Below are 124,020 nucleotides of genomic sequence, written 5' to 3'. Positions count from 1 at the left end.
AAGGACAGACTTGCAGCGGACATGTTTCTTAGCATGCTAAGAAACATTTGTCCGCTGGAAACCTGTCCGCTAGGCCGGAAAACTGTCCGGTCGGCCCTACACACGGTCGGGCATGTCCGCGGAAACTGGTCCGACGGACCAGTTTCAGCGGACATGTTCGGTCGTGTGTACGAGGCCTAAGAAATGACTCATGCTTATAGCAGAGGAACGAAGCAGCGGACATAAATGACATTTAGTGCGCAGGATTAAGATAAGTACACAAAAATATAGAGGGATATGCTTTGTTTATATTTTATGTCTGAGGTTTACAGCCACTTTAAATGTCTATTGCAGCAGGAAAAGCACACAAGCATTAACACATCAGAGCTCAGTAATGTACAGCTACAGCAAATCTAATTCCCGAACACATGATCGGAATTTCCGATGGAAGAAGTCAGACGTATTTTTTCCATCGGAAATTCCGACCATGTGTATGCCCCATCGGATTATTTCCATCGAAAATTCTGAGGAATTCCGTCGGAGTTTAGATAGAGAACATGTTCTCTTTTACTCCGATGGAATTCCGTCTGAATTCCGATGTGATTTTGGTCGGACAAAGGTCCGATCGTGTGTACGGGCATAACTCTGCAGTGGCGGTCCAGATAAGACTTGCATCTGTTTTTAAAAGATCTGCAGTTGGTTGAAGTACTATGTGATCATTTTATAATGTGATTTTACCACAACCTGTTTCACATAAAGGGAGCTCACATATCAAAGGTGACCACAACAAGGTGACACAAGGAGTACACATGGGGTAACAGTGTGCCCTGAGCAATGCCCAAAGGAAAGGAGGTGCAGATGAGGTGCGCGAAAATTATGCTAGTCTCCACCTCCTCAATTCTGTAAACCATTACTTCACAGTTTTAAAAACTAAAGCGGATTTAGCTTTGACACGTCACGTAACCATACTGGCCTCCCCTAGAACATTTTTCTTCTTCATTAATTTTAATTGTGCTCCTCTTGTTTCAGAGTTCTGAGCACAACACACATTTGTAAAGCACACCACTGTGCTTTATAAATGTGTTTTTTTTTAAGTGATGGTATTTTTACTATTCTCTAATACTTCTGCTTCATAAATGGACCCCTTAGGCCAGCTATAGGTGGACCGATTATTTTTCCTGCAACCACAGGTTGGGTACATTTACCACTTGGGTACAATCATCCTGCCCATACATGGTGTGAATCTTGGCCGCTTCCTGCTGAGATTCGAACCATGTATTCGAACCAAGGCTTAAGCCTTGTAAATAGGGCTCTTTAACTCTTACACATATGCAGTCGCATGTATGTTTGACAAGCATAATTGCATGCATTTATGTATGGATTTGTGTGAAAAGTGTTAGTTTTCTTCATTCATTATTGAAAGTGAAGGAGATACATTCAGAATAGGGATTTGCCATGGTAAAGATACATTAAAAATGTATAAAACGGCATGACACATGCATTTCAAGCATTTACTGTTCGTGTTAACAGAACTGCTTAAGGCAGGTTTCATACGATTGTGTTAACGTTCGTTACCACAACATGTATTAACACATGGCACTTTTTGCAGTCCATTGTCATGCTATTTATATTGTCAAACAAATACTATTTGCGCTAAGTGGAACTACTTGAATAATTAAATATTTGACAACAGCTGCACTCACTGTTTTGCACTTATCATTACCAAAACATATATAAAAAAGAAAAAAATGTTGCGATGTCATTAAAGGGCTTTGGATGCTTAAATGAAAAGCATATAACAATGATTAATTTAAGTGTTCTCATAACACCAGTAACCATAAAGTAAATAGAAAATTCATGAAAAATTCATTAAAAACCATCCATCACATATATTGTATATACCACAAAAACTCATCAAATTAATAATAAATATATAAATAATTGAAAAAACTAAAATTCATAAAGTTTGTGCTATCATGCATGAAATATTGTGCAAAAACATGGAGTCCCAACTGCAATAATGAGTTTGAAATGGTGCTCCAAACGTGTACTTTCTATTTTATTGGTGCTCTAGGTGTTCACCCAATCGTGCTCCTCACCAATATAATAAATGGCCTCCTACCGAACATGAAGACCTTATTATAAGGTCTGATCTTGCTTCAGTGAGAACACCCCTCACTATGCGTATTGAAAATAACGCCCCCCAGAAAGCCCCATGTGGTGATTAGTCTCTTTAGTAAGGATCTCCAGATCCCTCTGCAGATCTTTTGTCCCACCCAACCATACAAAGCAAGGCACGTGTGAAGAGAGTGAGAAAATGATCATTGCGCAATGTCAATAAAAGAGTGTCCTTTATTAAAAATAGGCATATACTCACAAGTCTGATAAAACAACAGGCAGTCAGTACATAATGTCATCCTATACCCTGGTGGGCATGTTGATGTCACCGGTACATCCTCCGCCCGATGTATGTTTCGTCGTAGGAGACGTCACTGGAACAACGGAAATCACACCTTATGATAACTGGTGATGATAACACTTAATTGCATTATTATTGTATGATTTACATTTAAGTATTCAAAGCACCCTAAATGACACAGCAACTTTTTTTTCTTTTTATATGTATATTGTCAGTCTGACATGTAAATTTAGTAGGGGGTAATGCACTGGCACTGCAGGACCCCACAGCCTTTGTGGCGAGGTGGCACATATGTTACCTAAACAAAATAAGGCGTGAACGAGCCTAAATGGATTGCTCCAACAGCATGTTAACGTGTGAATTACCAAGCATTGGGGTGCATGCGGTAATACATGTAACTACAGTACACAAAAAGTCAGTTTGTCCTATATTTTAAAAGAGCTGTAAGCTGCAGATCTAGATGCGAAATAACTACTCCGGAATGTGTGGAATTTCTACTGGAATGCTTTATCATGCCAAAAAATGCATGCAGTTTACTAAATAATAAAGGACTGGCATAAATTAATACATATATAGGACCAGCAGTGGTCAGTGTCTCAGTCTACGAATATGTCGGGAATTTTCTTATAGATTGTTCTGGGACAATACCCAGTAAAGCGAAAGATTTGTAGGGCCCAGTAGTCACTGCATACACAGAAGCAGATGAGGAATGCTGATGTAAGTGCAAACACCCCCAGATCCACAGATCCAAATGAGAGTTGTTATGTAATAAAGCTGGAGACATTTATGATGGGAAGGGTTGATGCTTGGTGGCCTACAGCTCGTCACCTTTTATTTTCTATACGTATACCTATGAGAAATCAGCCCATAAAACCACTGCCTCTACTGTGTTTAAAGTTGGCTATAATTAGTAGAACTTCATTCAAAATTTTTCATTTTAAGAATGTTCATTCATTTTCTAAATGGTTAGTGGAGTCAAATCGACATTCGTCTTCGTCCACACGGGAAAATTTGAAGGATTGGAATGGAAAAACTTTTTCGAACTATCGTATTTCTAATGTTGAATGTGGTTTTCGTCCAGGAAATTACATTCAGTCCGAAACTGAATGTTAAAAGCAAATGAAATGTTGACGTATTTTAGAATGACATTTATCCATTGATCGAATGTACAAGTTATTTTCGTACAAATGTGTGCTCAATAATCTATTAGTGTATAGCCAGCTTAAGGAGATGTCTACCAAGTGAGGGAGAAACAGGGGAAACATCTAACACTGCCAGACCACAAAGCATTGTTCCTGTTAGCAGTACACCGTCACACACAAATGGTGGCAGGGAGATACAGTGGCATAATCTGCGTGTAATAGAAGAACGATCTCTAATGATATTTTAAAGCTTCCTCCAAATAATCTTCATTGGGACCAAGTCATATACAGAGGAAGGTTAGATTTCTTTTTTTTTTTTTTCTTTAATTATGGTGCTGATGTACATGTTTAAAAAGGTTATCTGTAAATATCTTTTTACAAAATGCAGATATCACTGGGTCTATTGTCTGCACAAATATATAAATAAAATAAATATATATATATATAAATAATTCTATACATCTATATATATATATATATATATATATATATATATATATATATATATATATATATATATATATATATATATATATATATGTATATATATATATATATATATATATATACTGTTTGTTTAAAATAGAGTATTTTTATTTCTTTCTCTGACTCATCATCAATGCGGTGGATTTACACTTCAGACAGCATTTCATTTTAAATCTGGACTGTACAACTTACAACAACCTTCGCCATTCAAAACCGATTTTTTTTTAACGTTTTCAGATTTTCTATCGGATTGTTTCTTGAAATTGTAGATTAATGGGCTGTAGAAAAAAAGTGATATTGGCATACCACTTTTGATGAAAAAAATACATTGAAATAAAATGTTATCTAAACAATACAAGTGTGTTTACTCTGAATGATCAGTTGCATCATCCGTGGTCTAATAATGTATTCTTATTCTTTTTTTTTTTTTTAAAGGTAACTTTATTGCACATCAAATAGATAATGTACATAATTTTTTTGCAAATGTAATATATAAATTAACATAAAGAAAAAAGAAGGGATTGAGCAAACATTGCTCAGGTATTACAACACAAAAGGTGTGATGTGTCAATTGACGTGGATCATGGGCCAAAGGACCAAACATGTTGCATAGATATTTCTACAGGTGTCATACATAGAATTGTATATAACAATACAACAATACAATAATCAGGCATAACGGAGAAGTAATAAAACAATAATACTCTTATCGTTAACCACTTTACATCCCGGCAATTGACAAAAGACGGGCACAATTGGCTCTCAATTGCCGGGAGGACGTCTATGGATGTCCTCCGCTTCTCCATCCACTGAAGTGCCGATGCACGTGCCTGGCGGCCGCGATGTCCGCCAGGCACCCGCGATCGGCGGATACACAGACAAGGACGTGGATCTGTGTGTGTAAACACACAGATCCATGGCCTGTCAGGGAGAGAAGACCGATGCTGTGTCCCTTGTACATAGGGACACAGATCGGTCACCTCCCCCAGTCAGTCCCCTTCCCCCACAGTTAGGAACACTATGCAGGGCACACATTTAACCCCTTCCTCACCCCCTAGTGTTAACCCCTTCCCTTCCAGTCACATTTATTCAGTAACCAGCGCATATTTATAGCACTGGTCGCTGTATAAATGTGAATGGTCCCAAAAATATGTCAAAAGTGTCCGATGTGTCCGCCATAATGTCGCAGTCCTAATAAAAATCGCACATCGTTGCCATTACTAGTAAAAAAAAAACGAATTAAAAAAAATCATAATTCGGTCCCCTATTTTGTAGGCGCTATAACTTTTGCGCAAACCAGTCGCTTATTTTTTTAACAAAAATACGTAGAAGAATATGTATCAGCCTAAACTGAGAAAAAATATTTTTTTTTTAAAAAAAATGGGATATTTATTATAGCAAAAAGTAAAAAATATTGTGTTTTTTTTTCAAAATTGACGCTCTTTTTTTGCTTATAGCGCAAAAAATAAAAACCGCAGAGGTAATCAAATACCACCAAAAGAAAGCTCTATTTGTGGGGAAAAAAGTACACCAATTTTGTTTGGGAGCCACGTCGCACGACTGCGCAATTGTCAGTTAAAAAGACGCAGTGCCGGAAGCTGAAATTTTGCCTGGGCAGGAAGGGGGTATATGTGCCCAGTAAGCAAGTGGTTAAAGGGGTTGTAACGGTACATTTTTTTTTTTTCTAAATAGCTTCCTTTGCCTTAGTGCAGTCCTCCTTCACTTACCTCATCCTTTGATTTTGCTTTTAAATGTCCTTATTTCTTCTGAGAAATCCTCACTTTCTGTTCTTCTGTCTGTAACGCCACACAGTAATGCAAGGCTTTCTCCCTGGTGTGGAGTGTCGTGCTCGCCCCCTCCCTTGGACTACAGGAGAGTCAGGGCACTCTACATTGCAGATAGAGAAAGGAGCTGTGTGTTAGTGGGCGTCATGACTCTCCTGTAGTCCAAGGGAGGGGGCGAGCAGGACACTCCACACCAGGGAGAAAGCCTTGCATTACTGTGTGGAGTTACAGACAGAAGAACAGGAAGTGCGGATTTTTCAGAAGAAATAAGGACATTTAAAAGCAAAATCGAAGGATGAGGTAAGTGAAGGAGGACTGCACTAAGGTAAAGGAAGCTATTTAGGGAAAAAAAATGTACCTTTACAACCCCTTTAAGCACTACTCTATGTACTAGGTGATATAGTGTGATCAGAATTTATCCATACATTCCAGACTTTATGAAATTTACAAGGACAGCCTCTGGCTTCATATGTCAGTTTGTACAACAGGAGTGCTTGATTAATAAGAGTAAGCCAATCGGCTATAGTAGGAAGGACTAATGCCCCGTACACACGATCGGGAATTCCGACAGCAAAAGTCCGATGTGAGCTTTTGAATGGAAATTCCGACCGTGTGTATGCTCCATCGGGCTTTTGCTGTCGGAATTTCCACCAACAATAGATTGAGAGCTCGTGTGTATCCAATCGTGTGTATTCGGCATAAGAACTTCCAATGAATGGTAATAGATTTTTGTTGCATAATACAAAACTAGATGCAGGAAGAGTTGGGTGATTTCTGACCAAAACCCTCTGATTGGTGGACTTTCCTGCCCCATATGGTAAAATGGACCATCCGCTGGGAAACATCTAGAGCAGTGGTTCTCAACCTGGGGGTCGGGACCCCCTAGGCGGTCGAATGATGATTTGATAGGGGTCACTAAATCCTGGGCTGTTCCTGAAGCCCACGCTACTCTTCCAGCCTTTTTGCAGCCGCTCAGCTGGGCTGTTCCTGGAGCCCGCGGCCGCCCACTTAGTCTCTTCGCAGCTGCCAATTCAGTTCACAGCATGGCTGGGGGGCAGAGACTAGAGGCCAGCTGACTGGTGAGGAATGTGAAGTGGGAGGGTCTGGAGGAGACCCTATCTCCTGATTTCGACATAGGTGACACTGCTAAGAGACACCACAAAGTCGGAGACACAGTGAAGTCGGAGACCTGTGACTATAGTTGCTATTAAAAGTCCCCACTACAGTTCTCAGATCAGCAGATGACCTTGATCAAGAGCACCTATGTTGGCTGATCAGAACTCCCCCCAGCACTGCCACTGATCTTACCCCACCACCATTCATCCCAACTCCCTGCCAGCACTGCCACTCATCCCATTTCCTACACCAAGGAGTAAGAGAAGGAATAAAAATATAGAGAATACATGGAAGGGGGAGAAAAAGGGGGGGGGGAATAAAAAGGGATAGAAAGAATAAGAGGAAGAACAAGAAAGATGGCTGGAGAGAGGGATGGGGGGAAAACAAATCATAGAGAGAGATAAAAGAAAAAGAAAGACGAACAAAGAGAAAAAGAGTGGTACATCCTAAAATTTACCATAAGGCGTTTTAATATTGTACAAGTGGAAGGGACTCAGAGTGCTAAATGTCCATGGGTTAGGAGCGCAAATGACTTGTCTTGCCTTGGGTGCTGACAACCAACGCTACAAAATAACTTTACTGTTAGGGGTCCCTACAACTTGGAAAATGTTATCAAGGGGTCATGGCCCTAGAAGGTTGAGAACCACTGATCCAGAGCATACCGTAGAGGGTAACGTATGTACTTGAAAAAGGTGATTCGGGGTATAATATTTCCTGTACAGAAATTTGGTCTGATTAACTTTGTCCCTAGAGAAGATAACTATACGGACTTGTAAAGGAAGGCTTTCCTCCATACCTCCTCCGTCAATTCTGGTATAACCGCACACCATTTTGATTCAGTGAGATTAAGTCTATTGGTTTTATAATGAAATAAAGAGGTAATAGGTAGATATTAGTGAGTTGGGTCTTGTAAAATGTGTTCCAAAGGGGGATGTTATGTAAGCCAAATTGGGCTGTACCTGTATGTCCTAATTGAAGATATCTAAAATATGCAGTAGGGTGAATGTTAAAGTCTCTATGAAATTCAGGGAAGGAACGGAATGTATCTGTTGGGAACAAATGAGATATCAGTTTCACTCCCCTCCTAGACAGGTATCCTTATCCTTGGTTATGTAAAAGATACTGTATGAAGGCAGCCTAGGTCCAATCTTTTTATTTCTCGAGCATTTGAGAGTAGCCACGACTAGGTACCAGTGTTGTGAAAGTGTCTTGAAGAAGAGGGATAAGCGAGCCTAGGCATTGAGACTGAATTCCATAAATGATCTGTATTGCGTAGTTACATTGGCCCAGCTTGGCACCAATAAGTATGCATAGCTCATACCTATAATGGGTCTCTGGGGAAGCTGAAAATCACTGTAGTAGTCAGCACTACTGCAGTGATCGCTGCAATCTTCTGAATCCTGCTTGGGTTTTGCCTTCCTTCTGCGCACAGAGCATAGGCGATTGCTTGCTTGGTACTGCCACCATTTGTAGAATACCTATAGAAAAGCATTCTCTGATTAGATGATCCACAGGAATCTTTGAATGGCAGCAGTGCCAAGTGTGGCATCCCCTGAAGGCAGAGGAGAAGCTGCTCGAACCATCCCCGGAAGATTGCAGCTATCACTGTAGTTTTGGCCACTGAGGTGGGTTGCAGTGTGCTGCGTTAGCCAGCTTATTGAAAATGAATAGGCTGCAATGCGCCTCAATCCTTGAAAACATAGGTGCAGAATGCCTTTTCCCACAGTGCAGTATAACACACAAGACAACATACAGTGAGTGAGTACACCCCTCACATGTATGTAAATATTTTATTATATCTTTTCATGTGACAGCAATGAGGAAATGACACTTTGCTACAATGTAAAGTAGTGAGTGTACAGCTTGTATAACAGTGTAAATTTGATGTCCCCTAAAAATAACTCAACACACAGCTATTAATGTCTAAACCGCTGGCAACAAAAGTGAGTACACACCTAAGTGAAAATGTCCACATTGGGTTTAAAGTCAATATTTTGCATGGCCGCCATTATTTTCCAGCACTGCCTTAACCCTCTTGGACATGGAGCTTCACAGGTTACCACTGGAGTCCTCTCCCACTCCTTTATGACGACAGGGCTGGTGGATGTTAGAGGCCTTGCGCTCCTCCACCTTCCATTTGAGGATGCCCCACAGATGCTCTATAGGGTTTAGGTCTGGAGACATGCTTGGCCAGTCCATCACCTTTACCCCTCAGCTTCTTTAGCAAGGCAGTGGTTGTCTTGGAGGTGTTTGGTGTCGTTATAATTTTCGAATGCTGTCCTGCGAGTGGCCCAGTCTCCGAAGGGAGGGGCTCATGTTCTGCTTCAATATGTCACAGTACACGTTGGCATTCATGGTTCCCTCAATGAACTGTAGCTCCCCATTACTGGAAGCACTCATGTAGCCCCAGACCATGACACCCCCACCACCATGCTTGACTGTAGGCAAGACACACTTGTCTTTGTACTCCTCACCTGGTTGCCGCCACACACACTTGGCACCATCTGAACCAAATAAGTTTATCTTGGTCTCATTATTTTCCAATAGTTTTTATTGAAAGAAAAAAGAATATTACAACAATACAGAAGCATCACCACAAATTCTGAAAGTGATAATAAACACCTGAAAGGTCTCCATCACAATACATAACACCGTATATTGTTTGGCATCATCATCGTAACAAAAAACATAATAAAATACTCCAGGGTAAAACACAGTATCTTGGTCTCATTAGACCACAGGACATGGTTTCCAGTAATTCATGTCCTTATTCTGCTTGTCTTCAGCAAACTGTTTGTGGGCTTTTTTTTTTCCATCATCTTTAGAAGAAGGTTCCTTCTGGAATGACAACCATGCAGACCAATTTGATGCAGTGTGCGGCGTATGGTCTGAGCACTGACAGGCTGACCCCCCACCCCTTCAACCTCTGCAGCAATGCTGGCAGTACTTATACATCTATTTCCCAAAGACAACCTCTGTATATGACGCTGAGCACGTACACTCAACTCCTTTGGTTAACCATGCCGAGGCCTGCTCTGAGTGAAACTTATCCTGTTAAACCGCTGTATGGTCTTGGCCACTGTGCTGAAGCTCAGTTTTAGGGTCTTGGCAATCTCCTAATAGCCTAGGCCATCTTTATGTAGAGCAACAATTCTTTTTTTTTCAGATCCTCAGAGAGTTCTTTGATATGAGGTGCCATATTGAACTTCCCGTGACCAATGTGAGAGAGTGAGAGCGATAACACCAAAGTTTACACACCTGCTCCCCATTCACACTTGAGACCTCAATTTGGACATTTTCACTTAGGGGTGTACTCACTTTTGTTGCCAGCGGTTTAGACATTAATTGCTGTGTGTTGAGTTATTTTGAGGGGACAGCAAATTTACACTGTTATACAAGCTGTACACTCACTACTTTACATTGTAGAAAAGTTTAATTTCTTCAGCGTTGTCACATCAAAAGATATAATAAAATAGTTACAAAACTTTGAGGGGTGTACTCACTTTTGTGAGATACTGTATGTTGTGCTGTGCAGTGCATTTTGGAAGTGAACTGGGGTGCCATTCACAAAGAATGGTACTGCAGTGCACCAACACATGGTATGGTTATGGTGAATGAGCCTGCTATGTTAAAGTGGTTGTAAACCCTCACATATACTCAATGACGTGAACAGCCTCAGATGATACGCAGAGATGAAACAAATCTTCTTACAGTTGTACTTGTTTATCTGCAGTCTTCTCTTCTCTACACCCCTTCAAAAGGGCAGAAAAGTATTAAAATCTTTCCTCATCTGTCAGGAACACAGAGGAGGGGTGGAGAGGCTGCAGTTGCAGATCAGAGCTGATTGTAGGAAAGGCACACTCCCCTCTTCACACAGCAGAAAAACTGTGTTCGGAATAGACACACTCCGTTCAGAGCTCTTCACCCCCTCCCTCCTGACACAAATTTGATCTCATGTGTCAGAAAAACTTGTCAGAAGTGATATGCTAATAACAGAGAAAGAAAGCACCAGAGAGAAACGACACTTAGAGCTTTGGGAGAGATAAGTAAACACTACAGGTATACAGTATGTGCTTTTCTCAGATTCCATGACTGAGGTTTACAGTCACTTTACTATGTCAAGTTGAGGCAAGCAATAGGCTCACTTTAATGCTAGCCCCTACATCTATTTATGCTCACCCAGGAAAATAGTCCCATTCCAGTTTTCAATTTATATTTGATATCTTTTTGAAATTTGTAAGCAATCTAATCCAAGTGCTTGTTTGGGTACAGAAAATTCCACACTATGTTTCTCATCAACATCCAATTAAGAGGGATCTGCTTGATCTTTCCCTGCACACTTTGGGCCAGATCCTCAAAAGGGATACGCCGGCGTAACTGCTGTTACGCCGTCGTATCCCTGTTTCTATCTTTGGAACTGATCCACAGAATCAGTTTCCCATAGTTAGGCAGAAGATCCGGCATGTGTAAGGGACTTACACTGCCGGATCTTAGGATGCAGTACCGCATCCGCCGCTGGGGGCATTTTGTGTCGAAATGCCGCCTCGGGTATGCAAATTAGCACTTACGGAGATCCACAAAGCTTTTCAGCTTCGTTTTTTCTCCGTAAGTTTTAGTTTGCAAATGCAAAATTAGGGCTGCTTTTACAAAGTGTAAACTGTTTACACCATGTAAAAGCAGACCCTTCTGTCCAGCGACGCGATTTTTTTTTTTGTTTTGATTTTTTTTTTTCGCGCTGTATCTTTTTTTTTTTGACGCAACTGTATTGACCCGTCGCAATCCACAAAGCTCAGCGTAACGTAATTTCGCGCTATGCACGTCGGGAAAATGACGTCACGAGCATGCGCAGTACGGCCGGCGCGGGAGCGCGCCTAATTTAAATGGGAATCGCCCCCATGAAAAGAGGAACGCCTTGCGCCGGCGGAATTTAAGTTACACAGCCAAAAATTTCTAGGTAAGTGCTTTGTGGATCGGGCACTTAGGTAGAAATTTTAAGGCAGTGTAACTTAAATGGGAAAAATTAAGTTACGCCGGATCTTTGTGGATTACCCCCTTTGATCCTAAACCAAACCAGGAACCTAGGGTTTGATGGCCATTCCACACATTAATCCTCCAGTTGGTTCAAGGGCATAAGGCAGCTGTGATGGGAGGGTTAACCTTTGGCCAATTCAGGAGCAGATTGACTTTTAGGCTCCGTTCACACTAGTATGACTAGTTTGAAAAGGTTTCTGCACTACTTTGTTGCGACTTTTGTGTGACTTGAGTGCCAGAGTGCAACAGCTAAGACACTCATGGACATCTCTGGAGAGAGAAGGAGCTCAGGTGCTGGGGACACTGGGGACACTGCTACACTGCATTTACAACTCCTTTAACTCTACTCCAAACCCCCATTCAAAGCCTATTCTAACTACCCTATAAAAGGAAAGATGTGTATACTTTCCAATTTTGAAGTCACTTTGGCCTGTTCTAGCCTATATGCGCTGTCTTCTAGGCACTGTGCAAGCAGCAATTTGACTAGATAAATCCAAAAAGATGTTGCCCTGAAGTCCCTCTATACTGCGCTCTCTAAGATGTATCTCTAATGCCTTGTACACACGGTCAGACTTTTGACCATGCAAAAGTCCACCGTGAGCAGGTCGAAAGTCCGACAGACAAAAAGAGAACGGAATCTCTATCTAAGGTCCGTCAGACTTCCGAGCAAAAAAGTCCCATGGAGGCTACACACAGCCGGACTTTCCGATAAAAAAAGCCCGTCTGACTTTTTTTCACGGAAAGTCCGGCCGTGTGTACGACCTTATTCCCAAACTGACTTGCAGAACATTTATATCTCTAATGTCACACACTCTTTATTCTGCCATATTAGTATCTCTTTTCAGTAGCTTTCCTACTGAGGGGTATTGCAGCAGCCATTTTGGGATAGTCTGAAGTCAACTGAAATCTATTGCTATGATAAACAATTGTACCACATAACATGTAAAAATTACAGATATGCAAAGTGAAAAAGCTCTGCTAAAAGACTTAAATTACACATTTTCAAATAAAATTGCAGCCCTAGGGGCCTAGTAAGGAAAATAAAAAATAAAAACTGCAGATTTTAAAAATGTTGATTGCCATACCTGTAGTCCATTTGATGAAAAACTCATATATTTAGCATTTCACTGTCTTGTTAATGTCATGCCATTAATCAACATTTTTCAAAGCTACAGTTTTTATTTTACCTAATAGAGCCCCTTGATTACATAGGCAGTTTTCTTGAAAAGGTGAACTGTGCCTTAACATCAATAGTGGCATAGCAAATGTCTCTGAGGTGGCTAAACTTGCAATTTTTGGTTGATGACAATTGGTTGGTGACAAAAGTTGGTGACAAGTTAAACAAGCACTAGGAAAACCTAGTGCTGATATATACTGTGTATATATAGATAGATAGATAGATAGATAGATAGATAGATAGATAGATAGATAGATAGATAGATAGATAGTTAGGCCCGGATTCACAAAGCACTTACGCCGTCGTATCTGTGCGCCGTGACTACAATCTGAGATACGCCTAAAAATAGGCTTCCTACGACCGACGTAACTTGCCTACGCCGTCGTATCGTGGGAGCATATTTACGCTGGGCGCATTTTCCGCTCCCATTGATTTGCAAATGAGGGAGATACGCCGATTCACGAACATAGTTGCGCCCGGCGCATAATATATGCGGTTTGCGTAAGTCGTACATCCGGCGTAAAGTTATTCCTCATATATGAGGCGCAACCCATGCAAAGGTATGGACCAGGGAACACAAGCCGTTGTATCTTTTGTCATTTACGTTGTACGTGAATATGACTAGGCGTAGGTTACGTTCACGTCGTAGGCAGTGACCCGTCATATCTTAGGGAGTAGTTCCGACGTGATTCTGAGCATGCGCACTGGATGCGTCCACGGGACGGCGCATGCGCCGTTCGTTATTCGTATCTTTATGGACGCTCGGCCCATCATTTGCATGGGGTCACGCCTCATTTGCATGGCTCACGCTCACTTCCACTTACGACGACTTACGCCTAAGAAACCCAGCACAGATTTGGTGGCAAGTGCTTTGTGAATCCAGTGCTTGTCTCTCTGCGCTGCGTCGGCGTAGCGTAAAGAAGATACGCTAGGGCGGCATATATATGCGCCGATGTATGTGAATCCGGGCCTTCATTTCTATATATATATATATATATATATATATATACACACGCACACACACAAGTGCTGCCGGTTGTATGTGTGTGTCCCGCCTACCTCTGCTAGTGAGAGACATAGGAGCAGGTTGCAGCTGTGAGAAGAGGGACCAGAGTGGCTCTGTGTCAGTGTAAAATCCCTGTTCGCTCTTTTCTCTTCCTCTCTTCTGCAGTGGCAAGACCAGATCCAATCAGGGACCAGGAGAGTAAGAGCCAATAGGAACATCAAAGAGGACTGCTGTGCAGGCACCAAGGAAACTAGGAATTGTAGCTCTTAAAGGGGTCCTGCGCCATAATTATCAATGGAGGTAATGCCTACCGAACTTGAATTTCCATAAATTTCGCTCCTGGCGAAGGAGCGGTTTAGAGTAGGGTGACCAGACAGTCCCCTGATTGAGGACACTGTCCCCTGACCAAGTCTGTCCCTGGTTTTGTCCCCAGATTGGATTTAATAGGGGACAGGGGCAATTTCAAGGACAGTCAGTGCAGAATTAAAATAAAAAAAATTGAATTACACACCTCCGCTTCGCCGTGCCTACTAGCTTAGGGGGGTGTATTTTTTCCATTATCTGTGCCCCTTTCTGATGATCATGTGCTGGTCGGAGCACAGGGAATATTTCTTTAGTTTCGGGCGCATGCCCATTCAGTTTCGCCCGCATGTTCTTCTGCCTTGGCTCAAATCCTGGCCAGCCACCTGCCTATCTCCTTGCCTTCCCTGGCGGAGTGATCTTCCTCCGCTCCCCATCCAGTAGTAGCCGGGGCTCGAAGAGTAATGCCCCGTACACACCATCACTTTATGTGATGAAAAAAAACGACACTTTCTGTGAAGTAAAAAATGACGTTTTTGAAACTTCAATTTTCTAAGACGAAGTTGCCTACACACCATCGTTTTCTCACAATGATCTTGCAAAGTGAGGTTACGTTCCACCACGTTTTACCATTGAAGCTTGCTTCTGGGCATGCGTGGATGAAAAAACGTCTTAGAAAACGACGTTTTTTGCTACACACGGTCAATTTCTGTGAAGTAAAAAGTGCACTTTTGAAAAACGACACATAAAATTGAAGCATGCTTCAATTTTTTTCTGTCGTTTTTTACAAGACATAAAACGACGTTTTCCCCCACACACGGTCAATTAAAGTGACGTTTTTAAAAACGTCATTTTTTTTCATCACATAAAGTGATGGTGTGTACGCGGCATCAGACTTGAGAGGCTGTGAGGCAGCGTCGACGAGCAGAGAGTTGCTGATTGTTGCCATTACTAGTAAAAAAATGTTGCTATAGCGGCAGCCTATGAGTGCCAGCTAGTGGGTCATTGCCCATTGTGCCTTTATGTCATTATAATTGTCTGCTTACTGATTTAAACTATGTTGTTTTGAGTTGCCACAATATAATCAATTAAGTTACCCTAAAGCTGTTTGTGGCCTTATTTCTAAGTGTTCTAAAAGAGTGGTAGACCACTAACCTTTAAGTCCAGATGGCTTTGGTATATGACCACATGCGTCAGTAGAGACCGAGCAGTTTGGACAGTCATGGCAGATCAGAGGACTCATCATCACCAGCAGCTCCTGCTGGGTAAGCGCTAAATATATATATATATATATATATATATATATATATATATATATTAGGGTTGTGCAAATTAACTTTTAATTAATCGATTAATCTTTAATTTTTTTGATCGATCAAAATCTTTTTGATCGATTAAAATTCTTTTGATTGGTACTCACCTCTCCGCCGGCTTCTGGGCCTTCAGGGAGTTCCGTTGGAGATCTAGTAACATCACGGACACTGGCGGGGCTTGCTGTGTGCATCTGAAGGGCTCCTTTGCTGTGCCTTTATATCTGCATGCCGGCGGGACCTTACTATCTGCCACACGCAAGGGCTGTTACACTTTCCCCTATCACTTCCCTCTATCAACCTGGGATTCTACAGCCATCCACTGGGAGTTGTGATAGTTCCCTTCATGGGACATCTACATAGCGACGGACTGATGTTAACCTCTCCTCATCTGGATTCAGCAGTGGTATCGTTGTACACATTTTTATACCAGTATCATACTTAGCTACATGTTTTTATGACTGCTTTTGGTACCGTTTGGTATTACTCGCACCATTTTTACAGTTTATGTACCGTATTTATCGGCGTATACCGCACACTTTTTTCCCCTTAAAATAAGGGGAAAATATACGCTGATACCCGCTTCCCGCGCTCAGTTTGAAGCCTCCGCCGACATATACCGAGTGCAGTACACTCGGGTACATTCGGCCAGGCTCGGCTTCGCTCGTGGCCACGCTCTGTGACGTTTATGCGTGAGAACCGAGCGTGGCCGAACGTGCCCGAGTGTACTGCGCTCCGCATATGTCGGCGGAGGCTTCAAACTGAGCGCCAGAAGCGGGGATTCGACTCAGAGACAGCGCGGGAGAAGCCGGGAGGACACCACCGAGGCCACGGACAGACGCCGGACCGGACAAGGACGCCGGGCAAGACACCAAAACTGTAAGTAATAAAATGTTTTTTTACAGGTTGTCTGGTCAACATTAGGGGTGCGCGCTATACGCCGGAGCGCGCAATACCCCGATAAATACGGTAGCTACATCGATTTTATCTCCAGTGCAATATTTATTTGGTTACCTACTTGAAGACTATAAAAGTTTTAATGCTATTCCCATCGAGCGCTGCCTTTGTGTGTTTTTTGTATCCTGCTATCCATTTTTCCAGTTGTTGGTAGCTGCACTGGGAATCAGCCTGCAAGGAGATCAGCTAAAAGTAGTTGGATCTGTATGTGCGTTATAATTAATCGAAATTAGACGATTAATCGATTAAAAAAATAATCGATTAATCGAACAGAATTTTTTTGATCAGTAACAGCCCGAATATATATATATATATACATATGTTACAGTGCCTTTTATTTATTGTATGGGTACATGTGTGCAGTATTAGATATGGATCACAAGTTCAGTGAATTCTGGTTTCATACAATATTTAATGTTATATTCACCCAGTTAAAATAGTGCTGATTCCTACGGTGCCCTTAAGCGCTTGGTGGTATGGGCTTCCTTATACACTTACTCTTAGTAATATAACAAAATATAATCATGGCCTTATAATCAAGTCTTTCAATTTTATGTCAAAGGCTAGGGGAATACTAATGGACTAATGGACTCCATTGTAGGTTGGAAAATGTGCTCCTCCTCACAGAACTGAGAAAACGGGAAAGTATGTGAGGCAACTGCCTGGCAGGATTGTGAACGGCGTCACCTGGATTTCTTACCTCCCCATGATGACGGCTTCCGGAGATTGGGGTTGATGCCAGGGTTTGTGACTGATGTGGAGAAAACAGACGTTTTGTTTTCCCAGAATCACATGAATTCCTTTTCTTGGTCCTAGTGCCCAGAGACTTTGCAGAGCTTTCAGTGGGATAAAGCCTCCATTCCTAGGTCCACAACTTACCTGCTAGCCAGACCTAGCTAATAGGCTGAGCTGTGCACAGGCCTTTACATATTTGAGCTCTATTTATTGCTCTCTCTGCTGTTAGAGCCTGCTGCTGGGAGAAAAAGCTGACTTCTGACAGAAAACTAAAAAGGTAAAATTGTTGTTAGTTGGTTGGTTGTTTTGGGGAACCCATTGGGGATACCCTGTTAGTCAGAAACTGACCTGAATTTAGTTGTTGGCTCGGGTGAGCAGATGTTTTGTTTGTTTGTTATGGACTTGCTGTACAAAGACCTCCTGCCCAGAAGGGTTTGTTTGCTACATTGCTGAATAAAAGTGCAGGAAAAACCTGATTTGGATCGTTCCTGGGTATCCCTGTCTTGTGCATGTTTATCACTGCTAATACCAGTTGAACCTCTCCTCAGTATAATCGATATATAGTACGGTATGTACTCGAGTATAAGCCGACCCTAATATAAGCCGAGGCACCTAATTTTACCACAAAAAACTGGGAAAACTTATTGACTGAAGTATAAGCCTAGGGTGTCCATCTGAATGCCTCACTTTGCCTCACTGTGTCCATGTGCATGCCTCACTGTGTCCATGCCTCTCTGTGCCCATGCCTCACTGTGCCCATGCCTCACTGTGCCCATGACTAGACTGATGTTTAACATGGGAGTCTATAGAAGGGGTGCACGGATTTGAACAATCGGTGCTCCCCAGCCATAGGTCCCCCAGACAACAAACTTTGCACACTTGTAGAGAAGAAATTGGGCTACATGTGTGCCAAGTCAGAGATCCATGAGACCTAGGACTGGCCGGTTCCGGGTCCCCAAATTCACCGGAGAAATGACCATTTAACATGGGAGTCTATGGAAGGGGTGCCTGGCTTTCAAAAATCGGTGCTCCCCGGCCGTAGGTCCCCCGGACAACAAACTTTGCACACTTGTAGAGGAAGAGGCTATATGTGTGCCAAGTTTGGGGTCCCGGGTCCCCAAAGTCTGGGAGATCAGGCGCAAAAAGCTGACTCGAGAATAAGCCGAGGGGGGCATTTTCAGCACAAAAAAAGTGCTGAAAAACTCGACTTATACTCGAGTATATACACGGTATTTAATTAAAAAACACTTCTGGACAGTTGATGAATAATGCTTACAGTACAGACTTCTATCTGGTGTGAAGGGTTGAAAGAAGTTTAATCTCACCCTCACAGCCATGCCAACAACAGGGCAATTAGTAAATGCATGTTGGGAAATTAAGTGACATGATAATTCCTGCCTGGACAAGAAAGTGATGTGCACCTAAACAATCTCCTCATACAGATTGTCATTGAGGAAATGCAATCTGGTATGATGGCCATGCAGAGCTTTTTTTCTCAGAAAATAGGTGCAGGAACTCAACCACGACCCCGTTCAGATTTCACAAACAGTAGAAGGGTCTTAAAGGGACATTAAATACCAGGATTGCATTACATACAGAGTGCAGAGTTCAGGGGGGTTGCACACAGAGTGCAGAGCTGTCACTTGTACACACAGAAACCAGACTTCTGTGTTTACAAGTGATTGTAGTGAGCAGGCACCAAAGGGTCTGAGCCAGAGGTGGTGGAACTGAGTTCCCCCAAGTTCCCACTGAAAAAAAGCCCTGTGGCCATGAATGGAATTTTAAGAGAAAGTGGGAGGCAGAGTACAGAAAGATGATTTAATATACCCTGGAGTTAAGTTTTAAACTATGGAGATTATGTTATTCGCTAACAACCTTGAAAAAGTTTGCCTTTATTGTAAAAAATATATTAAGATAACAATGTATAACTGAACAAAGTACATGCATTCAATATACTGTAGATTTTAAAACTGTATGCCCTTTTTGTTTGTGAGACACAATGTAATATAAAAAAATGTTGGCATTAAACATCTAATGCCGCGTACACACGATCATTTTTCGGCTTGTAAAAAACGAAGTTTTTTAAAAATGTAATTTAAAATTATCTTGTGTGGGCTTCACAGCATTTTTCGGGTTCTGAAGAACGACCAAAAAAAAATTCGAACATGCTCTATTATTTAACTACGTTTTAAACAATGTCGTTTTTAGGGTTGTAAAAAATGGTCGTGTGTAGGCTTTAACGACGTTAAAAACCCGCGCATGCTCAGAAGCAAGTTATGGGATGGGAGCGCTCGTTCTGGTAAAACTACCGTTCGTAATGGAGTAAGCACATTCATCACGCTGTAACAGACAGAAAAGAGCGAATCGTCTTTTACAAACACGAAATCAGCAAAAGCAGCCACAAGGGTGGCGTCATCCGCATGGAACTTCCCCATTATAGTGCCGTCGTACGTGTTGTACGTCACCGCGCTTTGCTAGAGCATTTTTTTTTCACTATCGTGTGTAGGCAACATCGTTTTAATGATAAAGTAGAAAAAACGTTGTTTTTTCTAGAGGCTGAAAAACTTAGTTTTTTATAAGTCGAAAAATGATCGTGTGTACGCGGCATTATACATTGGACTAGATTTAGTTGACTTCATCAGAAAAAAAAGTGTTCAAATGTGAAATTGAATTCTCAGCAACAGTTGAGAGGCTGCTTGGAAGGCAGCATTAGAAAAATTGAGGTTCAAGTGTGGTCCACCAGGCATCGGTTTTGACCACTTTTACTAAATTCATTAGTATATATATTTTTTTTACTAAAATATTTTTATAGAAGGAATATGTTTGGCCTGGGCTAAGATTAAAGCGGAACTGCGGGCAACAGGCATAAACACATTTGAAATACACACATAAACTGTCCTATTTTCCAAAGTTCTATCCAGCCACTTTTCTAACTTATACACCTCTACCCGACAGCACAGTGAGTGACACCACTTTCTCTGTTACAGTTAAAGGGGTTGTAAAGGAAAACATTTTTTTTCATAATAAGCATCCTTTACCTGCAGACATTCCTCTTTTCACTTCCTCATTGATCGTTTTTGCTCAGAAGTTGCTCTATTTCTTCTCTGTTCTGTTCACTTCCTGCTTGTCTGGTTTTACTGACCACCGTGAAGGGAGGCTTTACTGCGGTGGTCAGTGACATGCTCGCCCCCTCCTGGGAACTACATCTGTGTGGCAGGACGCTCTCTACATGTTAGAGACTTCAAGGAGGGGTGAATTACTGGAAGTGCCGCAATTCATACTGGGAAATGTAGTTCTTACATGAACGAACGATGCAAACCAGGAAGTGAATGAGAGAACAGAAACTAGAACGCCGGAGGTGATATAGATGAAGGCATTTAATAGGTATTTACTAGATTTTTAACAGAATCATTACACTATTCTGTCTGTCTACCTTGCAGACATTAATTTGATAGGGCAGTACCGCCAGACCTGTTGTACCGGGCCCGACCCCCACCAGCTCCACAGGGGGGCACGGGCAACAGCTAATTTATGCATATTAAAATTTCAAAACCATACCACGCTACTACTTGTTTAGAGAAGGGGGGGTTGTAATTACATTTTCCTGGGTCCGTCTGGTCTTTTTCGGGCGCATTTACATAAAGCCGCGCCGCACATTGCTCTGCTAGTTAAGTAGTCCGCTGCCCACTGCCTTCCTGGCGGAGTGATACGAGGCTCTGCTTAGCTCCACCTCCTGTTTTCATGTGTCGACTGCCAAGACTCAGGTGAGGTGACAGGCGGCTCAATGGATGAGAGGGAGCAAAAACCTGGAGGACAGCAACACGTGGCTGCACATGCACTGCACACAGTGAGTGTTGCACACAAGATAGAATCCTTCACTGTGTCTCACTTAGGCTTACACACAGCATAGCAGGTCATATTAATGAGCATTGTGATACTCACACAGGCAGCACAGTCAGCATGTGTTCTGTCATGGATCTGTTACAGTCAGTGTGTCCTATTGCTGTTTGGTGCTTACTTTGTTATGGCTGTACTGGGTTATAGTTTGCAACACACAATACAGCCATAAGTTAACAAAGTCAGCAACCAAAAGCCAAGTGACACTGTGAGATCCATGACAGAGCCCATGCGCAATTTTCATAATGCTGATAATCATAAGACGCAGTGAGATGCTACTCTACACTTGTGTTTGGGGGGGGGGTAAACATGCTCCCCCCAACCACCCACTTTAACCACTTCCTGTCTGGCAAAGTACTGGTACATTGCTGGATTGGAAGGGTGATATCTTGGTCATCGCTGCAGCAATGATCAAGATATCATTTTTTAGCCCCAACTGGTCTGCACAAAGTAAAAGAAATCCTAGTGGCTAAGAAGCCCCTGGATTACTTTTACAGGCAGTGGAAGGGGGTTCCACCACTGTCCCTCCATCACCTTTACTGAGCTCTCCCATGCAATCAGGGGTCCCATTAAAGATGTGAGCAGCAACATCTAGTTCCTGGGACACAGCATGCGTGCATATGTAAACAGTGACAAATCTGCAGAGGTTGGGTCATGGGAGGAGCCTGGGGTGGGGTCGAGGACGAGGTTAAATGGGGCCCCGCCGGGTAGGCTGTACAGGGCCCCATGATTTCTAACAGCGCCCCTGTCTAAAGCCAAAACCTTTTTTCAGTTTGAATAGACTAGAGCAGGGTCTTTAAACTATGGCCCCCCAGTTGTTCAGGAACTACAATTCCCATCATGCCTAGTCATGTCTGTGAATGTCAGAGCTTTACAATGCCTCATGGGACGTGAAGTTCTGCAACAGTTTGAAGGCCGTAGTTTGAAGATTCCTGGACTAGAGTATGGAACAGTTAAAACTCCTGATAGGGGTTTCCTTTTTGCTGTCAGTGCTTCGTTGAAAAGATTTATGCATTCTTGATGCATAATATGTATTGCCTTCTTCCATTTTTTTTTACAGTAGGAACTAATAAATGCAGTTGCACTATTGCCCTGCCTTTTCCAATATAACTTCTACTTGCTCACTGTAAAAAATATGATACAAATTATTTACAAAAATGTTAGTAATAATATGTCTTCTTCTTTTATCCTAATGTCAAGTGCTGTACTTTTTTCAGCAGGTTCAGATGGAGGTACTTGTCTATTAGACTGTTGGTGACTCCAGTTGCAGACATGGCCAGTAGAAATATCAATGCCCACCTGCACAAAGAAAATCCATGGAGCCTAAAAAATATAATGAAATCAGGGTTAGCCATGTCTGACACACATTAAAGAATCACTATATTGGCAAACCAGACCTTAAAGCGGTAGTTTACCCTCACTGGCTTGATTTTACCATCGAGACAGGCATTGTAGCGCGAGCTACAGTATGCCTGTCCCGATTTTTTTAACCCCGGACTCACCTTGTAATCGGACATCGTAGATTTCGGCTCCCGCGGGGAATGGGCGTGCCTATGGAGAGGGAGGATGATTGACGGCCGGCCCTGGCACGTCACTCTCCCCGAAGACAGCCGGAGTAGGTCTCGGCTCTTCACGGCGCCTGCGCACAGGCTATGCGCAGGCGCCGTGAAGAGCCAAGCCTATTTCGGCTATTTCCGGAGAAGCGTGACGCGCCAGAGCCGGCCGTCAATCATCCTCCGTCTCCATAGGCACGCCCATTCCCCGGTATCTTCGATCTACGAGTACAAGGTGAGTACGGGGGTAAAAAATTCGGGACAGGCATACTGTAGCTCGCGCTACAATGCCTGATTTTATGGTAAAAGAAAAAAAAAAATTTTATTTTCGTTGATAGGGTGAACCCCCGCTTTAACTACACTCAATATAAATATCAATACATGGGGATTATTTTTGGGACAAGGTCTCATTTAGAAATTTCCAGTTTTTATTTTTATTGATCACAAGATTTCAGTAAAAAATAGCCTACACCTTTTTCAGCTAACTAAAGTGGATTTAAACCCCATTCATGAAATTTGAGCTGGGCACATATATCTCCAGTGTTTTCTTATCTATCTTCAAAGCCCTAAGTTCTGTGGCTTTCTCCTGCTCCGTTCTGTTAGCAGCATGATAACTTCTTTTTTTTTATTTCTATTTGTTTTTATTTCAGAATGTTTTAAAACATATACACAATTCACATTATATTACATTTACATTAAACATGTACAAAAAAATTCACCTTTAAATAAACTCAACATTACTTAAATATACATAACAACACTAATAACAACATTCTCGATATGGGTCTATCCTACACCTTTTATCTTTCTCCTTCTCCTTTATCCTCCCCCTTCTCTTATGCTTCCCCTCCAACTCCCTCCCCCAAGGGGAGAAAAAAATAAATAAAAAAAAAACCCCACCAGACCCACTTCCCTTATCCTATTAAGTGTCGAATCATTATTTAATTCCTTATTGAATCTCTGTGGTGTGTAATAAAAAAAGAAAAAGTTAAGCATGATAACTTCTGACAAGTTCTCTGTCAACTGTGATAAAACCAGGCTGAGTTTTGTGTCTGGGTGGGTGCTATAAATAGATTAGTAGAGAGCTGGTCTATTCACAGCACAGCTCTAAAAGTATCTGCCTATGTGGAGTGGAGTGTGTGCCTTTTCTCCAATCAGCTGTCTCTCAGTGTAAGCAAAGAATCCACACCCTGTTCTGAATGGGGAAGTGAAAATTCTAACAGGACATGCACTTTCTAAACAGTATATAAAGCTGAAGACAGCAGATATACATGTAAAACGTATGTAGGTAATTTTCTTTCATCCCTGTGTATCATCTGACACTGTTCACTTCACTGGGTATGTGAGGGTTTACATCCACTTTAACTTCCATACACATAAAAACAGTGGGGTGGATTCAGGTAGGGGCGCGCAAAACTGCGGCGGCGTAACGTATGACATTTACGTCACGCGGCCGCAAGTTTTACGGGCAAGTGCTTGATTCACAAAGCACTTGCCTGTAAAGTTGCGTCGGCGTAGCGTAAAAGGGGCCGGCGTAAGAGCGCGTAATTCAAATGATCCCGTAGGGGGCGTGGATAATTTAAATTAGGCACGTTCCCGCGCCGAACGTACTACGCATGCGCCGTCCCTAAAATTTCCCGACGTGCATTGCGGTAAATGACGTCGCAAGGACGTCATTGGTTTCGGCGTGAACGTAAATGGCGTCCAGCGCCATTCACGGACGACTTGCGCAAACGACATAACATTTTAAAATCACGACGCGGGAACGACGTCCATACTTAACATTGGCTGCGCCTCCTAATAGCAGGAGCAGCCTTACGCCGAAAACGACGTACGCAAACGACGTAAAAAACTACCGCCGGCCGCACGTACGTTTGTGAATCAGCGTCAGAATGCATCCTAAGATACGACGGCGTAAGAGACTTATGCCAGTCGTATCTTAGGCTACAGTCGGCGTATCTAGCTTTCTGAATACAGAAAGTAGATACGCCGGCGCAACTTAGCAATTACGCGGCGTATCTATGGATACGCCGGCGTAATTGCTCTCTGAATCTACCCCAATGGCTTTATCTCTCATTTAATGTACAGTTGTGCTCCAAAGTTTGCATACCCTGGCAGAAATTTTTAAATGTTGGCATTATTATTGAAAATATGACTGATCATGCCAAAAAACTGTGTTTTATTTAAGGATAGCAATCACATGAAGCCATTTATTATCACATAGTTTTTTGGATCCTTTTTTAATCATAATGATTAGGGTTGTCCCGATACCGATAACAGTATCGGTATCGGGACCTATACCGAGTATTTGCGGGAGTACTTGTACTCCCGCAAATGCCCCCGATGTCTCATCCGATACTCGCCCCCCGTCGCATACCGCAACAACGCCGCCGCATAGTTAAATAGCGTGCGGGGAATATCACAGCTTTCATTTGAATAGCTGTAGTGTTTCCCGCAGCGCCGCGTATAGACACTCCCCCTTGCTCGGGATTGGACGGATCTGTCCAATACCGAGCAAGGGGGATTGTCTATACGCGGCGCAGCGGGGAACACTACAGCTATTCAAATGAAAGCTGTGATGTTCCCCGCACGCTGATTAACCATGCGGCGGCGGCATCTAGGTATTGGGGGACATGGCTGGATACATGGGGGACATGGCTGGATATATGGGGGACATGGCTGGATTTATGTGGGACATGGCTGGATATAGGGGGGGACATGGCTGGATATAGGGGGGACATGGCTGGATATGTGGGGGTCATGGCTGCATATGTGGGGGGACATGGCTGCATATATGGGGGACATGGCTGGATATATGAGGGACATTGCTGCATATGTGGGGGGACATGGCTGCATATATGGGGGACATGGCTGCATATGTGGGGGGACATGGCTGCATATGTGGGGGACATGGCTGCATTTGTGGGGGGACATGGCTGCATTTGTGGGGGGACATGGCTGCATTTGGGGACACATTTAAAAAAAGTATCGGTATTCGGTATCGGCGAGTACTTGAAAAAAAGTATCGGTACTTGTACTCGGTCCTAAAAAAGTGGTATCAGGACAACCCTAATAATGATAATAGAAATCGCCCAAATGGCCCTGATAAAAAGTTTACATACCCTGGAATGTTTGGCCTTGGTACAGACACAGAAGGTGGCACGCACAGGTTAAAATTAGGGGCTCTTTCGACACCAAGCCAAGGTCAGGTAGACAAGAAAGATTGCCACAACTGGTGGAAGAATTGTTCAAGATAGAAAGAAAAACCCACAGGAGAAATACAGGTTGCTCGCCAAAAAGACGGTGTGGAAGTTTTAAGGAGCACAATTCAACGATACTTGAACAAAAAAGAGATGCATGTTTGAGCTGCCATAAGAAAGCCTTTACTGTGCCAATACCACAAAAAAGCCCAATGAGCCATGTCAAGGCGTTGTTGAGCATATTGTAACCAGGCTTTTATGTGGAACTTGTACAATAAAGGCTTCTGTCTGGCAACTTGACCATGCAGCTCTTTGTTGTTCAAGTATCATTGTATTGCGCTCCTTAAAAACAACCACAACATCTTTTTCTAGAGGAGCCTGTATTTCTCCCGAGGTTACCTTTTGGGTTTTTTTTTTATCCGGAACAGTACTTGTGACAGTTGTGGCTGAAATCTTTCTTGGTCTACCTGATATTGGCTTGGTATCAAGAGATCCCCAAATTTTCCACTTCTCATTAAGTGATTGGACAGTACTAACTGGCATATTCAAGGCTTTGGATATCTTTTTATTTCCTTTTCCATATTTGTAAAGTTTCATTACCTTGTTACGCATGTCTCTTGACTGTTCTTTATTACCTACTCATGGCTCAGTGTCTAGCCTGCTTAGTGCATCCATGTGAGAGCTAACAAATTCATTGACTATTTATACAGACACTAATTGTGATTGGAAAAGCCACAAATGTGGGAAATTAACCTTTATTTGCCATTTTAACCTGTGTGTGCCACCTTCTGTGTCTGTACCAAGGCCAAACATTCCAGGGTATGCAAACTTTTTATCAGGGCCATTTGGGGGATTACTGTTATCATTATGATTTAAAAAGGATCCAAAAAAACGATGTGATAATGAATGGCTTCATGTGTTTGCTAGCCTTAAGTAGAAGACAGTTTTTTGGCATGATCAGTCATATTTTCAATATTAATGATAACATTTCACAATTTCTGCCAGGGTATGCAAACTTTTGAGCACAACTGCACTTTGCTGATGATATGCAGTGCATCACCTTATCCTTGCGTATCCAGAACTGCTTATATATTGTATTGATGTTGCCTTATATTAAACTTTTATCTGGATATTTTTACCTTGTTATTACCAGATACATAAACTGTTTTTTAATTACGGTACATTTTCTAAATTAAAGCTTTTTGGACATAAGGGAGATTTATTTTATTTTTTATTTTTTTAAGAAGTGGAAGATATAAAAATTAAGTTATTGTAGTAATTTTATGACTTGCTTTATTTTTGTATGGTTAAAGAGTTGAAGGTAAAAAAGTTACATGGTAATAAAATACTTCACACGATCATGAGGCCAACTTACCTGCCCCTAGCAGACTGCGAATAGCCAAAAAAATACACATGACGGCCATAAATGTACAATAAGCCAAACAGCGATGCTATTTCTGAAATGACAGAAGCACATTGGCAACAACTTGTTTTATTATCAGACTTCATTATAAATGTTATTTTCCAGACTATATTTTGCTCAGACCATACATTATGTCCTATGGGCAATACTAAGCCCACTACCACCATAAAACAAAGGTTTCTCTCTCTCTCTCTTTCTACTCCCTACACACACATTAATTATATTCTTGCTTTGTCTGATGATGGGTTCTCTTCTGCTTCCAACATCCTCTACTTGTCACTAGTTACCGTATTTATCGGCGTATACGTGCACTTTTTTGCCCTGAAAATCAGGGGAAAATCGTGAGTGCGCGATATACGCCGATACCCGCTTTCCCGCGCCGAGTTTGAACACTGCGCCGGCATATACCGATGGACGCCACGCAAGACACCAAAACTGTAAGTACTAAAATGTTTTTTTACAGGAATGTCGGGTCCACTTTAGGGGTGCGCGCTATACGCCGGAGCGCGCAATACCCCGATAAATACTGTACTCAAAAAAATATATAATATTTCCTGAGCTGCTACCAATCCAAATGGCCTGATCGAACCCGCCAGTCTCCTCTATAGAGTGGTGGTGACACCCACCTACATCCGACTCCATTCTATCTGCTAAAAACAGACGGATGTGGATCTGTTCCCCATTTCTCTGGCGGATCAGAACGGATGGCAGTCAGGTGTAAACGGACAGGTGGTCCGTTTTCATCTGACTGCCCATAGAGCAGGGGTGTCAAACTCAATTTCATTGTGGGCCGCATCAGCATTATGATTGCCCTCAAAAGGGACGGTTGTATATGCAAGATTAGATGTCCAGCGTATCCCCTCCCCATATATTAGATGTCAAGAGCCACCCCACCATCAGAAGTTGAGTCCCCCACTCTTCCTTACATCACAGTGCACCCCTCTTTCCTTATGCTGCTGGATGCATTGCTTAAAAGCAGAAAGTAAAGGTCTGGAGGAGGACCAGAGGAGGGCTGGAGGTGCGAGGGCCACATGAAACGGCCTAGAGGGCTGTATTCAGCCCGCGGGCCTTCTGTTTGACACCTATGCCATAGAGTCTGGGTTGTGCCTGTGTTTGTTCTGCATAAGCGGAGCAGACACGGACCAGCTATTCGCCTGCTCAGCGGGAAATAGAGGACTAATTCCCTGCTGACCAGGCGGACATTAATGGAGCGAGTCCCACGTGGAAGCGGGCATTGATCGAAATTCGTCCGATTTAGCAGGGAATGGCTGAATTCTGTATGGGTATTATGGTTGTACAGAAGTTAATCTACCTGGCATGTGACGGTGCCTAGGTGCACCATGCTTTGCTGCATGCTGGAGAGCAATCTGTATTCTAGGACTGGCACTGCATGCATATGCCTAATGTTGCTTCATCTGTGGACCTGTGCTTCCTCCGCCTCTCCTGTTGCTTCTTGATTATTCCCCACTAGTCATCAGATCACCATTTAACAGGGTAGCAGCTCTGACATCTTTCACCAAGATGAACAAAGCAGAAAAAGGCTTGGTAAGTCGGTAATAGGGAAAGATCAACTGCAGGTAGACCATGAGCCATGCTGGTTTATAGCTTTTTGTCCACTGTTTGCCTTGGACACAAGTTTTAGAGTACAGGTCCTCTTTATTATATGTGCTGTATGTGGTGGGTGCTAAGCTGTGTGAAATAGTGAGAATGTCATTTATTTGGGTGGCTAGTGGCTACCACCAATTAAAATGACCAATTTTAATTTGGCCATCATGTTTAGAGATGATAAAAATTATTGTTCTTTGATAATTTGTAAATGCAGAGGGGGAAAAAAATATTTTTGAATCAAGATTTTTTTCTTGTTTAAAAAAAAGATTCTATTTTTTTGCTTACTCAAAGTAACAGAGTCTCTTTAAGCCCAAGTTCACACTGATGCGGTGCGATTTTACCTGCGGTTTGTGCATTTCAGATGCGATTCCCACTGGTTATAGCTTAAAATCACACTGTTCGGCACTAAACTCACATAGGACCCTTTTTTTGAACCACACAAGAATCGAACCGCATCTATGCGAATACTTAAAGTGCGGATCTATACGTTCTGGAAGGCATTAGAACTGCATCAGTTTCGCAGAAGTGTGAATCGGGACTAAAGTGTATTTCCACTTTTGCAGTCAAATTTTAAAAAAACACACTATGTTTGTCATGTATTGCAGTTCATATTAAATTAATATTTGCTTTTTTTGATGTCTTCAATAACATCCAATGCAAGAAGCCCAGCCTCGAAACCATCAATCCTTTGTTAGGACAGACAGTTCTCAAATCTACAGGGTGGGCCATTTATATGGATACACCTTAATAAAATGGGAATGGTTGGTGATATTAACTTCCTGTTTGTGGCACATTAGTATATGTGAGGGGGGAAACTTTTCAAGATGGGTGGTGACCATGGCGGCCATGTTGAAGTCGGCCATTTTGAATCCAACTTTTGTTTTTTCTTTTTTTTTTTTTTTATTTTTTTTTTTTTTTTTTTTTTTTTTTTTTTTTTTTTTTTTATTTTTTTTTTTTCTTTTCTTAAAGTGTATTTTTGTGCGTGTGCTCGAGAGAGGAGCTGGACTGCAGGAGTTGGGAGTAGGCAGGCCTCCCCCAGAGGCAATCTGCCACCTTTCTCCATGCCCCGGGTGGCAATGGCGGGTGTGTGAGGGGGTCCTCCCACACAGCCCGCCCTACCTGCTCCGCTTTGAAGCCCAACGGGGCAGAGGGACTCCCTATAAGGGAGTGAGAGGATTAGCCCGCTCAACCAGCCCCATTAGTCCTTCGCCTCTCTTTAGAGACCGCGTGGTCAATGTGCGTGTTAACCCAATTTAGAGTGCGTGTGTAGGTGTGGTGGTTTTTGTGGGAGGGGGTGGGCGTACTAAGCACAGGCTTACCTTGCATAGCACACCCACCGGGAGCCGGGCTGAGACCACCAAACTCAATTCACATGAAGCCGAGACCGGGATCCGAACCTCTAGCTGCAGAGGTGAATGGCTTGTCAGCGCAGTGCCAATCGCGTTGAGCCACCGCAGCTCCCTTTTCAACTTTTGTTTTTTCAATAGGAAGAGGGTCATGTGGCACATCAAACTTATTGGGAATTTCACAAGAAAAACAATGATGTGCTTGGTTTTAACGTAACTTTATTCTTTCATGAGTTATTTACAAGTTTCTGACCACTTATAAAATGTGTTTAATGTGCTCTCCAGTGACATGCGGCGAGTGCAACGCTGTGGGCTCTTGCTGAATGAAGCTAGGACAGCCACTGATGTTTCTTCATTAGACCCCTTTCACACTGGATACGCCTATAGCGGAGCGTTAAACTCACAGTAAAACACTTCTATTTTCCCGCGATTTTTAAATAAAGTTACGTTAAAACCAAGCACACCATTGTTTTTCTTGTGAAATTCCCAATAGGCTTGATGTGTCACATGACCCTCTTCCTATTGAAAACACAAAAGTTGGATTCAAAATGTCAGACTTCAAAATGGCCGCCATGGTCACCACCCATCTTGAAAAGTTTCCCCCCTCACATATACTAATGTGCCACAAACAGGACGTTAATATCACCAACCATTCCCATTTTATTAAGGTGTATCCATATAAATGGCCCACCCTGTAGTTACAATCGATAATGCAAATCTGCCCGCAGAGTACAGACAGGGTTAATTTTGGTAAACACAGCTGCTCATCCCCCTCATAAACAAAGAACTATGTAAACAAGGCAGATCGCCATTCTGTGAGAAGTGAAGGCATGGATCGTGTGTTTCTACAAAGCAGGGACACAGATCTCTGCCTTCTCACAGTAAAAGTACCTCCCACACAATTAGCAAGCCCTCTCTAGGCACACATTTAACTCTTTGATCGCCCCTGATGTTAACCCTTCCCTGCCAGTGTCATTAGTACAGTGACAGTGCATATGTTTAGCGCTGATCACTGTATTAGTGTCACTGGTCCCCAAAAAGTGTCACCTAATGTCCGATTTGTCTGCCCCAATGTCACAATTACTAGTAAAAAAAAAAAGTCAAAGTAAAAGTTCCATAAATCTATCCCCTAGATCAGGGATATGCAATTAGCGGACCTCCAGATGTTGCAAAACTACAAATCCCATCATGCCTCTGCCTCTGGGTGTCGTGGCTGTCAGAGCCTTGCTATGCCTCATGGGATTTGTAGTTCTGCAACAGCTGGAGGTCCGCTAATTGCTTATCCCCGCCCTAGATAGAACCAATCAATATACATTGATTATGATTCTTTTTACCAAAATAATGTATTAGAATACATATTGCCCTAATTTGATGAAGAAATTTGATTTTTTTGTTTATAGTGCAAAAAATTTAAAACCGCAGAGGTGATCAAATACCATCAAAAAAAAGTTCTACTTGTGGGGAAAAAGGACATTTTATTCGGGTTCAGTGACGCACAAGCGCACAATTCTCATTTAAAATAACGCAGTGCTGTATCGAACAAAATGGCCTGGTCATGAAGGGGGGTAAACCTTCTGGAGGACAAGTGGTTAAAAACCAGCCCTGACCATCTTCACATTCACAGTGCCCCCCCCCCCCCCCTCATTTCTCTGTCTCAGTCAAGGCAAAATCTGAGAGCAGCAGAGCATGCGACTCCCTCCCATAATGCAGTGCTTAGGTCTTAACTGACAATGGCCAGACCCAAACACTATTACATCACACAGGGGGACATCATCAGGCCTCGTACACACGACAGAGTTTCTCTGCAGAATTCACCGAGAAACTCGGTCAAAACCCGGATTCTGCCGAGAAACTCTGTCGTCTGTACAGTTTTGGCTCGATGGAGCCGCCGAGGAACTCGACGAGAAAATAGAGAACATGTTCTCTATTTTCTCGTTGTCCTCGTTGTTCTATAGGAGAAGGCGGCCCGCCGAGCTCCTCGGCGGCTTCATCCCAAAACTCGACGAGGAACTCGACGTGCCAAGCACGTCGAGTTCCTCTGTCGTGTGTACGGGGCCTCAAACCTGCTCAGCAGAAGAAAGAAAAGTATGGGGACTCAAGCCATAGCATCTTCTTTTACATTGATATGTTCACAGTTATACAGAACTCTACCAATAATGTATAATTCTTTGCTATTCTTTTTTTTTTACAATGTTATGAGATTGAGGTGAATGCTTTTAAAATCAGATACAAATTATATAAGCATACATAGAATTTACCTTGGTTAAAGAAGAAACCCGCAGTCCAAAGGTCAATCAAAAATAGCCCATAGAACTCAATACAGTTTTGTCTGCAAGAAAATAAATCCATTGCTACAAATTAATAATTTGAAGAAAAAAAAACAGTTTATTGTCATATTATCTTGTGCTTAGATATACCACATTAAGGGCCCAATAACATCCGCTGGCATACGTTTTACTCTGTATAACGCAAGCCTTCTGGTGTGCATTGTGTAGGGGCAGAGTGCTTGTTGTTACAAAACTGTTTACCTTTATTTTTATTTTTAGTTAACTTAAAGCGGAGTACCACCCAAAAGTGGAACTTCCACTTAATCCACTCCTCGCCCCCTTACATGCCACATTTGGCATGTAATTTTTTTGGGGGGGGAGCGGGGGCTTCAGGAGGAGTGGGACTTCCTGTCCCACTTCCTCCTTCCGCCGAGGGGCTGCTAAGGCGATACGTCATATCGCCTTTTGGCAGCCCCTCCATGTAGGCGATCGCCTGGGACACGGGTCAGGTCCCAGGCAATTGCCTGTCCAATCAGGTGGCGCAGCGCCGCTCGCGCATGCGCAGTGGGTGCCTGGCCGTGAAGCCGAAAGCTGTCACGGCCGGGTGCCCACACTTAGAATGAAGAAGCCGGCCGGAGAGGGGGGGGGAGAGGAGCGGAGCCCTGGCCGACGCGTCGCTGGAACGTGGAGCAGGTGAGTGTATGTTTATTAAAGGGGTGGTTCACCCTAAAAACTACTTTTTTTTATTACACTGGCCCCCCACATTACAATACGATTAAGGCTATTATTTTTTTTTTGATGCTGTACATACCCTTGTACAGCATATTCACCCGTTGCTTCGGGGTTGCGAGTCCCGTGGGAGTGGGCGTTCCTAACATGTCTGTGATTGACATTTTGACCAAAAACGAGCTCCCCCCGTTGCGTAAGCCGCGTCACGATTGGCGAAAGGAGCCGAACGGCGATGCGCATGCGCAGTATAGCGCCGACTCGCCGTTCGGCTCCTTTCGCCAACCGTGACGCGGCTTACGCGACGGGGGGGAGCTCGTTTTTGGTCAAAATGTCAATCACAGACATGTTAGGAACGCCCACTCCCGCGGGACTCGCAACCCCGAAGCAACGGGTGAATATGCTGTACAAGGGTATGTACAGCATCAAAAAAAAAATAATAGCCTTAATCGTATTGTAATGTGGGGGGCCAGTGTAGTAAAAAAAAGTAGTTTTTAGGGTGAACCACCCCTTTAAAAGCCAGCAGCTACACTTTTTGTAGCTGCTGACTTTTAATAAACATTAAAAATTACTGGAACACCCCTTTAACAAAATGTTATTTAATTCCAGTTCTTCGCACCATGGTGCACAATGTGGTGTAGTGTTCTCTTCAGGGAACACCAACACTGAAACAATAAAATAAAAGGCAAATTTCCTTGTCTGCATTGAGACTGTGATATCTGGATAAATGCCTATTAGGAGGATCCTACAATAATTACTGGGTGTAACGAGTGTTGGGCAGGCCACAAATGCAGCTCAGGGCATGTCCAGTTTATACAGCTGGTAAAACGAAGGTCATGGCCAAACGGCATTACTTGATTTATTTATAGAGTACCAACATATTACACAGGCCTTCCACATAGGCTCTTACCTTCCAGCAAAGGCAAATTGCTTGAACTGAAATCATGTAGATAAATAAATTACTCACTTTCCTACACATAAAAAAAAAAAAAATCTTGCCTTCTGTGGATATTTGAAATGGGGCCGATCTTCTGGAGTGGCTAGTGATCTGCCGAGAAAACCGAGCGCGTGTATGCTTACCTGTCCTCAGTAAGCCCGCGCATGCTCTATGAGACTTTGACGCATGCGCGGTAGCTTACAAGGAGAGTGTAGGGTGTAGCAAGATGGCGGCGACGCATCGAATGTGACGAGCGCATGCTCGTCATAGTCGATGACGTCACCGTGTTCTTGCCATTCAAAAGAACGGTGGTTCTTTTGAATGGCCCGCGTGTACACTCGGCGAGCAGGTAAGCTTGCAAGGAATCTCGTCAGGAAAACCAATGTTTTTTTCCTGACGAGATTCCCGGCCGTGTGTACAGGGCTTAAGGCCCCTTTCACACATGCGGACCGTAAGCTGGATTCAGATAGCTTTACGTCACAGCGTATCAGTAGATACGCCGACGTAACTCTGAATCTACGCCGTCGTAAATTTAAGCGTATTCTGGAAACCAGATACGCTTAAATTAGGCTAAGATACGAGCGGCGTAAGTCTCCTACGCCGTCGTATCTTAGGGTGCAATATTTACGCTGGCCGCTAGGTGGCGCTTCCGTTGAGTTCGGCGTAGAATATGCAAATGACTAGATACGCCGATTCAGAAACGTACGTGCGCCCGGCGCATTTTTTTTACGTCGTTTACGTACAGCTTTTTCCGGTGTAAAGTTAGTCAAACAAATAGCTGGCCTAGTCGATGTTAAGTATGGCCGTCGTTCCCGCGTCGAAATTTGACATTTTTACGTCGTTTGCGTAAGTCGTCCGTGAATGGGGCTGGACGTAATTTACGTTCACGTCGAAACCAATACGTCCTTGCGGCGTACTTTGGAGCAATGCACACTGGGATATGTACGCGGACGGCGTATGCGCCGTTCGTAAAAAACGTCAATCACGTCGGGTCACCAATCATTTACATAAAACACGCCCCCCTCATCCTCATTTGAATTAGACGCGCTTACGCCGGCCCCATTTAGGCTACGCCGCCATAACTTGAATACAGCACTTGCCTCTCTGACTTACGGCGGCGTAGCATAAATACGATACGCTACGCCGCCTGAAAGATGCGCCGCCTTACCTGACTCTAGCTACGTATGTCCGCTTTTTCATCCATCTGTTTGCGGATGAAAAAGGGACATACATTGGTCCCAATGAGATTGCGGGTGTCAGAGGATGAACATCCGCTGACACCAGGGGTGGACTGACAACTCATGGGGCCCCCGGGCAATAGAAGATTATGGGGCCCCCGGGCTTACAGATGGCCACCATGCCAGGAGGCAGGGCAGCTAAAATCTCAGGATCTTCACATCAGAAGCATGTTGGTTTCGGACATCAGGGACAGATGTAAAAAAAACACAGATTTTTACATACTGTCCCTGGTTTTATTGAGCCTGGCAACCCTGATGGGGCCCCCTAGTGGCATGGGGCCCTCGGGCAGTGCCCGAGAGTCCCAATGGTCAGTCTGCCCCTGGCTGACACCCGTAACCGTCCGCCTCCGCAAAGATCCGATTTTGCAGACGGAAGAAAACACAATTTTTTCTTCCGTCTGCAGAGCGGATCGGATGAACACAGACATACAGTTCATGTTCATCCGATCCCCCTATAGGGGAGAGCGGAGAAAAGACAGGGCGGTCCCTGCACAGTGTGCGGAGACCGCCCTGTCATCCGCCGGCTCAGCGGGGATATACGGAGCGATCCCCGCATAGCAAACGGAGCATACGGAGGCGGATCATTACTGATCCACCCCGTGTGAAAGGGGCCTTAGTCTTGTTACAATTTAAAAGAAAAATAAACAGAGGGTTAATGTGCCAACCAACCTGCTTAGATAGATACAAAGCAGTAGTGGTAATACTGTTTAGTAATTGACATTAATTGACTTGAAATAAGCTAGTGGTATTTGGAGAGATCACATTAATATCACAGCAACAGTGATGTCTAACATGAATGAATTACAGGCTTTCACCTTATTCTCCACCAACAGAGCTGAGAGTGAAAGGAGGAAAGAAAATTCATAAACAAAATGACATTTTTACCCAGAGGCAGCGAGAGGAGACACAAAGGACTGCATGAGGACATTGAGACACCAGCTGTGCAGCACTAATCCAATTTGTATAGGCACCTTTATAAGTGTCACTTTTACGTATTGCTGCCGACAGAAAGAAAATGATTTATTTGGATCATTTAATATATGGTAGTCTATCAATGCTATTTCTCTATGTTTTTATTCTTATTTATTTACAGGTGATATGTATTTTCTTGGTTATTTTTTTCCATGCTATTTTCCAAAAGGTACAATCATTTAGGCTTTCCTCCATTTAAAGCGGTATTAACCCAAAAACATGTAAGTAAGTAATGTAATTTATTGCATCTTACCAGTTCTTAGATGTGATGACTGCATTTTTTTTTATCTTTATTCATCTGGTGATGTGGCCAGTTATTTTTCAACTTACTTCAACAAAACAAGGGCCCAGATTCAGGTACATTTGCGCATTATTTGCGGAGGCACAGGGCAACGATTTTGCCCTGCGCTCACGCAAATAATTTGCGCTGCCCTCGATTCACGAAGCAGTAGCTCCGTAAATTGCGAGGGCGCGCCGGCAAAATTGCCCGGCGTAAGCGGGAATCATTTAAATTTGGCGCGCTCCCGCGCCGAGCGTACAGCGCATGCTCCGTCGGGAAACTTTCCCGACGTGCATTGCAGCAAATGACGTCGCAAGGACGTCATTTGCTTCAAAGTGAACGTAAAAGGCGTCCAGCGCCATTCACGATTCACTTACGCAAACGACGTAAAATTCGAACATCGCGCCGCGGGTATCCTATAGCATTGGCTGCGCCTGCTATTAGGATGTATAACGTTACGCGAAACCCGACGTACGCAAACTACGTAATTTGCGTACGCAGGGCTCGCACAACGTTGTGAATCGGTGTTAGTATGCAATTTGCATACTATACACAGATCACAATGGGAGTGCCCCCTAGCGGTCATCGCTAGAATGCAGCCTAAAATCTGCGTGGCGTAAGAGCCTTATGCCACGCAGATTTTAGGCTGCAGTCGGCGTAACGAGTTCTCTGAATCAGGAGAACTCGTTACGCGGGCGCAAGTCAGCAATTGCGCTGCGTAACTATGGTTACGCAGGCGCAATTGCTACCTGAATCTGGGCCACGCTGTGCAGGAAAATTGTCAGACGCCTTGCTGAGACAAACCATTTACCACTGACAGGGGTGTTTGAAATGGTCAGCTTTTATTCCCTTATGTGAAAGCTTTATCCCAAAAGTATAAGGCTCCATGCACACAGGACATTCCAAAAAATATTTCTGGACGTCGGATTGCTGGCAGGAAAATGCTGCTTTAACCACTTGCCAACCGCCGCACGAACATTTACGTCGGCAGAATGGCACGGACAGGCAAATGGGCGTACAGGTAAATCCCTTTAAATTTGCCGCTGTGTGGGCGTGCGTGCTTCGCCGTCGGCACGCGCCAGCCCCTGCTGCGAGCTCCCTGATCGTGCCCGAGGGACCCACAGACACAATGTCTGCCGGTGTCCCACGATCGTGTCACGGAGCTGCAGAACAGGGGATGCCTGTGTAAACAAGCATCTCCCCGTTCTGCCTAGTGACAGGACAGTGATCGTCTGCTCCCTCTCATCATTTTCAGCATCAGCGTTTTTGAGCCTCTTTTCAGCTCTGCAATGTAAAAAATTGCTGAACTCTGCTTAAAGCGCATTTATAAGCATTTATGCGTGTTTTTCAGAGTTCAGAGTTTTTTGTGGTCAATAGAACTGCTCTTGAACGAGATTTTAGGGTGTTCAGACAACAGCCCATAAACCACCCTGCTGATAAACTTCAAAAAACTTCCATGTGTACATGGACACATAGGATAGCATAGAGGGGAGTTTAAGGGATGTTAAAAAAAAAAGAGATTTTTAATACAGCTTACCTGTAAAATCTTTTTCTTGGAGTACATCACGGGACACAGAGCGGCATTCATTACTATATGGGTTATATGGAGTACCTTCAGGTGTAGACACTGGCAATCTCAAACAGGAAATGCCCCTCCATATATAACCCCCTCCCATAGGAGGAGTACCTCAGTTTTGTAGCAAGCAGTATGCCTCCCAAAATGGTCCTCAAAAAAGAGGGGTGGGAGCTCTGTGTCCCGTGATGTACTCCAAGAAAAAGATTTTACAGGTAAGCTGTATTAAAAATCTCTTTTTCTTTATCGTACATCACGGGACACAGAGCGGCATTCATTACTATATGGGATGTCCCAAAGCAATGCTTACAATGAGGGGAGGGAGAACATCTCCAAGACAAAAGGATTTAATTTAGAGATATACTCAAATCATAATAAATCCAACTTAGTTGAGAAAAATAATTTTAAATTTTAAATTTAACTCAAAAAAGAGGAGCCCCCGGAATCCGAGGGTCTCAAACTGCAGCCTGCAGCACTGCCTGCCCGAAGGCAGTATCAGTATTCCTTCTTACGTCCAACTTGTAGAATTTTGTAAACGTGTGGACAGAAGACCGGGTTGCCGCCTTGCAAACTTGAGCCATAGAGATCTGGTGGTGTGCTGCCCAGGAGGCGCCCATGGCTCTAGTAGAATGAGCCTTTAATGATACTGGAGGAGGCAACCCTTTCAAGCCGTAGGCCTGAGTGATTAATTGCTTAATCCACCTAGAAATGGTGGACTTTGCAGCTGCCTGCCCCTTCTTGGGCCCCTCCGGTAGAATGAACAGCACATCTGTTTTCCGGATCTTCTTTGTAGCTTTAAGATAGGCCTTCATGGCCCTGACAATATCCAAGGTATGCAGCAACCCTTCCTTTCTGGAAGTAGGTTTAGGGAAGAAGGATGGTAATACCAAATCCTGGTTCAAATGAAAACTGGATATGACCTTCGGTAGGAAGGAAGGATGAGGGCGGAGAACGACCCTGTCCTTATGAAAAACAAGATATGGTTCCTTACAGGATAAGGCCGCTAGCTCCGAAACTCTTCTTGCGGAAACTATGGCAACCAAAAATACTAACTTCCTTGTCAGTAGAACCAAAGGAATTTCAGCCAACGGCTCAAACGGTTGTTTCTGTAAACTTGACAGAACAAGATTTAAATCCCACGGACAAAGCGGGGATTTAACTGGAGGTCTAATACGTAAGACCCCTTGAAGGAAGGTCTTAACCAGCGAGTGGGTGGCCAGCGGCCGCTGAAACCACACTGACAGAGCAGAAATCTGTCCTTTGATTGTGCTTAATGCCAATCCTTTATCCACTCCTAGCTGGAGAAAACTTAATACTCTATCGATGGTAAATTTGCGAGAAAAGCCATCGCTTGGACTCACACCAGCCTACATAGGCCTTCCAGACCCTGTAATAAATCACCCTAGAGACCGGTTTCCTGGCTCTGATTAGGGTAGAGACTACTTTCTGAGACAGACCTCTACCCCTGAGAATCAGGGATTCAGCTTCCAGGCCGTCAAATTTAGATGCCGTAAGGCAGGGTGGAGGATCGGACCTTGCGATAGCAGGTCTGGCCGTAGAGGAAGAGTCCAAGGGTCTCCCACTACCATCTTTAGGATGAGTGAGTACCATGCCCTTCTGGGCCATGCTGGAGCTACCAGGATGACTGGTATGTGTTCCACCCGGATCCTGCGCAGCAGGCGGGGTAGTAACTGGAGCGGGGGAAACGCATAAAGAAGTTTGAACTGATGCCAAGGGCAAACCAACGCATCGGTTCCGCAGGCCATCGGATCCCTTGAGCGGGATATGAACCTGTCTAGTTTCTTGTTGAGTCTCGATGCCATGATATCCACGTCCGGCACTCCCCATCTTTGGCAGAGTGCTTGAAAGACTTGTGGATGCAGAGACCATTCCCCCGGCCATAGAGTCTGGCGGCTTAAGAAGTCCGCCTGAAAGTTGTCCACTCCTGGAATGAATATTGCCGATATGCAGGGCACATGCGCCTCTGCCCATAGGAGAATCAAGCTCACCTCTCTCTGAGCGGCTTGACTCCTGGTTCCCCCTTGGTGATTTATGTATGCCACGGCCGTGGCATTGTCTGATTGAATTCTCACCGGGAACCCCTGCAATTTTGACGTCCAAGCCCTGAGGGCTAGTCGAGCAGCTCTGAGCTCCAAGATGTTGATGGGCAACTGCTTCTCTGGCTTTGCCCAAGTACCTTGGCGAGTGCAACCATCCAAAATTGCTCCCCAGCCCGTCAGGCTGGCGTCTGTGGTCACTATCTTCCAAGCCACTGGGCTGAAAGACTTCCCCTTCAGTAGATTCTGAGGGTCTAACCACCAACACAGACTTTGTCGGACTCTTGATAAGAGCGGCAACGGGATATCCAAGGCCTGTGGCCTTCTGCTCCATGCTGACAGGATGGCTGCCTGTAGGATGCGAGTGTGGCTCTGGGCGTATGGTACCGCCTCGAACGTGGCCACCATCTTGCCTAGTAACCTCATACATAGGCGAATAGTCGGTTCTTTCTTGCTTAGAACCAGTAGGATTAATTCCTTGATGGCTTTTACCTTCCTCAGAGGTAGGAACACTCCTTGTTGTTCTGTGTCTAATCTCATGCCGAGATATTCCAACTGCCTTGTGGGCTGGAAAGCTGACTTTTCTCGATTTAGGACCCAGCCGAACCTCTCGAGGTATTGGACCGTGAGGGCCACTGCTCGCTCCAAGCCGGGAGACGAGTGGTCTATGACTAGGAGGTCGTCCAGGTATGCTAGGATCGTGACCCCTTGGATCCTTAGCTTGGCTAGGATCGGAGCTAGGACCTTCGTGAACACCCGGGGGGCCGTAGCCAACCCGAAGGGAAGCGCCACGAATTGGAAGTGACGCGAAGCCACCATGAAGCGTAGATATCTTTGATGTGGCTGATAAATTGGAACATGAAGGTAGGCATCCTTTATGTCTATGGACGCCATGAAGTCGTCCTTCTGGAGTGTGGCAGCTGCTGACCGCACGGATTCCATCCGAAATGAGCGGATCTTTAGATATGCATTTACCATCTTTAGGTCCAAAATTGGCCTGACATCTCCATTGGGGATGATGAATAGGTTGGAGTAGAAACCCAGCCCCTGTTCCAGGACTGGCCGGAATCCGAGGCGGATCGTTTGGAATCCTCGACTCCTGGAAATGAGGAGGAGGAAACCTTAGGAAATCTAATTTGTAGCCTGTGGCCACGGAAGACCGTACCCACTCGTCGGGAATGCTGGCTTCCCAAATCTCTGAAAAGAGTCGCAGCCTTCCCCCCACCTTCGTGGGTGGGGGCGCCCCTTCATAAGGTTGGCTTGGGGGCTGGTTTTGCTGGTTTGCGAAACCACTGCCTTTTGCCTCTAACAGCCTGTCCTTGTGATTTGCTGTTGAAGCCGAAGTTTGCTTTTGCAGGAGGCCGTCGATACTGCTTGGCATTAGAGGGCCCCTGCCCAGGGGAATACTGTCGTTTAAACGCAGGCCCCTGAACCTTCTTCTTAGTTGGCAAGAGAGTACTCTTGCCGTTTGAAATGGTCTGAATGTATTTATCTAGGTCTTCTCCGAAGAGTCGTCCTCCATGGAAGGGGAACCCTACCAGGAGCTTCTTGCATGGGGGCTCAGCCTCCCAGCTTTTTAACCATAAGAGTCTTCTCATATGGATAAGGGATAACGATAAACGTGACGCTTGCTGGATAGAATCCTTGATTGCGTCTACCGTAAAACATATGGCCTTAGGGACATCCGAAAATTCTTCTGCCTGCTGGGCAGGAATAAGTTTAAGCATCTGCTTAAATTGATCCGATAATGCTTGAGCGACCCCAATCGCAGCCACAGCTGGCTGTACTACTGCCCCTGCAGTAGTGAAGGAGTTCTTAAGTAGTGCTTCCAAGCGCTTATCAACTGGATCCTTGAACACCTGTATGTTTTCTACAGGGCATGTTAACGATTTGTTAACACATGAGATGGCTGCGTCCACTGCAGGAGTAGCCCATCTTTTGGAAAAAATTTTCTTCCATAGGATATAGGACAGAGAACTTCTTAGGTGGTAAGAAGATCTTATCTGGCTTGTTCCAATCTTGGAACAAAACTCCCTCTAATAGAGGATGGATCGGAAACACAGCATTGCTTTGAGGCGCCCTCAGTGAGCCCAAAGCTGAAACCGTCGATACCTGGAGATCTGGTACTGGCAAGTTGAATGCCCTATGGACCAAGTCCGACAATCCTTGAATCCACCAGCTCTCCCTCAGGGAGACTGCCCCAGACTCCTCTGTATCCGGATCTTCGATCCCTGAACCTACTTGGTCCTTGTCCAAGAGGTCGTCCAATTCCCCTGAGGAAAGGACCTCCTCTTCTGAGGGTCCGCGCTCGGGCGACGGAGATCTATTCCGCTTACTGCCCCGCATAGCTGCGGCTATCATTTTACCCATGCTTTTCTGCATCTCTTTTAAAGAGGTGAGTAATACCTCCTCCGTGACCATCTTAGGGTTGGACTGACCCGCGTCAGCTCCAGCCCCAGATCCCGATGGCCCCAAGGCTCCCTGTGGGGAAAGCAGCGGCATAGCATTGTCCGAGACCTCAGACTCTCTGGGGGAATCCCCACCTCTTGTACCCTTGTTTTTTGATGCCATGGTACAATACCGAGGTACACCTGCTACTTATTGGTACCTGGGACTTATAAATAGTTAAATGCCCAAACACCTGTTTGGGGGATAAAAAATGCTTCCTCTCCCCTAGATGACACTTTTTTTTTTTTTTTTTTTCAAAAAAAAATCTTTTTTTTTTTTTTTTTCAAATCTAGGAAAGAAAAAACATTCTGTCCCCCTGAGTAGTATTGCAAGAAAAACTATGAGATGGAAAAGAAACAGCCTATTCCTAGGCTTGAAAACAGTCTTTCTGAAGACTGCAATATTCTTTCTGGCCACTGTGTGTCCTCGGCGCCCCGTGCTTGCCGTTCTGGTCTTTCCTCCTCAGTTCCAAAGTATTGAATGAGCTATATGGAACAAACAAGGAAGGGCCGCCCCTTCCTTAAGCCACTGACCCGCCCTTCCCCCCCAGCAATCTCAAACAGGAAATGCCCCTCCCGACAGGGGGGGGGTGGGGTTGGGAGGAAGGGACCTCTCTGCTCCAGCAAACTGCAGCCTGCAGCCTGGAACCATGAGGAGGTCGGCGTTTTGCCTGCTTTGCAGGCCGTGAGGAGGAAGACTGAATGGAGCATCGCCTGGAGGCTTGCAGGTAAGCACAGCTCTCTGACACACACATATACTTTTATATCACAGGCCCCACTCAATGCTTTTCCAACACTACAAGGGAGGTCACATCTTATGGGGAATAATACATATAGAGCCATCCTATCTTTATGATATGTGACTAGTTTGCCAGATGCAGTGCATAACTTTAGGCATGTCCCCTGTGACCCCCCAGAAAAAACCTGCTAAGAACCAAGTTCCGCAAGTTTTTCCCCTCACTTACCTGCTCCATGCCGCAGGACTTTGCCAAGCAAGAGGCCCAATCTTCCCCCATCTCGGTGGGGATGTCTAGACCTTCAGGCCCTGGGTTCCTATGAAGGATCCACTGTCCTGGGCCCATATAGCACTCTGGCAACAGAAACATTAGGCACCCAAAGGTTTCTAAGTTCTGGGCCCAGGGTCCAGCTCTCTAAAAAGAAAAGCATTATGGGCTATACCCCAAGGGTTTGGGGTCCGGTTACTGACCACTTTAGCGCTGAGGCTTTTTTGGACAGAACCGGTTAGCTCACCTAATCCCAAGGATGTGGAGGCAAGCTAAACCATGACTAACACCTAAGACACTGGCGGAAAAACTGAGGTACTCCTCCTATGGGAGGGGGTTATATAGGGAGGGGCATTTCCTGTTTGAGATTGCCAGTGTCTACACCTGAAGGTACTCCATATAACCCATATAGTAATGAATGCCGCTCTGTGTCCCGTGATGTACGATAAAGAAAACGCCCAAACTCCCCAAAACGTCAGCTCATCAGCTTCAGTGTGCATGAGTCTTAAAGGTTTTACTGGCCGACGAGGGCCATATTCCCGTAGATTTCGGGCGGGCGTCGCGTAAGCCATTTACACTCCGCCGCCCCAACCTACACGAGCAAGTGCTGTATTCCCCAAACACTTGCTCCATAGTTTGGGGCGGCGTAGTGTAATTGGCCCGGCGTATCCCCGCGTAAATCCAAGGGGGCGGCTTGTATTTAAATTAAGCGCGCCCCCGATTCGAACGAACTGCGCATGGTTTAAAATAGCCCAGTGCGCATGCTCCAGTTCTCGGCGTAAAACGTCAATGACGCCGACGTGTGCGTCATTGACGTAAAGTCGTATTCAAGAACGACTTAGGGAAACGACGTACCCGACGGGAAAAGACGACGCGGACCCGACGCCATACTTAACATGGCGTACGTGGGACTGGCGTAAGGTTACCCCTCATATAGCAGGGGTAACCTTACGCTTACGCAAACGACGTTAGCGACAGTTACGCGACGCAAATTCGTTCGGGAATCGGTGTATCAGGCTCATTTGCATAAACAAATTAAACCTGAGCGTAAACGCCACCTAGCGGCCGGCTGGGTAATTACATTTAAGATCCGACAGTGTAAGTGACTTACACATGTCGGATCTTAAGTGTATCTATGCGAAAATGATTCTAAGAATCACTCGCATAGATACGCGGGCCAAAAAAGAGAGACACGACGGAGTATCCTGAGATACTCCGTCGTAACTATACTCAGAATATGGCCCAGAATCTCCGTGTATAAGAGGTGCAGGACTAAGGTGTAATACCTTACTTCTGGTTTAGGCAGGGTTCCTCCATCCATGCATATTAATATTATAAGTATATGCGCATAATATTTCAAACATATTGTATGGTGTAGGGGGAAGCGATATAGATAATATCGAAACTGCAGTAAGAGGATCGCGCCAAATGTGTAATATTTTAAAGTTGTGTAGTTGTAAAGATCATTGCAATAGTTAAAATATAGCGAGAGTAGTGCCCACAGATATGCAACAGCAGAGCGGTATCTGAGTATCAGCAAGTAGTCAACAAGAAGGAGCGGGTTTCCCATAGTAACATGACAGCAGAGTGACATACAAATATTGGAAATACGTACCGTGCTCCATACCCTCTGAGACAGTCATGTGACAGTGGTGCAGCATAGGGGTAGATCATACGCAAGGAAAACAAGGTGTTTGCCTTGGGTGGCATTTTTCAGGGGGGCAGCGCTACTCCCAGGCAGAAAAGACACTACAAGCAGTGGTGTTGCTGCAAGGGTGCAGACCACACCCAGGTGACACCCGCCAGAGGGGTGACACCAGGGGCGGCCGCGGAGTGACCATTTAGTGACAGGGAAGCAAAGCAGAAGCAGACGGTGACTGCAGCCACCGATCCTGGAAGTAGCTCACTTGGCTAAGCCAGTCGGAGTCCCGGGCTGTGACCGTGCCTTGGTAGCCTCACTACACACAGCTGGTAAAAAGGAGCTGTGGTCTCTGGGAAGGTGAGAGTCTGGTGTAATTTGTTTTTGGGGGGAGGGGGATGATAGAACCTCCAGATGTAGTATGGGTTGGATAGGGAAGACCTCCTCTCTCCCTCTCTCTCTCTCCCCCCACATCTTTCCCCCTCTCTCTCTCTCTATCACCCCTCCTTCTCTCCCCATGCCTCTGAAGAGGTGGTTCTCTGCTAGAAAGAGGTGGAGCCCAAAGAGGAAAGGGTGGATCTTAAACAGGAAGGGGCAGGGGGAAATTTAGGATGCCCAATTTTAGTCTTGTCTAGGGCAGCACAAAACCAAAATACTCCACTGGCACATTGTATAAGGGATGTGTAGATGTAGTGCATGTTTTTTTATCTGTGGTGCACCAGACTTTGTGCACGAATAAATGAGAGCGATTTCTTTACTGTTTAATAAAATTGGGATAAGTGCTACAGAGAAACACCATGATGGCCTACATGTATTTCTTGCACCTATTGAGGATTATATAAAGAGCACCATATATAAAATGGAGAATCTAAATTTTTTGTTCGAGAGATGGACCAAGGTTTTTGTGGCGATGCATGACCAAACCAGAGGATTGTGAAATTAGTTGAATCAAGAATTAATGAACACCATAAAGTGATGAGAAAATTTGAAAGAGAAGGATGGAAAAATGTTTCTCAAACAAAAAAAATTCGAACAGTATGAGTGGTTTTTGTTCAGGAAATTACATTCATTCCATTCCAAAATCGAATGTTAAAAGAAACCACATTTTGAACTACTTTTAACCAGTCATTTTTCTATAGGCTGGAATTTCGTTGGTCCAGGTGGACGTCATATGATGTCCTCCCGAATCGCGCCTTGTACGTGGCTGTGGGGCCACAATGCAGCAAGCTCTATCACCATCTATGTCTATTGGATCAGTGTACTGGCCCACTGCCGGTATCATGTGATCGCTGTGACCAATCACAGCAGATCACATGACATTAGTAAAACATGGATGGCTTCCTTTCATGTCATCTATTGTGTACAATTGTGTTGCTTGCTGTGATTGATCACAGTGATCTCATAGTACAGAGGGGGCCAATCACTGGCCTTCTAAGTATCACAGGGCCAATCACAGCTAATTCCAGCAAAACACACAAAATAAATCCGATTAATTTGTAAAGATGGTTGTTTATGCCAGTGAAATTCAGTGGTATAAACAATCATAATGTGTAAAAAAGGAAAAAAAACCTGATCAGTTCCCCAGAGTAGTACAGTGTTATAAAATATTTCTCTAGTCACAGTAAGTTAAAAAAAAATCATAAAAAAAGAAAAAAATGTAATAAAAAAGAAAATACATGGATTTACATACTGTCAACAGTCAGTGTCCCTGATCAACACTTATGCCGCGTACAGACGTTTGTTTTTGGTGATGAAAAAAACAACGTTTTTTAAAACGTCATTTAAAATGACCGTGTGTGGGGAAAACTTTGTTTTATGTCTTCTAAAAAACGACAAAAAAAAATTCGAACATGCTCGAATTTTTCGTGTCGTTTTTCAAAACGTCGTTTTTTGTGTCAATTAAAATGATAGTGTGTGGGCAAAACGACGTTGAAAACAACGTTTTTAAACCCGCGCATGCTCAGAAGCAAGTTATGAAGCGAGCTTCAATGCAACAGAGTGGCGTCGTACGTGCTGAACGTAACCGCGCTTTGCTAGAGCATTTTGAAAAACGATGGTGTGTAGGCAACGTCGTTTTTGAAAATGAAGTTTCAAAAACGTCGTTTTTTTTCATCACATAAAACGTTGTTTTGTTTCATCACAAAAAACTACCGTCTGTACGCGGCATAAAACATCTGTTATTTGATAACGCTGTACTGCACTGGTGACAGTGTGTACATTTAAAAAAAAAAAAAGTACTTCTTAATTTGACAAAAAAATAACAACTTCAAAAAATTTGCAATACCTCTTACTAAATACCTTGGACTGTCTAATTTCCAAAAATGGGTAATTTGGGGGATATTTGTACTGCCCTGACATTTCAGGTCCTCGGTAAATGAGACAGCCATCAGTACATCAGTATTGATTGATTTTCATATATATATATGCACTATAGTTTGTGAACTTTATAACTTTCCTAAAGACTAAAAAATATACACTGATTTGGGTTATTTTCACAAAAAAAGGTAGCAGAATACATTTTGTCCTAAACTTATGAAGAAAGATTACCATATTTATCGGGGTATAACACGCACAGGCGTATAACACGCACCCTAACTTTAAGAGGGAATTTTCAGGAAAAAATACTTTCCACTGCCCCCTACGTATAACACGCAGGCACAGTTTACCCTCTATTTTCAGGGTAAAAAAGTGAGTGTTATACGCCAATAAATACAGAATTTAATAACAGAAATAAAGAACAAAGCTTTTTATTCACATTTTTTTGTTTGTTTATTTAGCAAAAAAAATAAAAAACACAGTGATGATTAAATACCACCAAAACAAAACTATATTTGTGTAAAAAAAAAATACAAAAAATTGAATTTGGGTACAGTGTTGCATGACTGCACAATTGTCATTCAAAGTTAGACAGCGCTAAAGCTGAAAATTGGCTTGGCCAGTATTGAGGCTGTTAAACGACATTGGTAAAGCCATCAGATGTACTGAGAAAACCGACTAGCCTGTACCCAACTTATGTACATTGCTGGGTTAATAGCTATGCACTGTGCATTATGATGCAGAAGGACCACCTACATTCCACCTGAAGCTTGAGTACAGCGGGGGAGCCTGCCAGAACCAGGGATATATTAATTCGCTGCACCCCTAGACAAAAAGAGCATTTAACCCTTGCAGTGTGAAGGGCCACTACAAGGGTACAATGGGCCAGATTCAGGTACAATTACGTTACTCCTTGGCGGCGTAACGTATCCCATTTACGTTACACTGCCGCAGGTTAACAGCGTAAGTGCCTGATTCACAAAGCTCTTACCTGTAAACTTGCGGCGGTGTAACGTAAATCCGCTCGGCGCAAGCCCGCCTAATTCAAATGGGGCGGGCACCATTTAAATTAGGCGCGTTCCCGCGCAAGCGTACTGCGCATGCTCCGTCGGGTAAATTACCCGACGTGCATTGCGCTAAATGACGTCGCAAGGACGTCATTGGTTTCGGCGTTAACGTAAATGGCGTCCAGCGCCATTCACGGACGACTTACGCAAACAACGTGAAATTAAAAATTTTGACGCGGGAACGACGGCCATACTTAACATTGCTTAGAACACCTAGGAGGTAGCCCTAATTTTACGACGCGTATCTCGACGGAAACAACGTAAATTTAGATCGACGGACGTTCGTGAATCTCCGTAACTAGTCATTTGCATATTCTACGGCAATGGCCTCGCCACCTAGCGGCCGGCCTAGAATTGCATCCTAAGATCCGACGGTGTAAGTCAATTACACCTGTCGGATCTTAGGGCTATCTATGCGTAACTGATTCTATGAATCAGCCGTATAGTTAGGACGGGCGGATCACAGAGATACGACGGCGTATCAGGAGATACGCCGTCGTATCTCTTTTGTGAATCTGGCCCAATGTTTCTTGTTCCCAGGGTTCAGATTTGAATCCACTTTGGATGCTTTGTTACCAAATTTTTCACACCTTTACTATTCTGTATGGGTGGTAAGCATATACTTTGGTATCTGTGTATAATATATTCACATACTGTGCTCTGAAGGTTCTCTCGAACTCTGGAGGCCCATTGACAGCAGGAGGTATCACCTTGTGCTTCATTCTACATTTTCCCACCAGGTTGGCAAAATACGCTGCAATGAAACAACATGAAACAATCAGGTGTACAACAAACACATACAGAAAGTACAGCTGAAACTTAAAGTAGAACTAAAGGCAAAACTTTTTTTTTTTTTTTTTTTTGGATAGGAAGGGTTTTTAACAACTTTCCGACCAGCCGCCATCGTTATACGGCAGCAGGTCGACAAAATCCCCCCAACCGTCGTAGCTGTACGCCGGTCCCTTTAAGCGGGATAGCAGGCGCACACGTGCCGCCCGCTGCATCGCAGGGGTGCCAATTTTAGTAACCGGCGGTCGCGATGACCGCTGGCCGCGAGCGATCGCGGGCACGAGAGGCAGAACCGGGACATGTGTGTGTGTAAACACACAAATCCCTGTTCTGTTCTGTGAGGAAAGACAGATCTTGAGTTCCTAATAGCTAGGAACCACAATCTGTAATTTCCTCTAGGTCAGTCCCCTCCCCCCACAGTTAGAAACACACTAGGGACAATTAACCCCTTGACCGCCCCCCTAGTGTTAACCCCTTCCCTGCCAGTGAAATTTTTACAGTAATCCGTGCATTTTTATAGCACTGGTCGCTGTATAAATGCCAATGGTCCCAAAAATATGTCAAACGTGTCCGATGTGTCTGCCATAATGTCGCGGTCCCGATAAAAATCGCAAATCGCCGCCATTACTAGAAAAATAAATAATAATTAAAATGTTATAAAACGATCCCCTATTTTGTAGACGCTATAATTAATATAAGCTTAGTGCGATTTTTATTACCAAAAATATGCAGACAAATATATATCGGCCTAAACTGAGGAAAAAAATTGGGGATATTATAGCAAAAAGTACAAAATATTGTGTTTTTTTTTCAAATTTGGCGCTATTTTTTTGTTTATAGCACAACAGAGATGATCAAATACCACCAAAAAAAAGCTCTGTTTGTGGGAATAAAAAGGACGTCAATTTTGTTTGGGTACAGTGTCGACTACGCAATTGTCAGTTAAAGCAACACAGGGCCAAATTGCAAAAAATGGCCCGGTCATTGGGCAGCCAATTCTTCCGAGGCTGAAGTGGTTAACCTCTATAATTTTTTTTTTTTTTACCATCTGAGTCTCATTGTGGAATTTTCCCTTCACTTTCTGTCCCATAGCCAAAACAGGAAGTGAAAGGAAATCCCTACAAAGTGATGGAATCCTGGTTTTCACCAAAACTAGTGCCCCCATTGGAAGATTTATTTTCTAAGGACAAACCAAAATTGGGGATTTTTTTTTTTTTTACTTTCACTTCTGGTGATAACAGTAAACAGGACAAATAGAGAAGATGAATCTCTCAAACGGGGACATAGCAATAAAAAACCTGATGGGTAACTATCTCTCTCCACTCTATCCAAAATTAAAAATTAAAAGTTTTGCCTTTGGTTATGCTTTAACTTCACATTATTACTTAATAAATATCTATGTTTCTTACATTATTTAGTAAAGGGTTATTTTTTTTTTTTTTTAAGTTTGTTCTATCTTGTATAATGTGATGCTTAAAGCGGAGGTTCACCCTAAAAAACATCTATGAACCATCCCATACAGCATACTAGCGTCAGCTATAGTATGTTTTTATTTTTTTCGCTGTATTTACCGTTTAATCCTTTAGTTTCGTTTCAGACCCCCGCGGGGAGTAGGCGTTCCTATGAAGAGGGGAACATGATTGACGTCCGGCTATGGTGCGTCACGCGTTCCGAAAATAGCCGGAGTAGGACTCGGCTCTTCACAGCGCTATACGGCGCCTGCGCACAGACTAGGAGCTGACTGCGCAGGCGCCGTATATATCTGAGTCCTATTTCAGCTATTTTCGGAACGCGTGACGCGCCATAGCCGGACGTCAATCATGTTCCCCTCTTCATAGGAACGCCTATTTCCCCGCCGGAGTCTGAAATTAAACTAAAGGATTAAACGGTAAATACAGCGAAAAAAAAAAAAAACATACTATAGCTGATGCTAGTATGCTGTACCGCTTTAAGTGGTTCCAAAGCCAGGACACTTTTAATGCATTCCCTGCATTAAAAGTATTGTAAACCCTCATCCCAAATCCGACTTTACTGACTTCTCTTACCGCAACGTATAAAATTCAAAATGCTAACCACAACATACAAGGCCATCCACAACATCGCAGATATTGCCCAAATCGTACTCTCCGCTCCTCCCAGGACCTCTTGCTCTCTAGCTCCCTTGTTACCTCCTCCCATGCTCGCCTCCAGGACTTCTTCAGAGCCTCTCTCATCTTCTAGTACTCCCTGCCCCAGTATGTCTGGTCAGCCCCTACCCTGTCTGCCTTTAGGCGATGTCTAAAAACTCACTTATTCAGGGAATTCTACCCCACCTCCACCTAAGAACTGTACCCGAGTCACCTCCATCAGATCATCTCCTGCAGTTATTACCTTTTGTACCACATCCCCTTTGCTTTAGATTGTAAGCTCCATAAGCAGGGCCCTCTTATTCATTCTGTATTGTAATTGTACTGTCCCCCCTCAACATTGTAAAGCACTGGGTAAACTGTTGAAGCTATATAAATCCTGTAAAATAATGATAATCGTCTGACAGTTATCAGATTACGGAGAGTAGTAGTGGCTCATTTTTATTACAGGAAGCTCCTGCACAGCTGGGCTTCCTGTAATACAGTTTTACAAAGTTTCATGTAGCAGGTACTTCTCCAGACTGATCTAATCTATTAGGGGACAGCTGTCTGCTGCAGCGACGTGGGCTTTTTCACCCCTCCCCCCCTTCTCTCTTCACACACAGACACTCAGAACTGCTTGTTTGTAGACTCCTTAGTGGAGGTTGTCTGTAAACTCCCTATTGGAAGAGCCTGAGCCAATCATCAGACAGCAGCAAAGGACTGTGGGGGAGGAGATAAAAAGCCAGAGGAACTAGGCCAAAAAATCTTTTTGTCTGCACCCCATCAGGAGAGCATCTCCTTCACTCTATGTGTGTGTGGAATCGCGGCCTGCCAAGGGGCACACAGCCTAAAACTCCAGCCTAGAGCAACTGATTGTTCATGCAGCTCCAGTCCAGAGGAACAGATTGTTCATGCAGCTCCAGCCCAGAGGAACAGACTGTCTATGCTAAAGAAGGACACCCTGCAACAGCTCAAAGACTGAATGCCACTGTGACACACATGCATTTAAGATCGATCGATTGCTCAGGGGAGGACCGCTGACTGTGTACAAGATTTGGTGAGGGGACCTTGCCCAGGGGTTTGCTACATTCACACTGAATTGTTGCTCAGATCTGGAATAAATACGCAAAGCACATCAATATTCAAGTAAGAATGGGCATGCCTTGCACAAAGGGTGTAGGTACTTGTAGTTTTCACATTCGCAGAATTCTTTGAATGAATGACATGAAAGGGCAGGCGGAGCCCCACAAAGCCACGTTTTTTTTTTAATTGTAATAGGAACAGAGGATCGGGGAGATTCGGGGGCCGGTGCTACAGTAACATATTAAATGTTACATTCTAAATATGTCACAAAAGGTGAACTTATCCTTAAAGGGGTTGTAAAGTCTCAGGGCCAGATCCACATACATTAAGTTCCGCGCAGCGTATCAGAGATACGCTACGCCGCCGTACCTTACCTGGCGCATTTTCGAATCCTCAGCGAGTTTGCGCCGTAAGTTACAGCGGCGTAGTGTATTTCTGACGGCGGATTTCAAATTGGGCGGGTTTCATTTAAATGAAGCGCGTCCCCGCGTCGAATGAACTGCGCATGCATCGTCCAGAAATTTCCCGCCGTGCTTTACGTGAAATGACGTCGCAACAACGTAATATTTTGAACTTAGACGTGAGTTACGTCCATCCCTATTCACGGACGACTTACGCAAAAAATAAAAAAAATTCAAATTTCGACGTGGGAACGACGGCCATACTTAACATGGCAATTCTATCTATACGCCGCAAAATACCAGCTTTAACTATATGCCGGAAAAAGCCAACTACAGACGACGTTAGAAAATGTGACGGCCGCGCGTACGTTCGTGGATCGTCGTAAATCGCTAATTTGCATACCCTACGTGGAAAACGCCACCCAGCGGACGCCGAAGTATTGCATCTTAGATCCGAAGGCGTACGAAGACGTACACCTGTCGGATCTAACCCAGAAGCCATCGTATCTTGTTTTGAGGATTCAAAACAACGATATGCGCAGGAAATTTGAAAGTACACCGGCGTATCAGTAGATACGCCGGCGTACTTCGTCTGTGGATCTGGCCCTCAAGGTTTTTCACCTTGATGCATTCTATGATGCAGTCCTACTGTTTGTGTCAATGAACGCAGCAGCAGGACTCGTGAGCACACCCACACGCGTGCCCCCATGGAAAGCGGCTCTCCGTGGGGGCACCTGATGTAGAGGAGGGGCCAGGAGTGCCACCGGGGCACCTCAGAAGAGGAGGATCTGGGCTGCTGTGTGCAAAACCTTTGCACAGAGCAGGTAAGTATAACATGTTTGCTATTTTTTTTTAAACCCATACAATCACTTTAACCACTTGCCTACTGGGCAATTTTTTCATTTTTGTACACATGTTAAAACTTGCATTTTTGTTGGTGGAAATTACTGTAAACCACCCCCAAGTATATATTTCCTGAAAGCAGAGACTCTGGAGAATAAAATGGCGGTAGTTGCAATTTTTTATGTTGCACGATATTTGCAGAGTTATTTATCAAATCAAATATTTCTATGAAGAATACACTAAAAATTATTTTTGTGCAAACTAACACAATATTATACCCAGTTTGTGGTATAATCTAAAAGATGGCATTGTTGTGTTGAGTAAATAGATACCAAACATTTCGACTCTTTAAATTGCACGCGCTCATGGAATTGCAAAAAAACTTTGGTACCAAAGTTCTCTATAGGCCTCATTTTAAAAGCCTTTAGGCCTCGTACACACGATAGGTTAACCAGAGGACAACGGTCTGGTGGACCGTTTTTATCGGTCAAAACCGATCGTGTGTGGGCCCCATAGGTTATTTATCCATAGGTTAAAAAAAAAAAAGCCAACTTGCTTTAAATTTAACCTATGGATTCCAAACCGATAGGTCAAAACCCATCGTTAGTAGGCACAACCATTGGTTAAAAATCCAGGCATGCTCAGAATCAAGTCGACGCATGCTTGGAAGCATTGAACTTCATTTTTTTCAGCACGTCGTTGTGTTTTACGTCACCGCGTTCTGACACGATCGTTTTTTTAACCGATGGTGTGTAGGCGCGACGGACCATCAGTCAGCTTCTTCGGTTAACCGATGAGAGCGGTCCTTCAGACTGTTCTTATTGGATGGACTGATCGTGTGTACGAGGCTTAACAGGTCATCAGTTTAGAGTTAACCCTTAACTATAACCCTATTGATCTTACTCTGATGTTTACGATGATACCTCACATGTGTGGCGCAATTCATATTTACATACATGTGCTCACCATACGCTGCACCTTTTATATGGGGTTTGTGCAACATTTTTAATTCATTTTTATTTATTTTATGTAATTTTATTTTTACACTTTTTTAACTTTCTGTCTTTTCACAAACGGGCTAACAGGACCCCTATTTGATAGCATGGGCAGGTGACAGGTACTCCTAATGGAGACATTAAGGGCTAGATTCACATACCTTTAGGCGGGCGTAGCGTATCTCCTATACGCTACGCCGCCGTAACTTTGAGAGGCGAGTATGGTATTCTCAAAGATTTTGCCACCGAACTTACGGTGGCGTAGCGTATTAGGGCCGGCGTAAGCCCGCCTAATTCAAATGTTGAAGCTGTGGGCGTGTTTTATGTATATTAAGTGTGACCCCACGTAAATGACGTTTCGATCGAACGGCGTATGCGCCGTCCGTGGACGTATCCCATTAAATTTGAAAAATTCAACACGGTTCCGACGTCCATACTTAACATTGGCTGCGCCATCTTTTTGTTGGTTTATCTTTATGCCTGAAAACCCCTTACATAAACGGCGTATCTTTACTGCGACGGCCCGGGCGTACATTCGTGAATAGGCGTATCTAGCTGATTTACATATTCTAGGCGTAAATCAGCGTGCACGCCCCTAGCGGCCAGCGTAAATATGCAGTTAAGATACGACGGCGTAGGAGACTTACGCCGGCCGTATCTTAGCAACATTTAAGCGTATCTCAGTTTGAGAATACGCTTAAAGTTGCGACGGCGCGGATTCGGACTTACGACGGCGTATCTACTGATACGCCCGTCGTAAGTCTACCTGAATCTGGCCCTAGGGGTCTATTAGAGCCCAGGAACCAGCACCCCTTTGAGGAACCTGTAGAAGTGAAAAGTCTGCTATCTACCGATTCTCAAGATATAGGATATAGTAACAAATCTACAGCTGTTCTTGATCAGTTAAAAATGAATACATGTGCAATCTGTTTATGATTAGTATTGCTTTTCCAGCATGGATTTTCCACCCTGGGGTCTTTTCTAGATTTAGGTGTGGCTGTGGAAAGCATTACAGCTGTGGGACACCAATGGCAAAATAACCCCACCCTTTGTTCAATCCCTAAGGAATTAGATCATCTCATGACCATGTTTTCTGTTCCTTCTATGTGGTTTTTATGATTATAGGAGATTGTGGGAGTAAATCCACTTGGAGATATTTTGTGCACAGCAGAGTGTGTAACCGGTGCTTTCCAAACCTGCCCCAAGGTCCTCCATCAGTTAATGTTTTGTGACGTTTTTTCCAAGTGCAGAGGTGGAGGAATTAACATCCCCACCATACAGTTTACTTACGCGTTTGGGATCCACAAACTACTGGCAGGACTTGAGGATTAACTTGATGGGCTAGATTCACATAGATCAGCGGATCTTTAGATCCGCGTGATCTATGTGATTTAAGATCCGCTGCCGCAAGTTTGAGAGGCAAGTGGGTAATTCACAAAACACTTACCTCCAAACTTGCGGCGGCGGATCGTAAATCCCCCGGCGGAATTCAAATTCCGCGGCTAGGGGGAGTGTACTATTTAAATCAAGCGCGTCCCCGCGCCGATTTAAATGCGCATGCGCCGTCCGCGATTTCTCCCGGCGTGCATTGCTCCACGTCAGTGGTTTCGGCGTGAGCGTAACTTGCGACGAGCGGGTTCGAGAATCGGCGTACGCAAACGACGTTAAAAAAAACAAATTCGACGCGGGAACAATGGCTATACTTAACATTGGCTGCGCCTCATAGAAGCAGGGGTAAGTATACGCCGGGAAAACCGCTACGTAAACGTCGTAACAACACTGCGTCGGGCCCGCGTACGTTCGTGAATTGGCGTATCTTGCTGATTTACATATTTTTAAATTGCAGTTAAGATCCGACGGTGTAACACAATTACACCTGTCGGATCTTAGGCAGATCTATGCGTAACTGATTCTATGAATCAGTCGCATAGATACGACGGGCCTAACTCAGAGATATGACGGTGTATCAGGAGATACACCGTCGTATCTCTTTGTGAATCTGGCCCACTGTATTACAAATGAGTTTATGCATTGCACGGTGCACCTACACAAGCACCAAAACTTAGATAACAGGTGAGCACGTTCTCTATTACTATATATAAAGAAGGATATGTTCCCTCAAGCTTAAGGCCCCGTACACACGATAGAATCCATCCGCTGAAAAATCCCAGCAAATGGGTTTCAGCGGATAGATCCTATGGTGTGTACACTCCAGCGGATCTGTTTCCGCGGATATATCTCCCCTGGGATGGATTCCAGCAGATCGAATATTTGCTGACATGCCAAACAAATCCATCTGCTGGAATCCATCCCAACGGATGGATCCGCTGGTCTGTATAGACTCACCGGATCCATCCGTCCGAAGGGATCCCCCGCATGCGTCGTAATGATTCGACGCATGCGTGGAATTCCTTATATGACAGCGTCGCGCACGTCGCCGCGTCATAATCGCGGCGACGGCGCGACACGTCATCGCCAGAGGATTTCGGCGCGGATTTCAATGCGATGGTGAGTACACTGCATCGCTTTAAAATCTGCTGAAATCCTCGAGAGGATTTATCCGCGGAAAGAAATCATGAAGGACCCCCCCCCCCAAAAGCCTGATTTTGATACTTAATTTTTTCACACTGTACAACTCTGTTTCTGATTTCACTTGAGGGGGGGGGGCTCTGCGGCGACAGTGATGGTGCCATCCTCTCCCACCACCACCTGTGCCTCTTACTAATCCCATCCCCCCACCACTGATCTCATCCCTACCTCTGTTGTAGAAGTAATAGGGGGATAGGGATGAGATCAGTGGTGGGATGAGATCAGTAAGAGGCACGGGTGGTGGTGGGAGAGGATGGAACCTCCACTGCCACCACAGCCACCCCTCCTCAAGTACCACCGCTGCCACCTCCCTCAAGTATCACCGCTTCCACCCCCCCTCAAGTACCAGCGGTACTTGGCTGCGGCAGCAGTGTTGGTGCCATCCTCTCCCACCACCACCCGTGCCTTTTAGGGATCCCATCCCCCCACCACTGATCTCATTCCTATCGCCCCTATCACCTCTGTTGTAGAAGTAATAGGGGGATAGGGATAAGATCAGTGGTGGGGGGATGGGATCAGTTAGAGGCACAGGTGGTGGTGGGATAGGATGGCACCACCACTGCCAACCCCCCTCAAGTACCACCACTGCCAACTCCCTCAAGTATCACCGCTAGCACGTATCACCGCTACCACCCCCTCAAGTACCACTGCAGCCACCCCCCTCAAGTACCAGTGGTGGTACTTGATGGGGGGGTGGCAGCGGTGGTACTTGAGGGGGGTGGCAGCGGTGGTACTTGAGGGGGGTGGCAGCAGTGGTACTTGAGGGGGGTGGCAGCAGTGGTACTTGAGGGGGTTGGCAGCAGTGGTACTTGAGGGGGGTGGCAGCAGTGGTACTTGAGGGGGGGTGGCTGCAGTGCTACTTGAGGGGGGTGGCTGCGGTGCTACTTGAGGGGGGGTGGCTGCGGTGCTATTTGAGGGGGGGTGGCTGCGGTGGCCGTGCCATCCTCTCCCACCACCACATGTGCCTCTTACTGACCCCATCCCCCACCACTGATCTCATCCCTATCCCCCTATCCTATCACCTCTGTTGTAGAAGTAATGGGGGGATAGGGATGAGATCAGTGGTGGGGGGATGGGATCAGTAAGAGGCACAGCCAGGTGGTGGAGGAGGATGGTATCAATTGCTGAGCTGAGTGATCTCTGACTGTCACTTTTGATTCACTTACCGTCAGTTATCCCCCACTTTCTGTTCTGTGGCCTGCCCTGGGTCACTCTGTCCCCTTCACTGTGCGGCTGTGCTGTGCCTTCTCCCGCCAGGATGCCTTGCCTCATGCCTGGGACACCGGGTGGGTACACGCGCGCACGCTGCTGCAGAGTCCGCCCCGCCTCCCTACATCTGTCTGTGTCTCTGGATAGGCGGAGGCGGGGGCGGGGACGGTCCACAATCTCAGTCAGTGTGAGACGCTGCCTCAGCCTCTGCATTGTTTTTCTCAGGCTCGCGGCTGAACGAACGGCATGCAGTGCGCACCGCATCAGCCAATAAACAGTGTGACAGTCAGGTGGGCCCCCCCGGACTTACAGGGCCCGGTCGCAGCTGCGACTGTTGCGACTATGAAAATTCCGCCACTGACCGGGAGTGCTAGTTGAGGGCTCAGATGAGTTCTGTGGATAGTTGTAGCTTTCAAGTGTTTTACAAACTAAAAACACTAGATAATTGTAACTGAAAGATTCAAGAATAACTAAAGGTATTTTTTTAATATATATACATATATTTAGATAGGGAGGTAAGAATTTAGGGCCACTGTTGATCTTATATTACTGTCTGTCTCCCCTCCATTAGAGAGAGTTATGCCGCGTACACACGATCATTTTTCAGCATGAAAGAAAACGTTGTTTTTCAGCATGTCTAAAAAACAACGTTTTCCCAACTTCATCATTAAAACGACGTTGCCCAGACACCATCGTTTTTAAAAAATGGCACTTTAAAGGGGAAGTTCCATTCGCCTTTGGGCTGCTTTAGCTGATTCCGTGTTAGTAAAAGAAGATTCGCGCTTTTCTGTCTGTCGCAGCGTGATGAATGTGCTTACTCCATTATGAACACTAGTTTTACCAGAACGAGCACTCCCGTCTCATAACTTGCCTCTGAGCATGCGCAGGTTTTTAACGTCGTTTTAGCCCACACACGATCCTTTTTACAACCCGAAAAACGACGTTAAAAAATGCAGCATGTTCGAAAAAAATGTGCATGGTTATTTTAAATTACGTTTTTTAAAAACAACGTTTTTTTCATGCTAAAAAATGATCGTGTGTACGCGGCATTACTCTCTAATTGTCTTGATAACCAGGAATGAAAATGAAGGCAAATGCAAAAATTTGAGTTGCCACCAGAACAGCAATAGAGGATAAATCTAATATGGACACCTTCTCCTGTGACAACCAGCAAAGAGAGCGTTTCCAATATCCTCTCTCTACCCATTTAGTCTACAGGACAGGAAGTGAAGGGACACAGATGGCAAAAAAAACACCTTATAGTGGTTTTGATCTTCTCCTAATAATGATCCAAAAAAACAGTTTTGTCTTTGGATATACTTTAAAGTAGGGATGTCCCGATACCGATACTAGTATCGGTATCGGGACCGATACCAAGCATTTCCCCGAGTACTTGTACTCGGGGGAAATGCTCCAATGCCTCAGCCGATACCTGGGCAGGCAGGGGAGTTGCAAGTCTTCTCCGTGCTATCTTTCCCCCGTGCTGTGTTGTCTTTCCCCCGTGTTCCGTGCTGTGCTCTTTCCCCCGTGTTCCGTGCTGTGCTCTTTCCCCCGTGTTCCGTGCTGTGCTCTTTCCCCCGTGTTCCGTGCTGTGCTCTTTCCCCCGTGTTCTGTGCTGTGCTCTTTCCCCCGTGTTCCGTGCTGTGCTCTTTCCCCCGTGTTCCGTGCTGTGCTCTTTCCCCCGTGTTCCGTGCTGTGCTCTTTCCCCCGTGTTCCGTGCTGTGCTCTTTCCCCCGTGTTCCGTGCTGTGCTCTTTCCCCCGTGTTCCGTGTTGTGCTCTTTCCCCCGTGTTCCGTGTTGTGCTCTTTCCCCCGTGTTCCGTGCTGTGCTCTTTCCCCCGTGTTCCGTGTTGTGCTCTTTCCCCCTTGTTCCGTGCTGTGCTCTTTCCCCCGTGTTCCGTGTTGTGCTCTTTCCCCCGTGTTCCGTGCTGTGCTCTTTCCCCCGTGTTCCGTGTTGTGCTCTTTCCCCCTTGTTCCGTGCTGTGCTCTTTCCCCCGTGTTCCGTGTTGTGCTCTTTCCCCCGTGTTCCGTGCTGTGCTCTTTCCCCCGTGTTCCGTGTTGTGCTCTTTCCCCCTTGTTCCGTGCTGTGCTCTTTCCCCCGTGTTCCGTGTTGTGCTCTTTCCCCCGTTTTTCTGTGCTGTGCTCTTTTCCCCGTGTTCCGTGCTGTGCTCTTCCCCCCCCCCCCCCGTGTTCAGTGCTGTGCTCTTCCCCCGTGTTCCGTGCTGTGCTCTCTCCCCCCTCAGTCTGTCAGGATGGAGAGCAGAGGTAGGAGCCCGGCTCCTACCTTTTCAGTTTATGAATGGAGAGGAGCTTCCCTCCATTCATTTCAGCTGAGGCTGCAGAGAAAGAGACTGGGGAATCGGTGTCCTTAGTCCCTTTCTCTGTCTTAAAGGGGAGATGTCAGAGTTCTGTTAAGACCCCTGATATCTCTCCAAAGACCCCCAACAGGGCTGATTAAAAAAAAAAAATTGCAATAAATATTTTTTTTTAAAATAAATAAAAATAAAATGTAAATAATCAAAAAAAAACACACTGACAATCCACCCCCCCCCCCCTAAAAAAATAAAAATATGTAAAAAAAAATGTAAAAAAAATTGTAAAAAATAAATAAATACACTCACCAGTGAACTAAGGGTAACTCTGAGCCTATTCCTTAAAAGAGAAGCATGGGTTCTACTAAAAAGAAAAAAAAATCTATAATATATATATATATATATATATATATATATATATATATATATAGTCAACTAGCTGGATGTAGCATCGTTCTGCCGGCTCTAAGACTGGAAACTGAGCGATCAAACACTGCTGATCGCTCAGCTCTTAATCTTCAGGCTGTCAGTTACCAGCTTTCTGCTCTGCCTCTTCAGTGCTCATTGGAGCACTAGGCTGTGAAGGGGGCAGAAGGCATCTGGATGGATCCCAACCATATGGAATCTTTTCAGAACCTGGACTGGCTCTGTGACATCAGCTTAAAATGAGTCACAGGATTTCAGAACAAACTGCACTCCTGTGATCCATAGAAGTACAGACAAAAATGCTTTGGCTATTCTTTGTCTTTAGCATTAAAATGTAACCTAAGCTCTAAAATGAACCTGCAATAATTAACCACCCCTTAAAATGTATCCCCTTAAAGCGGTAGTTCCCCCTCCAATCATTTTTACCCTTAGATTGATGCTCATTTTGTCTAGGGGAATCGGCTAGTTGTTTTAAAATTGACGCTGTACTTACCGTTGTAGAGAGCGATCTTCTCCGCCGTTTCCGTGTATGGTCTTCGGGACTGGGCGTTCCTTCTTGATTGACAGTCTTCCGACAGGCTTCTGACGGTCGCATCTATCGTGCCACGAGTAGCCGAAAGAAGCCGAACGTCGGCGCGGCTCTATACGGCGCCTGCGCACCGACGTTCGGCTACTTTCGGAAAATCGTGAGGCGATAGATGCGACCGTCGGAAGCCTGTCGGAAGACTGTCAATCAAAAAGGAACGCCCATACCCGAAGACCCATACCCGGAAGCGGCGGAGAAGATCGCTCTCTACAACGGTAAGTACAGCGTCGATTTTAAAACAACTAGCCGATTCCCCTAGACAAAATGAGCATCAATCTAAGGGTAAAACATTTTTGGAGGGGGAACTACCGCTTTAAGGTATGCTCTTACCCTCTCCCCAAAAGCCTCGTACACACGATAGGTTAACCAGAGGACAACGGTCTGAAGTTCAATGCTTCCAAGCATACGTCGACTTGATTCTGAGCATGCGTGGGTTTTTAACCGATGGTTTTGCATACTAGGCTAATGAGTGCAATATAAAAAGTACCTGGCCTTTTTCATGGAAACAACCAAACGAGATTTGTTTTTCATTGCATGACTCTCCTCGGTTATTGCAACAAAACTACAAAAACTACAATAACAACCCAAAAAATAAAAACAGGCCAATGGGAAATTCTGAAACATTGAATGAAAGTATATTTTTGTATTTCTAATGTATGAATGCAATCATTGCAGATAATGCTTAAGGTAGAACTCCAGGCTAACCACTAAATTTACAGCTGACCATCTGAAACCATTTGACATACACTGTATCCAATTTGAGTACTCTAGTGATCAACACATCTAAAGCCTCGTACACACGATAGGTTAACCAGAGGACAACGGTCTGAAGGACCGTTTTCATCGGTCAAAACCGATCGTGTGTGGGCCCCATAGGTTATTTAACCTTCGGTTAAAAAAAAAGCCAACTTGCTTTAAAATTTAACCGATGGATTGCTAACTGATAGGTCAAAACCGATCGTTAGTACGCACAACCATCGGTTAAAAATCCACGCATGCTCAGAATCAAGTCGACGCATGCTTGGAAGCATTGAACTTCGTTTTTTTCAGCACGTCGTTGTGTTTTACGTCACCGCGTTCTGACACGATCGGTTATTTAACCGATGGTGTGTAGGCGTGACGGACCATCAGTCAGCTTCATCGGTTAACCTATGACAACGGTCCTTCAGACCGTTCTCCTCTGGTTAACCTATCGTGTGTACGAGGCTTTACACACCACACTGCACAGCCAGAAAGGTGACAACCCTATTTCCTGGTTTATCTTTGCAGCTTCCGGTGACACCTCTCTGCTTCCAGCCTGCTCACTTCACCCCAAATCAGAGGTGTCACTTCTGCCCAATCAAGAAGCTGTAACCCTGAACCAGGAAATTAGAAAGTGCTTTTCCTGGCTGTGCAGTGTGGCAGAGATATGTAAATCACAAGACTAGAATTACAAATCTCATAATAACTTAAAGCGGAGGTTCACCCCTAAATTACACTTTTTCCCCTTAGATTAATGCGTTCCTTCTTGATTGACAGTCTTCCGAGAGGCTTCCGACGGTCGCATCCAACGCGTCACGATTTTCCGAAAGAAGCCGAACGTCGGTGCGCAGGCGCAGTATAGAGCCGCACCGACGTTCGGCTTCTTTCGGCTACTAGTGACGCGATGGATGCGACCGTCGGAAGCCTCTCGGAAGACTGTCAATCAAGAAGGAACGCCCACTCCCGCAGCCCATACCCGGAAGCGGCGGAGAAGATGCATCTCGAAAACGGGTAAGTACAGCTCATATTTTAACACAACTAGCCGATTCTCCTAGACCGAACGAGCATCCATCTAAGGGGATTTTTTGAATTTTTTTTCTTATGGGTGAACTCCCGCTTTAAGCAGTTTACATACGTGGATTTCAACTGCAAATATAGCTGTAGGCCTGAGTTATCGCATTATTGAAAACTGCACTGTAACATACATAATATACCTGTATTATTGTAAAAAAGAAAAAAAAAACACTGGTTAAATCTATGTTAAACAAACTGTTGGAAAATAAACCTTTGCTTCCGATAAGAATAAAGGGCCAGATTCACATAGAACTGCGGCGGCGTAACGTATCGTAGATACGTTAAGCCGCCGCAAGTTTTCATCGCAAGTGCCTGATTCACCAAGCACTTGCATGAAAACTTACGCTGGCGGCCTCCGGCGTAAGCCCGCGTAATTCAAAGGGGCGTGTTCCATTTAAATTAGGCGCGCTCCCGCGCCGGACCTACTGCGCATGCTCCGTTTTGAAATTCCCGCCGTGCTTTGCGCGAAGTGACGTCATTTTTTCGAGCGGGGGCGTGCGTAGCGTACTTTCGTATTCCCAGACGTCTTACGCAAAAAAAAAAAATTTTGAAATTTCGACGCGGGAACGACGGCCATACTTTACACAGCACATACGTGGGCTGTGTAAAGTTAGGGCAGGTAAAACGACGACTAAAATTGCGACGGGAAACTAAACTAGCGACGACGTACCGAACGCGAAAAACCGTCGTCGATCGCCGTAAAACCTCATTTGCATACCCGGCACTGGAATACGACGCAAACTCCACCCAGCGGCGGCTGTGGTATTGCATCCGAAGATCCGACAGTGTAAAACAATTACACCTGTCGGATCTAAGGGCTATCTATGCGTAACTGATTCTATGAATCAGTCGCATAGATACTCTGAGAGATACGACGGAGTATCTGAGATACTCCGTCGTATCTCTGCTGTGAATCTGGCCCAAAGAAGCTAAAGTAGCTTTAAAGTTGGTTATTTAACAATAGAACTATAGCAAATATATATTAGCATGAATGCAAGTGTACTAATTTTTCCTAAACAATGTAAATATATTTGCATAAGGTGATCATATCGGAAGGCATCCTATTGGGGAATACACAATAAGGGTATGACATGATGTGCCCGTCTTTCCCCATAGTACAAAGAAGGGCACAACCTAGAGGTATATTTCCTCTCTTATGCGTCCTTGCACTAATATTTTTATTTTTTGGGCAAACCTTTTCTTTGAAAATGGCTCACGATCAAGGCAAGGCCTTACTGCATATCGCCCGAAGAATGCCTTTCATCGCTGGGATCAAAAGGATCTTAGCGCCCAATATGGTGACCTTTCCAAACAGGTAATAATCAGAAACATCTGATAGCTTCAAGGTTGCTTCTGTCATCACAACATCTGGTCCAGAGCATTACTGCCGCTAGAATGTAGACAGAAGCATACAAGGTCCCAACACATTCAATTGTGCAGAAAACTTTTCCTTGATCATCTAGAGACGTAGATAGGAACCTTACCTCTGGCACACATCATGGTCATTGGCCATTGGCCCAACAGAGTACAGATCTTACCTAGCTGGCAGGCAGACAGCAGAGAAACAGCAGCAAGCAGCACAATGTCAGCAGCCATGTTGCTAGTATGAGAGAGCGAAAGAGAGTAAAGGAGAGATCAGCCTCACAGCTAGAACTACACACTAGAGCACGCCTACCTCATCCGTGTATGCTACACATTAACTATTGCGCTGCTGACAAATTACGTAGCTTGCTCTTTGCACTAAAGATTGATGCTATAAAAAAGAAAACATTTTAAATGTACATTGATGATGTTTTTGTATTACACCGTACATCGAAAAGCACGAGCTAGAAGAGTAGTTTGCCAAAGAGGGAATAAATATATGCAAGACATTTAAATTGAAATGATCACTCTTTTATTGGGTTATAGAAGACCGTTCAACTTTGGGGCGAATTTATGAAGCAGTGAATCTGACGTTCACCAAATATTTACTGCGGGTGAATTTTCACAGTCGCATGTATTTTAAATGACAGCGATTGATTCGCTACCAATGACTGTTGAAAGTCACATTCACTGCTTTCTAAATGTGCCCGTGCTTTTGGTAGAACGGTAAGCAGGAAAAAAGAAATTAGCATTATGCTTCAAAAATTCTGATCTGCATGCCCAGTTTGGTAGCCATGATGGTGCCACATCCCGGTAAGTAGATACAGAAAGGAGGTTTATGGAAGAGACTTTTGGAAACGCACAACTATGACAAAGATATCAAATATAATTTTATTAAAGGATAACTAAATCTTTGTTTAAAAAATAAAATATATATCTATATCTATATCTATATATATATATATATATATATATATATATATATATAGAGAGAGAGAGAGAGAGAGAGAGAGAGAGAGATCTCTATATATATATCTATATATATATATATAACAAATATGTCAGCCTTACCTCCTCTGTGCAGTTGGTTTTGCACAGAGTGGCCCCGATCCTCCTCTTCTGGGGTCCCTCAGCAGAGCTCCTGGCTCCCCCTCTTCTCGAGTGCACCCGTCGGAGAGCCGCTCTCCCTCGAGGCACCCGTGCGGGTGCCCTTCCGTGTCCTGCTGTTGCGTCTATTAACACGGACAGCAGGACTTGGCCCCGCCCCCGACTCCCGCTTCATTGGATTTGATTGACAGCAGCGGGAGCCAATGTCTGCGCTGCTATCAATCTATCCAATCAGGACCCGAGACACCGGCTAGAGCTGGTGTGCTCATTCTCAGCGCTGGAAAGGCCGGGCTCAGGTGAGTGAAAGGGGGGGGTCTGAGGGGGTTCTGCACTATAGAAGGTTTTTCATCATAATGCATAGAGTGCATTAAGGGGAAAAACCACAAGGGTTTACAACCCCTTTAAATACAATCTTAAGACACTGCTAAAATACATGCAACAGTAAATGCAAAATGTACTGTTGCATGTAGCCGGCAACACCGATCAGTGTATTGTGACAGCGAGAAAAGTTCTTCGCTGTCAGAACACAACAGCACAGCGGGAGTGATTTCCCCATCCACTTCAACTGAGTGGATGGGGGATTCAGATAATGTGATTCATGTATGGCCAGCCTTATAGTATCTCCAAGATCACCAGGACTTCTGCCAGAACTTCCAGAATCCTTACCAGCAGGGTTTTTTTTCAGCGGGAACGCGGGGGAACGCAGTTCCGGCACCTCCTGGACTGACTGTATGTAATGTCAAGGGGTGCTGGGGTGTGCTGCAGGGTATTGATGCTCACTGCTGGCGGATCTTTTCTAGCTGGAGGACATCTATATTTGCAGGGGGTCTATTGTTGCTGAGGAGGTCTAGTGTTGCTAGTGGGGGACCTATTGTTGCTGGGGGGGTCAGTTGTTTCTGAAGGAGATCTACTTTCGGGGGAGGGATCTATTGTTGATGGCTGCCAGAGAGTCTATTAATGCTGGCTGTGCGGAGATCTGTTGATGCTGCCGGGAGTCTACTGTTAGGGGGATCTATTGTTGCTGGCTGAAGGGCAAACCAAATTCCATACAATTGACTTAGCACAACAAAATTATACTTGGTACTATATTGTCTAAAAGGGGCGGTACTGGGGGGTGGGTAGGGAATGGAACCAAGGGACGTTGCTCGGAGGTGAGTAGGGGCGGAGAAAACAAGTGACTCGGAAAAGGGGAGTTCCTGCACCTATTGTCTGAGAAAAAAAGCCCTGCTTACCAGTACTTTCAATGGTACTCGAAAAATCTTTATTACAGTGATCAGGAGCTGCGCTTACCATTATATAATAAATATTAGGAAAACTCAATAAATGACTGTCATTATTGTCATATATCCAATATGTATCAGTAAAGTGCCATCAATCTCACTTAAAGAGTAAACCATTAAAGTGCATAAAGTCAAGTAAATTCCAAAGTAATTGTGCAATTACCGGTATTTATATTATGGTGAAGATGCCTTTTCCCTAGGTTCACACCTATGTATTTTTTAGTGTGTTTTGCAGTTTGCAGAAATGCACTACAGTGCATTTAACGTGGTTTTCTATGGCACACGTTCACATCAATGCATTTTGCGGCCGGTGCGTTTTTGGAAAGGGTTAGGGACTTTTTTTTCCATGTTTTGCATGCAATAGACTTCAATGGAATCGCACCAGAAAAGCAAGTGTTGTGTTTAAGATGCGATTTTTGATGTATTTTGCTGGTTTTATTTTTCTGTTTAAACACTGTATATAGCTGGTTGCTAAGGAGCGAGCCGTAAAGTCGGCCACCGCTTGCTTAACAACCAATGAGTCATCAGCTTGTCACATGTCGTCACAACGGCGAATTCTCCAGTCGACGTCCCAGATGGTCACGCCCCAGATCAGCTTTTTTTGTTTTAAGCGCGTAACCGGCGGCGAGGTACCAGAGAAAGAAGACACGTTGGAGCTAAGACAGGGGACATTTTTTATTTTTAACCACTTCAGCCCCGGAAGGATTTGCCCCCTTAAAGCGGGAGTTCACCCATTTATTTATTTTTTCCCCTTTTCCCCTTAGATTCCTGCTCGTTTTGTCTAGGGGAATCGGCTAGTTGTTTTAAAATATGATCCGTACTTACCCGTTTTCGAGATGCATCTTCTCCGTCGCTTCCGGGTATGGGTCTTCGGGGGCGGGCGTTCCTTCTTGATTGACAGTCTTCCGAGAGGCTTCCGACGGTCGCATCCATCGCGTCACTAGTAGCCGAAAGAAGCCGAACGTCGGTGCGGCTCTATACTGCGCCTGCGCACCGACGTTCGGCTTCTTTCGGAAAATCGTGACGAGATGGATGCGACCGTCGGAAGCCTCTCGGAAGACTGTCAATCAAAATAGGAACGCCCAGTCCCACAGCCCATACCCGGAAGCGGCGGAGAAGATGCATCTCGTAAACGGTAAGTACGGATCATATTTTAAAACAACAAGCCGATTCCCCTAGACAAAACGAGCATCCATCTAGGGGGAAATAGTGCCATGTTTTGCAATATGGCACTGCATCACTTTAACTGACAATTGCGCAGTCGTGCGACGCTGTACCCAAACTATTTATTTTTCCCGCAAATAGAACTTTGTTTTAGTGGTATTAGATCACCTCAGCGGGTTTTATTTTTTGCGCTATAGACAAAAAAAGAGCGATCATTTGGAAAAAATATATATATATATTTTTTACTTTTTGCTATAATAAATATCCCCCCAAAAATCCCCTCATGTTGAGGGCATGCAGCCTAGTATCGTTCAGGAGAGGGGGCCGCTCGTTCGTCCCCTCCCTTTCCTGACCTGCTCGTCTGCATGCGCAGATAAGGGTCTTGTATGAATTTTGAGGGGACCCCATGCGATTTTTAAAAAAATGTTGGCGTGGGAGGTCCCCTCCAAATCTATACTAGACCCGATGGGTCTGGTGTGGACCTGGGGGGGGGGGGACCCTACGCAATTTTGTTTTTGCCACCAATTTTGACTCAATGAAATTTCCGACCGAAGGACAACAGACCGATGGGCTATACACACGGTCGGTTTGGACCGATGAAACTGAACCTCGGTCCATTCTCATCGGATTTGTCCGACCGTGTGTACGCAGCCTAAGATGAAGATCAGATCACATTTTATGACCAATTTGTGCAGAAATCCATATCATTCCAAAAGGGTTCACATACTTTTTATTGCAACTGTATTTTCTTACTGATTCTCTAGTGTCTACACTGTAGCTTTCCTGTCTTTGTTCACCCCTTGGTAGGACAATCCTAAGGGTCACAACCTGTTACCAGCCTGCAGCAAGGGCAACTAGGCCTCCCAGCACATATTTAGGCGCTCTGATGAAGACCAGCTGGTGCTTAGACTCCACATCTTAGGTAAGCCCATGCCGTTCGCCAGGAAGTGCTGCTGTTACATAGCAAATGGTAAGGTTTCAGACAACTGCGTGCATTCCTTATGATAAATGTAGCGCCTGTGTACTTTCGTAAAGGTGCTATGCTTAAATTTAGTGGGAGAATGAGAGAGTTATGTTGCTCTCATTCTTTAATTTGACAAATTTGGCTGTCGCCAAATCTGGATTGTCCTGTGGGTCAGTCTGTGCCCCAGAGATGCAGTATTATTTGGGCGGCAGGTGGCGCCAGAGGGGTCCAGGCGGAGCCGCTTTTTCCCAGCAGCCAATTGGAGGAGTTTTCCCTCGCGGGGCATGCTGGGGAGGAGTATTTCTGTGGCGGAGGCCGTTGTTCGGGGTTCTTTGCAGGTTCCTGGTTCCAGGTGCGGCACCCACCTTTAGGGTGTGCACACATCACGGGCCCCACCACTATGGCCCACCAGGCCGGGGTTCGCATGCTACGCGAAGTTCCTGACTCTGGGCTCTTATAGCCCGGAGCAATCGATGCTGCAAAGGGGCCCCAGTGACTTACTGGGTCCCCTCTTCTATTGAGAAGATCCCAAGCTGGGTGCTGTTCGGTGGGGGATCGGTCTGAGGAGAACCCAGAGGCAGGTGATCCAACAGGGCTTGAACGAACCACCGGGGATCTGGGCACCGGACACTGACAGGTCACATTCAAGCTGTCAGTCAGTGACCCCAAAGAACATACTGGGAGGATTTGCTCTACCGTCTTAACTTCCAAGCACTAGGCCTGTGGCAGAGGTTTCATCTGGACATCCAGATCTAATTTAGAGCCAAGTCTGTGGCAGAGACTTGTTTCCTTTCCCAGAAGCTTTAAGTGGCGCTCTGGCTGCCAGGCCTGTAAGAGGGGTCTGTCCAGGGGCACTTCACCCACTCCGGCTGGAGTGGCGACGCATGTAAATACCATTGCTAAAGGGCAGGACTGCCTTTATTATCCATAGCCTGATACTGTGAAGTTGCTCTACCTTCACCATCCTATCCTGTCTACCTCAAGTTATATGTTGGTCGTGTTGGACCAGGAAAATAAAGCATTCGAAAAACGTCAACCAACGGTCCTGGACATTCTGTTATTGCTCTCAGAACTACCATCACCCCTAGACACAGTGGGGCAGATTCACGTAGGAGAGCGTATCTTTGTGCGGGCCTAGCGTATCCTATTTACGCTACGCCTCCGCAACTTAGACAGGCAAGTGCAGTATTCACAAAGTACTTGCTTCGTAAGTTGCGGTGGCGTAGCGTAAATCGGCCGGCTTAAGCCTGCGTAATTTAAATCTGGAAGAGGTGGGTGTGTTTTATTAAAATGAGCCGTGACCCCATGCAAATGAAGCGCCGATCGTACGGCGCATGCTCAGTATCACGTTGAGTTTACTCCCTAAGATACGCCGGCTCAATGCCTGTGGCGTGAACGTAACCTACGCACATCCCCATTCACGTACGACGTAAAAAGATATGCTTGTTCCGACGTCCATACTTTGCATTGGCTGTGCCTCATATATCAGGGGTAACTTTACTCCGGACGTAAGCCTAACGTAAACGGCGTAGCGGGTGCAAGTAAGTTTGTGAATCGGCGTATCTATCTAATTTACATATTCAACGTGTAAATCTACGGAAGCGCCCCTTGCGGCCAGCGTAAAGATGCACCCAAGATACAATGGCGTAGGAGACTTACGCCGCTCGTATCTTGGCCAAATTTATGCGTAACTGATTCTAAGAATCAGGCGCATAGATACGACGGGTCACATTCGGACTTACGACGGCGTACGTGGAGATATGCCGTCGTAAGTCCTTTGTGAATCTGGCCCAGTAAGAGGTAACTTAAATACGCCGATCCCAAATCTAACCAGCGGCTCCTTCGGGGGTAGCACTACATAAACATTAGGCAACCTTTCTTTCTCTGCCTTTGGAATGGGGGCTGCAGCACCTTGAGCAGTGACCTATTAATGGAAAGCAAAGGGATTGGATGTTGTGTTCTAAGCAACCCAGTCAAAGTTTTCCTCAATGAACTTCGGCAAATTGTATTTCTGGTTACCACATAGACATAAAATCATTGACAGATTGGGCATGTTTGCTAATATCATCTACTGTTTATGAACAACATCACTTTTGTTAATTATTACATTAAAATTAAACCCCATCTCCAGGATATTAGCAACCCTCACTCTCACCCCCCTTTAAAGTGGAGTTCCACCCAAAAATGGAACTTCCACTTTAAAGAAAGGTGACCCCCTGACATGCCACATTTGGCATGTCATTTTTTTGGGGGGGTAGCGGAAACCCTCTTTTTAGAGGGTTCCAGCTCCCACTTTCTCCCTAGGTCGTCTCGGCGACCGGAAGTAAGTCACCTCCCCCCTCTCCGCAATCGTCTTGGAAACGTCACAGGTCCCAGATGATTGCTCCGCCAATCACGGTGCGCAGCGGGGCTCGCACACACGCATGCCCGGCTGTGAAGCCACAGCCGGGTACCCACAGTGACAATGCCAGCACCGCAGAGAAGAGTGGGAGACGAGTGGGGCTTTGTTCCCCCGCATTGCTGGACCCTGGGACAGGTAAGTGTCCGATTATTAAAAGTCAGCAGCTGCAGTATTTAAAAAGACGAAAAAAACTATTCAAATGCACATTTTACTTACTAGAAGCCACAGTCACATAACTCTCTTATTATGTTTACTTCCTGGAGTCCTTCTTTGAGTGTCCTCATCACTGGTTGGACACATCGTGTTGGTGGAGGTGGCACTTCCAGTGGTCAGGCCTTCTCTCATATGCTGCAGAGGCAGGAGAACTCACGGGCAGAGAGGTGACCTGTGCCCAAGAAGATAATGAGCAGGGAAAAATGTCTAGTCCCCAGGATAGGAAATTAGGGCCAGATTCACATAGAACTGTGGCGGCGTAACGTATCGTAGATACGTTACACCGCCACAAATTTTCATCGCAAGTGCCTGATTCACAAAGCACTTGCAATGAAAACTTACGCTGGCGGCCTCTGGCGTAAGCCCGCGTAATTCAAAGGGGCGTGTGCCATTTAAATTAGGCGTGCTCCCTCGCCGGACCTACTGCGCATGCTCCCTTTTGAATTTCCCGCCGTGCTTTGCGCGAAGTGACGTCATTTTTGCGAACGGCGGCGTGCGTAGCGTACTTCCGTATTCCCGGACAACTTACGCAAGAAGGAAACATTTTCAAATTTCGACGCGGGAACGACGGCCATACTTTATACAGCACATACGTGTGCTGTGTAAAGTTAGGGCACCAAAAACGACGACTAACTTTGCGACGGGAAACTAGACTAGCAGCGAAGTAGCGAACGCGAAAAACCGTCGTGGATCGGCGTAACTACTAATTTGCATACACGACGCTGGTTTACGACGCAAACTCCCCCCAGCGGCGGCTGAGGTATTGCATCCTAAGATCCGACAGTGTAAAACAATTACACCTGTCGGATCTTAGAGCTATCTATGCGTAACTGATTCTATGAATCAGTCGCATAGATACTCTGAGAGATACGACGGAGTATCTGAGATACTCCGTCGTATCTCGGCTGTGAATCTGGGCCTTAGTATGGTTCATAGAGGAAACTGTGAGTTTGATCTATTACAAAGCACTGCAGGATGGCATAGGAAGAGTTATTTGGAATCAAGACAGAAAAGTAAGGTCAATGATGCACAATGCACTTTAATTACAGTTTGCCTGATTTTGGGTTAAAAATCATTTTTCAGATGTCTCATGCTTTTGGTGGAAGGAAAACCAGCGATTGTTTTGTCTGTTTACTGGTTCCCCTGGGCTGCTGGCAGCTTATCATGCCCACTGCCTGGAATAGCTATAGTTAAGTCTTTGGATACAGCTAAATATTTTATCATCTTGGACATGGCATCATGCATACTGCATAAAAATTCCAAGCGTTTGCGCAGGAAGAGTTGACATCACTGAGAACAGTTTGGTGTCTAGGAGATGATAAATCCAGGCTTGATGATGGATAAAAATGAAGTGAAATTGAAAGTCCCTTCTCAAAAACAATTTACTGCAGCCCAGACTATCACAGGAACCATACAAATGAAATATCACATACACTATCACCCAGGGGCAGCATCCAACTTGCTTAAACCAGCAGCTGCAGTGAACTCTAGATCATGTTGATGATATAGACAAAAAGTGCAGAGCTGGCAGTAGTAATACACATCACCTTGACTGCAGGAAGAGTGAAGCACAGAAATAAGTACTTTAGTAAGGCTCAGTTTCCTTTTCCGTTAAAGAAACACACCTAAAACATGGGTCTGTCTTTTAAAGAACAGCTTCTAACTATAAAATGCCGTGACTATACAATGCGCCAGGGTTGTTGCTAGGATTCCCAAAGACGCGTGTGATCCTAGGTACCCCGCATAGGGAACAGTTTAAGGGAGTTGTAAAGGAAAACATTTTTTTGCCTAAAATTAATGTCTGCAAGGTAGACAGACAGAATAGTGTAATGATTTTGTTAAAAAACGAGTAAATACCTATTAAATTCCTTTCTGTTCTCTCATTCACTTCCTGGTTTGCATCGTTCGTTCATGTAAGAACTACGTTTCCCAGTATGAATTGCGGCACTCCCAGTAATTCACACCTCCTTGAGGTCTCTAACACGTAGAGAGCGTCCTGCCGCACAGATGTAGTTCCCAGGAGGGGGCGAGCACGTTACTGACCACCGCAGTAAAGCCTCCCTTCACGGTGGTCAGTAAAATCAGACAAGCAGGAAGTGAACAGAACAGAGAAGAAATAGAGCAACTTCTGAGCAAAAACGAACAATGAGGAAGTGAAAAGAGGAATGTCTGCAGGTAAAGGATGCTTATTATGAAAAAAAAAATGTTCCTTTACAACCCCTTTAACCACTTGACACCCGCCCTCCGTCAAATGACGGCGGGCGGAATGCTCTATTGTTCTGACAGGACGTCATATGACGTCCTGTCATTTAAAGCCTCTAGGGCGCGCGCGCACCCGTCACGTCACTGGGAACACAGTGCGCGTGCCCGGCGGCCGCGATGGCCGCCGGGCACCCGCGATTGGCCAGTAACTGAGCAGGGACGTGGAGCTCTGTGTGTAAACACAGAGCTCCACGTCCTGTCAGGGAGAGAGGAGACCGATCTGTGTCTCTTGTACATAGGGACACAGATCGGTCACCTCCCCCAGTCACCCCCCCCCCCCCACAGTTAGAACACACCCAGGATACACATTTAACCCCTTCCCACCCCCTAGTGGTTAACCCCTTCCCTGCCAGTCACATTTATATAGTAATCAATGTATAAATGTGAATGGTCCCAAAAATGTGTCAAAAGTGTCCGATGTGTCCGCTATAATGTCGCGGTCCCGAAAAAAAAACGCAGATCGCCGCCATTCCTAGTAAAGAAAAAATAAATGTCCCCTATTTTGTAGGCAATATAACTTTTGCGCAAACCAGGTTATTGCGAATTAATTTTTTTACCAAAAATATGTACAATAATACGTTTTGGCCTAAACTGAGAAAAAATATATATATTTTTTTTAAAAATTGGATATTTATTACAGCAAAAAGTAAAAAAATATTGTGTTTTTTTTTCAAAATTGACGCTATTTTTTGTTTATAGCCCAAAAAAATAAAAACTGCACAGGCGATCAAATACCACCAAAAGAAAGCTCTATTTGTGGGGAAAAAAGGACGTCAATTTTGTTTGGGAGCCACGTCGCACGACCGCGCAATTGTCAGTTAAAGCGACGCAGTGCCGGAAGCTAAAATCTCGTCTGGGCAGGAAGGGGGTGTATGTGCACAGTAGGCAAGTGGTTAAGCATGTGTGATGTACCATAGCAAATGGAGTACCTGGTGAAAATATACATGTGGTTTTAAGCACGGGGGGAAATGCTTGAATTACTGAACTGAACATGCTTTCGTTAATTTATTCTTATAATACAGTTGTTGTACTGTAACCCTAAAAGATTCTGCTATATAGAGAGAATGCCACGTTAAATAGACCATCCTGTGTTGCAATCGGCAGCAGTAACACCATCACAAAGTAACAGCCATAGTCGGTGATCCCAGATACCCAAACATAGCAATATCACTAAGTGGTATCTGATACATATAGCCGGATTCAGAAAGACTTACGCCGGCGTATCTAATGATCCATGGATGCTGTATTCTTGTACTAAGATACGCCTGAATTTTGGCAGCATACGACTGACGTAAGTCTCCTACGCCGTCGTATCTTCAGCGCATATTTACGCTGGCCACAACGGGCGATTCCATTGATTTACGCGTTGAATATGCAAATGAGCGAGATATGCCGATTCACGAACGTACTTGCGCCCGTCGCAGTAAGCTACGCCGTTTACGTAAGGCGTAGATCCGGCGTAAAGATAAACCACCAAAAAGCTGGTCTAAGTCATTTAGGGTATGGACGTCGGAATTGCCATCGGATTTTACGTCGTTTACGTAAGTCGTACGTGAATGGGGCTGGGCGTAGGTTACGTTCACGTCGAACGCATTGAGCCGTCGTATCTTAGGGAGTATATGCAACGTGATTCTGAGCATGTGCGCACATGCGCCGTTAGTTCGGCACTTCATTTACATGGGGTCACGATTCATTTCAATACAACACGCCCACTACATGCCTACTTTAAATTAGGCGGGCTTACGCCAGCCCATTTACGCTACGCCGCCGTAACTTAGGGAGCAAGTGCTTTGTGAATACTGGCCTTGCCTCTCTATTTTACGTTGGCATAGCGCATATGAGCTGTGCTATGCCCGCTTAAACATACGCCACTCTACCTGAATCCGGGCCATAATTCTTAACAGATACATAATTCGGCATTTTCACCCCCAGTCCGCCCAGTGCCATCAATCTAAAATAAATGTAAACTGGAAAACAGGAAACTGTTGAGCAACCTTATATTTTGTAATTATTAGTCAAACACTACTTCATGTATACCCTAAGGCAGGGGTACCCAACCTTTTGAAGAGCGAGGGCCATTTAAGCAACTTGGTAACTGGTCGCGGGCCACAATGAGTGGAGCAGGCTGATGACATGCATACTTTAGAGCGGACACGGACGCAGCCCACTCTACTCCATGGGCCCTCCGATCTGATCTGCCCAGATGGAAGGGGACGGATCCCCTTCTATTTTTTTTTAGCGGAACGAATTGGAGGTAGGTGGGTGTAAATGGACACAAGTCCGTTTCATCTGCCGCTCCAAAGAGGTGAATAGAGGGTCCGATTGGGTCGGACTGATCCTGCGAAAAGGGTCTAAGGCTGCTTTCACACTGATGTTGCTGCAGGAGCACATTTGGCATCAACTCCGCCTGTGACAGGAACCGGTGCTATACAGGAAGCATCGGCTCCGCAGCCCCTTGCTTCCTCTACTGCTTGTTTCATTCACAACACTGATGCTCTGGAATAAAGGATTTAATAATTGTGGGACGGGTCGTATCTCTCCACTGTCGTATGATACATGATCTAGCAGCGTTAATAAGATGGCGCAAAATGTATTTACTATATGTTTTCCCCCGGTATGTTTGAGATATGTAACAAAAATAAGGCACTTTTTATCTATCAAAAAGTCTTTGCCAGTGATAAACCTTTCATCCAATATCTAAATTGCTGCATTTGTATATTCCCACAAGCCAATAAAAAGGAATAGTAGTGATAGAAAAAGCACTTTTGAGTTTAACCAATCATTTTTTTGTACAGTTCTCCTTTAAGGGCCAGTTCACACCAGATGCAGTACCATGCAGTTCCGTTTTTTTCTGCACCAATAGTTTCCAGACAGTTTCTGCATGCATGCATTTAGTGCAGAAAAAATGCCCACGGAACTGCGTCTGGTGTAAACTGGCCCTAAGGGGGCGTGGTGGGGGTGTGTCCTATGACTACATACTTTTGATAATAGATGTCCCTCGTTCCCATCTCAAAAAGTTGGGAGGTATGTATCAGGTGCTAAAATTTTAAGAATTGGTGTCTAATGTATTAGACCCCTTTCACACTGGGGCGTTTTTCGGGCGTTTTTTAGGCGCTTTGGCGTTTAAAAAAAGCCTGTAAAGCGCCTGAAAGAAGCCTCATCTGCAATCCCAATGTGAAAGCCCAAGTGCTTTCAGAGGCCTTTCACACTGCCAGCGCCCGAAAAACGCTGGTAAAGCGCTGCTAAGACCCCTTTCACACTGAGGCGCTTTTCAGGCGCTTTGGCGTTAAAGCCCCCTTCCCATTGAGGAAGCTTTTTTTAGGAGCGGTGTATTAACCGCTCCTAAAGCGCTGCAAAGAAGCTGCATGCAGGACTTTTTTTGACGCCCTGCCAGCTCAGCGCCTCAGTGTGAAAGCACTCAGGCTTTCACATTGGGATTGCAGATGCAGCTTCTTTCAGGCGCTTTTTTTAACGCTAAGACCACTTTCACACTGGGGTGTTTTTCAGGCGCTTTAGTGTGAAAGCACTCGAGCTTTCACATTGGGATTGCAGATGCAGCTTCTTTCAGGCGTTTTACATGCGCTTTTTTTAACGCTAAAGCGCTTGAAAAATGCCCCAGTGTGAAAGGGCCCTTACTGTAAGGTCCCGAGACAATGTGCTAACTTAAATCGTTAAGCCATATCTGGTGCTACATATGAACAGCCATATCTACTATGGAATGAATGATATGGACAGTCTTTTGGTATTATAGCTTAATAGGCAAAAGCATATATGAGGTCATGTCTAAAATACAAATATACAGTATGGTGAAGGATCTTTGTCCTTACTAAGTCCAGCCTCCCTGACTTCCTTCCTCTGGCTGGGTGCTCTTGAATGCCCCAATAAGCTTATTCACTAGCAGTCCTGTTTCCTGGCCTGCAGTGAACTCTGGCAGACAGGCAGAGTTCATAGCAGGATATGAATCTGAGCAAATTGACAGCTGGATGTCAGAACCTGGCATAAATCTGAGCAGAAGGAAGGCATAACAAAATAATAGATAGATCAGAAATGTATCTTCTTGTTTTGTCAGTACCATGAAGGTACTGTATCTTCCTGCTGAGCAGTGGTGAAAAGAATATACAGATCATAGTGGAGCAATCATTTAGAAACTGTATACAAGAGTTGTTATACTGGTGCAATTTTTGCACTGTTTTTGTTTTCTTGTGTAGCACCCTGGTCCGAAACAGGGCTGCTAATAAATTTAGTTGTGCTAGGTGGTAACTAGCCTGGCTAATTGGTAGTCTTTGATCCACTGATTTCTGTCCTAAGTCTGAGTTCAATTTGTAGTCTCTCTCTTTTGTCAATAGGTGGCACTGTTGCTTTTGGCATTTGGATGATGGATTACAGTGAATTCAGGTGATGAGTAAATAAGTTGTCTCAGCCAATTAGCAGGAGTTTCTTTGGCAGCAATGGTTTGATGACATTATACTGCTGTGGAAGTGATCAGATATATTGGCTGGCAGCGCTGACATACAGTGATATCTGAGCAACCAGCCTTTGTACATGCTCGCTGCTACGGCAGCACAATGTCATCATAGTGACATTACACTTGCTTTGGTGACAGTATGGGAAAAAAGCACATTTTTTTTCCATACTGTCACCATAGTGACACTGTACTGCTTTGGGGGTGATTAGGTTTGTTTATTGATCACTGTGTAAGAAATCACTTCTAATAACGATCAGCTGCATTCAGGCCCGGATTTTCTCCCTTTGCCGCCCCAAGGCCGGGTCCTTCAATGCCGCCCCGCCTGTGCAGTACAGGGGGGGACATTATCCGCCGGGGGACTTTTTCGGCAGGACACTGGGAAGCAGGGGGGATGCTGCTGCCGAAAATGACATTGAGAACTAGGGGGGGAATGTTGCTGCCAAAAATGACATTGATCATTGGGGGGGGGGGGGGTGCTGCTGCCGAAAATTACATTGAAAACCATCTCACCTCCTCTTCCCTCTGTTTTCTTTCCTCTCACCATCCGTGACATGACAGGGGGGGAAATGAAAGTGTCCTCTCCTGTCAGCTGCAGTGCCGCCCCTGCACCCACTGCCACCCCGAGGCCTGGCCTTGTTGGCCTTGTCTGAAATCCGGCCCTGGCTGCATTCATGCAGCCTGTGTTTACCACTGTGATCACTGTGGTTGGTCACAAGGATCACATGGTATAGAGCCAATTTAATCAAGTGTACCATGTGATCACTGTGACCAATCACAGAGAATACAGTGAGGGGAAAAGGTATTTGAACCCTTGCTGATTTTGTACGTTTGCCCACTTACAAATGTTGGGACCATAGTCACCAAGAAAAAATATTGCCCTGCAAGGTCCCCCTGCTCAAGAAAGCACAAGTACAGGCCCGTCTGAAGTTGCTAATGAACATCTGAAAGATTCAGAGGAGAACTAGGTGAAAGTGTTGTGGTCAGAGGAGACTAAAATCAAGCTCTTTGGCAGTGGCGGCCTGTCCATAGGGGGCGCCCTGACGCCGCCTCCCCTCCTATAGTCACAAAAAAAAATCGTATTTGGAAGACGAATGCTGCCTATGACCCCAAGAACACCATCCCCACTGTCAAACATGGAGATGGAAACATTATGCTTTGGGGGTGCATTTTTGCTAAAGGGACAGGACAACTTCACCACATCAAACGGACGATAGACGGGGCCATGTATCGTCAAATCTTGGATGAGAACCTCCTTCCCTCAGCAAGGGTATTAAAAACATGGGTTGTGAATGGGTATTCCAGCATGACAATGACCCAAAACACACAGCCAGGGCAACAAAGGAATGTCTCAAGAAGAAGCACATTAGAGCCCATTCACACCTCCGCGACAAAACGCCCGACGCCGGACGCTCGTGCCGCTGGAGGGGAGAACTCCTATTGCTGTCTATGGAGATGGTTCACATCTCATAGACGCCGTACGCCTGTCGCCTGAAAAAAAGTCCCGGACCCTTTTTTTCAGGCGGCATTGGCCATACAAAGCAATGGGAAGGCTTTGTTAAAAAAAAAAAGTTACACACTCGCGGCAAAATACGCCGCGTACGCGGCGTATCTTGTCGCGGAGGTGTGAATGCAGCCTTAAGGTCCTGGAATTTCCTAGCAAGTCTCCAGACCTTAATCCCATAGAAAATATGTGAAGGGAGCTGAAGGTTCGAGTTACCAAACGTCCGCCTCAAAACCTTAATGACTTGGAGGGGATCTCCAAAGAGAAGTGGGACAAAATACCTCCTGATATGTGTGCAAACCTGGTGGCCAACTACAAGAAACGTCTGACCTCTCTGATTGCCAACAAGGGTTTTGCCACCAAGTACTAAGTCATGTTTTGCGAAGGGATCAAATACTTATTTCACTCATTAAAATGCAAATCAATTTATAACTTTTTTTGAATGTGTTTTTCTGAATTTTTTTATTTTTTTATCTATCTCTCACTGTTAAAAAAGGCCTACCATTACAATTATAGACTGATCATTTCTTTGCCAGTGGGCAAACGTACAAAATCAGCAGGGGAAAAAATTATTTGTTCCCTCACTGTATAGTAGTAAACAAGGACATCATCAATTAAAGCCATTGTTTACTATTGTTGCTATGATGGCTGTGAGGACACAGCGATCACAGATTGCGCCGCTGCTCACCCTCTGAGGGTGCACATGAGTCATATGAATGGGAGGATGCATGGTACGTCCTATCTGAATGGTGCTTGGCCCACCTGGCTGTATAAATATAGTGGCCAGGCGGGAAGCAGTTAATATACATACCAGGTGAGAAATGTATATAAAGCCTTACCTTGTCAAAGGAAGCCCTCCAGTGTTAGGCCCCTTTCAGACGTCCGCTCCGCCTGTCCGTTTTTACAAGTCCGTTAACGGACTTGTAATACATCCCTATGGGATCGCGTCCGTTAGCGGATGGAGCGTTCGCGTCCGTCGGGATCCGCTTTTCCGAACGGAAGAAACCCTATTTTTCTTCCGTTCGGCGGAGCGGAACTGATGCAGACGGACAGAGGGTCCGTCTGCATCAGGTTCCCCATAGGGGACAGCGGAGCAGAGACAGGGCGGTCCCTGCACTGTGTGCGGGGACCGCCCTATCCGCCGACAACTGAGCGGGGATCCCCGCTGAGCCGACGGAGACACACGGAGCGGACCCGGAAACGGTCCGCTCCGTGTGAAAGAGCCCTTGGGCTGTCAGTGATCAGATGTTTCCATCTTCTCCCAGTCTTCCTTCTGGGTTTGCACATTTTTATCACTTGAATGGTCAGGTCATGATAACATCATTCCCACGCATGAGAGTCAATTCATCATGGCACACTGCCAGTGCTGTAAATGTACTCTGAGCTGTGCATATGTGGCTTTGTGTATGTTACCACTGACAGGCTGGGGAAGCATTTATGACAGGAGAGACCATTAGAGCCATTTCACACTGAAAGCGCGGGGGAATTTGTGGTAACTTTACCGTAGTTTTTGGCCACTAGCGGGGCGCTTTTAACCCCCGCTAGCGGCCGAATAAAGGGTTAAAAGCACCGCTGCCGAGTCATTGATTTCAATGGGCAGGGGTGCTTTAGGAGCGGTGTATTGTGAATGGACCCGTAGTCTCCTGCAACCTATGATGCATCCCAGATGACTGCGAGGAGGAAGGGGGGAGAGGAGGACTTCCGCTCGGATTGTCTAGACGATCCGAGGGGACGTAGGAGTGGGTACCTTTTAAAACCAGGTACCCACTCCCAGGACCAGCACTTCCACTATTCCACTAGACCAACTTGGCAGCCGACTAGGGCGCCACCACATCATGTCCTAACAAGACAGCAGCATGTTGGGAAACCGATCCCCCACAGTTGCTGCAGTAGTGGCTGCAATAGGAAAATGGAGAGCATCAGTTTTGCTATATGTTGCCCCTCCTTGTCCTTGCCCCCCCCACTAGCGATCGAATAAAGGGTTAATAGTATCTCTTCCGAGGCATTGATTTCAATGGGCAGGGGTGCTTTAGGAGCGGTGTATTGTGAATGGACCCGTAGTCTCCTGCAACCAGGGGTGGACTGACAACTCATGGGGCCCCCGGGCAATAGAAGATTATGGGGCCCCTGGGCTTACAGATGGCCACCACGCCACGAGGCAGTGCAGAGGCGGGGCAGCTAAAATCTCGGGATTTTCACAAAAGCATGTCGGTTTCGGACATATCAGGGACAGATGTAAAAAAAAAACATAGATTTTTACATACTGTCCCTGGCTTTACTAAACCTGGCAACCCTGATGGGGCCCCCTAGTGGCATGGGGCCCTCAGGCAGTGCCCGAGTGACTCAATGGTCAGTCCGCCCCTGCCTGCAACCTATGATGCATCCCAGATTGCTGCGAGGAGGAAGGGGGGAGAGGAGGACTTCCACTCGGATTGCCTAGACGATCCGAGGGGACGTGGGATGGGTACCTTTCAAAACCAGGTACCCACTCCCAGGACCAGCACTTCCACTATTCCACTAGACCAACTTGGCAGCCGCCTAGGGCGCCACCACATCATGTCCTAACAAGACAGCAGCATGTTAGAAAACCGATCCCCCACAGCTGCTGCAGTAGTGGCTGCAGTAGGAAAATGGAGAGTTTTGCTATATGTTGCCCCTCCTTGCCCTTGCCACCCCCCCCCCCACACACACACACACACAGCTCTGCCGGCTTCCCTCCTCTCCCGCCGGCTGCTGCGGGAGATATGTTTGAAATGTCGGCATTGATCACTTACTCTGATTTTTTTTTTTTTTCATTTATGAGGTATAGTAAACTGATTTTACTATGCCTTAGTCTATGAATGATTTGGAAGTCTCTGTACAGAGTTATTCCTGTTCATTCATTCTGTGTTGCTGAGGCTCCAAAGATAGAGATTGAGAGCTCTGTCCTCAATCTCCTTAGTCTGTCAAAAAAGGTGAAACATAAGAGTTTAGACCCCTGATATTTCACCAAAGCCTCCCAATGGGGGGTCCTAAAAAATAAATACTGACATCAATGGAGTGAAGCAGACTAAATATAACTAAAAGACATTAAAAAAAATGGTAGTCGTTATTTGTAATTTTGTTTATGGTCTGCTTAGTCTAAAATGCCAGGCCTTTTTTTGTCCAAGTTTGGGCCTGCTTCCCACTGCCGCTCAAGTTCCTCACACACTGCACCAATGTTCCACATACAGCTGCAGGATTGAATGATGTTAGCTGGAGAAATGTATCAGTTTCATGATTTGTTGTTTTATGTAATACTTTCTCCTGTTTTAAAAATGTTTTTTTTTTTTATTTAGGGGAGGGGTGCAAGTAGCTGGTCTTGCCTAGGTTGTAAAATAGTCTAACACCGACCCTGCCCATTTCCCACCACCCAAGTCATTTGGGGAGGTCTGAAAGCGAAAACTTCCTCTTTTGAAACTCAGTTTTAAGTTAAAAAATGTTTAGGTAGCAGTATGCCCCCTCAACCCCCCTTATACTCAGGGCCCATACGCCCTATAGGCTCACTATGCAAGCCGCTTAGGGCCCCGCAAAGCTGCGGAGGGCCCCCAAAATTACTAGAGGCCCCACCTGGTGAGAAGTAATTTTCGGCCCCTCATCCCGCTTTTGAACTCGCTGGCTGCATGGGAGAAGAGGTAAGAAGCCAGCACCCCCAGCTTCTCACTTTAATGTAAGATGTAATTTCTGACAGCAGAACACCCCCTCCCCCCACTTCTCAACTTCAATCTTTAATGTGACATGTCACTGTCGGCAGCGCCCCCCCCCCCCCCCCCTGCTTCTCAACTTTAATGTGACATGTCATTTTGCTTAGGGCCCCAGGGAGGTCAGGATCGGCACTGCTTATACTTACCCCCTCAATCCATAGCTGTGCCTGTCTGTAGCGGCTCCATCCTCTCTCCCTGCTTTTATAGGCGTTCAGAGGCAGCGGAAACCATTTGCCCCCCTGCCCAAATCCTGTGATCACTTTACCCACTTCCCAAAAGTTCCATAGCAGATAGCATTAGCATAGTCCTATAGCATTTACAGGGCGGGCATTCTGCCAGAATCATATACTGTATAGATATATGATTGAGTAGGGGGCGCACGCAGGGAATAAAATCCATCATATCCCTTGGTATAAACAGCACACATAGTACACACGAACACTGGCTAGGCACACATTTAACCCTTTGATGTTTAAAGCCTTCTAAGCCAGTAACATTAGTACAGTGACAGAACATATTTTTAGCACTCATCACTGTATTAGTGTCGCTGGTTCCCACAAAGTGTCGAAAGTGTCAGTTAGTGTCAGATTGTCCACCGCAATATCGCAGTCCTGCTATAAGTCGCTGATCGCCACAATTACTAGTATAAAAATAAAAAATGTATATATCCCATAGTTTGTAGACACTATGGCCCAGATTCTCATACATTCGCGCTGCTCCTGGGCAGCGTAATGTATGAGCTCTACGTTACACCGCCGCAGGTCTACAGGTTTAAATCCTGATTCTCAGAACACTTACCTGTAAACTTGCGGCGGTGTATCGTTAGATTGCTCGGCGCAAGCCCGCCCAATTCAAATGGGGCGGGCACCATTTAAATTAGGCGCGCTCCCGCGCCGAGCGTACTGCGCATGCTCCGTCGGGTAAATTACCCGACGTGCATTGCGCTAAATGACGTCGCCCCGACGTCATTTGCCTAGATGTATACGTAAATGGCGTCCAGCGCCATTCACGGACGTCTTACGCAAACAACGTAATCTTGATTTAATTCGACGTGGGAACGGCGGCCATAGTTAACATTGGTTGCCCCTGCTAATAGCAGGGGCAACCTTACGCGTCGGGTACGCTACGCAAACGACGTTAATTCGCTGCGTCGACCTCGCGCATGTTCGGGAATCGCCGTACTTACCTCATTTGCATAGACGACGGGGAAAAGCGACGATGCGACACCTAGCGGCGGGAAAAATTACTTTTAAGATCTGACAGCGTAACAGCCTTACGCTTGTCAGATCTAATGGGTACCTATGCGCAACTGATTCTAAGAATCAGTCGCATAGATACCCGGGGCCAGATGAGGAGTTACGACGGCGCTAATGGTGTTGCGCCGTCGTAACGCCTTCGAGAATCTGGGCCTATAACTTTTGCGCAAACCAATCAATACACGCTTATTTTGCCAAAAATATGTAGCATAATACATATTGGCCTAAATTTATGAAGAAATTAGATTTTTTACATTTTGCTATCAAATATGTTTTAGAGGAGAAAGTAAAAAAAAAACTTTTTTTTTTTAAAACTGTCTGGCCCAGATTCAAGTAGAATCGCGCAATATTTGCGTGGGCAAAGAGCAAATTTTTTTCTCTGCGCCCACGCAAATATTGCGCTTTGCCCGCGATTCACGGAGCAGTTGCTCCGTAAATTGCGCGGGCAATATGCTAAGCAGCCGGGCGCAAGGCTGCCTAATGTAAATGATCCCGCCGGGGGCGGGAATCATTTAAATTAGGCGCGCTCCCGCGCCGAGCGAACAGCGCATGCTCCGTCGGGAAACTTTCCCGACGTGCATTGCGGCAAATGACGTCGCAAGGACGTCATTTGCTTGTAAGCGAACGTGAATGGCGTCCAGCGCCATTCACGGTTCACTTACGTAAACGACGTGAAATTTGAGCGGGAGGCGCAGCTATACTTTAGCATTGGCTGCGCCTGCTATAGCAGGAGCAGCCTTATGCTAAAGGCGCCGTACGGAAACTCCGTACCTTGCGTGAGAAGGGCCCGCGCAACTTTTGTGAATCGGTGGTAGTATGCAATTTGCATACTACACGCCGATCACAAAGGCCGCGCCCCCTAGCGGCCAACTCAAGAATGCAGCCTGGGATGTGAAGGCATAAGGAGGCTTATGTTTGTCACATCCTAGGCTGCATTCGGTGTAACGAGGTTCCTGAATCAGGAGCACTCGTTACACCGGAGCAAGTAAGCACTTGCGCCGCGCAACCTATGGTTGCGCGGGCGCAAGTGCTTCTTGAATCTGGGCCTCTGTCTTTATTTGTTTATAGCGCAAAAAAAAAAAAAACACAATAATGATCAAATACCACTAAAAAAAAGCTTTATTTGTAGGGGGGGGGGGGAATTACATACATTTAGTTTGGGTACAGCATTGCATGACTGCGCAATCGTCAGTTAAAATAACGCAGTGCCATAATGGCAAAAAATGGTCTGCTCATGAAGGGGGGTGAAGTGGTTAAATAAGCCAAGAATATGTTTACTTTATGCCCTTACCACAACAAACAGGTTAGTTATTATTACCCGAATATTTCTGTATGTTGCTATCTGAAAGTTGTGTCTATCTTTAGCTCTTGTTTAGTCTAATCCTATTCGCATATAATTAAAGTCATAACAACTATAAAGTAATATAATGCTCAGAAAAGTTATTTTTCTCTGAGTAAAGCCTCTCCCAACATGTGTTATATTGCAGATCTTATACATCTGGACCAATGACATCAATGTAAGGGTCAATATACCAAGATTATAATATAGGAAAGGAAGGGAGGGTACCAAAAGACCCTGGGGACTTTTAAACAGTGCTCATAGAGTGTAATAACACAAAAGTAATAAAGAAAAATAATTTTATTTTTTAACAATAAATATATAATAAAAACCATCCCATAGTATTGAGGTTGTTGAACTTCAGAGATGTGAGAAGACCAGTTGTAGTATTGACTTGCTCGACATGTTTCGCTCCAAATAGAGCTTCTTCACCGAGATTATGATTTTGATGAAATACCTACTGTCACTATCCACATACAGTAGTTAAGCTAATAATGGACACCTGATGGCAGTTAAAATTGCTGTGCCCGTACACACGACCAGTTTCCTCGGCAGAATTCAGCTTCCGACCGAGTTTCTGGCTGAATTCTGCCGAGAAACCCGGCCGTGTGTACAATTTCGCCGAGGAAGCCGACGAGGAGCTCGACGAGGAAATAGAGAACATGTTCTATATTTCCTCGTTGTTCTATGGGAGCTCTCGGCCCGCCGAGCTCCTCGGCGGCTTCAGGGCTGAGCTGGCCGAGGAACTCGATGTGTTTGGCACGTCGAGTTCCTCGGCCGTGTGTACGGGGCCTAAGACATAGCAGACAGCCTCCTGCACCAAGGCAAAATGACTGATCGGCTGGGAAAGTCATACCCTGCTCATACAGTGCATTGAAAAAGTATTCACACCCCTTGATTGAATTTTCCACATTTTGTCATGTTACAACCAAAAACTTAAATGTATTTTATTGGGATTTTATGTGATAGACCAACACAAAACAGCACACAATTGTGAAGTGGAAGGAAAATGATAAATGGTTTTACATTTTTTTACAAATAAATATGTGAAAGGCGCATTTGTATTCAGTCAATTCCCTGACCTGGCTGGTGTGTTCCTTGGCCTTCATGATGCTGTTTGTTCACTAAGGTTCTCTAAGGGCTTCACAGAACAGCTGTATTTATACTGAGCTTAAAGTACACACAGGTGGACTCTATTTACTAATTAGGTGACTTATTATGGGGTATCAGAGTAAAGGGGGCTGAATACAAATGCACACCACACTTTTCAGATTTTTATTTGTAAAAAATTTGGAAAACCATTCATCATTTTCTTTCCACTTCACAATTATGTGCCACTTTGTGTTGGTCTATAAAATCCCAATAAAATACATTTACGTTTTTGGTTGTAACATGACAAAATGTGGAAAATTTCAAGGGGTACTTGAATACTTTTTCAAGACACTGTAGTGTAAAAGACTGATAGACATAGGTACCATGATCACAAGCTGATAATACCGGTTCTCTATCTAAACTCTGTTGGAATTCCTCTGAAAAATGTCCGATGAGGCAAACACACGGTCGGAATTTCCGATGGAAAAAGTCTGTCTGACTTTTTCCATCAGAAATTCCGGTCGTGTTTACGGGGCTTAAGGGTACCTAAATGGCAATAGGAAAGCTTTACATACCCGGATTCACAGAGACTTACACCGACGTATCAGTAGATACGCCATCGTAAGTCCGAATGTGCGCTGTCGTATCTATGCGCTCATTCTTAAAATGAGATAAGCCTGAATTTTGCCAAGATACGACCGACGTAAGTCTCCTACGCCGTCGTATCTTGGGTGCATATTTACGCTGGCCGCAAGGGGCGCTTCCGTTGATTTACTCGTCGAATATGTAAATGAGCTAGATACGTCGATTTACGAACGTACTTGCGCCCGTCGCTGTAATCTACGTTGTTTAGGTAAGGCGTTTTTCCGGCGTAAAGTTAAACCACCAAAAAGCTGGTCTAAGTCGTTTAGGGTATGGACGTTGCAAGTGCCGTAGGATTTTACGTAGTTTGCGTAAGTCGTAAGTGAATGGGGCTGGGCGTAAGTTAGGTTCACGTCGTACGCATTGAGACGTTGTATCGTAGGGAGTATTTGCGATGTGATTCTGAGCATGCGCCGTTCGTTCGGCCATGCATTCACATGGGGTCACGATTCATTTCAATACAACACGCCCACTACCAGCCTACTTTGAATTACGCGTGCTTACGCCGGCCCATTTACGCTACCGTAACTTAGGGAGCAAGTGCTTTGTGAATACTGTACTTGCCTCTCTTTGTTACGTCGGCGTAGCGCATATGAGATGCGCTACGCCCGCTTAAACATACGCCGCTCTACGTGAATCTGGCTGCATAATTCTTCACTGTATAAATTAGAGTGTGAAGTTTTCTTCCTCATTGATGGACATTTCCTGAATACTGTGGTTCTGACGTTCCCCTTTGGGAATTCTGCATAGTGACTCAGAGTATGCGTTGCAGAGACAGGAATGGGGAAGTTTAGATGATGTCAATGCCCTGAGCAACACAAAGGTGTGAATCAAGCCTAAGGCCCCATACTCACGAGCAAACATGTCTGCTGAAACTGGCCCGCAGGCCAGTTTCAGCAGACATGTTTGGTCGTGTGTGGGCGCGAGCGGGCCGAATTCCAGCAAACATTTGCCCGCCGGGCCTTTTCCCAGCAGACAAATATTCCTGGACTTGTTTTAAAACAGTCCGCTGGAATTCAGCCCGCTCGGACATGTACGGTCGTCAGTACAGACCTACCGTACATGTCCAGGCGCCCGCCGTCCCTCGCATGCGTCGAATGACTTCGACGCATGCGTGGAAGCATTTTAAAGGCGGGCCGCCCACGTCGCCGCGTCATTGTCGCGGCGACACCGCGTCATCGACGCGGCGACACCGCGGACACGCCCCGCGTATTGTTTACGCGCGGACTTCTGTACGATGCTGTGTACAACCATCGTACAGAAGCCCTCTGGCAGACATGTATGGTGGAAACGGTCCGACGGACCGCTTTCACCATACATGTTTGTCCGTGTGTACCCGGCCTAAGAGAAACTTTTTCAAAAAAGCACTCCAACGGATTGTGCAAGCACACGCCAACACACACAGGTTGCAACACACCACAATGCATAAATGAGTATCGCTTGTGTGTTTTTGTGGCTTACAGATGGCCACCAAGCCAGGAGGCATTACAGAGGCGGGGCAGCTAAAATCGCAGGATTTTCACATCAAAAGCATGTCGGTTTCGGACATATCAGGGACAGATGTAGAAAAAAACATAGATTTTTACATACTGTCCCTGGTTTTAATGAGCCTGGCAACCCTGATGGGCCCCTCTAGTGGCATGGGGCCCTCGGGCAGTGCCCGAGTGCCTCAATGGTCAGTCCACCCCTGCCCGCGACCAATCGCTAGCCAAATCTTGCTGCCTCAACCTCTGCAACATCTCCAAAATAAGCCCTTTTCTAACCAATGACACCACAAAGCTCCTAGTTCACTCCCTGGTCATCTCCCGCCTCGACTACTGCAACTCCCTTCTCATTGGATTACCTTAAAGTGGAGTTCCACCCAAAAAAATTTCATTAACCACTTGCCGACCGCCGCATGTATATGTACGTCCACAGAATGGCACGTACAGGCATATGGGCGTACATGTACGTCCCTGCCTTTCTGCGGGTCGGGGGGGACCCCCCCCGCTACATGCGGCAGTCGGATTCCCGCGGGGATTGATCCGGGACGACGGCGCGGCTATTCGTTTATAGCCGCTCCGTCGCGATCGCTCCCCGGAGCTGAAGAATGGGGAGAGCCTATGTAAACACGGCTTCCCCGTACTTCACTGTGGCGGCGCATCGATCGAGTGATCCCTTTTATAGGGAGACTCGATCGATGACGTCAGTCCTACAGCCACACCCCCCTACAGTTGTAAACACACACTAGGTGAACCCTAACTCCTACAGCACCCCCTGTGGTTAACTCCCAAACTGCAACTGTCATTTTCACAATAAATAATGCAATTTAAATGCATTTTTTGCTGTGAAAATGACAATGGTCCCAAAAATGTGTAAAAATTGTCCGAAGTGTCCGCCATAATGTCGCAGTCACGAAAAAAATCGCTGATCGCCACCATTAGTATTTTTATATATATATATGTGTTTGGGGGATATTTATTATAGCAAAAAGTAAAAAATATTGCATTTTTTTCAAAATTGTCGCTCTATTTTTGTTTATAGCGCAAAAAAAAACCGCAGAGGTGATCAAATACCACCAAAAGAAAGCTCTATTTGTGGGGAAAAAAGGACGCCAATTTTGTTTGGGAGCCACGTCACACGACCGCGCAATTGTCTGTTAAAGCGACGCAGTGCCGAATCGCAAAACCTGGCCTGGGCATTTAGCAACAAAATGGTCCGGGGCTTAAGTGGTTAATGTGCATGAAATAAAATAAAAAAAAACATTTGGAGATTTATTTATTTTTACTCACCTTTAAATGGCTGTTGCTATGCGGTCCCTCAAAATCTTCCTCCTTCATCACCTAAGCTCCTTTCGTCACTTCCCCCGCCGCCTCCGCTCACTACTGCTATTGGGAGATGTGTGTCATTGGAAAGTGCCATAACAACGGGGCAGGCACTTCCGACGATGCCCGTTGTTATGGCAACTTGTATACTTTACAGCGCGGCTACGGCGCATAACTGCGCATGCGCGAGAACATTGCGGTGCATGCTGGTAGCTCAGCTGCACCGTATCCCGGGAAATAAATGCTTGTGGGCTTCACATGCCCACAAGCAAAATGAAAACGGCCAGAACACAGTCATCAAAGTTATTTTAACAGATGAACCCGGACATCGGGGCAATTTTAATAGGAGATGTGAGTGTTATAGTGACATTTTAAATGCTTGTGAAAGGTTCTAAAAAAATAATAATTTGTGATTGTAGTTGGAACTCCGTTTTAACATAGGCCATCCCCTATTCAGTCTATCAGCAATGCTGCTGCCAGGCTAATCGACTATATCAACCGTTCAGTGTCTGCTACAACTCTCTCTGTCAATCCCTTCACTGGCTTCCACTCATTCCCAACAAATTAAATTCTAAATACTAACAACTTACAAAGCCATCCACAACTCTGCCCCCAGCTACATTACTAACCTAGTCTCAAAATACCAACCTACTAATTCTCTTTGTTCCTCTCAAGACCTCCTGCTCTCTACTTCACTCGTCACCTCCTCCCATGCTCGCCTCCAGGACTTCTCCTGAGCCTCTCCTATCCTATGGTCACCTATCCTACCCCAATCTGTCCGACTATCTCCTACTCTGCTTTTAGATCTCCAAAAACCCTCCTCTTTAGAGAAGTGTATTCTGCCTCTAACAACTGTACTTTTATTTTCCCCATGAGGTCATCCCCCACATGTATTACCTTTTGTATCACTTGACCCTCCCTCCTAGATTGTAAGCTCTAACAAGCAGGGCCTTCTGATTCCTCCTGTATTGAATAGTATTGTTGTGATGGATCTGGATAAAATTTATATTTTGAATTCTTTTATTAGAACCACTAAAATGTTTACTGTCTTTTATATTTTCATATTGTTTCTATATTGTTGTTTTTTTATATTTCTTTTTATATATGCATGTGTGAAAAGATGTCACAATAAGTGTTTATTTTCCTTGATAAGATTTGTCAGATATGATATTACGTTTTAAAAGTCAAAAGAACACAGCATTGAAAGTGGAGGATAAGGCTATTTTAAAACCAGCAAATGTTCTCCCATCCCCCTTCCTGTTTTCAGCCCACCAAAGGGATTTGGTGTCCTGTGAAAAGCAGAACTGTTTTCCAAACATGGACTTCCATCTCCTCGCTCCTATAGCTCATATTACCGTCTGAAATAAAGATGGCTCCTGGACTTTAGCAATATGCGCCATGTGCTACAGAGTCACAGAGGGGGTGGGTGAGTGGGAGGGTAATAAGGGGCTGGAATGTATGATGTGAACCAATCAATGCATGTTTTGTGATTCTGTGGTTTTAATAAAAAGCCAGCAGGCTCTAGTGACTTCCTGTTTGGGACTGAAGCTGAGAGAGGTGAGATGTGAATCTTTTTGTCTGGTCCACATATTTCACCTTATTAATTTGAATCAAACGGCAGGATGGGTTAGCCCTGAGATTGGATCTGGGGTCAAATCGCTATCATTGTAACTGTACTGCATGCCCTCAGCGCTGCACAGAACCCTGTATAATAATAATAATATTTTGAAGAGCTGTGTGAGGTCCTTGGATTACCAGTTGAGTAACTGCACCAGTAATCTATAAGAATCATTAACGCCTCGTCAAGGCTGCCAGCAGCCTGTAAAACTCTTGACTAAGCACTAGTTTCAGTGCGAAACGCGTCAGTAGTCAGGTTTTATTTTATTTTGCTGTGACTTGTAGTGCTGTCCTTCTTTTAATAAAAGGCTACAATTTGTTCAGAGTCTGGCTGTCCAGAGACAATCTTTGTTCCTGCTTTGCTAAGTGCATTGCCTGCACCTGAGTTGTCTGCAATGGAGGATATTCATCTGGGTTCCCACCTGGAGCGGCTACTCCCTTTTTAACTCTATAAGGCCGGGTTCACACTGGTGCTACATGACACTAGTACTACTTTGGATCCGACTTTGCCCTGCGACTTGAAGTCAGAGACGCGTCCGACTTCAATGAACGGGGATCCGACTTGGATCCCCGCCAATACCGGGCACTATGTTTGGTATGAATCTTGAGGGGGAACTCCACGCCAATATTTTTATAAAAAAACGGCATGGGTTCCCTCTCCAAGAGCATACCAGGCCCTTGGGTCTGGGATGAATTTTAAGGGGAATCCCCTACGCCGAAAAAGCAAGCAGCCCGGCCGGTCAGGAATAGGGTTGCCACCTCATCCCTTTAAAACCGAACACATATGAATTACACAGGTTCTGAGGCTAATTAAGGTGGTAATTAGACTCATTTGGTGCCTTACCTGCATTAAATTAGCCTCAGAACCTGTGTAATTCATATGTGTTCGGTTTTAAAGGGGTGAGGTGGCAACCCTAGTCAGGAAAGGGGGTGGGGACGAGCGAGCGCCCCCCCCCTCCTGAACTGTACCAGGCCGCATGCCCTCAACATGGGGGGTGGGTGCTTTGGGGCAGGGGGTGTCCTGCGGCAATGGTTTTTTATTTCAAATGTATTTTAAATTTGGCGTAGAGTTCCGCTTCAAGATCATCAGAGCACAAGTCGCATGCCAAAGTCAGAGCATGCAAGACGGCGATCCGACTTCAATGATATTCAATGGGCTGAAGTAGGATCAAAGTCGGACCAAAGTAGTACAGGGAGTAGTACAGTTGGACCGACTTGTGTCGGACAAGTTAAGACAGCTCTCATAGGGAAACATTGATTTTCACATGTAATGCCACATGAGCTCCCAATGTCGGAGCGTTTGTCGCACCAGTGTGAACCCGGCCTAAAAGCCTGAAAGCTGCTGTGGCAGGACAGGGCTTGAAGTAATAAAGTTATCAGCAATACGCGCCAGGGACGAATGCTCAGAGCGTCGACTGCTTGCGTTCCAAGCATTCATCCCTGGACACATATTGCCCAAAACATTAGTACAGCTTAGTTCACTGTCCTGCTGCAGCATCTTTCATCCTTTCATTGAGTTTGACAGGCTGCCGCCAGAGAGGCTAGAGGTGTACCTGTGCCTACCACCTGCACCTTAAGGCCTGAGTAGAAGCATAGAACAGTGACCGCAGACAAAGACCAAGTGGTCCATCAAGTCTGCCCACAGTCTCAGGGGCTTAATGTCCAGTGTGACTGAGGTCTAACCTGGAAATGAAGGTGCAAAATTAAAGACTATAATAAAACAATGTTCCCTAGAGAAACCTGATGTATTAAAAGCCTTCACTGATTGTGCCATAAAATGTTATGTAAATACCATAAAACTGTTTATCAAGGGCAGCACAGTGGTGTAGTGGTTATCACTTTCACCTAGCAGCAAAAGCGTCGCTGGTTCGAATCCCGACCACGACACCATCTGCTTGGAGTTTGCATGTTCTCCCTGTGTCTGCGTGGGTTTCCTCCGGGTACTCCGGTTTCCTCCCACACTCCAAAAACTTGCTGGTAGGCTAATTGGATCCTGGCCAAATTGGCCCAGTATATAATATATGTATATATGTGTGTACGACTGTGTGTCCCAAGCGTGTCAAGATCCTACGGGGTAAAATGACCACACCAGCCAGGAAGACACTGGCTGCAAAAAGCACCTAGAGGCGATTCAGTTTGCATGTGTAGTGTTATACAGTCATTCATTCATTCAAAATCAAATCACATGATCCCACTGTCCTGTTCCCTATATGAAAAGATGAAACCTAGGAGGAATGATCGCTGTAGACTCAGAGGATGACCTAGGTGACATGATGTAGTCATTAGACACTAGAAGACGATGTTAGCAAAATGGAAAAGACGAAAACTGGACAGCCGCACTCCAAAATCACTTAAAAAGAGATGTCTTTTATTTTTCAACTGTACATACAGTCACTGCAAACCAACAAAATACAGTATGGCCGACGCGTTTCGCACTGGCAGTCAGTGCTTAGTCATGGCACCTTGGTGGTTCAACAGCCCTTGATTACTTACGGGGCTCACCTGGAGCGGTGAGAATTTTGACTAGAAGACGATGTGTTCTGGAAAAAAAATCAGTAACCATGGCACAGGGTGGTTAAAGGGGGGTTCCAACCACAATTTTTCAATGTTTAAAAGTCAGTTCATTCATCAGGCAATATGATTGTACAAGTAAGTTTACTTACTATTTTCAAATCTGACGCCGATCTGCCAAACTTTTGTGTAAAGTGACTTTTAAAATATCTTTGCCGAAGTTCTCATTTTGCTTGTGGGCATGTGAAGCCCACAAGCACTTACTTCCTGGACAGTGATGACGAGCAGTGACCATCACAGCCCGCCGTCATGCCCCATTCCCGCGCATGCGCAGTGTAGCAGCAGTGCTGCGCCGTCAACCACTCAGGTTGCCATCATATCAAAAAATAGAGCAATACACTGCACAGCAAACACTCGTTCAGAGATGAACCAAAAACCGAGTATATTGGTCGCGGGATTGATCCCATGATTAATAGCTGGATTCAGGTAGTTGAGCCTAACATTAGGCAGGCGTAGCGTATCGCATATACGCTACGCCGCCGTAAGTTAGAGAGGCAAGTGCTGTATTCACAAAGCACTTGCGTCCTAAGTTACGGCGGCGTAGCGTAAATGTTCCGGCCTAAGCACGCCTAATTCAAATTATGAAGAGGTGGGCTTGTTTTATGCTAATGAATCGTGACCCGACGTGATTAATGTTTTTTACGAACGGCGCATTCGCCGTCCGTGGACATATCCCAGTGCGCATGCTCCAAATTACGCCGCAAAGACTTATTGGTTTCGACGTGAACGTAAATTACGCCCAGCCCCATTCACGGACGACTTACGGAAACGACGTAAACATTTTAAAATTTGACACGGGTCCGACGACCATACTTAACATTGGCTGCGCCATCTTTTTGGTGGAATAACTTTAGGCCTGAAATAGCCTTACGTAAATGGTGTATCTTAACTGCGACGGGGCAAGTTCGTGAATAGGCGTATCTCGCTGATTTACGCATTCTAGGCGTAAATCAGCGTACACGCCCCTAGCGGCCGGCCTAAAAAGACAGATAAGATACGACGGTGCCCGCGGTCGTATCTTAGCTAGATTTAAGTGTATCTCAATTTGAGAATACACTTAAATTTAGGACGGCGCAGATTCAGAGTTACGACGGCGTATCTACTGATACACCGGCGTAACTCTCTCTGAATCTGGCTATAAGTCTTTTACGACGAAACATGTCGGAACGTGGCTGTGCGGCAATCATCTGGAGTGAACGTGTGACGTATCAAGGCCGATCAAGGAGGCGGAGATCCAGGAAGGAACAGCGTGGAGGTGGTGAGCGATCAGAGGACACCTTGGGTCCGCCGCGACCAATATACTCGGTTTTCGGTTAATCTCTGAACGAGTGTTTGCTGTGCAGTGTGTTGCTCTATTTGAGATTCGTGTGAGTGCTATATTTGAAGATTTAAGTGTGTTATTAAACTGATTTTACGGTATCACGCTATTTTGAGCACTTCTTTTATTTACATGCGGAGCTTTCCGGCAGTTAATTGGTTGGAACTGGGATTATCTGCTATACTTACCAGTGAGGTCTTTTTGTACAGCCCCTTTCACACTGCTGCAAATTTAAAGTGATTTTACAGCAATTTTGCGACTGCGATTGCACAGAGATTTCAAGGAATGCCTTAACTCCCATCAAAGTCGGAGAAAAGTAGTACAGGGACTACTTTGAAGTCGGTGCGACTTGAAATCACACAGATATGAATGGCTATCATTGGCAATCATGGGGTACGACTTGTCATGCGACTCTGATGTCCAAAGTTGCGGGAAAAGTGTGAAAAGGGCCTGCCTAATGGTCACATGAATACTGCAGCAAGCAAGATTCTCCCAGACTCTGCAACCTGTGATTTGCTACATTGTACATTATGGGGCTGATTTACCAAGCCTTTACTCCATGACTCATGGAGTAAAAGCAGGAGTAGCAGCCGTTTGGCCATTTACTAAAGAAATACGCTGCTAGTGCAGTGTATTTCCCTAGTTACTAATGTGCTCCGTGCGCCCAGGAGAGGGTGCATTGTGCACCAGTACAGACCTGGCGCACGGCACATTAAACTGTAAATTGCGGGGGTTTGGGCGGGAGTTTATTAGGGGGGGAGGTGGGGGGATGCAGGGGAAGTGAAGTGACATGTGTTTTGAAGTGTTTGGCGGGCCGAATTGAAAGGGAAAGTGTTTTTTGAAAACAGATCCCCGTACGCTTGCACAGTGCGCCTGAACCTCGGGAGGTTCATTTGCATACTGGGCATGCGCAGAGAGAAAAGTCAGGGATTCCCGTGCGCCTTGTCAGTACGCCGTGAAAATCTTGGTAAATACCAAGCGGCGTACCCGTGAATGCGCTGCGTGACGCGGCGCACGGGAATCTCCGAGCTGTTTTCAGCCCTGAAGGGGAACTCCGCGCCAAATTTCAAACTTGAAATCGGCGCGGGTCCCCCTCCAGGGCTACATTAGGCTCTTAGGCTTGGTCCGGAACGTGAGGGGTTAAACCCGCGCCGATTCGGCGCGGGGGTACCCCCCAGATCCAAACCAAGCCCTCATCCCAAGCATGCAGTCTGGCCCGGACAGGAATGGGGGCGGGGACGAGCGAGCGCCCCCCCCCTCCTGAGCCGTACCAGACCGCATGCCCTCAACATGGGGGAGTGTGTGCTGTGGGGGAGGGGGGCACTGCCCCCCCACCCCACAGCACTCTTGCCCCCATGTCGATAGGGACAAGAGCCTCTTCCCGACAACCCTTGCCATTGGTTGTCGGGGTATGCGGACGGGGCTAATCGGAATCTGCGAGCTCCCTTTAATAAGGGGGCCCCCAGATGCCGGCCCCCCACCCTATGTGAATGAGTATGGGGTACATCGTACCTCTACCCATTCACCTGGGGGAAATGTAAAGTAAAATAAAACACCACACAGAATAAAATATTTTATTAATCTGCTCCGGAGCCCCCCCTTTCTTCTTTAGCTCTCTTACAAGGGGGGGTTTCTTCTCTCCCGATCTTCCGCCGGGACCCTGGGCTTCGGTGATTTCTGCCGGGGGAGGGCGCCATCCCTCGGTCCTCTCCGGAGCCTTCCGCCGGATGCCCCCACCCCATTTAAGCTCTTTTACATTAGGGGGGGGCATCCGGACTTCAGAGTCTTCTGCCGGGGGATGGCGCCTATCCCCCGGTCTTTCCGGTGCCTTCCGCCAGGGTTCCGGTCTTCCTGGTCTTCTGCCGGGGGTGCGCCAACTCCCCGGTCTTTTCTCTTCTGTCTTCTCTGCTCCCTCTTCTGCCTGGCTCCCCCGCGGAGCCAGGGCTTTCTTCCGTCTTCTTTCTTCTCTCTTCCTTCTTCTGCCTGTCTCCTCCGGGAGCCCAGGGCTTGTCTCCGCTGTCTTCTTCCTTCTCTTCCATTGGATGTTGACACGACGAGGTTCCGCGCTGACATGCCGTGTCAGCGGCGGGCATGGACTTATATAGGGTAATGCCACCATGTGACCTCAACCCATGTGACATCACATTCCCTGGGCATGATGGGAATGTGATGTCACATGGGGTTGAGGTCACATGGTGGCATTGCCCTATATAAGTCCATGCCCACTGCTCAGACGGCATTCCAGCGCCGGACCTCGTCGTGTCAACATCGAATGGAAGAGAAGGGAGAAGACAGCGGAGACAAGCCCTGTGCTCCGCGGAGGAGACAGGCAGAAGCGGAAGGCATCGCAGAAGCCCGCGGGTGTCGCCCCCCGGCGGAAGACACCGTACAAGCCCGGGACCCTCCCCCAAAGGCAGGAGCCTCACTGGTGAAGGGGGTCCCGGTGAATTACGTCGCTGAAGACGGGGGTGGGGTGCCAGTGCACCCCCCCCCCCGCAGAAACCGTCGTGGAAGCCCGGGACCCTCCCCCAAAGGCAGGAGCCTCACTGGTGAAGGGGGTCCCGGTGAATTACGTCGCTGAAGACGGGGGTGGGGTGCCAGTGCACCCCCCCCCCGCAGAAACCGTCGTGGAAGCCCGGGACCCTCCCCCAAAGGCAGGAGCCTCACTGGTGAAGGGGGTCCCGGTGAATTACGTCGCTGAAGACGGGGTGGGGTGCCAGTGCACCCCCCCGCAGAAACCGTCGTAGTAGCCCGGGACCCTCCCCCAAAGGCAGGAGCCTCACTGGTGAAGGGGGTTCCGGCAGAAGATGGCGAAGCCCGGGGCCTAATGGGGTGGTGGTGGGGGGCCCCGGCAGAAGACCCCCGGCTGACTAATAAATTAATTTTTAAATGTGTGTGGTGTATTATTTTTTTCCATTTTTTTTCCCCAGGTGAATGGGTAGGGGTACAATGTACCCCATACTCATTCACATAGGGTGGGGGGCCGGAATCTGGAGACCCCTTTATTAAAGGGGCCTCTCAGATTCTGATAAGCCCTCCGCCCGCATACCCCGACAACCAACGGCCAGGGTTGTCGGGAAGAGGTTCTTGTCCCTATCGACATGGGGACAAGAGTGCTTTGGGGTGGGGGGGCAGTGCCCCCCTCCCCCACAGCACACACTCCCCCATGTTGAGGGCATGTGGTCTGGTATGGCTCAGGAGGGAGGGGGCGCTTGCTCGTCCCCACCCCCATTCCTGTCTGACCAGACTGCGTGCCTGGGATAAGGGCTTGGTTTGGATCTTGGGGGGGGACCCCACGCTGTTTTTTTTGCGTGGGTTTAACCCCTTATGTTCCAGACCAAGCCTAAGAGCCTGGTATGCACCTGGAGGGAACCCACCTTATTTTTTTTTTGGGGGTCTGGAGTTCCCCTTCATAAACAGCGATCTGTCATTTACACATGTCAGTCCCACCCCCCCCCCCTACAGTTAGAACACACCCAGGGAACATATTTAACCCCTCCCTCGCACCTAGTGTTAACCCCTTCCCTGCCAGTGGCATTTTTAGAGTAAGCAATGCATTTTTACAGCACTGATCGCTAGAAAAATGCCAATGGTTCCAAAAAAGTGTTCGATGTGTCCGCCATAATGTCGCAGTACCGATAAAAATCGCTGATCGCCGCAATAACTAGTTAAAACAAAAAAAAAAATATTTTGTAGACGCTATAACTTTTGCCAAAACCAAACACTAAACGCTATTTGCGATTTCTTGGAACCAAAAAGATGTAGAATACGTATCGGCCTAAACTGAGGTTTTTTTTCTTTTTTAGAATATATATTTTTGGGGAAATTTATTATAGCAAAAAGTTATTTTTTTTTTACATATGTGGGCGGGACTTACGCAAGTCCCGCCCACATATATAAACATCGTTTAAACCACACATGTGAGGTATTGACGCGTGCGTTAGAGCGAGAGCAATACTTTTACCACTAGACCTTCTTTGTAACTATAAACTGGTAACCTGGAAAAAAAAGAAAAAGGTCGCCTATGGGGATATTCACGGAATTCATTTTGGCCCCATTGCAGGAGTGTTTCCAATAGTAAAGCGTGACATGTAAGGTATCTATTTACTCAGTGTAACATCATCTTTCACATTATCCCCAAAAATTGGGCTCACTTTTGTGTTTTGTTAATTTTTAACCACTTGAGCCCGGACCATATTTCTGGTCAATGACCGGGCAAGTTTTTGTGATTCGGCACGGCGTCGCTTTAACTGACAATTGCGCAGTCGTGCGACGTGGCTCCCAAACAAAATTGGCAACCTTTTTTTTCCCACAAATAGATTATTAAATGTGCGTGTTTACTTCTGTCTTTAACACCTCCCCTTCAGGCTGGAAAGCATCAGATCAGGGGAAACAAAAAAAAAAAGCTCTCATTCCATTGCAGCTTGGTTCCTACATGTGTGATGAACTGAGCATGCTCAAACACTTAGAAAAAAAATATCCTTTCTTTTTAAAAGGTGAAAAACACTCCTTGGATGCTCATAGAGCGTGGTTTGGGTTAATTGCAGGTGTGCCCAATTACAAGCTCACCCAAACTAGAGACTGCAATTTGTTCATGTGATTTCAATTGCTTCATTAGCACTGTTATAAAAAGCTTGGATCGATCAGTCCTCAGCTGCCCTCAGAAGGGGCAGGCTGGCAGAAATGCTGTTGCTAAACACAAATGTGGTTTGTTGCATGGGTTTTGTTTTATTTTGCCAATGGTTTTGGTTTATTTTTAAATGATGTTCACTTTGATGTATTTGTCTATGTGGCCTTATTTTATGAAAAATGTGTGAAGCTATGGTTATTTAGAATTTTGAAATGTATTTTTGTTTGTGTTTGTTTGTTTGTCTTTTTTTGCTTTCCTTGTTTTGACCAATAAAAATTACTTTCAAATTGTTAAGTTTGTCTTTTGTTACTTTTTCATGCTACATATGTTGACAGCTGCAGCTGAAATCGGTTTGGGCCTAACAAATTATGTGTGATTTTTGTCTAAGCTTCTTTCCTGGTGTGTAATCATGAAATGTTTGCCATGTTTATTCTCCATGACTTTAAAGACAAAACTGGTAATTTTATTTTTTCTGCAGTGGTCCTCAGCCCTCAAGTACCCCCGACAGGACATGTTTTGTGGATTTCTCTTATCAAGAATTGCTGTCCAGACTGTATTTTAAAGCACATGTGCAAGATGAAGGAAAACCTGCAAACATGGCCTGTGGGGGGGGGGGTGTTTGCTATTGGTGGACAGGCTTGACGTGCTGATTTACAGCACTGTGCTTAAATCTAGCGCAAGGCAATCCTATTCAAATTGTGGGTGTTTGAGGGAAGCCAAGTGAGTGTTAGAACCCCTGCTTTGTGTTTTTTTATTTTTGTGTTGAGCTTTGTGTCCATTTTTCTTAAAATTGGCTTCACTTCCTGTCACACAGCTGAACAGGAAGTGAGGTTAAAACCCTACCAGTGTCATTTCTTGGGGACACAGGTCAATCTAACTAGTGTCCCCATTAAGCAAATTGCACTCCAGCACTGTTGTGTACACCCCAAATCATGGGTCTTCAAACTACGGCCCTCCAGTTGTTCAGGAACTACAATTCCCATCATGCCTAGTCATGTCTGTGAATGTCAGTGCATTACAAGGCCTCATGGGATGTGTAGTTCTACAACAGCTGGAGGGCCGTAGTTTGAGGATCCCTGCCCCAAATGATTATTTAGTTTGGGGTTTAGTAAAGGCAAAGCCACTCTGCAGTACAAGCATAGTTGCTGAAAATCAGAGAGGAAGCACTGATGGTTTTAACATCCAATCCTGTAGAAGCAAAGTTGTTTTGTTTTCTTTCTTCCTTGCTTTGCACTTGTAGTGCAAAGTGGATTTGCCTTTAGTAAATGGACCCCAAAGTCCAAGATCCCTAATAATTTGGGGTGTACACAGCAAAATGCTAGAGTGCAATTTACATAATGGGAAACTATTTAGATTGGTCTCTGTGTCCCCAAGAAAAGATATTAGTAAGGTTTTACCCTCACTTCCTGTTTGGCTATGTGACAGGAAGTGAATGAATTAGAAAGGGTGAAGACACCTCACAAATGTTGTCACTATCAGGGGTGCAGACATCCCCAAAAAAATTAGCAGATAATACTTATTTGCAAATTAATAATTTTTTAGTTAACATTGGGTGGGGTGCTCTAACACACACATTCCTACATATTAGCAACGCTCTATCCTGGCCTATTGGCATGGTTATATTTTCTTAGGGCTCTCAATAAAACTCTATGAAATTTGTGCTTAAACTAGAACCAGGGGCGGACTGACAACTCATGGGGCCCCTGGGCAATAGAAGATTATGGGGCCCCTCTGGCTTACAGATGACCACCACGCCAGGAGGTAGTGCAGAGGCGGGCAGCTAAAATCTTGGGATATTCACATTAAAAGCATGTCATTTTCGGACATATCAGGGACAGATCTAAAAAAAAACACAGATTTTTACATACTGTCCCTGGTTTTACTGAGCCTGGCAACCCGGATGGGGCCCCCTAGTGGCATGGGGCCCTCGGGCAGTGCCCGAGTGACTCAATGGTCAGTCCGCCCCTGACAAGAACTATAATCAACAAGTTTTATTTTCTTTAATTTTGGATAGAGTGAGGGAGGGTTATAGGCCCTGTCAGTTTATTTTGTATTATCTGTGTCCAATTGGGGAGATTTGCCTTCACTTCCTGCCCCATAGCCAAACAGGAAGTGAGAGAAAAACTATGCAAATTAACCACTTCCCGCCCAGCCTATGGCCGATTTACGTCCGGGAAGTGGTTACACAATCCTGACAGGACGTCCTGCAGGATTTCATGCCGCGCGCGCCTGTGGGGGCACGCAGCGCGGCGATCGGTGATGCGGGGTGTCAGTCTGACACCCTGCATCTCCGATCTCGGTAAAGAGTCTCTCACGGAGACGGAGACTCTTTACCACGTGATCAGCCGTGTCCAATCACGGCTGATCACGATGTAAACAGGAAGAGCCATCGATGGCTCTTCCTCACTCGCGAGTATAGGAGAGCCGATCGGCGGCTCTCCTGACAGGGGGCGTTCGCGCTGATTGTTTATCAGTGCAGCCCCCCCTCGGATGACCACACTGGACCACCAGGGATGCCCACCCTGGACCACCAGGGTGTGCAAAAAAAAAAAATATAGAAAAAAAAAACAAAAAGCATTAAAAAAAAAGAAAAAAGATGCCAATCAGTGCCCACAAATGGGCACTGACTGGCAACCTGGGAAAATCAGTGCCACCCCACAGTGCCCACCTGTGCCACCCATAAGTGCCGCCCATAAGTATCCATCAGTGCCACCCATAAGTGCCGCCCATGAGTGCCCATCTGTGCCGCCCATGAGTGCCCATCAGTGCCGCCTATGAGTGCCCATCAGTGCCGCATAGCAGCGCCGCCAATCAATGCCACCTCATCTGTGCCCGTCAGTACTACCTCATCGATGTCCATCAGTGCCATCTCATCGGTGCCCATCAGTGCCGCCATATCAGTGCCCGTAATTGAAAGAGAAAAACGTATTTACAAAAAAATTAACCTAAAAAAATAAAAACGTTTTTTTGTTTCAAAATTTGCAGTCTTTTTTTAGTTGTTGCGCAAAAAAAAAATCGCAGAGGTGATCAAATAACAACAAAAGAAAGCTCTATTTGTGGGGGAAAAAGGACGCCAATTTTGTTTGGGTACAGTGTTGTATGACCGCGCAATTGCCATTCAAAGTGCGACAGTGTTGAAAGCTGAAAATTGGCTTGGGCGGGAAGGTGCGTAAGTGCCTGGTATGGAAGTGGTTAAGGGAATCCAGTGCCCCCCCAGAACTAGTGTGTGGGTCCCCTGAAAATTACTGGGCGGGTCATACAAAAACAGGGTGTGGCTTTGACAGGAAGGGGTGGGTCATTTTTCTATTAGGAGGTGCAGATATGTAGTCAGGCCTAGGGCAGAACAAAACCTAAATATACTACTGCATATTAGGGCTTATTTAGACCAGATCCGATTTACAGCGTGTTTTTATATTGTGGGAGGAAACCCACGCAGGCACAGGGAGAACATGCAAACTCTATGCAGATGCTGTCACGGGCGGGATTCGAACCAACGACTCTTTTGCTGCTAGGTCAAAGTGCTATACACTACACCACTGTGCTGAACGAACATGATTGCAGCTGAAAGCATGAGAACTTTTTTTTTTTTTTTCAATACCATGCTTTCCAGCCTTATTGACCCCGCCTCTCTCCATAAAGAGGACCTGTCACACACTAGTCCTATTACAAGGGATGTTTACATTCCTTGTAATAGGAAGAAAAGTGATCCAAAATCAAAAAAAGTGTCAAAAAAGTGCAAGAATAAAAATATGAGGTAAAAAAAAAAAAAAAAAAATAAAATAACGCCCCTGTCCCTAGAAGCTCGCACTCAGAAGCAAATATGCATGTAAGTCCCGCCCACATATGTAAACACCATTCAAACCACACATGTGAGGTATTGACGCGTGCGTTAGAGCGAGAGCAATAATTCTAGCCCTAGACCTCCTCTGTAACTCTGAACTGGTCACCTGTAAAAAAAAAACAAGCATCGCCTATGGATATTTTTTATGTCCCGAAGTTTGGCGCCATTCCATGAGTGTGTACAATATTAAAGCGTGACAAGTTAGGTATCTATTTACTCGGTGTAACATCATCTTTAACATTATCCATAAAAATTGGGCTAACTTTACTTTTTTTTTTTTTTTTAATTCATGAACCGTGTTTTTTTTTTGGGCCAAAAAAAAGGCGTTTGAAAAATTATTGCGCAAATACCGTTGGAAATCAAATAAAAAATGACCGCTAACTTTATTCCCTAGGGTGTCTGCTAAAAAATGATATATAATGTTTGGGGGTCCTGATTAATTTCCCAGGAACAAAATATAATTTTTACATGAAGGAGAGAAGTGCCAGAATAGGCGCGGTATGGAAGTGGTTAAAGTGAAATAATAAAAGTGAAATATTCCTTTAAATTTGATACAGGGGGGGAGGGGGGGTACACGCATGTTTCCCGTGCTTAGAACTGTCCCTGTACAAGATGTCATTTCTGAAGTGAAACAAAAAAAAAGGAAGTTTAAAGTACTCATGGCTATAAAGAATACAGTCATTGCTCATTAAAAAAAAAAACAAAAAAAAAAAGGGGGTCCAAATTAAATTACCAGGCCCTTCAGGTCTGGAATGGATATTAAGGGGAACCCCGCCGTAAAAAACCCCCCAAAAAATGGCGTGGGGTCCCCCCAAATATCCATACCAGACCCTTCAGGTCTGGTGTGGATTTTAAGGGGAACTCCACCCCAAATTGAGAAAAAAAATGGCGTGGAGTCCCCCTAAAAATCCACACCAGACCCTTATCCGAGCACGTTGACCTGGCCGGCCGCAGAAAAGAGGGGGGGACAGAGTGCGGCCCCCCCCCCCTCTCCTGAACCGCACCAGGCCACATGCCCTCAACATGGGGAGGATGTCCCCATGTTGATGGGGACAAGGGCCTCATCCCCACAACCCTTGCCCGGTGGTTGTGGGGGTCTGCGGGCGGGGGGCTTATCAGAATCTGGAAGACCCCTTTAACAAAGGGGACCCCCAGATCCTGCCCCCCCCCCTATGTGAAATGGTAATGGGGTACATTGTACCTCTACCATTTCACCCCAAAAAAAATGTCAAAGTGTTAAAAATGACAGTAGCCGGTTTTTGACAAATCTTTTAATAAAATCTTCTTTTCTTCTTTCCTTTGGGTTTCTTCCGCTGCTTCTTTCTTGGGTCTTCTCGTCCACATCTTGCCCGACGTCTTCTTCTATCTTCTCCGTCCGTCCTTCAGCCTTCTGGTCAGGCATCTTGCCCGTTGTCTTGTCCTGTCTTCTTCTCCGTCCGTCCGCCAGCCTCCTCGTCCGCATCTTGTGTCTTCTGCGGTCTTCTTCTCGGTCCGCCAGCCTTCTCGTCCCCGGACCCAGCGTTTGAATTTGATTTGGCCGCCGTGTTCCCGCTCCTGGGACCCGCCCCCCTCTGACGCCACAAGTAAACTCCTTAGAAGGTCATGTGCGTCAGAGGGGGGCGGGGTCACATGAGTGTGACACGGCGGGAACTTCTTCTCCGGGCGGCGCGATTGAAATTAAATTCCCCCGCTGTGTGACGCTCTGTGACCCCGCCCCCCTCTGACGCACATGACCTTCTAAGGAGTTTACTTGTGGCGTCAGAGGGGGGCGGGTCCCAGGAGCGGGAACACGGCGGCCAAATCAAATTCAAACACAGTTATATATGTGTGTATGTGTGCAGGGAGGGCCCCATCTCAGGTGGCCATCAATTAGCGGGCCCCGCCCCTCTTAGCCAACCACACCCGCCCACAGAGATGGATCTCCCACAATCTCACTCCCTAGGAAGTGGGTCAGAATGTAATGGCCAAAAAAAGAGAACACTGTGGCAACTCACCCCTTTTAAATATCCCAAAAATGTCCCCATGAACCTCCTCTAGTAGACCGGGACCGGCTGCAATGAAAGTTTATTACGGTTTTGAGGGTGGGGGAGAGAAGAAGTTAGAGAGGCAAGTGCTGTATTCACAAAGCACTTGCGTCCTAAGTTACGGCGGCGTAGCGTAAATGTTCCGGCCTAAGCACGCCTAATTATGAAGAGGTGGGCTTGTTTTATGCTAATGAATCGTGACCCGATGTGATTAATGTTTTTTACGAACGGCGCATTCGCCGTCCGTGGACATATCCCAGTGCGCATGCTCCAAATTACGCCGCAAAGACTTATTGGTTTCGACGTGAACATAAATTACGCCCAGCCCCATTCACGGACGACTTACGGAAACGACGTAAACATTTTAAAATTTGACACGGGTCCGACGACCATACTTAACATTGGCTGCGCCATCTTTTTGGTGGAATAACTTTAGGCCTGAAATAGCCTTACGTAAATGGTGTATCTTAACTGCGACGGGGCAAGTTCGTGAATAGGCGTATCTCGCTGATTTACGCATTCTAGGCGTAAATCAGCGTACACGCCCCTAGCGGCCGGCCTAAAAAGACAGATAAGATACGACGGTGCCCGCGGTCGTATCTTAGCTAGATTTAAGTGTATCTCAATTTGAGAATACACTTAAATTTAGGACGGCGCAGATTCAGAGTTACGACGGCGTATCTACTGATACACCGGCGTAACTCTCTCTGAATCTGGCTATAAGTCTTTTATGACGAAACATGTCGGGACGTGGCTGTGCGGCAACCATCTGGAGTGAACGTGTGACGTATCAAGGCCGATCAAGGAGGCGGAGATCTAGGAAGGAACAGCGTGGAGGTGGTGAGCGATCAGAGGACACCTTGGGTCCGCCGCGACCAATATACTCGGTTTTCGGTTAATCTCTGAACGAGTGTTTGCTGTGCAGTGTGTTGCTCTATTTGAGATTCGTGTGAGTGCTATATTTGAAGATTTAAGTGTGTTATTAAACTGATTTTACGGTATCACGCTATTTTGAGCACTTCTTTTATTTACATGCGGAGCTTTCCGGCAGTTAATTGGTTGGAACTGGGATTATCTGCTATACTTACCAGTGAGGACTTTTTGTACAGCCCCTTTCACACTGCTGCAAATTTAAAGTGATTTTACAGCAATTTTGCGACCGCGATTGCACAGAGATTTCAAGGAATGCCTTAACTCCCATCAAAGTCGGAGAAAAGTAGTACAGGGACTACTTTGAAGTCGGTGCGACTTGAAATCACACAGATATGAATGGCTATCATTGGCAATCATGGGGTACGACTTGTCATGCGACTCTGATGTCCAAAGTTGCGGGAAAAGTGTGAAAAGGGCCTGCCTAATGGTCACATGAATACTGCAGCAAGCAAGATTCTCCCAGACTCTGCAACCTGTGATTTGCTACATTGTACATTATGTGTAGCAATGTTTTTTGAAAAAAAGTAATAAGAATTGTCATTATAGGGAATAGCAATGTGTGCACATAAACTGCAATAATGGGGGATTCTTTTTCTTATTATTTCATCAGCTGTAGTTTTTAGCGACTTCATTCATGAAAATATGAAACATCAATAAAATAATTATAGAGATTACGCGTCCTTAAAGGGGTTGTAAAGGTTTGTTTTTTATTTTCTATATAGGATCCTTTAAGCTAGTGCATTATTGGTTCACTTACCTTTTCCTTAAATTTCCCTTCTAATTTTTTTTTCTACTTTGTCTGAATTTCTCACTTCCTGTTCCTCCTCAGTAAGCTTGCCCCATTATCCGAGCCGTTCTGGCTAGGGGGTAAAAGAAAAGAAGGGAGGGCGCACCAACCTAGTGCATTACCACTAAAATTTGATTAAAAACAGAATAAAAACAATGGTCTTACTCACAATGAGAGCTGAAATAAGCGCTTTTCAGACAGCTAGGAACTGGACCTCACGGCACCTGCCAGTGGAACCTCAGACATATAGAAGGCTTACGCGTTTCTGGGGCGTACCCCCTTCCTCAGAGCCTAAGTGGTGATAGCTCTCTCCTGTGTGTCCTCAGTTATATATGTGTGTATGTGTGCAGGGAGGGCCCCATCTCAGGTGGCCATCAATTAGCAGGCCCCGCCCCTCTTAGAACAGGGAGGGATCTCCCACAATCTCATTCCCCAGGAAGCGGGTCAGAATGTAATGGCCAAAAAAAGAGAACACTGTGGCAACTCACCCCTTTTAAATATCCCAAAAATGTCCCCATGAACCCCCTCTAGTAGAGAAAGGGAGTCACCGCTCCAGGTGGGTCTTGTGAACAATTAAGGAACCTCTCAGGGAACCAAGGTGCTGGCAATGCATGAAGCAAGTGTGGAAAATTAGGAGAAGATGGACAGCCGCACTCCAATAGAACTTCAGAAAGTTGTCATTATTCGATAAAAATCAGCATACAAAACAAAATACAGCCACAGAAGGGGACAGCCGACATGTTTCGCACTACATTAGTGCTTAATCATGGCTGTTTTGTAGGCTGATTTTTATCGAATAAAGGCAACTTTCCGAAGTTCTTTTGGAGTGCGGCTGTCCATCTTCTCCTAATTTTCCACATTCAACCCCCTCTAGTAGACCGGGACCGGCTGCAATGAAAGTTTATTACGGTTTTGAGGGTGGGGGAGAGAAGAAGGGATGTGGACAAGGGACCGCAAGCCACTCCATACACGGCCAAACAAAAAGGATCCTTACCCCAAGCCAGCTCCTCCTTGCAAGTCTCCAGGGGCAGCGGTGGAGCCGCAAACAGTGGGCATCCTGATAGATTGGATGCCCCTAGTCGTCCCGTGCACCTATTGGAACGCACGCCGTATCGCAACCAGGAAGTGCGGGTGCCTCCTGCGTTCCAGCCCGCACTTCCGGTCGAGCCAAGATGTCATTTCCTAACCTGTGTGCGCACCCCCAGTGCGCGCGCATGTAGCAGGCCCATACGACCAGGAAGTGCGGGTGTGGCTAAGGGGTAGTCAGCCAGAACAGCTTACTGAGGAGGAACAGGAAGTGAGAAATTCAGATAAAGAAAACAAAGAAAAATAAACATTTAGAAGGGAAATCGAAGGGAACCAACAACGCACTAGCTTAACCTCTTGACCACTGGGCACTTAAACCCCCTTCCTAACCAGATCAATTTTCAGCTTTCGGTGCTCTCACAATTTGAATGACAATTACTCAGTCATACAACATTGTGCCCATCTGAAATTTTTGTCCTCTTTTCCCCAGAATTAGAGCTTTCTTTTGGTGGTATTTGATCACCTCTGGGTTTTTTATTTTTTGCGCTATAAAAGAAAAAACACTGAAAATTCTGTAAAAAAAAAAAAAAAATATTGTCTCTGTCATATTAGCAGGTATTGTGGGGTATTGCGGAGTATTGGGGGTATTGCAGAGTATTGGGGGGCTATTGCAGAGTATTGGGGGGTTATTGCAGAGTATGGGGGGGTTATTGCAGAGTATGGGTGTTATTGCAGAGTATTGCACAGGGAGGGATGGATGGATGGCTGGATCTGTGACTGCATTTGTCACAGATCCAGCCACAGCAGCTGCTGCTGCTTCCGTTCTCCCCCCTCTCCTCTCACACTGTACCGATCGGTACAGAGAGGAGAGGGAGGAACCGGCGTCATCACATGACGCCGGTTTGTTTACAAGTGATCGCTCCGTCATTTGACGGAGCGATCACGTGGTAAACGGCCGATATCAGCGGCAATTTACCGCGATCTGTGGGGCACGCGAGAGGAGGATTCTGGGAGGACGTCCTCCCAGAATAACTCCACCGCGCTGTAGACGTCTTTTGTCTATGGTGCGGTGGGAAAGAGGTTAAAGGAACCTATTTAGAAAATAAAAAACAAACCTTTACAACCCCTTTAAAGTTATCCTTAGAATGTCATTGTTCTCTCAGTCACATAATGACAGGTTATGTCAGCTCTACTTTTGAAGCAGCCATATAACAAGACTGACCATGGCCACTGATTATGGGCATAGCAAGTAAATATAAATGAGACAAAATTACTAAAATGACTTTACATTTTTATGTACACATCATTTTTAACACAATTCATAACAACAGTTTAAGTGTATTTACAGAATATGTTTTAGCTTTTTCAAGATATTTATATCCAGGTAAATGTTAAGAAGGCCGTTTGTAATTCCAAGGCTAGCAACAAGAAGTAACAGGAATATTGAGATCAGGCTGAGATAAAATCCTGGGATCCTGGAAAAGAAAGCATATGAATGCATGATATAAGTATTTTATACATATGCCAATCATGATGCAGTTGTAATAGTAAAGGGTTAGGCTGGCCATACACCGTTCAACTTTCCTTTAGATTTACCAAAATTATATAATATCAGGTCAAACCTAAACACTTTCAATTTGTATGCAATCAGGCGGGCCCTTTTACTACATAGTTGAAGGTAAATCTAAAGCCTCATACACGCGATCGGACTTCCATCTGACTTTTCCGTGGATTTTGGTCCAAATGGGCGTTGGCCGTGAACTTGTTCTGCATACACACGGCAGGACATTTTCAGCCAACTTTCACCAAATCAGCTTTTCAGCTCTTTACTGCCACCCTGTGGGCAACTTCTGCTATTGTGGTCTGATCTTTAGCATTGGTTCTGAGCATGCGTGTTTGGACTTTGGACTTTAGTACACATGATCGGATTATCCTCCATCGGACATTTGTTGCTGAAAAGTTTGAGAGTATTCACACCGAACATATGTTCGATGAAAAAGCGAAAACAATTGTCCGATGGAGCATACACACGGTCGGATTGTCTGATCAAACACGTCCGTCGGACCGTTGTTGTCAAAAAGTCTGATCATAGCATCTCCACGCAGGGATGTAGTTCTAAGGGAGGGGGCGAGCATGCTGACTAACCCCCAGCCAGAGCGGCTCGGATGATGGGGGCAAGCTTACTGAGGAGATACAGAATGCATTAAGGTGAAAAAAATTAAGGTTTTACAACCACTTTAAGCTGATGGGCATACTCTTGATTCTTGCGTTTTTCTTAATAAAAAAACTTTAATTTCACATAAACCTTCTGCATTAAAGTGGAAGTAAATCCTAAGGCCTTGTACACACGGTCAGACATGTCCGATGAAAACGGTCCGCGGACCGTTTTCATCGGACATGTCTGCTGGCAGAATTTGGTCTAATGTGTGTACACACCATCAGACCAAATTCCCCGCGGACAGAAAACGCGGTGACGTGGCGGAGACGTAGCGGCGACGTGCGCGAACCCGGAAGTTCAATGCTTCCACGCATGCGTCGAATCACTTCGACGCATGCACGGGATTTCGGGCCAGCGGACATGTCCGATGAGTCGTACTGACCATCGGACATGTCCGACGGACAGCTTTCCAGCGGACATGTTTCTTAGCATGCTAAGAAACTTTTGTCCGCTGGAAACCTGTCCGCTTGGCCAGGAATCCGGTCCGCTAGGCCCTACACACGGTCGGACATGTCCGCGGAAACTGGTCGTCGGACATGTCCGCGGAAACTGGTCCGCGGACCAGTTTCAGCAGACATGTTCGGTCGTGTGTACAAGGCCTCACTATAACTATGCTTAAAAATATTCCCTCCTTCACTTCTCGCATTTATCCTGTAAATATCTGTGAACTTACCTATTTTCAATCTGCGCTGGTCCAGTCATATATGATCCTTCAGCTCTGTGTATGGGAGAGTTGAAAATGTCTCTAAATTCCGGGAGCCATGACATCACCCATAGGCTCCCATTGCCCAACCATTGTTGCTGCTCCCCCTTCTTCCCTGCAGCAGCTACACACTGAAAAAGGGGAGCTGGAGCTGTAGGATTATGTGACTGGACTGGGTCAGACTAAAAATAGGTAAGTACACACATTGTTGTTATACAGGCTAGGCAAGATAGGTAGGAATAAGGGGTAGGGAACATTTTTATGATTACAGTATCTCACAAACGTGAGTACACCCCTCACATGTTTGTAAATATTTTATTACATCTTTTAATGTGACAACACTGAAGAAATTACACTTTGCTACAATGTAAAGTAGTAAGTGTACAGCTTGTATAACAGTGTAAATTTGCTGTCCCCTCAAAATAACTCAACACACATCCATTAATGTCTAAACCGCTGGCAAGAAAGGTGACCAATTTGATGCAGTGTGCGGCGTATGGTCTGAGCACTGACAGGCTGACCCCCCAACCCTTCAACCACTGCAGCAATGCTGGCAGGACTCCTACGTCTATTTCCCAAAGAAAACCTCTAGATATGACGCTGAGCATGTGCACTCAACTTCTTTGGTCGACCATGGTGAGGCCTGTTCTGAAAGGAACCTGTCCTGTTAAATTGATGTATGGTCTTGGCCACCATGGCAATTTTTTTTTTAAATGAAACATGTTTCTTACCTGCCCTGAGCAGATGCTACGTAGCCTTTAAAGTAGGTGTGACGTGCAAATATGTACAGCAATCCTAAGGCTGCAGCCACTTCTGAAAAACAAAACAGCAAAACAATAGGACGAACCCCTTCAATGGTGTTTCCTCCAAAGTATCTATCACTTAGAATACAGTAATTAGGAGTTGTGTTGACAAGTAGGAATTCTCTCCTTATCTTACCTTCTGTTTTGAGGGGGAAAAAAAGTGTATATATTTTTTGGGGATATTTATTATAGCAAAAAGTAAAAGGTGATCAAATACCACCAAAAGAAAGCTCTATTTGTGGAAAAAAGGACGCCAATTTTGGGAGTCACGTCGCACGACCGCGCAATTGTCAGTTAAAGTGATGCAGTGCCGAATCGCAAAAAGGGGCCAGGTCCTTAGCCTGCATATTGGTCCGGGTCTTAACCGGTTAAGAATAAAGCTAGCAAAACATTTTTAGGGCTCTGGCATACTGCTGTCTAAAAACTCAGTATTTTAAGGCATACAGGCGTTGTTGTTTTTTTTGTTTGTTTTTACTGATCTTAATGCAGCCCATTAATTTCAATGTGCCTGTACACATAGGTGTATAAACATGCACTGTGTATAGATGTGCAAACTAAAAAAAATAAAAAATCTGTTGCCAGTCAGTATTTTATGAATGTACACGCACAAATACTAAAACCAGGAGGTAGATAATAAAGTAATGCAAGGGTAGACAACTTTTAAGAGGGAGATATCTACCCGAACAACACAAAAGTGCACAAAGATCATCGGAGTTCGGAGCCCTTATTTTTTTTTAAGAAATTAACTAGCAGGGCCTGACTAAATAGTAAGGAAATCTTAGAAAAATAAAATAAAACAAATGTCACTGTAAAAAGATATAAACCAAGCCTATCTTTAAACTGGACAGTGTCAGTCAGTAGAGCAGTGGACAATGTCAGTAGGGCAGTGGATTGTGCATGGACAGTGTCAGTAGGGCAGAGGATGGCGTCATTCGATAGGGCAGAAGATAGTGTCAGTAGGGCAGTGGATGGCATCAGTAAATAGGGCAGAAGACAGTGTCAGTAGGGCAGAAGATGGTGTCAGTCAGTAGGGCAGAGGACCGTGTCAGTAGGGCAGTGGATGGTGTATGGGCAGTGTCAGTAGGGCAGAGGATAGCATCAGTCAATAGGGCAGAAGACAGTGTCAGTCAGTAGGGCAGAGGACAGTGTCAGTAGGGCAGTGGATGGTGTATGGACAGTGTCAGTAGGGCAGTGGATGGTGTATGGACAGTGTCAGTAGGGCAGAGGATAGCATCAGTCAATAGGGCAGAAGACAGTGTCAGTCAGTAGGGCAGAGGACAGTGTCAGTAGGGCAGAAGACAGTGTCAGTCAGTAGGGCAGAAGACAGTGTCAGTCAGTAGGGCAGAGGACAGTGTCAGTAGGGCAGTGGATGGTGTATGGGCAGTGTCAGTAGGGCAGAGGATAGCATCAGTCAATAGGGCAGAAGACAGTGTCAGTCAGTAAGGCAGAGGACAGTGTCAGTAGGGCAGAAGACAGTGTCAGTCAGTAGGGCAGAGGACAGTGTCAGTAGGGCAGAAGACAGTGTCAGTCAGTAGGGCAGAGGACAGTGTCAGTAGGGCAGTGGATGGTGTATGGACAATGTCAGTAGGGCAGAGGATAGCATCAGTGTCAGTAGGGCAGCAACCAAGGGCATACACATGCAGCAGCAGAAATTATACCCCCTTTTGCTTTCAGTGGACACTATCGCCCACCAATCGTGACCCCTTCAAGTAAATAGGACCACTCTGCAAGTGTCCCTCAACTGCGTGTTTGTGTGGGGTCCAAAGGGATACTGCTGGGGGGTGAGGAGGCGATAAAATGTCTGCTTTAATTCCCTGGTCGCTGTACTGCACAAGATTGCAGAGGGCTATGTTGCCTCATTCACTTCAATGGGTCATGCTTGGCAGGTGCGACACCCAAGCATGACAGGGCATAGAATTCCCACTGCAGCCATGTGTACACCCTATACTGAGCTGAGCCCCCTAAAATAGTAACCATAGAGTTCACATAGTTTTAGATGCTGTTCTGGCCATTTCAGTATCGCGTAAGACACTCTGACCTGAAGCAGGAGATTGGAGAGGACACTTTCAGACAGTGCACCCTAGCGTTCTTCTGTCTTGCAATAACTGCGGGCACAGCTCCGGCTAGCAGAGCTTTGAGGTTTAATGCAGTAGATATCACTCCACCATATACTGCTACCAGAACTACAGAAGAGGCATCGGCTGATGCCTTTTCCCTCTGCAGCCGGCACCTGCTCATGTGCAAGTGACAGAAGTGGTCCCACTATATTTAACGCTTTGGGGGCAGCAGGTCGGCAAGCCGAAGGCACGATCTACCAGTCACCTGGATGCTGTCGAATGGTAGATCGCGATCGAACCAGTTGCCGACCCCCTGAAGTAATGAGTTTATACAAAAGTTCAGACTGATTCAAGAATTTAATAATATGGAATATGTACAGTATGTCTAATGTAATCTTAAAGCGGAGGTTCACCCAAATAACATCTATATAAGACCAAATTCTTTATACTTCTAACATGTACAGTAGGCACTTTTTTTTTTTTTTTGGCTGTACATACCTTATTATCTCTATTTTCTCTATTAGCTCTACATGTTCGGCTACTTTCGGAAACTCCGTGACTCTCGTGACACGCCTACACAATACGGGGGGGGGGGGCCTTATCCACCGGGGGGAACTTTTTCTGAAAGACATCACTCATCTGGGCGAATTCCCACATTACATTGCGGCTCAGGATAGAAACGCCTACTCCCGGAAGTACCCGGAAGCCGGATTGAAAATAGCGATAATAAGGTATGTACAGCCTAAAAAAAAAATGCCTACTGTACATGTTAGAAGTATAAAGAATTTGGTCTTATGTAGATGTTATTTGGGTGAACCTCCGCTTTAACATTAAAGAAACTTTCAGTCCTTTTAAAACTTCTACATTACCTTGATAAAAGTATATGCCCGCCGTCCAAAGAAGAACAAGAAATATGGGATAGAACTCTATGCAGTTTTGCCTAAGAACAGAATAAAACATATATGTTGTTTGAATTTACTACATAACTCCATTCACACATTGCTCTGTAAATGTATCTATAGGTACATAATGCATGCAGGAAGCATTTTATTAGCAATTAATGCGAGTATAAAAATTAAGGGTCTCATCTCTGCAGAGCAATGGCCAGCACTTTTCTCATACTTATTAGCATTGCCACTTTAGCCCATAACCATTGACATAACATAGGGGGTATTTCTGCTTTAATTAGTGCTACGCCAGAAACTTACTGCGCACGGAATGTCCTCTCAAATTCTGGAGGTCCTGTGACTGCTGGAGGCATGATCTTGTGTTTCATTCTAGACCTCCCCACAAGTCTGGCATAGTATCCTATCAAAAGAAAAGTTCAAGTAAATAAAATTAAAAACGCGTTTTGCACAAGTTTCACTTTGCAAGGTTGATAAACATATACTTTTCTGAAAAACTGGATGCATATAAAGAAATGTTAAAATGCTGAATTAAAGTAATATTAAAGTGGTTATAAACGCAGAAGGTTTTCTATGTATTAAGATAAAAAAAGTTCAGTGTGCAGCAGCCTCCCTCAGCCCCCCTAATACTTACCTGAGCCCTATCTTGATCCAGCGATGTTTCACGAGAGCCTTGGCTGATTGGCTGGGACACAGCAGTGGGTGTTATTGGCTCCTGCTGCTGTCAAAGTCAGTGAGCCAATAAGGAGAGAGAGGGAGCTGCTTGCTGTGGGGGCACTTGGCAGGAGGGAGGAGCCAGGAGCGTTGGCAAGGGACCTGAGAAGAGGAGGATCTGGGCTGCTCTGTACAAAACCAAAGCACAGAGCACGTTTGTTATTTAGGAGGATCCGGGCTGCTCTGTACAAAACCAAAGCACAGAGCACGTTTGTTATTTTTAAACAAAAAACAAAAAAACTTTACTAATATTACTTTAAACCCTCAGTTTTCGAAGAACTTTCAGCAGTTGATTTAATAACTTTCTGATTGTGCAGCTTCTTTATCTTTTAATCCTTGCCTGTGTTCCTGTTAAAAGGTAAAAAACATCCCTAAATAGCTTCCTTTACCTTAGTGCAGTCCTCCTTCACTTACCTCATCCTTCCATTTTGCTTTTAAATGTCCTTATTTCTCCTGAGAAATCCTCACTTCCTGTTCTTCTGTCTGTAACTACACACAGTAATGCCACACTTTCTCCCTGGTGTGGAGAAAGCCTCTTGAGGGGGGAGGGGGCGAGCAGGAGTGTCAGGACGCCCACTAACACACAGCTCCTTTCTCTATCTGCAAAGTAGAGAGCGTTCTGACACTCCTGCTCGCCCCCTCAAGAGGCTTTCTCCACACCAGATAGAAAGCCTTGCCTCACTGTGTGGAGTTACAGACAGAAGAACAGGAAGTGAGGATTTCTCAGAAGAAATAAGGGCATTTAAAAGCAAAATGGAAGGATGAGGTAAGTGAAGGAGGACTGCACTAAGGTAAAGGACGCTATTTAGGGGGAAAAAATTACCTTTACAACCCCTTTAATGCATGACTGTAGCCCCAGGGTTTCTTTTTCAGGGAGGCTCCTTTCTTTTGCAGCTTTCTAGAGCCACCCTTGCATGCATGGTCTAGAGCAGTGGTCTCCAAACTCCGGCCCGGGGCCAGATGCGGCCCTTTGCTTGCTTTCATCTGGCCCTTGAGGTACTATTTCATCCACTGATACAAATAATGGGTCAAAATTCCCCCCACTAACAACAATGAAGGGGCACAAATCTCTCCACTGACACCAATGAATGGTCACAATTCCTCCCAAAGACACCAATGATGGGGAAAATGTTCTGCCAATGATGGGGCACAATTTCTCCCAACGATACCAATAATGGGACACAATTCCTCCCAACGGCACCAGTGATGGGGGATCATTTCTCCCAACGATGGGGCACAAGTTCTCCCAACAACAACAACAACAATAGGGCCCAGTGATACCATTGATGGGACATAATTCCTTCCAATGACACCAATGATGGGGAGGTAATTTCTCCCAATGATGGGGCACAATTTCTCCCAACAACACCAACAATAGGGTCCAATGATACCATTGATGGGACACAATTTCTTCCAATGACACCAATGATGGGACACAATTCCTTCCAATGGTATTTAAGGAGTGCAATTCCTTCCACTTACACCAATGATGGGGCACAACTCCCCCCACTGACACCAAAGATGGGGCCTTGTTTTTTTCTACATACGCCGGGACCTTTTCTACTTCCAATGGCCGCTGTCTGGCCCTCCTAAAGTCAGAAGGACAGTAAACTGGCCCTTTGTTTAGAAAGTTTGGAGACCTCTGGTCTAGAGTTAAGTTTCCATACACTGTGTGAATCAGTAGAAACAAAAAAAGCTCCATACCCTAGGATGGGGAGGCACTCCCCTGCTCCTTCCTCCCCCTTCCTTCTTCAAACAGACTGGTTGGACACTGCATTGTCCACTGGTAACGGTTTCCTGCGGAGACTGGAGGTTCAGGGAAGCAGAACTGAGAGAGGATCCAGCAGCACTAAAAGTTCTAAACTGAAAGTGCTGGGTAAGAATTAAAGCAAATAGTTTGCAGGGGGAATATTTTTTTTATTGTGCTCAATGTGCTAGGTTAAAAATACTGAGGATTTAATACTACTTTAAGTAAGAGAGAGGGACAATATTTTGGCTAATAGTTGTCATACATGGTAAGTTAGTCTGCCTGACAGCTTTGGGTCCAGACATTGTGATCTATCCGATTAGGCCAAATGTAGCATTTACCTGAGCCCAAAATCTCATTTGTATGGAGAACAATATAAATATCAGGTGACATGTGAATATAGATTGTTACACAATTGGATTATCATCCTACATATCCAATATATAAGCAAAATGGGAGTCATTGTGCTCCATATTTGTATTAAAATTAGAGGTTTGTTTTCTTCACAGAATGGCACATTTTTCAGCTTAATCTGCAAATAAGCAATTACAGATTCTTAAACAACGTTACCAAGACAACCGACGACACCGTTCGTAACAGATACAATCTGGTTTCTACCAGTGTTCTGTAAATGAGATATTGATTCAGCATGTTTCTTATTAAACACTAGTCACATACACTTTGATCATTTATACAATCATTCAGTCTATTTCCAATCAGGAATACCCTCACACTACAGTTTTTGGTAAACTTAAAGGTGACTGTACAACCAGATTGTAAGAGGCTCTAGACCAGTGATGGCAAACCTTGGCACGCCAGATGTTTTGGAACTACATTTCCCATGATGCTCATGCTCTCTGCAGTGTAGTGGAGTATCATGGGAAATTTAATTCCAAAACATCTGGGGTGTCAAGGTTCGCCATCACAGCTCTAGACAGATGTTAGGAGGTGCAGTCAGCTAGTTTGCAACTAGGTGGCTGTTTCCCAAAATAGTGTGGAAATAGGAAATTATGTGAGTCTTATACCTTGTACACACACGATCTGACTTTTGACCGTGTAAAAGTCTGCCGTGAGTCCGTCGGAAGTCCGACGGACAGAAAGAGAACAGGTTCTCTATCCAAGGTCTATCTAAGGGCAGAAAAGGACTTGGGGTTCAAAGTCTAACAAGGACCCCAAGACTTCCCTATGAAGGGATGCCCCCGCTCAGCCGAGTGGGGGGAAGGCTGCTGCAATTTGGAAACGCCTGGCGGAACAAAGTTCAGGACAAGTGGATCATGTCCACAGTGTCCTCAGGCTACAAGCTGGAATTCAGAGAACTTCCGTCACCCCGTTTTTCTGAGATCAAGAATTGACAAAGATCCAGAAAAAAGAAGGCCTTTGTTGTTGGCCTTGGAACACCTGTTGTCCCAAGGGGTAATCAGGGAGTTAACCCCAGAGGATCAGGGATCAGGGTTTTACTCAAACCTTTTCACCGTTCCAAAACCAAAGCGGGAATTTTAGACCTATACTAGATCTGAAAAGCCTGAATCAGTTTCTGAACATTTGCTCCTTTCGCATGGAGTCTGTCCGTTCAGTTGTTTCCACCCTTCAGGGAGGAGAAATTCCTGGCATCAATAGACATCAGAGATGCATATCTACATGTGCCAATATTCCCCGCTCACCAAAGGTTTCTAAGGTTTGTGGTGGATCAGCGCAACTTTCAGTTTGTGGCCCTTTCATTTCGGGCTGGCTACAGCACCTCGAGTGTTCACAAAAATACTGGCCCCTGCCCTGGCAAGGCTAAGGGCACAGGGCATAGCAGTAACAGCCTATCTGAACGATCTGTTGATCATAGATCAGTCCGCTGCACGCTTGGGCCACAATGTGCACAGCACAGTGCAATACTTAGAGAACCTAGGCTGGGTCCTTAATCTGGAAAAATTCTCCTTGCAGCCTCAAAGAAGGCTAGAGTATTTGGGCATGATTATAGACACATCCCAAAGCAAGGCATTACTTCCCAAGCCAAAGGCAAAAGCCATAGGAGACTTGGTCCGAGTGATAAAGGAAAATAGAAGGCCTTCCATCCGTCTATGCATGAGATTATTGGGAAAGATGGTAGCCTCATCTATCCCTTACGCCAAGTTTCACTCAAGGCCGTTACAGGGAAGAATTCTGTCCGCTTGGAACAAAGATGTTCAGGCCCTGGACCTTCCTATGATCTTATCTCCAAAGGTTCGCCAAAGCCTCAATTGGTAATTGCTCCCCCAAAATCAGTCAAAAGAAAAATCCTTCACTCCGGTTACCTGGAAATTGTTAACCACAGACGTCAGCCTTCTTGGCTGGGGGGCAGTTTTAGAAGAGGCATCTGCCCAGGGGAAGTGGTTCGGGGCCGAAAAGCTCCTACCCATCAACAATCTGGAGATTCGGGCAATTCATCTGGCCCTCAGAGTCTGGTCTTACAGACTGCAGGGTTGGCATGTTCGGATTCAGTCCGGCAATGCTACAGCCATGGCCTATATCAATCACCAAGGAGGCACCAGAAGTCAGGTTGCGCAAAGAGAGGTGAATCACATCCTGGCCTGGGCAGAAAGGCACATTCCTCGCCTATCTGCAGCCTTCATTCCAGGGGTAGAAAATTGGCAGGCAGATTTTTTAAGCTGCCAGCAACTGAATCCAGGATAATGGTCTCTTAACCCATAATTAAAATCATATGTCAGAAATGTTCCATCCTGCCTTACAAAGTCTAAATTTGGCTGTTGAGACCCACATTTTGAGGAAAAGTGGGCTCTCAGGTCCAGTCCTATCCACTCTGATTAATGCTAGGAAGCTGGCCTCCAGGCTCATCTACTACAGAATCTGGAAGGCATATGTTTCCTGGTGTGAACCCAGAATATGGCATCCTAGGAAGTATGCCATTAGTAGGATTCTTGCCTTTCTTCAGTTGGGCCTAAATATGAAGTTGGTCTTGGGCACTATCAAGGGCCAGATCTCGGCCTTGTCGGTATTCTTTCAAAAACTGCTTGCCTCTCATTCCCTAGTCTGGGTCTTTGTTCAGGGAGCACTACGCTTGGATTCGTCTGTTAAGTCTCCCATGTGCCCATGGGATTTGAATTTGGTATTATCTGTTTTACAGAAGCTACCTTTTGAACCATTACACCATGCTTCTTTAAGTCTTTTGACAAAGAAACTGTTTTTTCTTGTAGCCATATCCTCAAGGAGGGTATCGGAATTGGCGGCTCTTTCGTGTAAAGAACCGTATATGATTATTCATGATTATTCATGATGACAGGGTGGTGCTGTGTCCTCACCCGACTTTCTTACCTAAAGTGGTTTCAGAATTTCATCTGAATCAAGATATAGTCCTACTGTCTTTTTTTCCAGATCCGCAGTCTGCCGAGCAGTCTACACTCTCTAGATGTTATAAGAGCGGTAAAAGTTTATCTGCAAGCTATGGCTCAGATACGAAAGACTGATTGTCTGTCTATTCTGCCACAGGGCCCAAAGAAGGGCCAGGCAGCGTCGAAGTCCACTATTGCAAGTTGGATTTGACAAGTCATTATTCAGGCCTATGGTTTAGAAAAGAAGACTCCTCCTTTTCAGGTGAAGGCGCACTCGACTAGAGCAGTTGGTGCTTCATGGGCAGTGCATCACCAGGCCTCCATGGCTCAGCTCTGTAAGGCTGCTACTTGGTCTTTGGTCCATACTAGTGCTGTCAAACGATTAAAATTTTTAATCGCGATTAATCGCATTAATGTCATAGTTAACTCACGATTAATCTATCTAATTTATGACGAATTTCCCCACAAATATCGCACAATTCTGCAAGTGATTATAATTTATGATCGCTGTTTTCTAGCTGATCTAAAACCATTTTTGACATAAAGGGACACTTTTGGACAATCTACAGTTTTTCAGGCAGAAAGAATAGTTTTTATTTTATAAAAGTACATGTAGGACACTGGGCAGACCACTAGGGACAAGGGGGGTGTGTATTTTTTACATACAGTACTGTAATCTATAAGATTACAGTATACTGTGTGTATTGTGTTTGTTTACTTTTTTGAATTTGGCGCCGTTCTCCGCTCCCGTGCATCGTAACGTCGCAGGAAACGGAGCTCGGCGGCACACAGGCACTGTGAATCGAGCGAGGAGGACCCGCCGAGCGAGGAGGACCCGCCAAGCGAGGAGGACCCGCTCGATCACACAGCGGGGTGGCATCGCTGGATCCAGGGACAAGGTGAGTAACTTGCCTGTGAATCCAGCGAGAAGGTAAGCCGCGCCGCGCCGCTGCACACTCTGCACGGGCGTAGTGTGCTACAGGCAGCAGTATAGATCCTCTGGCCCGATGGTGGTCTTGTTCTGATCTGTGTCTCCCTCCTCTCAATTTTAGCAATGCTATGGGACATCCTGTTAAGTAATTAAGGCT

At 45.3% G+C, this 124,020-nt stretch overlaps 2 protein-coding genes across 3 annotated transcripts in view; both read right to left on the bottom strand.

Moving 5' to 3' along the window:
• Positions 1 to 21,117: 21,117 nt before the first annotated feature.
• Positions 21,118 to 65,791, bottom strand: LOC120919183 (microsomal glutathione S-transferase 2-like). Of its 2 annotated transcripts, none has more exons than XM_040331219.1 (5): positions 65,632 to 65,791; positions 49,647 to 49,746; positions 32,728 to 32,798; positions 27,468 to 27,549; positions 21,118 to 22,662 (listed from the first exon to the last, which is right to left on the bottom strand). In XM_040331219.1, the coding sequence occupies exons 1-5, from the start codon at positions 65,741 to 65,743 to the stop codon at positions 22,524 to 22,526; spliced, it is 504 nt and encodes a 167-aa protein (XP_040187153.1). In that variant the 5' UTR covers positions 65,744 to 65,791; the 3' UTR covers positions 21,118 to 22,523. The 2 variants fall into 2 exon arrangements, with proteins under 2 accessions (XP_040187153.1, XP_040187160.1); XM_040331226.1 differs by having other exon boundaries at positions 65,686 to 65,782.
• Positions 65,792 to 111,738: 45,947 nt separating this feature from the next.
• The window catches only part of LOC120919171 (microsomal glutathione S-transferase 2-like), a 13,062-nt gene continuing 780 nt past the window's right edge, over positions 111,739 to 124,020 (bottom strand). Inside the window, exons 2-5 of the mRNA XM_040331211.1 lie at positions 117,458 to 117,557; positions 117,119 to 117,189; positions 114,121 to 114,202; positions 111,739 to 111,943 (exon numbers count right to left, since the gene is read on the bottom strand). Coding sequence (XP_040187145.1) covers positions 111,811 to 111,943; positions 114,121 to 114,202; positions 117,119 to 117,189; positions 117,458 to 117,557 — 386 coding nt within the window. The 3' untranslated portion in view covers positions 111,739 to 111,810. The remainder of the gene's footprint in view (positions 111,944 to 114,120; positions 114,203 to 117,118; positions 117,190 to 117,457; positions 117,558 to 124,020) is intronic.

This window comes from Rana temporaria, chromosome 1 (assembly GCF_905171775.1).
Source record: "Rana temporaria chromosome 1, aRanTem1.1, whole genome shotgun sequence".
NCBI lineage: Eukaryota > Metazoa > Chordata > Amphibia > Anura > Ranidae > Rana > Rana temporaria.
This window is presented reverse-complemented; position numbering and strand designations above follow the sequence as displayed.

Excerpts from the sequence above, each read along its gene's own strand:
- LOC120919183 (XM_040331219.1), bottom strand. The coding sequence starts at position 65,743 with ATGGCTGCTGACATTGTGCTGCTTGCTGCTGTTTCTCTGCTGTCTGCC. Across the intron at positions 32,799-49,646 it reads GAGAGAACCTTCAGAGCACA|ACAAAACTGTATTGAGTTCT; the intron begins GTATGTGAATAT and ends ATTTTCTTGCAG. Across the intron at positions 22,663-27,467 it reads TCGCAGTCTGCTAGGGGCAG|GCTCCATGGATTTTCTTTGT; the intron begins GTAAGTTGGCCT and ends TATATTTTTTAG.